General features: G+C 29.2%; 6 protein-coding genes and 1 long non-coding RNA gene across 17 annotated transcripts in view; 4 read left to right on the top strand and 3 right to left on the bottom strand.

The window, feature by feature from the left end:
- Positions 1-744: 744 nt before the first annotated feature.
- Positions 745-57,695, bottom strand: mrj (DnaJ heat shock protein family (Hsp40) member B6 mrj). 9 transcript variants are annotated; one of them, XM_087150239.1, is made up of 8 exons: positions 28,468-28,950; positions 24,603-24,721; positions 22,660-22,779; positions 21,111-21,220; positions 14,387-14,626; positions 8,392-8,479; positions 5,332-5,469; positions 745-2,275 (listed from the first exon to the last, which is right to left on the bottom strand). In XM_087150239.1, exons 3-8 carry the CDS (start codon positions 22,722-22,724, stop codon positions 2,176-2,178), a joined length of 741 nt encoding a protein of 246 aa, XP_087006365.1. In that variant the 5' UTR covers positions 22,725-22,779; positions 24,603-24,721; positions 28,468-28,950; the 3' UTR covers positions 745-2,175. The 9 variants fall into 9 exon arrangements, with proteins under 9 accessions (XP_087006365.1, XP_015915770.1, XP_042902747.1 ...); XM_016060284.4 differs by lacking the exon at positions 28,468-28,950 and adding an exon at positions 26,463-26,507; XM_043046813.3 differs by lacking the exons at positions 24,603-24,721; positions 28,468-28,950 and adding an exon at positions 57,498-57,695.
- Positions 57,696-60,406: 2,711 nt separating this feature from the next.
- Positions 60,407-61,767, bottom strand: LOC147806123 (uncharacterized). Its single transcript, XR_015428728.1, has 2 exons — positions 61,570-61,767; positions 60,407-60,551 (listed from the first exon to the last, which is right to left on the bottom strand). It is a non-coding gene; the product is annotated as an uncharacterized LOC147806123 (long non-coding RNA).
- Positions 61,768-66,071: 4,304 nt separating this feature from the next.
- Positions 66,072-78,822, top strand: LOC107445800 (protein LSM12 homolog A). Its single transcript, XM_016060286.4, has 5 exons — positions 66,072-66,445; positions 66,894-67,036; positions 69,325-69,434; positions 74,197-74,332; positions 76,898-78,822. The coding sequence occupies exons 1-5, from the start codon at positions 66,304-66,306 to the stop codon at positions 76,976-76,978; spliced, it is 612 nt and encodes a 203-aa protein (XP_015915772.1). The 5' UTR covers positions 66,072-66,303; the 3' UTR covers positions 76,979-78,822.
- A 10,418-nt stretch (positions 78,823-89,240) lies between these two features.
- Positions 89,241-92,524, top strand: LOC147806124 (uncharacterized). The gene is made up of 2 exons (XM_087150242.1): positions 89,241-89,391; positions 91,898-92,524. The coding sequence occupies exons 1-2, from the start codon at positions 89,353-89,355 to the stop codon at positions 92,387-92,389; spliced, it is 531 nt and encodes a 176-aa protein (XP_087006368.1). The 5' UTR covers positions 89,241-89,352; the 3' UTR covers positions 92,390-92,524.
- Positions 92,525-94,187: 1,663 nt separating this feature from the next.
- LOC147806125 (uncharacterized) lies at positions 94,188-97,521 on the bottom strand. The gene is made up of 2 exons (XM_087150241.1): positions 97,371-97,521; positions 94,188-94,818 (listed from the first exon to the last, which is right to left on the bottom strand). Exons 1-2 carry the CDS (start codon positions 97,407-97,409, stop codon positions 94,327-94,329), a joined length of 531 nt encoding a protein of 176 aa, XP_087006367.1. The 5' UTR covers positions 97,410-97,521; the 3' UTR covers positions 94,188-94,326.
- A 6,153-nt stretch (positions 97,522-103,674) lies between these two features.
- Positions 103,675-130,798, top strand: LOC122270221 (arylsulfatase B). The gene is made up of 10 exons (XM_087150226.1): positions 103,675-103,829; positions 106,817-106,959; positions 110,109-110,268; positions 111,296-111,408; positions 113,016-113,150; positions 117,499-117,621; positions 120,548-120,677; positions 123,785-124,081; positions 127,685-128,139; positions 129,781-130,798. The coding sequence occupies exons 1-10, from the start codon at positions 103,826-103,828 to the stop codon at positions 129,949-129,951; spliced, it is 1,731 nt and encodes a 576-aa protein (XP_087006352.1). The 5' UTR covers positions 103,675-103,825; the 3' UTR covers positions 129,952-130,798.
- A 3,287-nt stretch (positions 130,799-134,085) lies between these two features.
- Positions 134,086-144,179, top strand: part of LOC147806126 (arylsulfatase B-like) — a 45,931-nt gene continuing 35,837 nt past the window's right edge. The window contains exon 1 of one of the 3 annotated variants that reach the window (XM_087150233.1): positions 134,086-134,201. The gene's annotated coding sequence lies outside the window, so the exon portion shown is untranslated. Of the gene's footprint in view, positions 134,202-140,415; positions 140,570-144,179 lie in introns of those variants that run through there. The other 2 variants (XM_087150230.1, XM_087150231.1) reach the window with 2 other exon arrangements.

Below are 144,179 nucleotides of genomic sequence, written 5' to 3' on the forward strand. Positions count from 1 at the left end.
CAGTTTCAAGTGTGCGTGCATGCGCAACTCATAACGTGGGTACGACATGAAGTCCGCGTGAATAATTACGTAGCAAACACCCCATTTTTCGTGAAATGCATGGGATCCACCAGATATCACTGGAGAAAAAAATTTATTCGGAAAAAAAAGCACTTTTTAAAAACGCCAGTTGAAAAATGCACCTTTAAAAGCTTTTAAAAACGAAATCCCCAAAAAAGCACCTTTAAGTACTTTTTACAAACGCTACGCACCCTGTTATGTGTTAAATTATTATTTATTTTTAATGCATTAAATTATTATTACTTTAATTGAGAAGTTAATCATTTATACTGTTTAAGATAATTTAAGTAATTCTAACTTTTGAATGCTTCAAAATTTTTTGACAAATGACTTACAAAAAAAGAGAAGGAAAATAATTAAGTGTGTTTTCCCCCTACAAAATGCGAGAACATTGCTCATAATATTAGAATAAAAAAAATTATTACATATTCAATATAAAAAATGCACATTATTTTTTCTGAAAAGTTTTTTTCTTTTTGGAAGTTGACGCTTCTGATACTTTAAATTAGTAACATGTATATTTGTTATTATAAAAAGTATCCTTGAAAAAGGTATTAGTACTAGAGAGGTTTGTCACAGAAAGCCCGAAAAAAATTTGCCACAGGGTTTAAAAATATGAATTTTGTCAAGTTATCGAGTGCCATTTTGTAGAATAAAAAATAACAAAAGAAAAAATCCAACAAGTTCTTCTCGTCAATTTTAATGGCAATACAAATCTAAATACTTAAGATCCAGCATAGGCCTTTTATTTATTTATTTTTACATGGAATATAAGTTGAATGAACAACAGCCACAAAGGGGAGAAAAGTTCATTATAATACAGAGAGCAACACATATATACAGAGGCAAATGAGTGTGCATAAGAACTACTCATCAACATTTGTGCTGCATAATAAGTCAAAAACTGCACTAATAAAAGATGCTTTAAAATGATACTGATGAAATCATTCTGAACAGGGTAGTATTTTATTTAAATAAAAAATTTAATACACAGAATATTCTAAAATATTTTATTTCAATTACGTATATAAATATTGCTTATGTTTTTATAATGTTTTCGTCAGCATTAGTATCAAAACTTCAAATACAGCATGTTTAACTTTCAATCAAGACTGCAAACTTTTATTCAGGAATGCCAACTCATAGCAATGTTTTTCATTATAGTCCACAAATCAGAATATAAACCTGCAGCAATAATTATAAAACAAATGCCGCACAAACTACTAACAAGATGTCAATATATAGCAGTGTATATGCAATAAGTGCACATTATTAAGAGAAGCCAACTGGTAGAAACGCTTTTGTATCAGTACACAGACTATTATCACATATGTGAACACGTAGTATTGCTTTTCTAAGTTTCAGAGATATTTTTCTGAAATACTAAAGATAGTTTTCAACAAAATCTTCCAATCTATTTAAAAATAAAAATTACATGACCATGAAGAAAATAAGGCAATCGAACTGTTCCATAGTTCAAAAAAAGCTTACTGTAATTCCTGTAATCGTTGCTTAAAATTCGTTGAAATAGTGAAAAATCTGTAGAAGTTGGCATAGTAAATTAGAAAGTTACCAAAAGCAGAGATATTATCTATTAATAAATGCACTTCTAAGTACAAATTTTCATTACTCTGTGAAATAAGTTATTGAATTGAGGAGCAAAATAAAAGTATTTAAATATCTTTTTCACAGATAATAGTTGAGAACAATATTTAAAGAGAAAAATCAAACACACCATTCAACTTTCATACAGAACAAAAAATTTAGAAATTTGCTTTTGTTAATGACTTAAGTACAAAAGAAATACATAATGGTGAATAGTTGTACCAATATGGGTTAAATGTACACAGCAAAATATGACTTTCACTCCACATTCAGCAAAGTTATACACATTTTTATTTCATAAAGAAAGCACTTTTATGCGACATCAAGATTTTTTACAGCCATTAGAAACAAGGTTAAATATTACAATTAGCACAAGATATATTTACATCTTATATTGTCACTCAGCCAAATAGTATCCTATATTTAATAATTAACAAACTCAAAAACACTTTTACAGTTTTAATAGTGGAATTTGAAAGCAATTTTCATTTGTGAGCATTATTTAAGCTTCTAGCGTAGTGCAAGTTGCTGTGGTACACCGTTAACAGTTCTTGATTTCAAAACACCATCTTCATGAACAGTAACTGTTTCTACTCCATTGACCAAAACTCTGTTAAAAATGGTATATCAAATAATTATATGGAAAAATTAAAATAATAAATAGAGCTGAATATTTCTAAAAATTAGAAGAAGAAAAATCTCGATAAAAAATTCAGAGTTAGAAAGTTACAAGCAACAAACTACAATTTGTTTTTGATAGCAAAAAAAAGGTGCATAAAAGGAACTTTTTAAATTTCTTTAGATAAGAAAAGTGAAATTTTTCAAAAACTGAAAATGCTATGTTTCTAAAAAAGGCTAGAATAACATTCTTCATGATTAGTAGACAAATTTGATTTAAAATAAAAAACTTAGACAAAAAAAGTATTTTAAATTTTTAAAATTATCTTTAAAAGCTTAAAATTTTATATAGACAACTTGGATAAAAAACTTATTCATTATTATTCTGTTAAATCTATCCCCCCCCCCGAAAAAAAAACACATTAATCCTGATTATTACATTTCATTCATTTTAAAATTTTAATTTAAAATTTTTAAGCTAACTAATAAGCAAAAACATCTTATTCAATATTATTCTGCTTATCTATCCACAGATATACATTTATTAAAAAAGATATAATTTAAATAAAATTTGCAAACCTACAAAATAAATCAATTTAATATACAATCTTTCACAGCATTCTAAGTATACAGATGGGATTTTATGTCATAAAAGTAAATCTGAGGTATAATGAAAAAAAAAAACTACAACTTATAAATCAGTAATGAATCCAATGATATGGTTGTTTTGATTCATTAACGTGATTTAACCACATAGAAAGCGATGAGGTTCATTTTTTGTTTAGAAAATGAAACCATGTGACCAGTCGATGATTCAAGGGGGCTTTCGCCTTATTATTAAAAGGTTAAAAAAAATTTGATGCACGAATTTAATAGAAAAATATCTTAATATATGGTTTATTGTGCTGCATTTGGTAATAAAGGAAAATTTGTTTAAGGTGGACCTTAAACATTACGTTAGTAATTTTATCAACTTTTGAAATTACAGTTGTTATATTTATTTTGTAAATGGAATTTTAGCACTTGTTTCTTCCCCCAAATTAATTACTCTTATTCCATTTCATACTTTCATGTTCAAATTCTCATGATGGAACATATGGTGACAATATATGACAAACATATGGTGACAATATGTTTGTCTTAGTAGACAAAGATAGTGATACAGATTTTCAAGAGTTGCTCTTTGTTGTCAACTCGATTGACCCTACCAATTTAATTTATGGACAGAATTTAATTTTACTTTACCTTTTTTAGATGTTTTTCTAACTAAATTCTCTGAAAATTTTTCCACTTCTCTTTATTATAAACATTTTGCCTTCTGTTTGTTCCTTCATGTTAACTCTAATCACCTTATTTGTCAGAAAATTTCCGCATTTCATACTTTTGTTATCTGCTCCCTTAAGCTCTGACTCTTTTTCTTAAACCTCTGAACTTAACTTCCTTTGATCGCTGGCTGATAATTGTAGATTTAACCTTTCTACAGTTAATTCAGCTCTTGCTTAACTTACTAGATCTATACACCTTTCTTACTCTAATCTTAACAGAGAACTTGTTGATTTACCCTTATTTTTCCCCCATTTGTAACAAAATTGCTAATATCCTTTTTCGGTTTGGTTTTAATAATATCATTTTTAGGCCTGTTAACAAAATCAAATTAAGTCTTTTAAAGATCATATTAGTTTTGATCATAGCTGGGGCATTTACCACATTCCTTGTAAGTGCAGCCTTGGCTACATCGAACTAACTAGATGAGCTTCGAATTTAGACTTAAGGAACATAATAGATGTTTCTGGTATCAAGAATACAATACATAATCAATTACTGCACATTGTTGGAATCTTAGGCATAAATTCACTTCGAACAAAGGCATCATTTTTTCATCCCTAGTCACATCAGCTCATTATGTTGCCCTGGAATCTTGATTTACTCGTATGAATACTGTTAATGACATTAGTTCCTCACTCTCCATTTTACATTTGATTTGTTGCTCTCAGCCACAGTGGTTTATCTTGATCTGTTTTTCTCTAGGCTAATGTGGTTTTTTTAGTTTTATTTTTCACTTAATTATTCCATTTTTCGCTTTATATTTCAGATCAATTTTGTTTCTTGTCGGCTCTGGCAAGTCTTGAAAATGAGCGTCTGTTTTTGAGTGCTGTTATTTCACTCATTTCCTATTTATATATTTTCGCAGCGAATGAAATTTTTTTACAAGGTCAGAGCTTATATTGTTACTTATCATTGCTTATCTACATACAATTCTGGAATAACTTGAAATAAATGGGTATTCAAAAGGTTTATTCAGAAAAAAGAATAAAGGGAAAGATAGAAAAGAGAAACAGCTAAATACATATTTTCCACAGCCATTTTTATTGAAATATTCTCCAGAAAATTGCAAAGAATTTCATATGAAATCCAAAATTTGCTTGTAATGAACAAGTTTGACAGGGATAAAAAATTCTTACTAAATCAGCTATAATTTTTATTATGAAAAAAAAAAAAAAAAAAAATAGCGTAAGAAAAATTTTTCATTTGGAAAATATCAGTTATATTTATCTTTATTGATTAGAATATTTTAGATATTTACCAATTAAAATATTAATGTATAATTTCAAAAAGAAATTTATATATACTTTCACTACAGTATAATTAATTGATAAGTTAAAAAATAAACAAAGATTGATAAGTATGAAATCCAAAATATGATTGTAATAAGGTATTTCTTAACATGAAGATAGGATCTTTGAAAATCAGGCCCAGCAATAAACAAGTTAGTTAAAAAAAAATTTATTAAATGAGCTTTATTTACATTATGAAACAAATGACTTTAAAAAATTTCTTATAAAGGACATATCAACAACATTTACAATCTATATTGCAGTGATCCTTCAATACTTCTAAGAAATATTTCAATTAAAATGTTATTGTATACACTAAAAAACCCAAATAACCATTCTTTACACTATTAATAATATACAGCTAAATACCCCTTCTGTACACTATTAATAATACATAAGTCAAAAACATTAATTAGAAACAAATAAAACTTACTTCTTAGTTTCTATTTTCTTCCCATTTACAAATCTAGTAGAAGTACTTGTCTTTTTAACATTTGGTGCTGAACCTCCTCCACTACTCATGCCTGTCATAGACACAGTGGCATTAAAACTGTTCCTAGTATCAGGAAACCTGTACAAAAAAATACATGTAATTTGTGCTAACCAAATACAAGAAAGTGCCAACCAAATGCAAAAATGAAAAATAAACTTAGATTTTTCTGAACAAAGTGGAGTTATAAGCCTAGCTAGTTCAAGGCTGAAGTAAGCAATAAATGTATTTAATAAAGGAATATGTTAGGAGATATATAAATTATCTTTGCTCAGTATAGAGCCAATGAGTCTTAATCGATATTAGGATTGCCAACATCGATGTTTTTTTAAGGTCCATTGTGTGATTTCCTAGCACTAAGGTTCTAAATTTTTATAACTAGAACATATATATTTACTTATAATACAAAACTACTGAACTGGATATAATCGATACTTTACCATTTTTTTAACCACTGAATATGCCCAGGCTCCCTAAGTTAAGAATAGGTCATCCTACCACTCTTTCTTCATACAAAGAGGATCCAAGATGTTTCATGTTTATTGAACAATAACACCAAAAGTAATAGTGGTTTGAATAATCGATAGTCGCAGTAATGGAGGATCATACTAAAGAGCAGAGACTGCACATAGTTATTTAAATTAAACATTTTCTAAAAATTGTCCTACCAAATAATAAAATTTGAACCAAGTATGATAATTTAAATTAATTAGCAAAAATGAGATCAGAAAAAAAAATATGCATTTGTAAAAGCCTTTATAAGAGGATTATTATTATTATTTTCTTTGATATCACGAAATAAAACTTTAATATTTGCAAGAGCATATAAAATGGCTTAGTCAGAAAGACATCACAGTATAATGCTGCTAATAAGGATATAAAAGATGTTAGGATATAACTGAAATTCTTTTTTTAAATACTTTCCCAACTTTCAAAATACAAATATGACAGAGCTTGGCTATAACATAATCCATTTGCAACACAGTAAGGTTACAGTACTCGAAAAATGCTTTTCATCCTGCTTGCAGTTATAGCATTTTTATTTTTACTGCTTCCGAATGTTCACACGTTCGGACTAATTCCTCCAATCATCTGTAATCAGAAAAGTGTGGTGTAATGGGTCATTTATTTCCTTTCTATATTTAGACAGATAGGTGCTTTGTCGCATAAATTAGCTTTTGTACTTTGTTGCATAAAATAGCTTTTAAGTGCAAAACCATTTGCGGCAAGAAAAATAGAGCAACCATTTGTAGGATATAAATGAAAAATATACATGACTTATTACATACAGACCCGCCAAGGGGTTAAGTTACAGTAATTTAAAACTTTATCACAACAGAGCTTACCACAATATATTCAAAGTGTTTTAGCCAAAAAGATCCCTATGCATACATTATTTTTTTTCTTCTTGCAATAAAAAGGAGAGGATGAAAGAATTGTAGCATGAAAATAACTCTTAACTTAAGTCATATCACTTTCAAGTTCTTGTTTAAAACTATTATTTTAATATTTGGGTCACAATGCAGTCTAAAAACTGAAAATTGATTATGCTGCAAAAAAGTTTTTCATATTAATTGATACAAGATGCGACTAAATCTGTAATATTCCAACAAAAATTATCCTCATACTTACATACAGTGGAATCACAGTTTTAGGTTGTCTATTTCATATGTTGTCCTAAGAAATTTTTCGCTGGTTCGTGAACACTACCTATGACATTAATGTTAAATTATACCAGATTTTTACGTTACCCTTTTAAAGAAAATTCCTGCTTTTATGCTTATTTAAGAGATTAAAATCTTTTTTCCTTACAAAGCTCACAAAAGCTTTTTTTTTCTCTCCTTTTATTTTTAATAGAATTGTTTATTAGCTGTTAAGAGCTTTTCTGACACTCTTATTGTCCTTTTGCATATACTAAGGAATTTTTGCCTATAGTCCAGAGGGTGATGAGATAGGCAAAGCACATAAAGGGTGATTACAGAAGTATGGGAGTTAAAAATATAAAATTTGTAGAGTGGAATTTTAGCAGTAAATTTCAAGCTTAGAATTGTGGAATTAAGGAACATTAGACTAAACAACTAGTTTGATAATCACTTCTTTTTCTTGATTCTGGTGACCTGCAAGATTCTTCAAAAGCAAAAAATAAATGTTGAATATGAATTTTATTTCTACAGCATTAGACAGTGTCTACCGAAATGTGTTTTAAATGGGTTTAATAAAGCTTCTCTGGATTAATTGCTCTTCAGTATGCAGCATTGGCTCTTCAGACTAAAACTGCATGTCTGAAGAAGTTGGTGAGGTGTAAATTGACTGCAATACTCATTCTACTGCTTTTCAATGTCTTATTTAATGCCTGCTCTAAATGATAGTGATGAAAACAATGAAGATGAACAAAAAGTATTGGCTGATATACCTACAACTGATCAAGAGTTAAAAAGCTCAAACACTCTGAAACAAAGCAAACAGCAAATTTGCAAACAAATTTGCAAACGATTGATAGTGATATTAAAATTGTATCTAAAAGATTACACATTTTTTCTAGTAGTTCATCTTGTAATCGTTAATTTTTGTAGAATACCCTTATTTTATGTAATCCTGTTTCGTGTGTTTTTTAATGCTAGTTCTATGAAAAACGTAAAATTTGGTTTCCACTGTATATACATATACATAAGGTGAGTTCATCTTTAAAAGCATTATTAAAAAAAAATATTATAAAAGCATTAAAAAAATGTATAGAATTGTTGAAATTAGAATGCAATGAAGAATATTTCATTTCTATCAAAAGAAACAAAATAAAATAATAAACACTTCAGAAATTAATGTCTGAAATAAATTTTTTTTTCTTTTCTCATGATCACACTACATTTAAATGAATCATAAATAACTTTTTTTGACAATTTGGAAAAAACAATCAACACTAAAAATAACTAAATACATAAAATATTCAATATATCGTCAATAAAAAGATAAATTGCTGTTAATTTACAAAAATGACAAACTTACGCTGAATTCATATCTAGGAAATTAAATGGAAAAGAACTATGAAAACCAAATCCAGCTGTTTGAAAAGGATCACGTGTTCTAAGACCACCTAAAAATTGGAATTAAACAAAATTATAACGTATACAAAACAAAATTATCAAAATTATTGTTTATCTTCAAAGCTTCTCAAGATGATGAGCTGCAGGAAATAAATATTAAAAACTATATATGGCATTTTAAAACAATTATTTAAATTTTATTTATACACTTAATGTTCAAAAATAATTTTCTTATCATTCACACTGACAACTTAAGAACTTAACACAACTTAAAAACATTGAAATATATTTTTTAAGAAGTTAAATACTTTATATATGTTACCAGCAAAGTATGAATACATATGCCGATTTTAAGCAGAGAATGAAATATAAGAATTACTGCATACTTCTCCTGAGAACTGTATGCTAAATAATTAATATCTGGCTATTCTATAGAATGACTAAATGCTATTTGGTCATGAAAGTCCATGTTACTCAGGCATGAATTATGAAAAAAAGTCCTGATAGAGCTATTATATGAATAACGTGCATTCTCAAATATACAAATGTTATTCTGAAACAATAATGAGAGTGCCGTTAAAAAAATTTATTCAAACTAAGAAAAATGAAAGTTGTACAAAACAAAATTAACGCATTTCTTATTAAGGGAAACAAAATTTATGCATTTATGTAAGGGAAACAAAATTTATGCATTTATGTAAGGGAAACAAAATTTTCATATAAAAAATAAGAAATTAAGGTTTGTTGCATCATGGTAGGCTTGGATGACATTTTGAATTCCACTTCATCTCATTCAAGACGAAAAGGAGATTTATTTCATTCCTTGCTGGTTTCTCATTTGGCATTCAATAGAATGTCTTAGAAATGTGTGAAAAATGAATCATTTCACACATCGCTGACTAGCTTTCTACATTATATACAAGGGGTGCACAACCTTTTTGAGTAAAGGTACAGCAGGTAGATTAACGAAGGGCTGTATGTATATTTAGACTTGTTAGATGCAAATATGACAATTTTTATCAGTAAACTTAACATATTTGCTTAATTATTTAGTTTATTTAAAAATAAAAAAACTTTTTTTAAAAAACTTCGTTCATATTTTACAATAATTTATTTATTAAATATAATATAATATATATATACATACATATACCGGGCCAGCACTGAAGATTTCAAATGATTAGCCAGTAAATTAGCCAAATATCAAAAGTATTCACAAATTTTTGAAAGTCTTTGCCAAATGCAAATCTTAAAAATTTTTATGATTAATTTTTTCCCCATAGAAAACTATTTTACAGGGTAGTGTGTTTCAGGATTATATTATTTGGACCCAATTCGAATTGGTTATGCATCGCATCTACCAAAAATTACTGTATCAATACCAATTTATTTAGAAAAATTCCTTTTAATATAATTTTGGAGATGGAGTAAAAAATATTTTTTTCTATCGAATAGGAAAAAAAATCAAAATTTCATACGCCAAATTTATGATTTAATCACATTTGGCAAGATGGTGCGCTTAGCGCAAGCCTTGTGTGTGTATATATATACACACACACAAATATTGTGGGAAGAGAATATAAATTCGAACCAAAAAAAAAAATTTAAAGCTTACAGAATAAAAGTGCAAAATTAAATTTACACATTTGATAGAGTAACCTAAATTTGAATTAAATATTTTTATTAAAGAAAATGTACAATCTTTAAGCAAAAACCAAAAATTAAAACAAATCCATTAAAATACAAAATAAAACTCAATATTTATTTAGTATTAATTTTCGGATATTTCTATTTCTTGAATTATTCGAGGTATTCATTTTACATAGAAAACGTTTTTGTTATAATTGCTTTATAAAAAAATCATTTAAGCTAAAAAAATTTAAAATAAAATAAATTACAAACAGTAAGCAGTTTAAAAACTCACGCTCTCCTCAAGTTTTTGAATTTTTCATGGTACCAACTGCTGAAATGGCGAAAAAATAACTTATATTTACGATGAAACATACACATATAAATTGTATGAAATATTGATAATTTAAATTTGCAATCAGAATCTACGTATCGTACTAACTACATAGTTAAAGTAACGTGATCATCAAAATCACAAAAAGCATCGCAATAACTTCAACAAAAAATCATTACATTTACTATGAAATTAGCATGATTAAAGTCACCAATAAGTGATTATTTAAATGTGTTATTTAAAACTCGCACATACTCATAAAAATCCGAATTTTTAAAACTGCGCGAGAATGCTTCAGAGAAACTGCCGAAAAAAATATTGAAAAACAACTTGAATTTACAATGTAATTGGCACAAATTAAGAAGGGCAAAAAGTGATAAATTAAATGCGTGATTTATAACTCACGAGTCATAATATCAAAATAAACATATTTGGAATTTATAAACCAGGTGGAAATCAGTAGTTATAAATGCCAAAGCGATCTAAATGTCACTCGGATTTGTGACGAAATTGGAAAAAACAAAGCATATCAAAAAGTGATTATATAAATGGGCAATTTGAAATTTGCGCATCATAATAAAAATATTGGATTTTCAAAATCAAGTGGAAAAACATACCAATAATTTTGCTTGCAAAAAAGATAAAATTGGCAAAAATATAGTATGTCAAGAAGAGATAAATTAGATCGATTTTTACCTCATGAGTTGTAATAAATGTATTGGGAAAATATAAACTAAATGGAAATTAGTAGTTATAAATGCAAAAAAAAAACGAAAAAAAAAAAAACGATGCAAACGTTATTTGAATTTATGACATCGGCACAAATTACTAAAATTTTAAAATCTTGTATTGTAATGTGGAATTTTGTAGCAATAACTAATGAAATAGCGATCGAGAAACAACATAGATTTACAATAGAATCAGAGCAAATTGAGCGCATTAAAAAGTAATTACTCAAATGTGTGATTATATACAACGCTTATGCTTTGTATAAACTAGAAACATCTAAATAGTTTGCATTCAAAGATAATGCTGCCCTAAAATTTTCACCAAATTATAATTAACTTTCATAGTTTGGAGAAAGTTTTTCTCCTAATATCATAGTTACATAGCTAAAATTAGCCCTATGACTAGGACTGGGCTATAAATCGATGCATCACGAAATATCGATTTAACACATATATCTGCAGGCCGATATAATGACTTTCGTTTTAGGCGATGCATCAGAAATCTGATTTAAGCTGCCGAGAGTGACTCTCGTTTCAGGTGATGCATCAGAAATCTGATTTAAGCCGTCATGTAAGACAAAGCTCGCGGTTTAACGATACAACGATTTAATATGTGAGAATACTCGCATACGCTAACGCTGTCACCGCGGAGACAAAGACTAATTTGATTTTGTCTAACTGCGAGCTGTAGATAGTGTCTAGCTACAAAGACGATGCTAGTTTCATGATGTTGAATAACGAAAAGCGAATTGAATCAGAACTCCTGGTTTCGTGCAAGGATTGGTGTTGAGATATAACGCTATGAATAGTTTCTTTATGTGCCATTTTTGTCTTTGGAAGTTTACTTTTCTAGAAGATTATTTTCAGCTGGATTTACGTTATTTTGTGATCGATGAGCACTTTACTACTTAGCGATCGTTTCATTGTGCATTATTTCGTCAGTTTTTCTTCTTTCTTTTTTTTTGTCTGCCAGGATTTAACGATTCTTGTAAATTATTTTTAGTAGACCTACTGTTATTGGCAATCATTGCGCAATCGCTATTATCTTAAATTTTTGTTCTGAACTCAATCTTTTAATGAAAAGAAAACATGGAAAAAAAAGATTCTTCATTGTTTTGTTTTTCTAATTATTATTTTTAATTTTAAGCGATACAATTTAATAAGGGTATTTTGTATTTAACTTTGTTATAAAAAGTTAGTTTCTTTTTTTAAATTTATTTAATGCACGTAAGTATAATAATTTGATAGAATTTGATTATTCTTAAACAAATAAATCTTCAGTCATTTTTAATTTTAAAAAAAATTAGCTTATAGTTAAAACAAATATTTTTTTTAATTGAATAAAAAGTTAAGCAATGATGTTTTGACGCTTTTTAATAATTTAACAATACTTAAAAGTATTTTTTAATTTTTCTTAAAATTCTTTCAATACTTGTTTGTTTTATAATTTGTTAGACAGTCTGTATCAGTTGTAAGCAAATAAATCCATAGTCGATTTTATTTTCAAAAAAGAAAATAATAATAAATAAATAAAAAACTTACATTTATTTTTACATTCATTAAGTATAAAATTAGACCATTAGTTAATACAACGTTGCTATTTTAAATAAATTAATTAAAAAAGGTCTAACAATGCTTCAAAAGCACATATTTTTTTCAACAAATAATTTAAAAAATGTTTTACTGAAGAGAACATTTCTTTAGTTTGTTTTTTTCCTTTCGTTTTTTTTTTTTTTTTTTCCTTTTAATTTTTAATGTATGTATGTAAAATATTTTGCTAGTTTTATTATTATTTTTAAACCAATAAATCTCAGGGTCATTTTTAATTTAAAAAATTTTTTTATATATAAAGCTTGGGTTTATTTTTACTTAAGACATTTAATTTTGTAATCGATTTATTCCTTTTATTTATTTTTTATTAATTTAAAGATTTCTGATAGATAATTTTTGAACATATGCTAAATTGCAATACATCGCTATGTCTAACAGACGATGTATCACGATATAAAATTTCTTACATCGCTCAGTCCTACCTATGACTATAGCTTCTTGGTAGATGCAGAGCTTGAATCAAATCCTGCTCAACTATTTTTTAAAAAAATCAATAACAGAGGTCTGCCCAGGGCAAATTTACGACCATTTAGCGGTACCTGCACAAATTCAGCACTAGAAAAAACAGTAATTTCACAAAATACTTTAAAAAAGCAAATTCTAAGATTCTCTGATTCAAGCCTTTTAAAATTTTGTTTTTGAATCCCCATAAAAAAATATATAATCCCAGAGTTTTTTAAATGAAACAACGAGGTTCTCTCTCTATGAACTATACAGGAAGTCAATATTCGAACATCATTCTAAACATTCGAACATTATCTTTAACATTATTGTAAATTTATTCTAACAGACCTTTATTTTTTTTCCTCGTAAATGTTCTCGTAATGAAAATTATTTTTAGTTCTAGTACTGTTAAATGCAAGTTGAAATTTAACTATGGACAAAGGATTTTTAAATTTGGATACAATTTTAAGCTCGAAATTTTACAATAGCAAAATTATTTTTTAATATATGGGGAAAAATATAGAGAGAAATTTACCAGTCCTAAATGATTTTTATTTGTAGAGACAATTCTTGAAAATAATTTCTTATATTACCATACTTGGTGTTGATTTTTTAATTTAACGTTTAATTTTCACAAATTATGTCTAAATTTTCACAAATTAGGTCTCTCAAACAAACCTAGACAGAACCCTGAATAAGAAAAGAAAAAAAATGTCTCAATCAGACAGTTGAATCTAAATATAATGTCTTTTCTGACATATTCGGATATAAGTTTTAAATAAATTTCAGTGATCTCTATAACGTAAAATCTGACTTGTCAGACCAAATTTCTAAGTTTATTCTTGATTATTTGTTAATAAGAAAATCATGTATGATCTTCAATACACAAATACTCAGTTACATTCAAAAGACATAAGTATGAAATTCTTAACTTAATATTTCCCTTTATTATTCGCTTACGATATATTCTTGAATATTATCTTAAAAACTTATCTGAACTAGTAACTTTAGTAAAACATTAAATATTTCCGCCTGGTTAAGCTATTGAGTGACTTTATATAATTTGTAAACAAACTAGAAAAATATCTAAATTTGTAGAAAATTAGACAAAAAGCTTAAAATCAAAAGATTAAAAAACTTTATAATAAATTTAAAATTTTTAAATAAAAAAGTGAAAACTAAACATTACTAAAACAAATTATATACATTACCGCTGTTTCCATTGTGGCTTTTCCCAACTTGGTTGTTGCCAAAGAAATCAGCAAAAGGATCTCCACCAAAAAATTCTCTGAACACATCTTCTGGATTTCGGAATGAAAATTGGAAAAATGGTGAAAAGTCATGATCGAAATCTGTTGTAGAGCCTCTCCCATGATAATTTCGGCGCATTCGTTTGGCACCACCATCTAAACCTTCTTTACCATACTGATCATATATTTTACGTTTCTTTTCTAAATGAGATACAAAATTATAATATTAAGGTCTAAATAATAAATTAGAAAGTATAGGAACTAAAAACAGTATACCTTATCAATAAAACCCTACTTAAAGAATAGTGAAATTAAACTATTCTGTTAACAAATTAGCAACGATTATTTATACCATTTCAAAATATATCACATCAAAATCCTAGATTAGCAAACAATGGCTCTTACAAATGGCATAACCAAAATTTTCAACAAAAGATAAGCGCCTTATAAGGTCTTACTTTTTAAGGAGACAAAAATATTTTTGGCACTTAATTTCTTAAAAAAAAAAAAAAAAAAAAAAAACAATTATATGTGATATGCACAGAAATGAATTTTTTCCCCCACTGTACAAAATTCTTCGTATATATATATATATCTTTATTTATAAGAGAATGGAATGATAACACATAGCCAATCACAGAAGACTTCTGGTTAGTAACGCACAAAACAGCCAATCAAAATTGAGAACGCATGTATGTGAAAAGGTAATAATTTTTAATAATGCTGTCAAAAAATACAAAATACAAACTGACCTCAAATCAGGGTTGCAACTGAAAAAAATGAACAAAATAGTTGCTTTTAGTAGAAATAGTTGCCATAAACTATGAAAATAGTTGCCTAAATAAGAACAAAAATTCAGCAAAAATAAGACTAAAATTTTATTAAATGACTTAATTGTCATATACCATGATCCATTAAGTCAAGTTGGTGGCAAATATGATAATTTTTAAAAATTGGGTTTTTTAAAATCATGCAGAATTTCGTAGCAATAACCGTTGAAAAGGTGATCGATAAGCGAAATAGACTTAAGATAGAATCTGTTCATATTGAACGCATTAAAAAGTGATGACTTAAATTTGAAATCTAAAATTTTTTATTTTTTAATTATTTATTTAATTTTTTAAAATGTTATTATCTTTATTTTAAATTTTTTTTTTTTTTAAGAAAAGAAATTCAGTGTGTTCAGAAGATTTCGCGGGTCGCAGGTTTTCAACCCAATTTATGCTAAAAAACATTGCTAGGAGTACAGAAAAGTCTCCTAATAGTCTCCTTTTCCTGAAAATAGTTGCTTTTTTTAACCTTTTCTGGCAAAAAAAAGTTGCCATAGTCGCCTCATACTGAAAATATTTGCATTTTAGTCGCCTGTGGCAACCCTGTCAAATAAAACTCAGAGGACTTCGAATCAAATAATTAAGAAAACTCTACTATTACGTTTATAAAAAGGAAGATTTATTGACTCAACAACAAAATTATAACATCGCCATTCCAAAAAAAAAAAAAAACTCTTGTTACGTAAAGCTATAAAAAGACCGAACGATTATTTATGCAAACGAGTATATGATTATTATGAAAACTTCATGTAAACGATTGTTTATGACGTCGTTAGATAAAAGTGTCATTAACGCAATATTATCCGGTGTTTATTAATAATTTTGAGTGGCAATGTAAAAAGATAGTTGTTCTAAAGTTTTATAATAAAATTTTTGTTTTCATAGAACGCAGTTATTTATTTTAGAATTCCATTATATTTTAATAGCTTTGATAAATCGGGTAGAGTTATTGGAAGCACGAATCAACACTCTCTCAAAAAACTATTTACCTTCCAAATTATCAAAATATTAGTATTTTAAAGTAAACTCTATTCAATATATCTTTTATAAAAAATGGATCGCCGGAATATCTTAGGCGATATCAACAACGTCATAGAGCTGAACATGATATAGCTGCACAAAATTAACTGGAAAATAATCGTAGTGCTATCAGTACGCGATGGCAGAATGCGCGGCGAAGAAGCTTTGAAAAGTCAAGGTGTTTAAATGAAAACGAATACCTTGGGTGTACTTACGAATACTTCTGATTGAAACTAAAATATTTTGTCAGTTGACAGTATTGAAGTTAATTGAGAAATTACTTGCAATGATATTTGATTTTGAAATATTACTTAAAATCAACTTATTAATATTACATGTTTTAATTTGTTTGTAATTTTTGTAAAGTTTTTTTCCATCAGGTTTTAATTGTTTTTAGTTTAATTGTAGTTTTTAGTTTAATTGTTTTTAGTTTAATTGTATAGGGAGTGTCCGGCATCCTATAAGATCAACAATGATTTGAGTTAGGCTTTACCACGAGTGCTTCGGATACGGAGATCAATCTCCGGCTAATGCCCTATAGTAATGTGTTAAATAATATTGCTTCCTTGCTTTATATAAGTTTATAATATTGTTTGCATTGAAATTGCTTTTTATATAAGTTTATAACGTTGATAATAAGTTCCTCTGACATTTTACAATCCCATCATATTCTCTCTATGTGATGTTGGTGCAGAAAAATTGCCAGCTAATCTCCAGGAAAACAACTATAAGTTTGTTTGAAAATGTAATTGCTTAGCAATTATTGGGGGTTGGCAAGTGGTAGTGAGCAGGGGACGCAGCCCTCTAGTATATACATAAAATTATTAAAATGCAATAACATTTTCAGACTTTACATAATCATGATAATATCCTTCTATTTTTTAAATAAATAATGACTTTATTCAATAATGTATGATGAATACCTAACATAGAGAGGTAAACAAATAAGTGAATGTTCCCCAATTAAATTTTTATTTAAATTTGTAATTGGGTTCAGTATATATTTAATAAAATAGTTTAAAAAATTTCAATGATTTTATAATTAAAATATAATTAGCATTGAAGCTAAACATTTCAGTCAGAAGTCAATTAATACATGGTACCTAAACTGAGAGATCCCTATATGACATTATAGACCTTTTAATCTATATTATTCTAAACTAAATAATAAAAATATAAATTTTATCATTTCTAAATTACTAAAGATCACTTATTGCATTTGTTAAATGTTAAAACGTTTCTCAATTCATACTATTTAAAATCTTGTCTCTGAAAACTAATGGGGATTTCTCCCCCTAAGTATCTCCAAAAGAACTGAAAATGTTAATAATAAATCCAATAAAATACGACTGCAACAAAAATCCTAAAATATTTTGCACAACTAGTGAGCTTTTTAAACACAAAATGTTGGGATTAAAAAATTTCATTTAATTCTTATCTTAATTAAATCAAAAGAACAAAAAGGAAACAAAAATTTTAAAGTGATGTTAAGTTGTTGTACTGAACTATAAATAGAACACTGCAAGAACGCCATCAGCTTGTGTGACGATGATGGTGAAGGGGCTTTATCAGTAAAGAGATTAACAAACAAAACAAAAATGTTGGTTATTGGGAGAAAAATTTGGTAATGCTTAATTCAAGTCCATAATAAAATTTCAAAATTCTCCATTCGATTTCAGAGGACAATAGATAAAGCCTGAAATCCCTAAACTATTGCTAAAGGCAGGGTTGGAAATATGATTGCAAGAATCCTTCCTATCAAATTCAGTTTAGCGCAAGCAGATCCACGAGTAACATGTAGAATGATGACGTATTGGTACAATAGGGACAGCACGCTAGGACTGTTGTTGAATGAATTGTGAAAAAGAACAGAACACTGCAAAAATATCACACTTTTTCCAAAATTCATGGGGATAATAGACAGGGCAAAGAAGAAAGAAGAAAAAAATAAATTTATCATACTAACACCCAATGAAAAAAGCACCTTTAAGCACATTTCAAAAATGTTATGCAGCACTAATATTACTAATTAATTTACAAAAAAATGCTTTAAATATTATAAATAGAATTTTATGATGTATATTTCCGAATAATGTTTAAAATAAGCACCTTATTATAAAGACTTACTTTTCAAGCACTCAAAAATATTTTTAAGCACTAGATTTTTTAAAAAAATAATAATTTAACTACGATTTTTCTTCCTATTGTATAAATTAGTGTTTGAAAAATCAATTGCAATGTTATGTTAACACCCACTAGAATGTAATATAAGTCCAGTATTTATGAGATATAAGGAAATATTTGCACTGATTTAAGTAGTTATGATACAGTAGTTATGATAGTTATGATAAAGTCAAATTATAACGTAAGTTGTCATTTGGATTACAGAAGTATTACATTACTGCTTTTCCTTAATGAAAGTGGAAGGACAGCCCTAATTAAAAGCTTTGATGGTTCAAACATAACTCTCTTCTGCTGTGAAATTTTTTGTTTTATCAATCAACAGAAAAATAATTATTAATGTGCATATTAGTAGATAGATAAAGTGGTAGAAAATTAATGATTTAAACAGGTAACGGCTTGTTCTAAAAAGAGACTCAGAAATTCTCGGAAGTCCTGTGTCCAAAGGACATGTAGTTTCCAAAGTCTAGTGGAATCCTGTTTAAACAATTTAAGCTATTAATCTGAATGAACAAAATTAAAGACAAGCCAACTGTCGGTTGTTTGCAATTTGTGTACACAGCATTTTAAGGAGGTATAAAGCGAAGAGTCTAGAACGATTTACACTAACATTACACTAATACCATTGATTTAGAGCAATGATGTTAAAGAAAAAGTTAGGCTCAATGTGGGAGCACAAAATACTCAATTTGTTAAGCTGGACCAATTAGAAAGCATAGTTAATGATGAAATATGATTGTGAGCCTGCATCATAATTTGTGAGTGAACTGTGGTATTTAAACTATGAACTTTAACAACAAAGTGGATTTGACCTTCTAGTTTGCAAGAAAAATACTTTCAATGCATAATTAATTACGGGGTGGCCACTTGAATCAGATTTCAAATTTCCCTGATTTTCCAGATAAAAATCTTAATTTCCTGGTTTTTGTTTCTTTTTTCTTATAAAGTGTAGGATGTGTACAAAAAAAAGTGTCTACATTATAAACTATTTTATTCAAAATGTTTTTTTTTTTTAACATATCATCTTGAAAAAAATTTATTTTGACAATCTGGTAAGACTTTTTATTTATTTTTAAATGTTTTGGTACAAAATTTTGAATCAAAAATCATATTGACCAAAAAAAAACTTTTTTTTAAAATTAAAATATGTTCCAACTAATTTTTGGAGTATTTATAAAGTTAAAAATACAAAAACATTTTGTCAACACGGAAAAAAATTACCACGAAAGCATCGGAACAAACTTTAGCCATAAATGGATTCAGCCTAAAGACAGAATTTAAAAACAGAAGCTAATATCCTAATCCCTTCTTCCACCTCCACCACAATCTTTCCTAAATTGCACAGTCTCATAGCGGTCTAAGGTTTCTACATTCGTTCAACAACCATGGAAGAATTTTATTTTTCCATTCTAGTTCAACAGAGCTGTAATGGAGCAAATTTTGATGCAAGCAAAGTATAGCTAAGTTGATGATATTTCAACTGTTTGGAGATACATTTCCGTCTAAAAAAAGTGGGTATAATGGATAAAATGATTTAAATTAAGAAAATTAGAAAAAAATTTAAATTAGTGAAATTAAAAAAATTATCAAAGAAAAAATTTCCAGCTTTTCTTTAAAATTCCCTGATTTTTCCAGGTTTTTATCCAAATTTCCCAGATTTTTTCCAGCATAAAAAAATTCCCTGATAATTCCAGGTTTTCCAAATGGGTGGCTACCCTGTAATTAGTTTTGTAAATTTCATAAATTTACATATTTTTAATGATCCCAGAATCATGTCCCCTCAAAAATTGCAATTACTTTCCATGGATAAAATTTTGTTTCTTCAAAAATATTCTACACACATGCTTATCTATGACAAAGACAGTCCAAACTCGTCATAACGACCTTTTATATTTAAATCATTTATTAAGTACAAACATGGGTAATTGTGATACTAAGGGAAAAACCCGGAAAATTTCATGTGCAAAAAAATTGATATTAAGATATTAACTTATATGCCATACATATTTCATATTTAACTTGAATTATACATATTTCATATTTAACCTGAATTATACATATTTCATATTTAACTTGAACATTAGAATATGAATTGCAATATTAGCAGTGCTAACTATTCAAAATTGCAAAAATCCACCAAACCAAAAAAATTACTTTAGTGGCGGAAGAACCACATGTAAGCAAATGCAAGGTTAACGGGATTTAGCAAAAAATTCAAAATTTTGCCGGATTATAAGTTTTTTTAATCAAGGAAGAGTGAAAAACAATGGTATTGAGATATGCAAATTTCTTCGATAGTCGTGGAAAAATCATATGCCGTGCTTCTAGTTATTGCTCGGGAGGAATTATACGAAAAACCCGTATTCCATGGTACATCTGGAATACAATCACCCCTGTATAATACATGCATAATTAAGCAAAAGCAAAATAAATAAATAACAAATAAGTTAAGAAGAAATAAACTATAAAATCATACACATGATTTTTTTTTCTTAAATATACACTTTCAATAAAACTAAGTTGAAACTTTAATTTGGCAACAGTGTTTTTTCCTAACTACAAAAGAATTTTTACAGCAAATTAAAATATTATTAAATTATCTTCACACCAAGATGGATAAAATTGCATACATATAAAAAAAAATAATAACTCACCATCAGACAGAACTTCATAGGCTTCATTGATTTCTTTAAATTTCTTCTCAGCCTCTTCTTTTTTATCTAAATTTTTATCAGGATGCCATTTTAGAGCAAGTTTTCTGTACCTAGAAATTTAAATACAAATATTTAAGATTGAGAAGGGAAAAAAAAAGAGAATTTCTACAAAATAACTCAAATTTATGTACAAAATTGCATACCATGCACTAAACAGATTAATAAGATATCAGTGTTTTCACTACAGCGCGAGAACCTAGCATATTTTTTTCCTTCCTCGCATTAAAAAATTATTAATGACTGAATGATGAAAACACTGGATATTTTTTAACAGCTAAACACAAATAAAAGAAAATGACAAATATATCAAAGAAAAATTGATACTCTTGCTCACCAAATAACAAATATCTCATTAATAAGAATTAAAAAAATCAGAAGGATAAATTTGTCACACAGCAATGGTCCCCCCCCCCCATCTAACTGATTTATTTTCCCAGTAAATGCAATAAAAACTTAAATGGTTTTTACAATTATTTATCATAAATTCCTATGTATTTTTGAATAAATTACATAAGAGTAAATTTTAAATAGCACCTGCCTCAACACAAGCAATTCAAATACTAATTCTATTTCACTATTATTTCTCTTATTACATATATGTATTATATTTATTATCAGATTTTGTAGTTTGTTCACTTTTTGGTTTTTCCAAAAAGTGAACAAACTAAGGTGTTAGACACTTTAAAAGATAGTAATAACATGAATGTTTGTTTTTTTTTAACTGCTTTACTAAATTATTCCATTTTTGAGACTAAGTATCAATTTGGAACAAAGGTGGTAGAAATTCTCTGCATATTTGAATACCACACTTCATCAAATAATATATATCAGAACATTTATTCAAGAGAAGAAAACAGTCAGGAAGTGATAATTTAAAACAAGTTATGTTCACATTATAAGTCAATATTTAGAATTAAATATGTCTCCTAACATGAACATATGAAATTGAAACTGTATTCTTAAATGAGACAATCTTATAAAAAGCATTTAAATTATATTGAAAAAATTATTCAAAATATTTTAAAAAATTGAGAAATTTTATTTGAACAACTAAAATTTTAAATGAGAAAAAACCCTGCTAAAACAAGTTTCAATTGATATCACACACAGAATACATAAAAGCTTGCATCCAAAAGGTTATAAAAGTATATGATATAATTAGAACTGCTAAATTTTAAATAGTAGCACTAATGAAATATTTTGTCTGTTTTTATACATAATAAACAAATAGCTAAGTCACGACCATTTATAACTGAATTTTCACAAATCTTTTTAATCCTGATATAATTTGCTAATTCTTTGCTCGTTCTCAGAGAGGCCGTATCAACAAATACAAAAATTTCATGACTGCAAGGATGCATAAAAAAAACAGTATACCAGTTCTTGAAAAATATATGTACCTCATATTTAACAAAAGCATTTTTATATTTTAGCCATAACATTTTACTAAATAAAATTCAAAAATTAACATTAACTTTAATTCACTTACGCCTGTTTAACTTCTTGAGTAGTAGCGGATTTTGATAATTCTAACGCAGCGTAATAATCAACCATTCTTCCGCACACAGCTAGAAATAAGACTATGAATTATTTACATCACAGATGAATCCTGCAATAGAAAACAAAATTTAAAGAATAATACAGAATTCATATAATAATAGTACTTTGCTAATGTTACATTATAACTACATGGTTTAGGAAGGAACCCCGAGTGTAATCTAAAAAAACCCTGATGAGAATCAAAATTTTGATGACAGGTCTTGTCATCAAAATTTTGATTCTCACCAGAAAGGATGGTTTCCCCTGTTTTGGTAACACGGTGGCCCGATCACAAAGCTGAACCCTTTGCGGTTGAACAGTATAACAAAGACTGATAACATGCACTCTCGTCCCCTTCACAGACTGATGAAAATGGCAGCGAACCTGCTCAACCCACAGCCAGTGATGCTTGACCTTGATCTATTGGGAATCGTGTCTAATGATCAGTCTACTGGAGGACAGCAGATAAACATAAAATCTTTATTTAAGTAGTAATTAATAATATATCAGGATTAAAAATTAGAATGCAACAGTCAAATGTCTATGGGACCAAAATATTTTTTCTTAGTTGCAAAAATGATTCACCAAGTCTTAATTTTAATATTCTATCCTCAAAAACACTGGAGGGAAGATAAATAACTTCTCTCCTTCAATACGAGCAGAGATTTCTAGTATGTGACATTATACAATTAACTTCCAGTCTGGACGCCTACAGAAACATAGAGCATTAAATATCTTACTTGCAACTTTCCATTCATCAAAGAGCTGGGCTAAGTTTTGAATTACAGAAGCAAAAGTATTTAAAAAGTTAGGCATCAAAAATGATGATAGAGTTTAATTAAAGTGGGGATACATAAAAATTTTTAGGGGAAAATTAAGATTATCGACTATTTATTTCGAGCTATGGTACCCTGGTTACAGTATACAATAATTTTCAATATGAAATACTCAGGGGTGATTGTGAGCCCAAGTCAAAATTCCGGAAAATTTCTTGAGTTAAAAAAAAAAAGTTTAAATTGAAAAAAAATTCAAACATGTTTTTTTCCCCTTTTTTTCAATATTTCTTAGTTTACTTAAAATATTTCTAAAATTTTACACATACCTACGATGACCTGGAGAAGTAATTAAAATTTACAAATATGTCGTTCTTTCTTGAGTTTATGATTATAACAATTATTTACTGATAAAAAATGAATATTAATCATGAATATAAGCTTATTAAGTATATCTGTGGCTCTCCCTTACAAACAAATAAAATAAACTGTATTTTTAAGTTCCACCTTTGAAAATTTGATTTCCGGAAACTTCTGTGATCAATGATTTTTTTAAACGACTGAACCTTCGATCTCCGGAAACTTCCGGATCACTGTTAGCGAAAAATCCGGAAATCCGGATTTTTTCCGGAGCGCAATCAGCCCTGAATATTGATTATGTCAATCATATCAAAATATATCTTCTGATACCAATCTACTTAGGGTATTTACAGTGAAAACAGATGTCCCTATCTTAAAGGATAGCGCCACCAGCATAAAATGTGAGTATTCAATATATATTGATATAACATTAGTATTTATTTCTTTTCCTTTTAACTGTATATATATATATATAAATGCAACATAATACATTAAGAATTATACTCAATATCCCCTCTAAATTAGTCACACTAATGCAGTAGTTGAGTATAGAATTATAACGATTCAGTAGGTACCACGCTGACAGCTTGCATTTATTAAACTTTTTCACTGAAATGTAAACTCATATAAATTATACGGGAATATTTCCTTATCGTGATCTGTCACACCAACTGCAAGGTGCAATCGCCAAGGTGCTAAATAGATTGCAAACTTGCAAATTTTTTTAAAAAGAATATGTGGGGGTGGCTACGAGTTATACCTTTCCAGTTGGTCCCTTTCTGTGATGCTTTTTTCAGTTTCTCGCTGGCCACTGACCGGAAGTTTCCAAGATTTGGCGATTATTCTACCACAGATCACGATGCAGAAATCTCCCCAATTCTACATTAGGAAATTGAAAATTAGACAAATTTGAAGCCCATTGGTATCCAAGTTCTTGAAAATGATTAATCCAATATATTTTAATCAGTGCAATAATAATATTTTTTCTTACAAAATTTTGTTAAACATTGAAAAAGAACTACTTTCAAATAAAGAATTTTGATGGTAATTGGAAACAATAAACTGAATTAATTAAAAACTTAGCAGTTTTGAGAACATTTACTAGTTCAAAGCTAAGGTGATTTGAAGAGCACTCCACTAGCTGTAGAATTTAACCAATATATTATTCTGCTGCACGTTAATGAAGTAAAAATCCAACTAATTTTTCAAATCAATTAACTATAGTAGGGTTACAGTGATTTTTGCCATCAGTTTAAAAACATAACATTAGAACATAATTGTTAAACTTACATATTTTCTTACTTCCTTAATGTTTAAAATTGTATATTACAATATTTTTGTTATGAGGTAAACCATTTTCAGTAATAAATTTTTTATAAAAACTAAAAAATACTTTACTTTTCAGGGGTCTATCCAGGGCGAATTTACTACCGTTTAGCGGTACCTTCACAAATTCAACTTTACGAAAAACGGTAGTTTCACAAAATACTTTTTCTTAAAAATTTTAATTTTGTATCCCTTAAGAAATGATAAATCCACATTTTTGTGTTGATGTTTTTAATATAATTTTTAATTTTTCGCAAATTATGTCTAAATTTTCACAAAATAAGTATCTCTCAGAAAAACCTAGACAGACCCCTGCTATTGTTACACATATTGAGAATAAGTAATAAAACAAAAATTAAAGATACTATTAAATTTTTAAAAAATTTGAAAAGTATTTGAATTAATATAAATAAAAAAATATAAGCAAAAGTAATTAAACTTAAAAAGATTTCAATATCTTTTCATAACAAAGAATTTTTTACAAATAATAGAACAATCATAAATGTTATTCAGTTAGAAAAATCGATTTCCAATACTTAGTATGGCGACATAAGAAAGGAAATACATGAAATTGTGACACAACTTTCCTTTGTAAAACACCAACTAAGTGTTTTGATAATGAAAAATTGAAAGTATAATCTGGACTATAGAGAAATATTCGAAAGAAAATAAAGATCTCACACAAAGATTTAGGGCTGCAAACGATAAACTTTCATATTTCTTAAATACCAGTGATTATTCTCTTAATTTTCATATGAATAGCATATATCAGTTTAAATCATGTCCCATTTCGAGTTCAATGTACCGAAGATATTAAGGAAAATATATAGCTCTTAATCAGAGTTTTAGTTCATATTTTGCCATAAAATTATGATATTTGAACTAATTAATCGAAAAAACAAGTAAATGGAAACCGAAATAAACTTTATATCAACAATTGTCATCCATGCCACCTACAGGATGGTGTGATTTCATCAAATGAGTTCATGTTAGTTCAAACGAAGTTTGTCTATCATACTTACAAATTTCAATAAGTAAGGATAGAAAGATTATTATTTCAAGTGTATAAGGATCCAGAATATCAAGTAAATCTCGTATTATGTTGCACAAATACAGCTGCCAGCATAAACAGTTTAGAACTAAACACAACACAGGATATGAAAATAGAAATTTGATAAACAAAAGTACCAGAAGCATACGATTTATTGGTTTCAGAATTTCTTGTTCCTTTCTTATCAAAAGAATCAACACACATTAATCCAAATTAATGTAAATTTTTTGAAATTTCGCTCACCTGTCGCAATGAGAAATCGACATTATTGTTCCCACACTGCACCGCGAATTGTAGGTGCTGATGAAGGGTTGCATTACATTTGGCAGCAACAGAGTGAAGTAAGAACTGCAATATGCGAGAAATAATCGTACTTTAGGCTTCGCCAATAGCGATAAATTTGAATAAAAAAATTGCAATTTTCTAGAAAATGCTAGAGTAATTTGGACGACAAGAATTCCTTTGTTAAATTCTAGAAAGTGAAGAAAAAAATCTCATATAAAAAATGATATTAAACTTCAAATGTTTGTTGGTAATAATATTAATTTTACCTTAAATTAAAGTTGTTTAAAAAAATTTGCGATTTATTAATTTATTTAAGGGATGTTCTTATCTGTAAATCAAGACAATCAAGACCTTATATTCAAGACTTAAGATTTATGAAATTTAAACTGATTTGAAAAAAACTAATTCATTATTATTGTTATGTTTAAAAAAATGAAATGTTTTATCTTTATCTTTAAGAGATAATCCTCTTCATATTTCATAAGAAGCTTTGATTTAAATGAGAATAATAATTAATGTGACATACAACAAGTTTAAATATACTACATTTTAGAGCAGTTTCGATATTTATGTAACTAACTAAATAAAATTTTATAAAATTAAATAAAAATCATAAATATAGTATTTATTTTATCTATGAAATATTATTAGGATAATTCATTGTCTGTCATTTTATCTCTATAATTTTATGAATAAAAAAGTAAAAAATAAATTAGATTAAATGCAAAGTTTTAGTAATGTTTTCAAACATTTAAAAATTTTGTACTTAACAATTTTGATGAATATGCCATTTCTTGTAATTATATTTTTTTAAAAATGTCGATTTCTATCTATTCTGTTTTGATCTTTAGAAATATTTTAAACGTCAAAAATTCTTCTAAATCAAACCGTGAAAAGTTGAGACGGTTCCAAAAATTGTTCATCAGCAAATGGTAAATAAAAAAAAAATTGAACTTAATGCACCTGGAAGCCATGTTTTGAAATTTTAATTGGAATTTTCTAAAGAGATGTTTTTGATTTACAAATTTTTACATATTGTTAACAATAGACAATTGCCGAATTTTTATCGCAGATATTATTTTTCATTGATTTATTTGAAATTTGACGTGATGAAAAAAAATTTTTTTTATTAACTTTACCCGAGTTCCAATTTGTTCTTAAATTATTGCAATTTTAAATGCTCTTTTAGTCATTTTTTCTTCTTCTTTGATTTGCTATAAATATTGACTATTGATCCATTGTTGAAGAAATTTTTATTTATTTTTCTCAAGATCTTTATTTTATTTGCTCGTGCTTAAGTTGTTGTTTAAATTAACAAAATAAATAAGAGAAAGATACCAGATGTAAAATTGAATATTTAAATTGAAATCTTTAAAATTATTTAAAAAAATTAAGATAAAGATAAGAAAGATATTCGTTATGATTAAAATAATGTACCAAAATGTGCTGACTTAAAATTATAGTAATTTAATAGTTCATTAAAAATATTATTTTGGCTTTTTTGAAAAAATAGAGACTTTTTAAAAATGACAATGATAAATACGAAGCAATAACGCTAGTTTATGCGCGGAGCAGCAATTAATTATTAATCTAGGCAAAAACAAATACGATTTCGAATTCTACCAAATCACAATAGGAGAAGGCGAATGAGCAAAACATCAATACCTGTTTGATTGCCAGAAGAAGAAGGGAGGAGTTGAAAGATAATTACAAATTAAGTTGATTGAGAAAAATTATTCGAAGCACTATTACATTTCAGCAGGCAATCAAACAAGTTTTGACATTTTGTACACCCCACTCAATAGTGATTTGTCAGAATTCAATAGCTTTTTTTTTTTTCCAGTTTATATATTAATTCGCGAACCGAATAGTGCATTCTCAGTTTCCGAAGAGAGTTAAAATGCTACAGCAATTACGAAACTTATAATATTGGTAAAGAGAAGAAAATATTAAAAATGCTTACTTTCAAACCCCAAATCAGTCCTCAGTTTCAATTTCACTTGATAATGTAACCTCTAATTTTATGAATCACAAAAATTGCTAATTACTTTTTTTTAAACTAAACTAACCATGATGATGTTTTTCGTAGCAGATATGATCTTGTAAACGTAAACAAAAATCTGTGTTTAACCTTCTAGCTCTAAAGTAGGTTCAAACAAAATGCTTGAGAGCATAGTTAAAATAGTATCAAATAATCAAAAGAGGTCAAAACCAAATAAAATCGGGTAGAATTCAGCTCAACCTTGAACTCATCTCATCACTATTTGTTTTGTTTATTTTTATTCATACTTGATAAACTTATGAATTATTGAACTCTTCTGACTAATCAATTTAGTTTATGGTATTTTATTTTAAGTTCGTGAATCATATGTATTGTATTTATTTCCTCTTTCATTTCAAGTTTTAATTGTACAAGCAAAACCCATGTGGTGTTATTATTACCGATAATTATTAGTTTAATCTCGTTCTCAGAACTCTGTTTAGCAGCATCGCTATGCCAAAATGGAAAAAGAAACTAAAAATAAAAAATAATTTTCATAAAGTGAGATAACAATAGATGACGATATTGTCGTGATAAACACATGTTAAAACCAGGGCTGGATTACTCATTAGGCCATGGCCTTGGGCCCCCTTAAAAAAAATATTCTTGAAAATAAATTTAAAAAAATTAAGAAAAACAATGAATTTAAAAAAAAATCAATTTCAAATATATATTAATAAAATACGATAATTTTTTTAGTTCATATTTAACAATATAAAGTAAAATTTAATTTATTACTATTTATTTTTTTTTTCAGTAAGCTTTCTTAAATGAAAAGATATATAAATACTTTAATATTTGAATAAATAAAAAATATACGAGGAAAAAAATTTAATCTAAGGGCCCCAAAAATTTGAATGGCCAAGGGCCCCGCGTGCGCTTAATCCGGCCCTGGTAAAAACAGAAATAAAAGATGAAATTGACACATTTATTTTGAACAGCTATTTTTATTTAAAAAACATACCTAGAGTAGACTGGATTGGGAATTTTCGGAGTATAGAAGGAAAAAATAAAATTGAATGCATAAGTTTTTGACGTCAAAATATAGATTTCAATAATATGTCAAAAAGAGAAAAAAAGGGGATTGTAGATATATGGTCAACAAAGACTCATTTTTTTGAAGCGTTGGACAAGGTTCTTAAAAATAGCCGCAGAATTCTTGTTTTTTAAGGCGGAATATGACTCAGTCCCGACACATAACTTAGAAACATTAAGGTGAAAACTCTTTTCCGTTTATTGTATTGATAGCAGAAATAAATAAAAATGTCATCGATTTTATTGTTGAAATTGCTATAAGCAACAGTCAACGATAAAGCTTGGATAAAAGAAGTACTTAATTCACTTCATTTAAAAATATTTTAATTCTTTTCTAAAAAAATTTCAATTTAAACAGACAATTGAATAGAAAAATTAAACAATGTTTTAAACACCATTCATTAATACGCACATTTTTTCGGTTTGAGACGTCCGCACAAAGTATTTTCACTAATAATGGCAAGCAAAAATGTAAACTTACACACAATGTTAAAACGTAAACACAGTACTTAAAATAGTAAACTAAAATTAAGAACTCTTTAAAATACTCTTTCCTAAGAGGAAAACATTTTAAAGTGAAAAAAAAAATCGTTTTTCCATCCTAAAAAAAAGTTTATTGAAGTTGAAATCTAATCTAAACAATCAATAAAAAAATTAGAATATACATATATTCATAGTATTTGTTAATAAATAATACAATGAAGCTTCCGAGTTGATATACAGCTTATATAGGCCAAGTTTTTCTTTACTAGCTGAATAAATTATTACAAACACTGAATATATTATATTAACAATATGTGAATCTCTGAACAAAAGCGTTTAAGGTATTTGTTGGAACCGGGATGGTTCAGGGGTGAGAGCGCTCTCCACTCTATGAGGCAACCCAAGATCGAGTTCCAACGATGACTTCGCGATTCGAATTCTATTCCTCACTGGTTCCGACCACTGGCTAACATAAAATATTTAGAATGGTAAATGGTTGATGACGCAGAATCCCTTTGCCATCGGGCTAACCGAGAGAATTTTTCATTGTTTTTCTCTCCATATGACTCAAATGCGGGTTTAATTGAACATAAAGTCTTCCACGAAAGCTAGTTTGTTCCAATGCTGGATACAGGAATTCCCTTTTCTTGTGACCGGCATTGAACGTCGAACTGTTAAAAATAAATTATCAAGTAATTTTAACCCAACCCAGAAGACAAGAGAACTTATCATCAAGCATTGGGACAAATTAGCCCTCACGCAGGACTTTTCGATGGAAATAACCCTAATTTCGATACATTTTGAGGAGAACCACGAAAACCTCCTATGAGTCGCTTGACGGCAAAGTGATTCTAACCCATTATCCATTTTGGATTGAGTTCCAAATGACAAGCATTTATATAGTTGAAAACTCAAACGTGAGTCAGCTGTTCAACGCAAGTTATAAAATTAAATAAAAAAAAGTGTTTGTTGATCAGAGTAAATATCTATGTTTATATATTTTATATACTTCACATATTCTATCTCTTTTTTAAAAAAAACTCCAAATGTTTTATCTCCTTTTTCTAAGTTTAAAACCTTCGTATCATGTATCGTGTGATTCGTTGATAGTTGATTTTAAATGAAAGTTTGATTGTGTAATCAACAAATCCATTTTCATATTTTAAAGATATATCTGCAATTTCAATCAATAAACATTGGAATTCTGATAATAACAATCTATTATTGTTCATAGGCAAAAATATATAATTGATAAATAAAATATTTATGCTTATCATTTTTTAAAAAGATTAGATTTATAATTTAACTATTTGGAAATAAAGTCTTACATTATATGACTTCATGATTATTAATTTATAGATAAAAAAAATTTTGTTCTTAAATAAATTGTATGCATTTCTTATCAAAGTTATTAATAAATGAACTGTTATTTTTAATAACTCCGCCAACTAAAAATTTAAACTTTATCAAAGATTGATGAATTAATTTAATTACATCATTAATATAATCATTAACATAATTACAAATTCTGATTATGCAAAAAAGCTTGTTAAACAAGGATTTTAAATAAGAAATATATCAAGTCTTTAATTAATGAGGAGTTGAAACCCAATAATTAGTGTAAAAAAGATTTCTTTTTGCGTTTAAAATGATCCTCGAATTTGATTAATTGACGATTTATCACAAAATTGTAAATTATAGATTAGTTGTCATGTAATTGGCTAAACTTGTAAGAGGGCAAAAATATATCAATATTAATTTATGTATCAACATTCGGACCAGAAGGATAATTAAATATTTTCAAATGAATATAATTTATTTAAATTTTAATCTAGAATAATAACGATTTGTTTTAATTATTAAATAGGATAAAAAGAAACTAGTCTAAAGTATTACAAATTTCTAATGTGTCATAGATTACGGTGCTCCAAAGGTAGGATTAATAGGTCCTTATGTGCATCTCTACAACCAGAACCCCTTCCTTTTACTACTCTAAGAATTATCTATGACTTATAATTATCTATGACTAACTTATTTTAATCGTTATAAGACTGTTTGATGTAGTAAAAAACCAAGTTTAATTAAGTAACTATTAGTTGTTCTTACTTATATTTAATTTTCACTATGCTTTACTCACAGCGAAGACAACTTTTAAACATTACCAAACCTATCATTGCCTTTAGTTTTTTATAGCAAAATTTCGCAACGTTTTAAAATTAAAAACAATTTATGTCGAATATATTGACTTAATTACAGTATAACGTTCTTACTAAATCACATTCAAATATAAATCCATATCCATTGGGTGAATTCAGACAAAAGAGGCATCCAATCAACGACTAAAACTTTTAAAAAAAATTACTTTTAAAATGAAATTAAATTTTTAAAGGGTAAATTTTTAGCGTAAGCAAAGCATTTTATAAAAAGTAAAATAAAGAAATATATATGTTTTTAAACAAAATGAATAATCAAGTTTCTGGGCATTGTTTGTGGTCATTTGTCAAATTGTGGTGTTAGGTCAAATATTTTTTACATTTAAGAAATTACATTGATTATTTATATATTATATTTGAAAAAAAATTTAAATTTTTACCGTATAATAGTTTCGCCATGCTTTCTCTTTTCAGGGTTAGGGCCATAATTTACATTGTATTATTTTAAAAGAATTCTCTTAAAGGCAATATAAATAATTTGGAAAAACTGAAGAAAATAAAAATTTTAAGGGAATACTACAGAAAAATAAGTAAATCTTTGTGATTACATGATGGCTTGTGATTACATTATTACCATTAAAATAATACTTTATGGGCAATGTTTTCTAACTTTTTGATGACAAAAAAAATAGACTGATATATTTGCATACACAATTTTCTCTACTAAAATCGATGGTCAAAACTGTGGAAGAGCCTGTGTAGCAAAAATGAAAAGAGGTGGAAATTAGAATAATTAGCAATAAAAAGATCGATAAAATTTCTACTATCCGTACTCACTCTTTGAAACAAGATTTCGAAAAAGGGGAGAGAAAAAATAGTTAAAATAATTAGCATGTTTTCCAGTCTGTTTGCTGGAAAATTATACCCTTCGATGTTGTTTGTTAAGAAATATAAAAACAATTGCAAGGGCCCGTATTTAAAAAAAATAAATAAATAAAATAAAAATGATAACATGAATAAAAATACAGTTATTGTTATTGAATGTTTCTTGAACTGTAAGATGTGAATAATATAGTTTTTATTCTACGCTAGCATTGAATTGTTACGTTCCGATGAATTCAGAATAACTTTAGGGTAGCACAAAAACTAACATTACTTTTTTTTTTAATTTTTGAATGCGATATGCGTTGAATACCAAAAGAATTAATGCATGACGAGTTTTGATATTGTCATTGTACAGAACTAGGGTTCTATCCTTAGTGACGGCTTAGAGCCCATCTAGATTCAAATTAATGTTTTTTTTTTCTTTCTGATATTTAAGTGTCATTTATGTTTTCAAAACTTCTCATAAATATTTCGAAAATGTTTCAAACTGTTTTTGAAGTTGCGACGTAGGCTTCGTCGTGCTGCCATCTGTTTATTAGAGAGGAAATTAAATTAGTAGTGATATATTGATGTAACTATAAAATTTTGTTCCGCCTTAAGAGGCCTCTCCTTTCCCGACCGAACTCAACTGTCGAAAGGGTAGCAGGGATGGAAAAATCTAAATATGATTTCATTCATTTTATTTTAATTTTCAAAAATAAATTAATGGTGGGTATTTGCTCAGTTAGGCAGTATATTTCGATACATGTAAAACAAAGGTTCGTCACCCAGTCAGAATTTGAGCTATAAGACGTGAAGTATTTTAAGATTCTCCTTTACTCTTTGCTGACAAAATTACGACAATACAATTCTGCACTCAACAGTTTTTGAAAACTATTTAAATTGTATACAGTTGTTTGTTTTTAGACTTTTGATAACTATCTTTGTTTTGGTGCAATTAACGTTAAAAGAACCTTGTAGCATCAGTTTAAACTGTAATTCAATTGAATTTTTAAAAATTTAAAAACTGACAAAAGTGTAGTTTAAAATTACTTATTCAAAACCACAAATCACACAATTTTATTACTTTTAAATTCATTATGATTTTTTTTTATTGAGATTCGATATTCATTTGATGTTTTTTTTTAATTACTCAATACTGTAATAATGATATTTAATTATAAAAATTTAACATTATTTTTATTTCATTTGGAATGAACGGTACAAGTATAAAATGAAAACACTTTTTTCATAAAAATTTCTCAATATAAGAATGAATATGTGAAAACTGATATGATAGTTAAAGAATTTCTAACAGGAATTAAAAACGCAAGAACAAGCCAGCGTATAAAAAGTGTCTCGATATTTAGTAAAGAGAAGGGAAAAAAAGCAATAGTAATGAATGGGAACAAATATTATTTAATGTTAAAAGAAACGCATATATGAAATTGAAATCTGGCGCACTGACAGATAAATAGTCTAAATATTGATTGTCTAGAGAACTAAACTATTGGTGTGAAAATGATTCGCCATAAAATTGACAATATTTCCTTTATCGTTGGCCTATTTCACGTGTTTAAGGAAAACAACAATGGCAATCCTTGTCTCATACCTTCTACCCATTGTTGCGTATCAAATCAATCTCTAATATAAACAGAAGTAATGGAAAATTTGTGTTTAAAAATTTTAAAATGTTCAATGAATATCTATAAATTTGTCCAAATAAAGCATTGGAACATTTTTAGACGCCTTCGCAAAGTCGTCTCTGGTATCATTATAATTACGCATTTGAGTGACTGGTTTATTAAGATGACGAAAACTCGTTAAAATAGTTTCATTTTTTTTTCTTTTCCTTTTTCATGGCATATCATATAATTTAAGAGAATGTTTCAGCTTTGTGTAAGAAGACGGAAGAAAGTGATCTATTTATTTTTCGTGATAGGTTGGTAACCACGTGTCGTTTTATTATTTTATTATTGTCGTTTCGTTATTGCATTTTGATTTCGTCATATATTCGATTGCAGAGAAATGCTTATCTGCTATTATTGGAAACAAGCTAATTTTGTAAGATTGTTTTTAAATAGTAAGAAACGTATCGTCATCAGTTTGTAGCTTATAAAAAAGTTAGTTCAAACACTTAGAAAAAAATTGAGGACCTTTTGATTGTTTTACAAGCATTCATTATTGAATTAAATAAAACCCGTTAAATGAACCAGTATTGTAAAAGTTATGAAGGACGATGATTGAAATAAAAAATGAAATAATAAAATAAAAACATTTATAACATAAACAAACACTACAAAATGAAAATAAAGCAGAAAAGGAAAATAAAAATTAAATAACTATCTAAAAACAAAAATGCATATTTTATAACTGAAATGTATATTATTGCCATTAATATTTTAAAAATACTTAACTGAAACATTATTATTTACAATAATATTACAAAAATATTTATTTACAACAATATTATATATAATAATACGATTTATATAATAATACGATTTATATAAAAATACATAATTTATGTTGATTTAGAAAATCACGTTTGTGATAAAACTATGTCCCAGTTCCTTCTTTGTTAATTTGTCCTACTTATAGAAAAAAAAAAAGGACACTACATACAGCGAAAAAAAAAGAAAGAAAAATGATACATACCGTGCTACTTCACAGAATGAATGATCAGTATGCACTGCTAATGCGTTTTATAAATAACTAATTCTTATCATAATTTTCGATAAGCAAAATATTCAGAAGTGAATTAATTAATTTCAAAGTATTAAAGAGTTAATATTGACAAGTGCAAATCGTGTTTTAAGGACTGTTCATATATCAATATGAACATAAAATCAAAGTGAGGATACAATTAATTGTAAAGAACATTTAATTTTCGAAGTCCAATTTATTACCATTTGTAATAAACATTCCATTTTAAAGAATATATTTCCTTTATTTTTGTATTGATTTCGGTTTTTATTTTTTCGAATTTTTGTTATTGTTTGATAATATTGTCTTTAATAATTTCGGGATATACGTGATTACTTCCTTCTATTTTTTAGAAAGTATTAGTCAAAAACAAATCAGTTGCTATTTCTGTTTCTATAGCAACTAAATTTACACATGAAATCGTATTTACATTCTAACTTCAACTGCAGAATAATAATTTATTCTTTTTCTTTTGTGGTATTAAATTTATCATCTATCCCATACGGACACTAAAGATATTTTTTTTAAACCTTTCTGTCATTATCTAAAAATTCGAAGTTCAACACATTCTACAAAAATAGTTCTTGAAACTAATATTTTATTTCAAATTCTTGTAAAACGTCAAGATAGGGGAAAAAAAGTAAGATTGATGTTCCATTTTTTTTAAAGTAAAAGGTATGAAAAACCAAAATTGAACTATAATCCTCAATGCATTGAAAAATATTTTACAAATAGAACCTTATAAATGGTAAAAAATATTTATGATGTTTTCGAAGATAATGTTTTTTATGCATGAGTATATAATAGGATGGTTGCATATATAGGATTGTTAACATTACGATGTCCTAAGTCTTTGAATTTCTTGAATTCGTGTATTGCTAATAGTATCCTCACATATAGAATTTTTAAAAAAAATTCAATAAGCTGTAAATTTATAACGTCTTTAAAAAAATAATAGACAGAAGCTTATGATTAATGATGCTCTTGTTGTCTTTCAAAATAATGAATTTCTATAAACAAAAATTTAGAAGAGCAATCACAATTCGATGAAACTTCTCCCAAATTTTCTTTAATTTTACACAAAAGTACTTTCATATCAACTGTATTTTCTCCTTTGTATTTCAAATTATAATCCCAATTCATGATGGTTATAATGTTAACGATTATTATATCTCTACTGGATATCTGCAAGTGACGTCATCGAAGGTAAATCGTGGCATTTGTCGATTCAGAAGCCAATCAGTTTCGACAAACCCGCGTGACGTCGCTTACATTTATTCACTTAAATCTGATTTAAATCACACGGTCAGTCATAATCACTTCTTTTTCTCGAGCTGCAAATACCCAATTAAATATATTTTATGAAAAAAACAAAAGTAAAGAATTTATCTCGTAAAAGTCAAATTTTATTATTTTGATTATGACTGAAAGCAAAATTGAAGAATGACATGTAGTCAACAAAATAAATTTTCTTTTCTTTCAGAAAGGTTTCTCAAGTGTTATGAATGGATGCTTCAAGACAATTTTCTAAATGCGCTTGACGAACTTAAAATGTCAAAATGTGTAAAAAAATTCTATAGCCTAAAGATCAGTTCAAGAAGTTAAGTGATTTATCTCCGCAGTTTAATGACGATCACATAAAGTTACAATGAACAGTAATTCATAATATCTTTAAAAACTTTTTAGATCGAAGCTTATTCGAACTGTTTTTGAAAATGATGCGTTTCTATAATTTAACAGAGCGATCACTTTTAGAATTGATAATACTATTACGATGTCTACGTGTTGTTTATAGATAGAAGGAAGGTCACAGATAGAATTAATAAAATTACAATTAATTATAATTTCTTTTAAATTTTTATCGATAGAGGAACTACTCCGAAATGATGCATACTGATATAATACCATCTATACGTATAACACTGAAGTCAAGCATAACTGGCAGCGGTCAGTAAGCGGGTGGGTGTCCACCTTGATCAGCCAGCGTAGGGACCGAGGGTGTGTGGTATAGGTCCTCGTTAAACTGTTCAGCCGTAAAGTGATCGACTTTTCGCGCAGGTCATCGGACTGCCAAAGCAGGAGAGCCGTCCCCTCTGCAAAGGATCAAAATTGAGATGGCATGTCTTCGGATCATCTTCAGGGATGTTTCCCAAACCGTCGACAATAGTCCAATGTGCAACACTGGTAAATAAAGTACCTACCTAACTACCATACTGTGTACGAAAATAATACCTTTAAATATAAGAGTAGATAGTTAAAGCGATTGCATAGGATTAACAATATTAAGTTGTGCTAACTCATGAATAATTATAACTATAAATTCTTATATGAATAGGATACTTGCCAATAGGATAAATCATTTGGATTCATAATTTCTCTTAAAATTTTGTATTCGTATTTAGATAATATGACACTCACATATGTGAGATTGAATATGTCGCATTTCATTGCAATATATTAAAAACATTGTCCCAATAAATATTTCAAAGGTACTCCAAATTGAAATTTAGCATGTCTCGTTAAAGAGATAAGCAATTGAATAGTTTATATTCATGACTATTATATGTTGTAGATATGGGAGACTAAAAACAGTGAAAGAGAATGCTAACACTGTAATAAAATTCCCGGTGAAAATTGCGGGCAAACAGAATAGCGGTATTTTTTACTGTAAAATCCATTTTTACCGGAACATGCTACGGAGCAAAAACCTGATATACTTTAATTTTTACCGTAATAATTATCGTGAAATCCCTGTACTCTAAATAAATTGATCTAAAAATTACGTATAATATTTTACTGTAAAAAATGGATGGTGCTCCCAAAGTACCGGTACTTTAAACCTTAATTTAATCAAAAATTTTTTACAGTGTATATTAAATTTCTTAAAATTGAAATTCAGTTTTCGTCTAACATAGAGGACTAACAGCAGTGGGATGCACTTACTAGGAATATTTGTGAGTAGACTTTTGCATTTTTTAGCCTGACGTTTCGCTATACTAAATTACTTTAAACGGAAATTTAGATTTTTTATTTATTAATTTTTTTGATGCCAAAAATTTTGAAAGCACGAGATATATTTTTTTATAAAAAAAAACCATGATAAGTGCTCACTGTGTTGTTGATTGAGGAGTCTTGGCGAGTGGCATTAATAGATCAAAAAATAAGAGTTACTGACACCATTTAAAAGGCGTCTCAGTCTTTAAAAAGAAGGTCAATTCCATTCTGGGAAGAAAGTCTATTCTTGACCTTCAACTTAAAATCATTAGCCAAAGTGGATTTTTTTTAAAAATAACTCTGAAAATAATACTTGATATTTTACTCGAAAATATTATTCATATGCGTTGCACGTTTTTCGTTTGATTTGGCTCAAAACTGTTAAAAATAGTTATTACAGTATACATTAGCACAATAACAACTGCAATTAGTACATGGTCCAAACTATCACATTGGCAGAAAGACAAAAAGAAATAAAGGCAATTTAACAATTGTTTCTGTAAAATAACAAAATCGATCCAGTATAAGTACTAGCACTTTGTTGCAGTTGGTTAAAGCACCATTCACACCACTGGTGGAAAGTTGGTGGTTGTGAGTTCGATCCTGGCAGTTGACCAAGCAACCTCGTATGTGCGCAGAAAGGTGTATGTTATATCTGACGTGGCGGAAAGTACTCTCGTTGGTATTTGTTATATTTGCTTTATGGAGACATATAACAGTACCTAAAAATGTGTCTTTCATTAATTTGAATTGCGTTGTGAATTTGAATAACTAGTTAGTGGAGAAAAATGATTAATATTCCTTGATAATTACTCATCACTATCGAACCGTTTCATTAATTTAATTATGAAATTAATTAAGAAAAAATTAGAATTAACAATTTACTATTCTAGTTCAAGTCTAAATCAACACGTGTGGATCGACACATGCTTCACTAATACTTAAATCTAATTGCATCTAGGCTTAGATTTCTTAATAAAATTATTTATCTTGATTTAATGTTTTATTATTTTTATGCAATCAAAGTAATTCAAGCATTTTCCTCCAAATAAATTATTTAAGCTAATCTAAAATCAGGTTCGAGCCTGTCAGGAAAATATTCAAATATATAACTAAAAGCTACTAAAGTCACAATAACTGCCTAAAGTGAATCAATTAATAACTGCTAATAAATAAGAGTTAAGTTTTAATAAAATTACAATATTTATTGAAAAACATATTAATCATGTTCAGCTCAAACAATTAAGTATAACATTCCTCATGTGGTTTAACATTCTAATTTAAACATGACAATGAAAATCATTACTAATCATTTTAATACAATAAAAAAGATTCTCTGGAGCAGGGAAAGATAAAAAAAAAATATTAAGTTTTCATTTCATATTAAGTTAAATTAGCACGAGCACGTGGCACAGCTACCACGAAGTTAAGTTTAATTATTAGAATTACTTATTTGATAGGATCCTACGGATTTAATAAATAAAAAAAAAATTAATTAGTTTATTTAAATTTAGCGTTAGACGAAGCAATATGAAAAGAAATAGGAAAACTTATCGTGATGTCCATCGGGAGATAGGGAAGCGTCCGTCCCGCCGCGTTAACTTGATTCGGACCCTGCAGGCGCCAGTCACGACCATCACCTCGGGAAGCTAAGAGAGAGAAGAAAAAAAACTCTCCCTTCGTAGATCGCGCGCCACACCGTCCACGCTGCACAGGTTCGATGACGACATTATTTCGTCACAGCTATAGCTACTACCTATTGGTGGTTCGCTCGTACGTCAGAGCGGGAAAAAGAGAACTTGAAAACAGGGAATAAATAATTAATGAAAGGGATTTAGGGAAAACAAACATTACCTGCTCCAGGTTGAAATAATACCTTAACCTGCTTCCAGAGATTTAATACCCTAATATAATACATAGTTTTTCTTCATTTCCAAAATACTTGATTATACATTCACATACATTATGATGTCTGGCTTTTAAAGCAAAGCCCAGCGATATAACAGACCAACCGGGTAAGGGAAAAAATATATATATTATGTACACAGACATACATATATATATTTTTAAGCAAAAGAAGACTTTTTCAAAAAAATTTTTTTTTTTTTTTTTTTTTTTAAACTTTCAGACTGACGTCACATATTATAATTTGAATCTGCCTTATTACCAAACATCATAGATAACATATCATAACAAATACAGTAAATATGACATAACCTTAGAGAGGGGAGTTCGGGGATCTGAGGGGAGGAATTGCACCCAAGAGGACAAATTCTGGAAATTGTCTTAGCTAACGAAACTTTGTCATTGAGGATGAATTTTTTTATTAAGTGTTCACAAAAGATCCTCTTCTGTTTAGCATTTCACCTGCTTGGAATGTATCTGTCATCTTTCGAGGATTCACTGAGGGTTCCTGGATTTAATGGTTTTTCAGGAAAGGAAAAAAAAAATCCGGGATTCAGAGTCAAATACGTCTGCCAATCTTCCATCATGTTTTTGGTTTTTGAGTACTAGTTCGGTGTGTGTTGAGGGTTCCAGGCGCCATGGAAGCCTTTTTCCATCATCATTGCTTTGGTAATCAACTATTTATTCCTCGAGTGGCCAATCCGGGGATTTCAACATTTCATCACGTTTAGCACTGAAGGGGAAGTTGTCTTGTAAGGTAAATTCTCTCCTTTGCCTCACAGTTGATCAGGCTACGAGAGCAGTAGATAGGAATTTCCTTTCGTTTCAGGTCTCTGTCTGGTCTTACTTCTTTTGTAGTTGGACCACAAAATAGTCAACTAGATTATCTGAGGTAAAGTTTATGTTATGAAGAATTTCTTAAGGTGATTCATCATGTTTGACAGTCCTATCAAGAGTTCTTTCTATTTGGAGCTTTCAACAAGATTTCTCAAGAATTTCTGTTGAGAAGGGAACGGTGAGGGGAAAATGGAAGAACTTATCCTCAAAAGATACAATTCCAAGCTCAGAAAAACCCAAACACCCAAATTAACATTTTTAACACACATACATAAAAACATTCGTACAAAAATTTATGTTACTTCTTTTTTTTTTTTTTTTTTTTTTAAACCTTATTTGTTTTGTTTTGACCTTAAGTTATAACCATGCGTGTTGTCTTTTTTAGAGTCCAACACTTTTACAGCAGTCTCAAAGTTGTTTGAAACCTCATTAGTGTTTCTTTCTTCAACTAATAAGTTAGGGAATTCTATTCGCTTTGGTACCTTTACTATGCGGTCAACATGTACCAATTGTGTCTTACTGATATCCCTTACGTCTTCGATTTCAAAGTTTACTGGGGATGTCCTACTTTTAACCCTAAAAGGACCTTTATTTGGTTTCGCGAACTTTCGTGTTAAGCCTGGCGAAAGCTGGGGAGTGTAAAGATACACAATATCATTAACCTCTATATCTTTTATTTTGCTAACTTTTTCTCGTTGCTTTTCCTGTTTTAATGCTGACGTTTTTAAATTTTCCTCGACATTTTGGAACGACTTTTTTAATCTCAAGGACAAATCGTATACATACTCTCGATGATCAGCATATGAAAATGTTTTTTCATTTGTTAGAACGTCTTTTGGGAGTTTAATTTCGCGTCCATATAGCAAAGCAGCGGGGGAATAACCAGTTGAAGAATGGATTGCGCTTCGATGTGCCATAAGTGCAAAAGGTAAGTGCCTATCCCAATCGTTATGAGTCTCATTAACCAAATGACTCAAAGAATTAATAAGCGTTCCGTTCAAGCGTTCGACCACTCCGTCTGTTTGCGGATGGTAGCTGCTCGTCGAATGTTTTTTAATACCTAGATATTGATATACTTTCATTATTGCCTGAGAGAGGAAGCTGGTTCCACGATCAGATATTATTTTTGATGGAATACCGTGACGTGAAATGAACTCTTCAAGAACACGTGCTACTTCATCAGTTTTTATGTTAGGGGTTGCAAATGCTTCGGGATAACGTGTAAAATAATCACTAATTACTAAAATAAATTTATTTCCGGAATACGTTACGGGGAGTGGACCCAGAGCGTCAATTGCTATGCATTCCATAGGCTCGCTGGTAACCGGAATTCTCTGGAGGGGAGCAAGTTTATTTGGTTTATGGGCCCTTTTTCCAACGCAAGATTTGCAGGTTTTTATGTAATTCATAATATGTTTATACATCTGAGGCCAATAAAATGATGATTTAACTCGTTTTAAGGTTTTCGTGAAGCCTTGGTGAGCAACAGCTGGGGAGTCATGACACAGATTTAATATTTCGGGTATTAATGTTAAGGGGATTACTAATTTATCGGGATTGCCTTGACTATTATTACTTTTTAGAGTACAGAATAAGTGTTCATTTTTAATAAAATAGATCACGGGTAAATCACCTAGATCACTACTGTTCGTTTCGATTAGTTTGAATATTCTGCTACAATGGGGGTCTTCTCTTTGATGAATTTTTAGTCTTTCTCGGAATTCTGGGGAGAAACTAGTACTCACAATATTATTTGTACTTTCTACATACCTAGATAGATAATCTGCTGTTAGATTGGATTTCCCGGGTTTATGAATAATCTTATAGTCAAACTGTTGTAAGGTCATCACCCACCTCGCAATTCTAGATGTAGGGTCTTTTACATTTAAGGCGTAGGACAAACTAGCTTGGTCACAGTATACCGTGAAATGTTTTCCATATAAATACTGTTTAAAGTGGGTAACACCAAAAACGACACCTAACATTTCTTTCTCAACTGTCGAATAGTTTATTTCGGGATTTTTAAGTTTTCTACTGGCATATGCGACGGGATGAAAAAATTGATGTTCATCTTCCTGACACAGAACGGCGCCTAACGCATATTTAGATGCGTCAGTGAATATTGTAAATGGTTTCTCGAAATTTGGCAAGCTTAAACAAGGCTGTTGTGTTAAAACAGTTTTTAATTTATCAAACGCGGATTGCGTTTCAGGAGTCCATTGAAATTTACAATTCTTTTTAGTCAATTTAGTTAACGGCAATGCAATTTTTGCATAGTTTTCTATAAATCTGCGGTAAAAACCGGTAACTCCAATAAAGGACCTAACATGATCAGAGTTTTCGGGAACTTTAAAATTTTCTATTGCACTAATATTATCTTTATCTGGGAAGACTTTACCGTCGGTTATTAGGAAACCTAAATACTTTATCTTTGTTTTTAGAAATGAGCATTTTGATGGTTTTAATTTCAATTTGTGTTGGCGAAGACGTTCGAAAACCAGCTGTAATTTTTTGTAATGCTCTTCTTCGGTTTTCGAGGCTATTATAATGTCATCCAAATATACGGCTATTTGCAAGGGTTTTAAACCTGATAAAATTAAAGACATTAATCGTTGGAAGCTGTTTGGGGAGTTTTTTAACCCAAAGGGTACCCTATTCCAATCGTAGAGACCGTGCTCGGTGGCAAAAGCGGTCTTATATCTGTCGCTAGGATGAATTTTCATTTGAAAAAACCCACTGCATAAATCTAATGAGCTAAATAACGTTGCGTCAGCCAGATTATCCACCAAATCGGTAATGCAGGGTATGGGAAACGAATCGGGTAAGGTTTTTAAATTTAATTTCCTGAAATCGGTGCATAAGCGGTATGATTGATCTTTTTTCTTCACTAAAACCACGGGGGCTGCATATGGTGAATCACTTGGGCTAATTATACCAATATCAAGCAATTCATTAATTTGTCTATCAAGTTCTTGTTTTAGATGGTGTGGTACTTTATAGTGACGTTGCCTGACAGGAATGTCATCCGACAAATCAACTTTGTGTAACAGCGTTTCACATCCCTCAGATAAATCTGTGACCGAGTGAGCAAAAACATCCTTGTAAACTTTTAAAAATTCCAACAATCTATCTCTTTGTTCAGCATCTAAATGATCAAGCTGAAAATTTCCACCCCAACACTCAAAATCCTCTCCAAGTTGAGCTGTGTCAATACTATTACATTTATCCTTATTTGGTACAAATAAACATTCCATTTTAGCGAGGGACGCGTTTTTATTAATATGGATAGGGGTTTCACCTACATTCATGACATTTATAAATAGTTTATCAGAAGCCAAAGAAACCGTTCTTGCAATTAAAAGATTGTCTATATTTTTGTTGGGCAAAAGAAGTATTTGTTCAGTATGTTTACTGAATTTATGTTTGTTACGAACGGGAATTACCAACTGTGAGAAAGGGGGTACTACAGTCTTTTGGGTCGTAAATAAGGAAATACCTTTTTCGGACTCACAAGTATTACAAGTTTCAGTATTATTTGCATGAGCGAAACTTATATCAATTTCACTATTTCTTAGGTTTCTAGTATTACAATCTAAAGTGAATTTATTTTTACTTAACCAAGGGTAACCTAATATTATGTCATACTCTCGAGATAACCTGGGCAAAACAAAAAATTCTGCAGAAAATTTTACGCTATCAATTTTTAGATCTAAGTTTATTGACTTGTTGATGTTAACAAGACCTCCATTAAAATTTTGTACTTCTATCCTACAATTTTTCTGTTTGTCAATCCAATTAAGTTCTTCTAACATATTCTCTGAAATTAAATTAATTGTAGATCCGGTATCCACGAGAGCAAAATAATTTAAATTTTTAATGTCTACCTTAACAATTGGTAAATTCTTAGAAATATTAGCGTTAGGAAAAAATTCTGAACTCTCCACAGAAAGTGTACTTTTGTTTGCATTTTCATTATTTAAATTTGGTTCCTGATTTAACACCACGTGAGGGGTATCCACAGAGATAAGTGGTGCAGTTACCTCACCCCTAGTTAGTTTAAATCTTTATTTTTCTTAAAACAATTCTCTACTGAATGACCTATACGTTTGCAGTAATTACAATATGGAACTGGGCAATTCTTTGCTAAATGTCCCAATTTTTTACAGTTAAAACATTTCTTTTCAGACTGATTCTGATAACGATTTCTAGCACTATGTGTTTGACGCGGCTTCTCTCTATATTCCCGATTGTTTTGTTCGGTATCGAGTTTTGTTTGCATTTTAGAAATTGTTAGTGTAAGCTGTTCGATTTTTGTACTTAGATCATCTATTTTGGCTGCTGTATTGTCTTCCGATTTAGCTTGAATTGCTGCCGCTAATTGCATTGGCTCAATTAACTTAAAATTTTCCTCAAACGTAAGAGTATGTTTTTTAAATTCATTATAACTATCTAGTGCGGTCGATGCAATTCCTCTTAACAATTCAACCCTTAAACCTTGCTTAGCAGCGGATAACAAAAGTTGTTCTCTATAACTTTCAAACTCTTCACCGCCATTACCTGGAATACAGTTATATGATATCCCTTCTAAACGGCTGAAAAACTGGCGTGCATTTTCACAAGGCAGCTGATATGCCTGTGTTAATTTGGTTATATACGAAGCCATATTCGATTTAGTTTCAAATCTTTCCCTTAACGATTTAACTAACAATTTAAAATCCTTAGTGTACCTTAACTCTCGCTGAGTGGATACGAATTCCTGAGCTTCGCCGATAAGGCGTAACGAAAGAGCCAAAATTTTGTCATTATCATCCCATTTACAATAGTCAGCAATCGAATTAAATTTATCTATAAAAGCAGAGAAATTAGAATTTCCGTCAAACGATGGGATCACGGGTAAGAACTCAGAAACTGTGTGACTTTTGACTACTGGAATAATGTCTATTGTTTTTACTCCCGTAGAGTTTGTAGAAAGACCTTCTAACTGGTTATCAGTCATGTCTAGTTAAAGAACGGAAAAACCAACACTCAAAAAAAAATATATAAACTAAAATTTTTGTCTTAGTGAAAGTTTACCTAAAAATAATTGCTATTTTGAAAGCATTAATCTAATTAGCTTTGTAACCACTAATATTAATCTCATCAGGGGAATATATCACACATTCACATAAATATACCTTAATACCAGTAATACTAATAACAAAATAACACACAAATGAAAATAACATGCATCAAATTCAAAATCATTTGCTGAACATGACGTTAAAAGAATGTTTTTTTTTTTTTCTAAATATTACTATTTACTGAAATAAAATTTTTCCTAACAGGTGTCTCGGCACCATTTGTTATATTTGCTTTATGGAGACATATAACAGTACCTAAAAATGTGTCTTTCATTAATTTGAATTGCGTTGTGAATTTGAATAACTAGTTAGTGGAGAAAAATGATTAATATTCCTTGATAATTACTCATCACTATCGAACCGTTTCATTAATTTAATTATGAAATTAATTAAGAAAAAATTAGAATTAACAATTTACTATTCTAGTTCAAGTCTAAATCAACACGTGTGGATCGACACGTGCTTCACTAATACTTAAATCTAATTGCATCTAGGCTTAGATTTCTTAATAAAATTATTTATCTTGATTTAATGTTTTATTATTTTTATGCAATCAAAGTAATTCAAGCATTTTCCTCCAAATAAATTATTTAAGCCAGTGTTTCCCAAACTTATGACTTTTGTGTACCCTTTCTAAAATTTTCGTAGCGCTGTGTACCACTAATAAAAGAATGAATATATTTTTTACTATAAAAAAATTGCACAAAAGTTAAAAATCCCAACTGACTGTTGACACCACTAATTATTAACAGCTAACTTTGCAAAAAATAGCCAATAGAAAATAGATTTTCATGGCTAGCTTTGTTTTTAAATAAAATTTTCGTCTGTTTCAAGATATTTCGCATAAGAACGCGTACCCCCGTTAAACTATTCCCGTACCCCTGGGGGTACACGTACCACACTTTGGGAAACACTGATTTAAGCTAATCTAAAATCAGGTTCGAGCCTGTCAGGAAAATATTCAAATATATAACTAAAAGCTACTAAAGTCACAATAACTGCCTAAAGTGAATCAATTAATAACTGCTAATAAATAAGAGTTAAGTTTTAATAAAATTACAATATTTATTGAAAAACATATTAATCATGTTCAGCTCAAACAATTAAGTATAACATTCCTCATGTGGTTTAACATTCTAATTTAAACATGACAATGAAAATCATTACTAATCATTTTAATACAATAAAAAAGATTCTCTGGAGCAGGGAAAGATAAAAAAAAATATTAAGTTTTCATTTCATATTAAGTTAAATTAGCACGAGCACGTGGCACAGCTACCACGAAGTTAAGTTTAATTATTAGAATTACTTATTTGATAGGATCCTACGGATTTAATAAATAAAAAAAAAATTAATTAGTTTATTTAAATTTAGCGTTAGACGAAGCAATATGAAAAGAAATAGGAAAACTTATCGTGATGTCCATCGGGAGATAGGGAAGCGTCCGTCCCGCCGCGTTAACTTGATTCGGACCCTGCAGGCGCCAGTCACGACCATCACCTCGGGAAGCTAAGAGAGAGAAGAAAAAAAACTCTCCCTTCGTAGATCGCGCGCCACACCGTCCACGCTGCACAGGTTCGATGACGACATTATTTCGTCACAGCTATAGCTACTACCTATTGGTGGTTCGCTCGTACGTCAGAGCGGGAAAAAGAGAACTTGAAAACAGGGAATAAATAATTAATGAAAGGGATTTAGGGAAAACAAACATTACCTGCTCCAGGTTGAAATAATACCTTAACCTGCTTCCAGAGATTTAATACCCTAATATAATACATAGTTTTTCTTCATTTCCAAAATACTTGATTATACATTCACATACATTATGATGTCTGGCTTTTAAAGCAAAGCCCAGCGATATAACATATTGGTGTGGAAATTAAGTGAGGGGGCTACTAGCTCAGTCGCTGCCCATGTCGTCAGACCGGGGTCAAAATTTCGTGCCATGCCGATTATGGCCTCTAAAAGATAGAGCTCTAGAACAGTACTAGGCCATGGTTGTGTACAAATATATTAGTGTGATATCTACTAATATAGTTGGACATATATGTAGATAAAAATAATAATATTCTGCATTACCTGTTATAACCTATTGATAACGGTTTGAGTGCAATCCTTAAAGTAAGGACAACGATTACTCTTTACGGATAGAAAATGTGTTGTCAGTAATTTCTAAAAGAAAGATTGCACTGTAAGAAACAGCGAACTACAAGAAACAAGGAACGTACTCATAAGAAACAATTAGCAACTTTCAGGTGACAGGAAAATAAAAGGAACTTTAGCACATCAAATTGAGAAAATGCTAATCAACGTCCTTCTCTAGGAGAATTTATATTTTCCATTTCTTTTCAAATTCAAAAATTAGAATAATTTTTAACTGAAGGGAGATTTATCATAATACGCGATTAGCCATGAGTCACAGTCCAATTAATTAAAACTGTTCAATGCATAGAGCTGTAATACAAATAAACCAAGCCGGCAGTTCTATTGTCTATCGCTAAGCCAAAACAAAATACTCTCTATTTTTCTTAATTGACCTTATGTCTATCTTAATCTGTCAAGACTATAACCTGTCAACTAATATCTTAAGAAAAAAGAACGTTCATTCGATAAAACAGAATAAAAAATCGATTATTATTATTATTATTTTGTATTTATAGTTTCACAATTATTGAATTCAAATGTAAAGACTATATAATATTTGATTAATTTAATAATTCGAAATTTAATGATTGCATAAGCACTTGCATTTAATGATAGATTGCATATTTAATGGTGGCTTTAGTTACTCTTTATTTAATGATTAATATAATTTCTCAACATTTGTTGATCGCAGCAAGTGAAATTTAGAAAAATTTCTTTAAATTTTTTTTCAACAATATTTTATAAGTTTTAAGAGCAAAATATAGATTGAATTTATATTATAATATACTTTGGTTTTCATAAATTTCAAACTTATCAGTTTTTTATTAATTTAAAACCTAAATTTTTAAACCAATCAAGAAACAAACTTTAAGATGTATGCATTTCAATGATTTATTTTTCTTTGCATAGATGAAACATTTCTAAGTACGTTTTTGTGTTCATAGAGCGGAAAGGAAAAGCAACAATACAAATATGTTTCTCATCTACTTATGAACTTTTGTGAACTCATAACATCATTATACAGTAAATGTAAAGAGATCAGGAGATATAACATATGATATATCACCTCACAAATATCTGATTTTCAAGCAGATAAAAACAATTATTCAACGCATAGACACAATCCCAACAAAATAAACCTATAAAATCATCTTGAACAATAGAGACCACCTGCAAAAATGGCGACGTAGGTTTCAAATTTACAATCAAATCTCTTCACTGTTAACTTTATAAGCTGTAAGAAGAATAAACTCGTGGAAATCCTAACATGGATACAACACACTATACTCGGAGGTCTGATAAGATTCGTAAAACATTTATTACTTTCCGTACGTCGAACTTCTTCACCTCCTTTAAAGAGGTGGAAAACACACCTGATTTCCTTTTTTATCTGTCAGCAAACGATACCTTGTAACAATAATTTGTTGTTCTTTCGCTTTTGAATATTATTGTTATTTTGTTCTTCAAATGTTTTTTTGTATTTGGAGTGGAATATTCTTAAATTATATGTGTAATTATAACAAGGAGCACTGCACATGATTTAAAAGGAAGATTCAAATTTAGATTTATTATTTTTAAATACCCGATTAGGATTAAATAATAATAACAATAATTTAATTTGATTATTCGGTAAGTTGTAAAAGTTTTAAATTTTCTTACATCAAGATTAATGTAATTTTTTATTGCTATCACTTTTTCTGAAAAATTCATAAGTTATTTGGAACAAGTTTAATGTCATAGCAGCGTAATGTAAGTTCGGTAAATTGACAAAACTTCATTTCTCATTTTTTAAAAAACAAAACTGTAATAACAAACAATCTATACTTTCATATTAGAAAGTAAAATAACTGAAGTCATATTTTTAAAATAAATATGTTAAAATTTGCATTGCATCTCATTAACTAGTATTGCAGATTAATTGGCTGCAAAAATCTTTATTTTGATTACATTACATATTTCTTTTCTTTTGATCTGGTCTTTTGATTATAATATATAACACTTTCTGTCAGTGCTATAGAGCAGGGGTTTCCGACTTACATGAGGCCGGGGGCCAGAATTAAAAACACGAATCAAATGGCGGGCCGCAAGTTTATCAAAATTTTATGTAGGCCTTTTTTATGTTTGAAGGGACATAAAATATTACTGTCAGATTTTTACAAAACAAAAAGTTATACAAAACAAAAATATTGAATTACAAATCAAAATAAGATGTAGATTTTTGTTTGTTTGTTTGTTTTGCTCATTTACGTCGCACTAGAGCTGCACAATGGGCTATTGGCGACGGTCTGGAAAACATCCCTGGGGATGATCCGAAGACATGCCATCACAATTTTGATTCTCCGCAGAGGGGATGGCACCCCCGCTTCGGTAGCCCGACGACCTGCACGCAAAGTTGAGCACTTTACGATAGAACAGTTTAACGAGGAACAATACCGCACACCCTCGGTCCCTACGCAGACTGATCCAAGTGGTCACCCACCCGCGCACTGTCCGCAGCCAGTGATGCTTGACTTCGGTGATCTGCTAGGAACCGTGTCTTAACGATCAGTCCGCTGCGGGACAAGAAGTAGATTTTTAAAAATATTTAATTGTTATTAATAACATTTAAAAAAATATTAAATCAATAATAAAAATTCGGGCTACAAAAACTTTAATGCGCACCCATGTATTAAGCAATTAATGTAATAAGATATCTAATTGTTGAGATCTAAAGTTTTAAAAAGTTTGGTATTAAAACTTACATAGTAGTAGCACTCAAAATATTCAATGAGAAAATTGAGGTTTGTCTGCTGCAACCACCAGAGAATATATATTTACATTTTAAATGTAAAATTTACAAATGTGTGTGTAAATATTTTCGTCCAAAATGAGTGGTTTCAAAAAGTTAAATAGGAGAATTTCTTCGAGAAAAATTCTGATAAGCACATGCTAAATTATATTCACAAAATACAAAAAAAACTAATATAAAAAAGAGCAACATACACAATTATTTTTGTATTTTAATAAATATTTTCTTGGGTGCAAAACCTGAGAAATAAATTTCATTGCACCTTTGGTATGTTAAATTTCACAGAAACGAAGAAATTAGGATTTTATTAACGAGAAAAGTATTTTAAACCCATATAGACTTTTTACGAAAATTGTCAGCAAAAAAATGACAGCTAATATATAGTTCGCGGGCCACAAAAAAAGGCCTCACTGGCCGGATGCGACCCCCGGGCCGCTAGTTGGAAACCCCTGTTATAGAGTATTATTAAGTGCTTAATATTTTATATACACTTGTTTAAATATTTATTTATAAATAAAATTAATTAAATGAATAATATTTTAATAGACAAACTATGGGTTCTTATGAACAAACATGAACCAGCCAAGAGTCAGATGAAAAATGCAATGATGGTCAGAAAAAGAAAGAAAAAAATAATAATTTTGACAGCTTAGCTTTATAAAAATGACATATAAAAATGACAGCTTAGCTTTTTCTTTATGCAAAGCGTTTTTAACTAACGATTTTGTAAATGGTGAGTTTTCATAATCGTTTTCAAATTTCCGATGACTAATTTTCATTAATGAATAAAATAAGGCGTATCAAGAAGCTTTTTGTGGTTATAACTAATAATCCAGAATTTGAAAACGATTTTGAAAATTCACCATTTACAAAATCGTTAGTTAAAAACATTTTGCATAAAGGAAAAGCTAAGCTGTCCTATAAAAATGATTTATCTTTTTTTTTTTTTATCTGATCATCATTGCATTTTTCATCTGACTCTTTGCTGGTTCATGTTTGTTCATAAGAACCCATAGTTTGTTTATCAAAATATTATTCATTTAATTAAAATATTATTTATTAAAATATTTCTTTTAATTTATATTTCAATTAAGATATTTCATTTAATTAAAATATTATTTATTAAAATATTATTCATTAAAATTATTTTCAAATTCTTGACACCTAATTTTCATTAATGAATAAAATAAAGCGTATCAAGCGTATCACTAATAACAGTAGTTACAAAAATTACTTATAAATTTTTCAAATTTCGAAAATTAATTTAACATATTTTTCTTAGAAAATATGAAAAAATAGCATTTTGTATTTTCCTACTTCATGAACTTTAAATAAATTTATTTGCAATAGACATTAGTTTAAAAATTACAAACAAAATTCACAACAAATTTTTAATAGTGTTAACGTTTCTATACAAATTTTACTTTCTTTGCCTGTTGCAGGTAAATAAATAAGTGGGCGATTCATTGTTCTATTACTAAAACATACTTAACCTATCACACTAAAACAAAACTTAAAACAACGACAAAAAAGAACATTTTATTTTCAAACGATAAAATTTTGAAAGCTTCGAATTTTCAAAACTTGTTTATCTCTGACAACGTGAATAATTACAAATTTGTGAAATAATTGTTTTTCCTCGAAAGACCCTGGTGAAAAAAACATTAATCATTAAAATTTCGAGTAGCATTTGTTTTTATTTATTTAACCGAAATTTTGTCGACATTGTTCATTGAACCAGTTATCTAAGAATTGGCTAACCAGACAGAGAATTAAAAAAAAAAAGAAAGCTGTGGGTGAACGAAACAAAACGCCTTAAATATGGGAAGTGGGCGTCTTCAGTAGGATTATTTAATATTTAGATTTGTGGGTAAGTACTGACAGACAGCTAGAAGCTTGAAAAAAAAAGTATGCATTAACCCTCATTAATGAATTTAATTAATAGCAGAATCTGATCATTAGAATTTTTCATAGTATAATAAAATAAAAAAAATTCAGCGTCTTACGGCACAGTCTTATATGATAAATATTTATTTTTTATTTAAAATTTTTTATTCCTTTGATCACATTTATCATAATTAAGAAAATTGTTCTTATTCAATAGAAAAGTCACATGATATCATAGGGTAAAATTAATGGTCGCACGGACCACACAGTGTCGGATTAAGCGCACGAGGGGCCCTAGACCATTCAAATTTTTGGGGCCCTTAGAATAAATCTTTTTTTTCCGTAGATTTTTTACTTATTCAAATATAAAAGTATTTATGTATTTTTTCATTTAAGAAAGCATATTTAAAATTAAAATAAATAATAATAAACTGAATTGTACTTCATTTTGTTAAATTAGAACTAAAAAACAATCATAACAATTTGAAAAAATTCGAAATTTATTTAACACTTTACAAAATCAACGCTACTATAAAATTGGTATTCGAAAATCTTTTTTTCTGCTCTTGCGATCAAGAAACTCATCTATAATGTTATCAAAATTAATTTCACGGAGAGCATCTTAATTTTTTAAAATTTATTTTCAAAAAATAAATTTTCAGGGGGCCCTTAATCATTGGGGGCTCCAGGCCATGGCCTAGTCTGGCCTAATGGGTAATCCAGCACTGCGACCACAGAGCGACGAAAGATAACAAATAGCAATTAAAAAATTTCTTGCCAGTCGCCACCCCATCTCCAATTTTTTCCCCAAAAATGCACCCCATGTGCATTTTATTATTATTTCTTTAATAAATATGAAATAAATACGAATATTTCTTAATATTCTGAAAGTTAATTTACTTCGTATTGTTTCTTATTTTTCTTTTTTTTATAGATATAATTTTTAGATTTGAACTTAGTAATGATTTCCATACTTTGAGAAATACTTAAAGAAATGCCTGATCATCATCGTGTCATAGTTGGCCAGACAGCCCAATGTGAGCCAATGCCTTACTCTTAAGATTTCTCCATGACGACTTCCGATTTTAAAGAAATGCCTAGCATTATCAATATCAACAGTTGTTTTTAAAGATTAAATTTTTCCATCCTCGAAAAAGTTGCCACATATAATAAAAATATGGTGATTGCTAAAAATGTTACAGCTGGTACAACAATTTCATAACTGGCAAGGAGCAAAATTTCCTTCTTTTGACCTGTACATGATGTGATAATTGATGATTGAAAATCTACATATCCTTGCCGGTACCAGTATAATGTAAATAAAAGTTATAACTGTATTTACCTGTAATATTAGTTTATTTTCCTTTCTTAACTGTATTATCTGTTATTATTACATTGTGTATTTTAACTGATATTTGAATTTAAGAACTAAAGATCAAAAGTGTTGTTTTTAGTCCTAGATTTTTATGATGCAGCATTTTAGGATAAAGATATTAAATTATTGCTTTACAATTACTAAACGGTAAATAAATTATGTTTACTTTTTAATAATCTTTAATTAATTTCATAATAAATTTCATGCATAACTGAGTCCAATTAACCGTTCGAAATTAGAACAATGAATATAAATTCTAGATAAATATTAATAAATACCTTTTCGCCCTACTACTTATATAATCTATTCGGTGAAAAATATTTCATAAGTTTCTATAGTCGCCTAAAATTTAAAATACAAATTTGTGGATGAAGTTGAGATAGTAACCGAACAAAATTATTAAATTAGGTTAGGTACTGAAAAAATTAAAAATTAATCAGTAGAAACAAATGTTTATTAATAAATAAAAAAATGTTTGAATTGAATAATTAGTAATTTTGGTTTAATTTCAGTAATGTTTGTGGTCAAAGACGAAAATGATTGCGAAGAAATTTTGTTTGCGTTGACTGGTGCAGCATACAGAAGTCGGAGCCCCAAAGCTAGAGCATAAAATTTTAATAACCCATAGTAACAAGTGATAACATTTTATAATATATCTTTTCATTATTTAACTACAGAACAATTTAAACTAGTTTTAATCAATCGATATTTATAAAAAAAAATTTCGTAGGATTCTTTTTAATTTCAAGCTTTTTTGATATCGTAGAAAGTAATATCTGGAGGAAAAAAAGTCAATTCGTTTCTTTTGTTTACGTGTAGAAAGCAGGTAAACCAATAGGAAAAAAAAATATTTAATTTCTCTCTAAACAATTAACTATATTGAATTTTTTGTTGTTGTCATATTTGAATATTTGGAGCACAGAGTGAAAGTGCAACAAATTGCATACACTGAAACAGCGAAATTATTTCCTTTTTACTTCACATAAAAATTGTTCCTTTCATCAATATGAGAACAAATGATATGTGATATACTTCAATTTTTATAATTTAATATATTCCTATGATTAAATTGCGATGAGCGAAACAGAAACATTCTTATCTCTCAGAAGCTTCATTTATTTCCTTTTTATTATCAAAAGAAAGTGAAAACGAGAACACTAGTTCAAGGTGAATCATTTCTTCCGTTTATGGTTTGGCGGCTATGTCTAGCTTCCAGTTTTATTTCCCTCTCTCCTTTCATGGAATACCATCTGAATAAACTATGCCAACTATATAAAATTTTGAAACTTTCTTTTTCTTTCTACCAGAAAAGTGTTAGTATTTTAATTAAACAGATTACTAATTTAACCATTCATTACTAGTTATATCATTTCAAAATTATCCGTAGTTAACTCAATAATAAGCATAACAAAAAAATGAAGTCAAAGCGCTTATCAGTGTTTCTGTTAAAGAGCGTAAAAACAAAAAACTAATAAATAATTAAAAATTTCGAAATGGCGGTCATCGAACTTAAACATTAAAAGCACACGATGTTAAAGTGAATGTCAAATGAATTAATAAAGCTAAGTTAAAACATCATTTAGTTGTCTTTGAACTGTGAAATGAAAAGGTTTTCGAGAAACCTATAGAAAAACGTAGTAAAATATTTAAATTTTAAATGTTGCATTAAAGTATGTATAAGGATATTTTCCGGTTGTAGAGCTTATACTATTACTTATACTTATGTACAATTACTTATAATGTTTTAAAATTTATATTACACTCTCAACTATTTACTATTATTTATTATTTTCTTATACTTAGGTACTATCACTCATACTATTCTCATACTTATACTATTTATACTACACTCATACTATACTTATACTATACTTACACTTTGTTTTTACTATTCTTAAACTATGCTATGCTAAAGAGTTTTTGGTTACATGAGTTAAAATTGCAGATCGCAGATATTGTGCATTGCCATATATCACTCTAGTTCAAATAAGGATAACGCTACAGAAACTAAGTAGCTATGTAATCACTACAGACTGTTATTGTATGTTATTTTTAAAGGTTTTCTAAAATCTTTTTTATTTTTAATAGCTGAACAAATGAAATTTAAGACTCCAATGCCGATAAAGTTTAATATAATAATAAGTAAGGAAAACGATAAGCAGATATTTCCTTTTAATAATAGACAAGTTGACACACATAATGACATGCATTTCAATGCTTGAAAATAGATTTTCTGAAAAATCGTTTGCGTTATTTGTAAAATGCACTTTCATTATTAAATAAGTCTAAAACGATTTATAAACCTGCAAATAATTAAAGATATATTTTTTTATATATTCAGCTGCTTATTTTTTCTTCCACGCTCCTTTGTCATTCACTTTTATTTACTCAAGATTGTCGCGTGTAACCATCAACAAATTCATTTATAAAAACTTTTTTCTTGCATGTAAAAAAATTTTTCTCAGAAATTTTTTTTAAAATTTTTTATAGGCATCTTTTGGTAATCGAGAATAAGAATAACATTCTTATCAATTTGAAATAAATAGCTATTTCAAATTTTATAACCATATAAATATATGACCAGTGAGAAATATGATCAGCAGTACATTAACATACCCATGCGTCATATTTAGCAACAAATAAACAGGATAAATACTTACTGGAGGCCTTCATCCGTAACGTAACCTTTTAACTAAATAAAAAATAAATAGTGGAAAGGTCAATACTCTTGGGTCATAAGACAACTTTCCCAGAATTCCATGGCCTTTTTGCCCTGCTCTTCGTAGGAAATCGAATTGAAACTGAAAGGAAAGGCTGGATCTGTGGGTTGATCAGATGATGATGAAATGAAAACGATCTTTTGATACATGTGTAGGAATAACAGGAATTTCGCGTGTGATTTTTCGATGACGTCATAGACAAATTAAATGCCCGATGTTGTGGTGAGCATTTAAAAAGAAGTGAAATGGTGGAAATGCTTTCAAATTGGTATTTTATCTCAGTGTGTGATGCCTCTATCACACGAGAGAAAAATATGTGCAACTGCAAGTGTAACTGCAAGTGTAAGTGCAACTGTAAGTGAAATTCCTCCGTTCGGAGTTGCCGAAAGGGTTGCTTAATTGCCTGAACGGGTGCATGAAATTGGGTTACCATATTTTGTTATTTATCTTTACTTTTGGCTCATATTTAATTTTATCATATGATTCTATTATATCATAGTTTCTCAACGATGTTCGTAAAGATGCTGTAGAATATTGATTGATTTTGATTTAATTTTTTACATTTGTATTTGTGTTAAGTCTTTTCTTCAGCAGGAAATTAAAATTCTGAAAACTTTATTTCCCCATTAGTGAAGTAGCATAGTATAAAAAGGATTATGATTTCTACCTCATAATATGAGATAATATTAAGATATCATTGAATTTCATGCTGCGTCCCTAAAAAGATAAGGGGGTGAAAGGGGGATGGACTTAAATACTATCTAGAATTTTGACGATTTTTTTACGTTGATTTGAGTGACTAATGTATAAAACATGGTGCGTAGCATTTTTAAAAAGTGCTTTTTAAGTGAAGTAGCATAGTATAAAAAGGATTATGATTTCTACCTCATAATATAAAATGATATTAAGATATCAATGAATTTCATGTTGTGTCCCTAAAAGGATAAGGGGGTGAAAGGGGGATGGACTTAAATACTATCTAGAATTTTGACGATTTTTTTTATCTTGATTTAAGTGACTAAGGTATAAAACATGGTGCGTAGCGTTTTTAAAAAGTGCTTAAAGGTGCTTATTTTTGATTTTCATTTTTTAAAGGCCCTTAAAGGTGCTTTTCTTAATAAGTGTTTTTAAAAAGTGCCTTATTTTCCTTTTTCGAAAAAGAGATTTATGAAAGGGAATGTCGATTTTCGCCACATATTATGTAAAAACGTACTTTTCACATTTTTCTATTTCACGTTTTCAGAATTCATTCGTCCCGCACTGGACTGATCGTTAAGACACGGTTCCCAGCAGATCACCGAAGTCAAGCATCTTTGGCTATGGTCAGTGTGCGGGTGGGTGACCACTTGGATCAGTCTGCGTAGGGACCGAGGGTGTGCGGTATGGGTCCTCGTTAAACTGTGCTACCGCAAAGTGCTCAACTTCGCTCGCAGGTCGTCGGGCTACCGAGGCGGGGGTGCCATCCCCTCCGCAGAGGATCAAAATTGTGATGGCATGTCTTCGGATCATCTTCCGGGATGTTTCCCAGACCGTCGCCAATAGCCCATTGTGCAGCTCTAGTGCGACGTAAATTAACAACAACAGCAGAATTCATTCAACCATGATCAATTTCAGCGTACCGTCAGTCCATAGCGTATGAAAACGCCAATCATTTTACAGGTTTGGTGAAATACTTGCGAGTCCGCATGTGCGTCTAGTGAGCTGGGTTCGGTGAGATTCTTGCTCTCTCATGCTGTATTTTGCAAGATATTCTCAATTTCAGGCTTTATTTTCCACCCTCTGAAATCGAACCGAAAAATCTCTTGATCATTTTTTTAATGGCTAATATAATCAAGAAAAACGTTCTTTGTCAAATTCTAGTTATTTTATCATGATCATGTAAAGTCTGAGAATTATTTTGCATTTTGTCAATTTACCTAGAGCTTTAAAATATTTTTGAGTGCCTAAAATGTTCTTAAAAGTTGCTTATTTTTTGTTGAAAGATTTGGCTCCGCACCCTGTAAAAGCATAGTTTATTTATATATATTTACTATGTAACATGCTAGCTAGGCAAGTGCGGTATCATTATCTATGTAAACACTAAATCGAATGAGAATAAAAACAAGCTGTCTGATTTAATAGTTTAACAATTCGAAAATTTATAAAAAGTTTAATGTGTAGAAAGGACAATTTTATGACTTATACCACTTTATGCAACTGACATTGCTATCTAATCAAGTAAGGCATTTCTTCAAATTTATTTTTTAAGCTTAATTCAAAAACATAGTCCTTTGAAATAATTCTGTAGAAGAAATGATGGTTTAATGTATGAAATATAAATTTTTGAATTACCTTTCACTCATAAAATATTTATAACATCAAAACTATTAGATCTATCAAATCAATTCTATTTTTTAAATTCAGTCTAAAAAATACATAATAATCAGACTTGTCTATACTACAATGTCTCAGAATTTTATTTTCATCAAATTAATTTACATTACATGAAGGGATCATCAATTTTATTCATTTACACATTGCATATCAGGAATATCACTTTTATGAAAATTATTTTTTCCACTTTCTCAGTAAAATTGCTTTTTAAATATAAGAGGATTTTCAATGTCATACTTACATTTTATTATTGTAAAATTTATATCATTCATTATTGGTATAAGATAATTTAATTAAAAATTATAGGATTTATTTTGGGACAAATTTATTGTAATATACAGTATATAAATTAAAATTTATTTATAACTATAAAAAAAAAACAATATTTTATTAAGAACATACTTTTAATGTATCATATTATTTTGTTATAGCCCTTTACGTGTTTTGTTTTGCATTTTAAATAATACAAGAATCAATTTAAAAAATAAAACATTTATTGTCAAGTGAAACATTTAGAACATTATTCATTTTTATTTCTTATTTTTTAATTTCTTCCATAAAAACAGTATTACATCTCTTTCCTTCTTTACCAGATAAACCTTACAGGATTATACGAAATATCTGAAATAAAAGAAAGAAATCACTTTCATGATAAAATTTTACCAACACATTATTAGAATAAGGAAGATTAAATGCCATTAATTTGAAATCATTTAAGTCCTTAGGTATCCCTTTTAAACTTATTTTAAGTTTGACAGATATTTTGATTATAGTTCTAAGATTATTCTATACACTAATGAAAGATGGCAGGTGTGTTTAGTTTTGTAGTTCTTATGTTTGGATTGAAATTTGTTTCAAGAAAAATAAATTGTATTTATAAACGAAGACTCTTAAAAATGTAAGTATATTGAAAAATTAGTAAGGTACACTTACATACTTACTGTCATTATAGAAAAGCTAAGTATCAAGAGATAAATGTGAAATATAAATAAAAAGTAAAGTATCATTAGTTAACTTTGAATAATTATAAACAAAATATTATGCAAATCATCATACAAAAAAAAAAAAAAAAAATAGAAGGGATGAATGTAGAAACAGACAAGGAGATTGGGAATTTGCATTTTTAATAATTACTTTTTATATTTAATATACTACCTTTCTTGTAATACTTTTCAATAATTACTGGAAAATGGGGTAACTTTGTGAGAAACAATTTAAATATTTACCACACATATTTTCTAACTTGTTTTAAAATGAGATTTTCAAAAATTAAAAGAATTCTTAGGGAAGAATAAAATAATTATTTCACTAATAATTATAAAACTTTCAAATAATCGGACACATGCTTTTACAATCAACAGAAACAAAGATTAAAATTTAAAAATAAAGAAATATAATCATTATTATATTTTATGTTATAATAATGAAACAAAGTTTGGCGAGTTGCTTGGCGAATATTTCAAAGTAAAGCTTTTCGCCAGTATAATTCTTTACATATATAAAAAAATAGAAATTATTTCTATTTAAAGTAATTAAAACTTTGATCGGAACAAATTATAATAAGTTTTAATTTTATTAGCTTAAAATAAATAAATATTTTAAAAGAAAATTTATCGCAAAAATAATGTACTATACTTACCGATACTAAAATCGTGTGCAGGTTCCTGTTATGGTAGTACATCAACTGCATTGAGATGGTCATCTCATAGTGCGAAAGTATTTTTAATGCTTTCATTTTAAAGGAAATGTTATTATTAAACTAAAAACTTGTTCCGTCTCATCTATAAAAAAATTTCATCCGATCATCCTCTTCCTAACGTCGCCGCCATTTTTATTTACATTTGTATATGTCATCACATAAAATTGAAACGTCATAAAAAGCAAACGATCTGATTGGTTCATGAAAGAAATTGCCTGAACGGTTGCAGATATTTCGTGCAACCGTAATTTCTATATCACACGAGCGTTTTTTGGAGAAATTTTACTTGCAGTTGCACTTACACTTGCAGTTACACTTGCAGTTGCACATATTTTCTCTCGTGTGATATAGCCATGAAATCCGGGTAAGGAGTCCATATATAAACCATTGAATCACACAAGTTATACTTAACATATTTCAAGAATTGTTTTTTGGTGTTGTTGTTGTTAAATGGTGTTTGAATTAAACAGTTTGAGTTCACAATTTAACAAATGAAACAGTTCGTAAATAAAAAAAAAAAAGGTTGAGTAAATATATAAGTAATTAAAAAAATTTCTACATATACACATATCACCGGTTTTCCGTACCCGGTGATAATGATAGATATGATCTACATCTTCAAGGAAGAAGTTTTACTACGTAGTACTAGAAGTTTTCGGGAGCTAGGAAATAGCCTTGTTAAATTTTTGAAACCTGTAATGCTATTTAAAACCAATCAATCATCCATCATATACTTAATATTTTGGCTGCCTTTATATAATTACTTTAAAGAAAGATGTCATTTTTTTTGAAGAAGCAATTTTTTTGATTATATTATATATATATATATATATATATATATATATATATATATATATATATATAATTTTTCTTTTAACAATGTTTAGATTAAATGCATGGAGGAAAGAGAACATTTATTTATGAAAATTGCATTTGTGTTTCCCATCGCATTTTTTAAATCAAAATATAATATATGAATTCGCTAATAAAGATTTATTTCCTCAATAATTATTTTTCTCCAATAATCATCATCAGCGCTTAAAATAGATAATTTTAGTTTTCATATTAGAGTAAACAGTAAATGGAAGCAATTCTTAGATTTTAATATTTAATTTTTTAATAGCCAAAAAAATTGTGAATTGTAAGGTATAACAACCTTCGCATCACTTTAAAGAATATATTTTTAATTGGCAAAATACAGAATTTGAACGAAATCGGAATGTTTCTAATAAAATTAAATTTTTGATTTTTTAAAAATTCAAAAACTTAGAAACGATAAAAATTTTGTATTTTGACATTTAAAATTACATTCTCAAAACTGCTGCGAAATTTTGCATAGATGACAATAGGGTTGAAGTTAGTAGAAATAATGAGGCGCCACATTTTTTATGAAAAAAAAATGTGAATTCGAATGAGGATTGTAAGGTACTGTAAAGTTTCTTATCGTCAATAAAAAAAATTATAATTTCAAAAAGTGGAAAAAACGCGAGCATATCTTTATTCAATAATTATTTTTCAGCAAATTATAAATAGTGGTTCAAATTTTAGAGCTCTCTTATAATTTTTTCAAAAGTTGAGTTGTTGTCAATGCACAAAAATGCAGTGTTATGTACAGTGAGCAAACAAATAAATACCATGAATTACTTTTGATCTTAGTACTACTTATTGAAACTCAATCTTAATCTTAATAGTACGCGGGCCTAACCTTAAATATGGTAATTAATTAGTGCGGACGATATTTCACATTACGAATCAGCCGCATTCTGATCCTTGGTCCTAAAAATGTGGAAGTAGCCGAGCTGCAATTTCGCAACCGTCCTTGAACAGCCGGCCCAATTTTATGTTTATGACTATCAATGTTCAACCCTTGTAATTTGGAACCCAATCCAGAAGACAAAGGAACATGGATCAAGTATTAGGAGAAATTTTGCCTTCGTGAAATTTCGCCTTTTTGATAGTAGTCACCCGCATTTACTTTGTAGGGAGAGGAAAACCTCCGAAACATCCCACGGTCAGTACGACTGCAAGGGGATTCTAACTTATGATCTCTCTACTACTGAGGACAATGCATAATGAGGCTAGGACTGCAATTTGAAGAATGAGTCCCAATAATTTGGTCAAGAGAGCTGATAATAGTAAAGACCCCTTAATGTTAATTTTACTTGTTGCGTATTTCGCTATATCTCGAAAATATTTTCAACGAATTAAAAAATTTCTGCATATAATTTTTAAATTCGTTTATTCAAAGTTTCAAAATAATGATACAAAAATAATTTTAATAATTTATTATTATTTTAATGATTAATTACATTAAATTAATATATTATTTTAAAATAGTCGAAAAAAGTTTGAATTTTAAGATATACAATTTTTAAATCATTTTAAAGAATGTAATTTTATAAATAAATAGGAAATTTGAACGAAATCTATCAAAAATTCTTGAGAAATCAAATTTTATAGATACGACTTTTTTTTAAAAAATTAGATAAATCAGATTCTATTCGACCGACAACGCCAGAGCCTTCCTCTCTACCCTGTGACCCTTCCGTTCCTAGGGTAGAACAAGTCCCGCAGTGGACTGATCGTTAAGACGCGGTTCCCAGCAGATCACCGAAGTCAAGCATCACTGGCTGCTGTCAGTGTGCGGGTGGGTGACCACTTGGATCAGTCTGCGTAGGGACCGAGGGTGTGCGGTATTGGTCCTCGTTAAACTGTGCTATCGTAAAGTGCTCGACTTCGCGCGCAGGTCGTCGGGCTACCGAAGCGGGGGTGCCATCCCCTCCGCAGCGGATCAAAATTGTGATGGCATGTCTTCGGATCATCCTCGGGGATGTTTCCCAGACCGTCGCCAATAGACCATTGTGCAGCTCTAGTGCGACGTAAATTAACAACAACAACAACCTAGGGTAGAACGGAAGGGTCAGAGGGATACCGAGTTTAAGGACTTTTTTACGAGTTAAGAATTTGAAACTGTAAATGTAATTATTACTAATAAATAATCCATTATTTACTTAATATTTCAGTTATATGTTTAAAAAGTTATTTGAGTAAATTACCAGTAAAAAAAATAATAAAATTTGAGAAAAAAAATATATATACATTTATTCTAATAGAAAAATATCGAATAAGTTATGGTAAAGATTCTCATTTATAAGCAAATTGCATTAGTATTTCTCGTCGAACTCTAGAAAGAGATGTGTTTTCCTGATAATCATTCTCAACGTAAATAAGTATTCAACCTAATATTAGTCATATATATATGTATTGCTTTTTGTATGGACTGGACTAAAATATGTTTTTAAAAATTTTCTATAAATATCTCAAAACATATTTGGTTTTGTTTTTGAAAAATATGACGCCCATATTTTAATATGAAACCAATTTAAAATAAATCACATAATTCCAAAAAAATAATAAAAAAATTCGCAATGTGCTTATCCTAATATTATTTCTTTATTTGTACTGCTTTTTTCGTGGATTTGGCTAAAAAAGATTATAAGAATTTCCTATAAATATTTTACACCATATATGGGTGTTTTACATAAAACCAATTTCAAATAAATTTCTTGATTCTAAAAATTATAAGAAATTCGCAAAATGTCCCCTCCAATACTACTTCTTAGTTAGTAATATTCTAATAATCTAAATAATATTCTTAGTACAAATCGTTTTTTGAAATATTTTCTATAAATATTTCAAAACATATATGGATATTTTTGGAAAATATAACACCCATATTTTGAGAGGAAACCAGTTTCAAATAAATTTCATGTTTTAAAAAATTATAAGAATTCGCATTGCATTCAATATTATATCTGTTTTTGTAGTGCTTTTTTGCATGGATTGAACTAAAAAAGGTATTTTTAAACATTTTCTATAAATATTTCAAACCATATGTGAGTGTTTTTTAAAAAATATGACGCTTATATTTTATACCCGTCGTTGAACAGCCGCCCCAATTTTGGGTTTACAACTACTAATGTTCAACTCCGCAGCCTTGTAATTTTAAAACAATCGAGAAGACAAGGAAACTCCTGGGTCAGTATCCCCAGAGGTATTGATGCGCTCATATTTTAATACGAAACCAGTTTCAAAGGAATCACATGATTAAAAAAATTATTGTTAATTAAAATTTGGAAAGTGTCAAGCGTCCCTTCTCCTACGACGCCTATGATATGGCTCCTATTACGAACTGCTTCATTTTGCACGAATTGCTTTTATGCATGATCATATAAGCGAATCAGATGCAGTGAGTAAATATTTCCCACCAATCCGGCTCTCATTCACATGCGTTTTTACGCATGAATTTTATCGCATATTTTATCGCATATGTGAATCGCTCGCAGTGACGCATCCATTAGGTTTTGCTTGCAGTCTGAACGATCCCTTTCCTAGAAAAGAATTCCGAAACTAAATCGCAGCGTTTAGCTTACTTTGATATCACAGTTATTTCTCAAAATTATTGATTGCCAGATTTTAAAATATAACTTGACATTAGCTCTGCAGTAATTTATATATAAAATTACTTAGTTAAATTAATTATTTTTTTGATTATATTTTCTTTAAATACTTATATTGAATTGTACTTGAATCAAAACAAAGGTTGTTTTTGAATTTTTCAAAATGGTGAAGCTCAGTCTTTGTTGACAAATAGCAGTGCGGTCCTTTGACAAAATGAAGTATACTATGGCTGATGATGGAGAAGAATTCAATTTATTTAGTGTTGGTACAGTAGTTAGTTGCAAAACATGTTTCGGTGAAGAAATTGAAGGCGAAGTGACTGCATTTGATTACCAGACTAAAATACTTTTTTTAAGTATCCTTTGCTGATTTCATTTTTATATCTTTCTTTTAATTCCATGCTAGTGTGGATGTTAAAATCAATTGCCGGATGTACTTACCCATTTATAATTTGATGTTTGTCAAAAATCTTTGTTTAAAATCGTCTAACGTTCAATTTGTTTTGAAAAATTTAAAAGAAAATGTTATGTGGTTCTATCTGCGTATAATGTTGTTTTGACATGGTACGTATAAACAGCTCTGTAATGAAAAAGGTATATTAAATGCAAGTTTTATCCTTGAAATTATTAATGTATGCTACTCCTGAAGTCTATGAATAGATTAATAAGTGTGTAAAAGTTAAATTTGATTTTAACATGTTTCTTTCTTTTATTAAATATCATCGGTTTTGTTATTTTCTGTTGATATATTGTGTATACGGTTTGATAATGTCCTTTAAGTTATTATCCCTTAATGTAATGAAGAATGCCTGAGCAAATCGGGAAAAGCCAATGTTCATGACATGCGGATGATCAATTTAGATTTTGTTGGAGATATAAATATCAAGAAAGAGGTCACAACTCCTGTTAATGGAACTCAGTCTCTTTTGCCACTAAATATTGATAAGGTATCTGCAAATATTTACTATTTTATTATGATTTTAAAGATTGATTGTATGCTAAACCAAGGTAAAATTGAGCTTTTGTTAGTTGATATACAAGTTGGTAATGGAGATTTCCATATCGTAATGTGTCACAGAATAATTGCTAAGTTTTGGCAACTAACAAAAAAAAACATTGCAGAAAGGGACCAACCTGGTGGTTATAACTCGTAGCCACTCTCGGGCAAACATCTACATGTTTTTTAAATTCCCCCCCCCCTTTAAAATCAATTTGGCGTCTTGGCAATTGTAGTTAGGCTGGCAGATCACGATACAGAAATCTCCCCATATGAGTTAATTTGTAGTTTCTTACTATGATTTCACTAGATCTTGCAAAGTAGAGATTTTCTGTAATCCTTATATAAAAATTTTAGGATTTTTTTTAACATAAAGTAAAGCTTTATTAAATGTAATGTATATCTCTATTTAAGAAAATTTCAGAATTAGCAAATTTAATTAATAAATTTTAATGTAATTTTAGAATAATATAATTTATATATATTAATATAATTTTTGATTAACAACAAATAATATGAAATAGTCATGTTCCCATAAAGATCTATAAACTAACTATCGAAGTTTGAATTAAATGTTAACAGATTAAACCTTCTACAAAATTTCTACATTTAATCTTATTTTTAACGAAGTTAAAGCAAAATGATATAAAATAGGTTGTTCGTGGAAAAAAAATTCATAAAAAGGAATAACCTGTAAACAATTACTCTTTAAAAAGGAATAACCTGTACACGATAACCTGTATTAAGTATAAAATCTTCATTTAAATAAAAAAAGTAAAAAGGCATTTCATAAACATTTTAACTCAGCATAATGAATGATTCCTTCAGAGAAGCTTTATCAAAAGCAAAACATTTATATAAAATTAAAATACTATTAAGTACTGTAAAATGGTCTTTCTAACAAAAAATGTAAGTTTCAGATAGATTCGTGATTTTTCTTTCTTTATTTTTGGTCAATACGTTTGATGACTGTCATATTTTGCCTTTTGGTAAAATAGTTTTTTATATATATGGTGTTTTAAATGTAAAGCTATTACAACGTGATATAAAGCAATGCTTGTTATAAACACTTGGAGTTATTTTCGAGAATTTTTATCAATGTTCAATGAGCGCCGGCATGCGCTTTCACTGTATCAGAAAGTGATGGGAGTCGTGTTAGTCCTTAGCCAAGTCATTCGTCATTAGCCAAGATGGAAAACTAATTGCGTGTCGGGGATGTGGCTAATTGAGCAATTTTAAATATTAATTACAAAATAGCTAGTTAACCCACTGAACTGAAATTAGTGTCTATCGTCATTAAATGGTTTAAAGTTTCATTTTCAAAAATAAAAAAATATCATGCAGGTTCCTCATTCATGCAGGTTAGGAGAAGGTTGTTTAGTGTGCTGTAGTAGGAGAAGGTTGTTATGTGTGCTGCTACCAAAGAGAAAAGATAAAACTGCTTATTTAGTCCAAAAATTAGTGATCCCATCGTTAATGGATGGCCAAACATCTGGACATAACTATCACTTTACAACTAAAATGAACAATTACGTTTGACGGTTGGAAATTTTTTTAATGCAATTTTGTTTGTTTATAAATATGAAACATAGCTGCCCGAAATTTAACACGGACAGTTAAATATTGATTTCGCAGTGAAGAATTACAGGACCAAAACAATTAATATTACTTAAGTTAATTCTTATCATATTAAGAATTAACACTAAACACACCAACACTTTACAATACAATCCAGAATATAATAACTGGTCTTTAGATCTGTTATGGTATATTTTATTAACTATTTATATTAATCTTCCTCTAATATTCTTAATGCTTTTGTTCTTTTTTTATTTATTAAGAACTTGATGTATATATTGTTAATATAAATTTAACGTGCTTGTTTATATTATTTTTTTCATCAGAAATAAATATGTTAAACAGTTAAATGTTTTTTTTTTTTGAAATGTAATAAAAAGCATTTTGTTACTAAAAAAATGTGAGCCTGCAGATACTTTTAGATTATGTGCGTAAATATTTAATTTTTTTTATCTTATTATGTTAATCAATTAATATCTATCTGCTTCTGTTTCTTGAGATTATTTATTTAATGATTTAAACTAATAGTATTGTTTTGAATAGTTTTTGTTCAATGACTATATTTTATTGTGTATTTAAACAATATCTATAAATTTTTTGTTTTTAATATGCAAATATGATGTTATTTTATCTAATAGTTTTATATCGTAATTTCTGCAGCTTACAGGAAGAGCGAAGCAGCATGTAACGGAGAGGAAGCGTTTAGTTAGTGCTTTATCATCAGGTGTTAGTAACGAAGGAGTAAAACTTTTTCTGGCTATCACTAAAACGTAAGTATATTTATTTATTTTTTGAATTCTGCTTATTTTTTTCTTCTGTTTAGCAAATTCAATCGGAAGTATCAAAATTTAGTTTTTTGAGGTGTACTAGATGCAATCTTTATCAAGAAAAAATATTTTATGTTAAAAAATTCATTTTTAAATTCTAAATATTGCTAATGATTATCTCACAAAATTCAAACCAATTTTAATATTTATGCATATCTGGGTCATTCCAAAAATGCTGATCACTTTTGATAAAGTGGAAATTAAAAATTGTTTTTTTTTTTTTTTTTTAAATCAAAATGCATCTAATGTGGTTTATTGCTGATTCAGAAATCGAAATCAAGCTTTAGCAGCGAACTTTTAAAGAAATTATTAATTACTATACTTTAAAACTTAGACATGTAGACTGAAAAATGTCTCCTTTGTTACCAAAATTTAAATTATCCCATTTTTTAGATAGATAAATAAATAAGCAAATTTCCATTGGTAACACTTAGATGTGAATACAGATAAAGACATTTTATTTATGCATGTATTTTTGTCATTAAATAAGCAAATTATGCCCCTTTGTTACTATTTTAATATTTTTGCAACTTAAACGTTTGCTTAATTTCATTAACACGTTGAATGCCACACTAATTTTGCTTCGCTTGCCTGTCTGGCCAAAATGATTTTCTAGTATGTGTTGCATATTTTAATGAAATATTATTTACAACAAAACAGTTCATTTTTGTAATCATTCATGACACATTTAATTCACTGAGGTCATCGATGACCCCTGTGGCGCTATGAACAAACTTAGTGCTGGTCACTGGTGACAGTCATGGTATTCAACGTGTTAAAAGTCCATTGATTTGAGAAATTTATCGAATTCATTACTGATACTTATTAGACATTGATGCAGAGTAACTTTATTTCCGTGAATTTATGCACATAATGTATAAACTGGTGTACATCTGTTATATCTGTACCACATTCCACAATTCTATTTGCTTTAAATTTCTACTGATTCCATTAGCTGCCCCTTTTCCATGTGCAAATTCGAAAAAAGACCATGTGCTTCCCATAAAATATATTTAAAAAGGCCTTTGAATAAATAAATGAAAGTCCCGTTGTGGACTGATCGCCTTAGCAGATCACCTTAGTCAAGCATCACTGGCTGCGGGTGGGTGGCCGCTTGGATCAGTCTGCATAGGGACCGAGGGTGTGCGGTATTGATCCTCGTTAAACTGTTCTACCTTAAAGTGCTCGACTTCCCATGCAGGTCGTCGGTTTACCGAAGCGAGGTGCCATCAGCTCTGCAGGGGATCAAAATTGTGATGGCATTCCTTCGGATCATCCTCAGGGATGTTTCCCAGACTGTTGCCAATAGCCCATTGTGCAGCTCTAGTACGACGTAAATGAACTACAACTATAACAAATAAATGAAAATTATTTTTCTGTCTATATTGAGTGGAAGGACCATCAGAAAAAAAAGTGAGAGTCTATCTCTGGATCAGTTTCCTTAACCATTTTCAAATCGTCGTTAAATAAACCCATATGCCACTGAGGTTTTGTTGATAGCTTGACGAAAAAGTGCTAAATGATACAGGTTTATTTTTTATCAATTCCACAATATGAAAAGCCAGTGCGTAAAGTTATTAAATTTTGTGATGCACCATAATGACATGCTTGTATTTTTTCAGATAATTTGAGGTTGTAGTTCTCTCTGAAATCTAAGCGTATAACAGTTTCATTAGGTTGGAGATCTGTAAGCTTCATATTGTTTCTGAATGTTGAATGCATGTTTTTTGAAGAGGTTGAATTCTTCTATGAATTTACTTGCTAGTTTAGAAACTGGAGAAGTCATGATCATTTTTGAAACCTTTTTTACACTTAGTTTCTTTCCCTCTTTTTCATAAAGCTTTTTTATTATAATTCATTTCATTCCATTCAGCTTGTGTATCTGTGTTTATTGCATTAAAAAGAACATTCCTTCTGTAACAAGATGGATATTCTTAATACATGCAATCTTTGGAATCAGGGCTGCATTCTGTTATTTCAATTAGATCGTTAATGTTATTAGTTTGAATTATTTCCAACTAATGACAGTTATTTTAAATTTTACATTACTGTACAATTTGCATAAACATGTATTTTGTGTGTCAACTAAAAGTGGCAAAGCATAAAAGGGTCAGTTTGTAGCAAAAGAAGCATAGGTGTGCTTTCCACTTTCTTGAAGGAACTTTTTATGTAAGTTTTTCATTGTATCTAATAGGTATCTTTTCTAAATACTTTGTTACAGTTTCCTTCTTTTCTGCAATTGCTCTACTGATGTAATCTATTATATAAAAATCTTGAATACTTTTATTTTTTATTAAATGTTTTTTTGTTGGATGGCTTTGCGAATTTTGGATTTCAAGCTTAAAGCTTCTGAAGCAATTTTTCTCATCAACCTTCACTTTTTTTATTATCTTATTTGTCACAATATTTTCTAGTTTCTTTCTTGCAGATATTGGTACAGTGACATGCAATGTGTCAGAGCATTGTATTTAAAAGGTTGTGTAGAAACCTTTTGTAATTAATACCAGGAAAATTTTTTCTCATAAATTGTTTAATTTTAGAGTGAGGAGTTAATTTGCAATTTTTGTATTTATTAGTAATCTTTGCTCTACACACCCTTTTTCTTAATTTTTCTAGCCTTTGCTTAATTTTATTTTAATTTTCCAATTTAAGATTTATCTTCTCCTTATAAAATTTTGTTGTATCCCGCCTTATTTTTTCCCTTCCATTGCCTGTTGACTGTTTTTTTTTTTTTAACATTTGAAGTTAGTGGTGAACTGTTTTACTTTATGTGCTGTCTTTCTTTGTATGCCGCTTTTTTCTTGCTAATCTATGTTCTCTTTCAGACGTATCACTTGCCAATCTTTTTGTCTTATGATATCTATCACAAGCCTTTTTCTTACTTTCTTCTTTATTTTTATCAAGTTTTCTTCTTTCTCTATAACGCTATGTTTCTCCACAGCTGTTAATGGCATTATCTAAGAATTCAACACAAAATTTATAATAATCTCTCTATTATAGGACTAAAATTATTTATGGAAGAATTGCTAAATAAAAACTTAATGGTCTTTTTAAGTAACACAAGCAATTATTAATTTAGAAATTCTGTTTAAATTTAAAAAAAAAATTAATTTATGTTTCTTCTTTATAAGTGTAAATTATAATTTAGCACAAAATTTATTGCCAAAGTCAAGACCACTTAATAACATAATAAAAGAATTTTTTAAGTCTCTTGTGTTACTTTGTGGTTCCCTGTGTTACCAGAAACATGGTGACACAGTAGACAAGTATCACAGGGGACAAGCTGAAATTTAAATTCTCTCACAAGTTAATTTTATACAGAAACATTACAAAATCACATGAAACTTTTTTTAAAGTATTATTAAAAATTTAAACGTAAAATAAACTAAAATTTTTATTATAGTAAAAATCTAAGGTAACATAGGAGACATACAAAAAATTTGCCATACATCAAAAATCCTTAGTTGTTTTGTTTATGATAAAAATACTGAAAACTAATAAAAAAGCAAAAAAAAAAACAGCATAGAATGATATTTAGGAACACTGGAAGTTAGTAAGGACCCTGAATTAAAACTTAAAAATCATATTATATAAAATAAATACAATTAAAAACCTAAATAATTTGCTTGGACATAGCATTTTTCAGGATACAGTTTTTTTAAAACCCAATTAGAACATTAAAAAAGCAAAGTAATTCAATGTTTCAGAATCATATTATCGAAAAAAATCTGTAAGTTATTATTTAGTGTTTTTAATGTAATTTTGTTTTTGTACAAAATTGTAAGAAGTATAATAAGAAAAGTGTTGGATTCTAATGGTGTGCTTTATAATTGAAGTGACTCATGTAACGAAAGATTTAGAGCTCTACTAATCACTCAAGGATTGGGAATGAGTGTATGTTTTCAAAATCTTTTGTTTCATATATAAATTTCATGAATTATTTTCTAGTAAAGATTTTTATAGTGATAATATATATTTATAAATAAAAATAAAAATTAGTTTGAATTTAGTGCGACATTATGTAGCAGTACTTAGAATTTTTTAGAATGCCTACAGATCTAATTATTATAATACTTTCAATTCTTTTTCGTTATTTGAATACTGAAAAAACAATTCTTACAAGTTTTAAATTTTTTTTTTAAATATGCACTTCTTAAAAATATGCATTTTTATTTGTGATCTTAGTCTGTAACAAGTTGTGTTACAAATTATTGCTGCAAAGTTCTTTTTTTTCTTCTTTCTCATTTTTAGAGAATAGTATAGATTTATTCACACTTTCTTTAGAGGGAGAGTAGATTTTATCACAGTCTTTAATGTTTAATGATATTTTACAAGTTCAGTTGTCAATGTAACTGGCGTGTGGATTGGTGTTATGTCACAGAATTAGCATTTTTAAAGTTATCTGCAACCGCATATTTATTTTGCTAATAGTTATGCATTAAAAATTTGTTTCTAGGAGAAAATAAAGGAAAAGGATTAATTTTTTTAAGACTTAATGAATCCCAACATGAAAAAGTGTGAAATTAAATACTTTGCATATGTATGATTATCTTGCACAAACCTTTATATTTTATCAACAGCATTTTCACAACAAACTTCATTTGATTAAAGTCCCTTGTATTTTATTAAGTTTAATGTTATTCAAGTTTATGATATTACAAATAGATGCTTTGTTTTTCATCATTACAACTTTTTATTATTGTAGAATACCTGAAGTGACTTGGCAAGATAAAAGTATTGTTGTTACTAATCAAGTTATCATCACGCCACCGTATCGCCCCGAAAACTGTAAGTCTATTGGTAAAGGAGAAGGAGATGCCTTGAATCATGTTCGCAGAATTGTAAGTACACACTTTGCATTGCATACATATTTCAAGACTGTGCCTTCATATTTGTATTTACATATCTGTCAACTTTTATTCTTTTTGAGGATAATTTTCACAAGTGCAAGTGAAGTGACAAATTTCAATAGACAGAAATATTTTTTATATTACTTATAATATTTTTTACTTATATATCGCTCATGGGCTGCAATAGTGGCTCAACTGAAAAAACACACGTTTTGGACTAAGAACAGGTGTAAATATGAAAATACACATTCTTTCAGCAGCAATACTCGCACAAGTCAAAATTCAACTTGAAGGTAATCTTTGTTTAAGCAAACTAAAGCATTTCTTATGCATTTTCCTTAGCAATGAAAAGTTTAAACCCACTTATCTCAGAACATGATTCTTTGAGTTGTGCCGCTATTGCAGCCCATGAGTGATGTATTTATTTCTAATTTATATACATTGATATAACTTATTATTATGTAATATAACTTATAGATATTAGCTTAAATATATGTATAATATTTAACTTATATGTAATATGCTTTTATTTTTAACTTATATATAAGTAGTTAAAAATATAGCAAAAATATGGAACATATTAAAGATTAATGAAAGGAGAAGAAGAAAAATTATTAAAATGAAATATTTAAAAATAAATAATTAAATAAATAAAACTTATTAATTTTCTTCCTTTTTCTCTTTTTTCTAATTTTATGTATGACTTATGTTTCGTCTAATCTTAGCTTCTTCGAAATATCCTCCTTTAACCTTAATCACATCGGTGCATATTTTTGTCATTCTTTCTATTACTTTTTGCAATGTTCTAGTTGAGATCTGATTCCAACAACTAAGTAAAGATTCAAAGTTTGTTTTGATTGTTAACTCTCATTTTTCTAACATTTCTATCGAGTTTATCCCACAATAGCTTAATAGCATTAATATCAGAGGATTGAGGGGGCCAATCCATGTATTTCAGTACTTTTTTCGTTTTTGCTGAAAAAAATGTTTTGTACTGAATTTTGATGAATGTTTTGGACCGTCATCTTTCTGCAAAACAAATCATCGAAAAAAATTCTCTGCCCACAAGGAAAAGTATAACACTGCAATATTCTTGATAATATTTTTTTATCCTTAATTTCCTCTATTCTTACAGAATCTCCATTTTTGTCACCAGCAAAACATCCCCAAACCATCAACATTCACCATGCTTCACAGTTGGTAGTGAACATTGATTTGGCATACATTCGTCAACTAAATTACGAACAGACTGCCTTTGTTTCCAAACAGTTCAAATTTGGACTCGTCAGTAAATAAAATGTTTAACTATGTTTTTTTTTTCAAAAGAGGCTTTTTATCAGCTACTTAATTTTTTAAACTATAATCTCAAAGTCGACATTGTACAGTAGTTACTGACAGTTTTCTGCCTAGTCGTATTCAATTCCTCACTGATTTCTTGCGCTGTTCGAGTTCGCTGCCACTTACTTTAAATGCAGATAAACTTATCCTCACGTTTGGACGTTATTCTAGATCTCCCTGATTGTTGGCAGATCTTATTTTTGCCAGTTTCTATCTTCTTTTGCAAAGTTCTGACAACAGTGGTTTGGGAAACATTAGTTTTAGAAGCAATTTGTCTACTTGATTCGCCTTCTCCATAAAGTGCAATAATAACTACATGTGTTTTGACACTTATTTCTGGTATTTGATCCATATTTCTGTAATAAATTGTATAAGAAAATGTTAACATTTGTTTTTAATATGTACCAGTTATTCTGGCAAATAAAGACTGTTATATTATACATTAAGACTATTGGTCACTAATCAATGAACATATTTTTGTTAAATAAGAAATTAATGTGCAAGTTTTAGGTGTAGTTTTTGTATTTTTAACAATTATAATTTATAGTTGTCTAATAAAAGTTATTTTTCCAGAAACATTTTAAATATAAGATAAACTTTATAAATATTTGAATTATTTTTTGAAGAAAAAACAAAAAAGACAATTTTAAATACTGCATATGTTGGATCGTAGATGCTACATTATTGCATTTTAATATTCTGTTTATGAATTTTAATAAAGTATTATGTAACCATGTTGTTAAGTTTGAAAATTGTTTTAATTTTTAAAAAATACTGTGTGCCAAAATTTAGATTATGGGTACAATAAAAAATAAGGGTACACTAAAATTTAATTTTGTCTACTTAAAAAACTATTTTTTAAGGAAAACATAAATGCAAACATTACTAAGTGATTTTAAAGAAATATGAGCTAAAATAATTTTCTATAAATAATATTAATAAGATTATAAGGAATTTATTTCCACATCCCATCTGTTTTTATTATTTTTTTATATTGGTGTAATAAAACATAATCAAAATTTGACTCCAAATCGTTAATCATTGGAAGTAAACCAGTAAATGACTGGCACAACATGGTGCCTTTGCAATATTTTCTTGATTATATAAAAGTTACATAATTATTAGTTATAAGCAAAGTATTGAGTTCAACTTATTGCCTTTATTTTAGTTACTTGAATGAATGTAGCAGTTACTTTTAATTTTTCATTGCTTTTGTAGGTGGAAAAATATCTGAAAGATCAAGCACAAGCACAGCCTGGTCAGTCAAAACAGTCTCAATCTAGGCCCCATATACAATAGATTATTTAATTTAAAAATTAGAAACAAAAATATGAGATTCTGAGTTGGCTATTCTAGGATAGATACGTCTTATTCTTCATTTTAACGCTTTACCTTTAACAAAGATTCAGTTCTTTATTGCAGATATGTATATTGAAGTGGTTGACACAAATATATTTAGCTGTAATAATTTAATAAAATAGCAATTATGTAGCTAATTATTTAATTTGATACAATGCAATAATACTTTCCATAGATAGTTTTAAGTAGGAGTTGAATTATGTGGAATTTACAATACAATGCAATAATGCTTTTATTCATGATTATAAACCTCTGCACGAATGGTTTCTCATATTATGAGGCATTTTTTTTTCTAAGTCACTTAATTTTGTATAGTAATTGTCTTATCTTGAGTCTTAGTGTATTGTCTAAGTCTCTAAGGAGAAAATATAATCTTGTGAAAATTGTTACATTTTATGTCTGTTGCAAGTACTCATAGTAATTGTATTTTGTGAACTTCATGTTGAGATAGTTATATAAGCAAATGGAAATTTCGCGACACTTTTTTTTAAATGTACATTAAAACCGGAACAATTTACATATATTTTTGATCTGTTTATCACTGTTTGTACTGAAAATAATTATTTTATATATTGTTATTTATTAATGTTACTGAATGAAACCTATTCACATACCACACAGTGTTCCAGGTTTTCAAAGAATTGCTGCATAATATCTGCATTGTTAAGGTACTACCTTATTGCATGTTGCATTTAGATTGTATTGACTTGTTGTTTTAGTCATGTTGTCTAACATAACGTTTGTATTTTGTCTTTTTTTTTTAAAATTTAAAAAAGAAAACTGATGTAAGTTGTATTTTTTTTATGAGCCATTAAATTCGAAATATGCTTTTTTATATTCAATACTTTTATATTCTAAACTCTTATTCTAATATCCAGTCTATTTTTTAATTTGACAAATTAACGTGTAAATTTTTTTATTATAACGGTGCAGATAAATATGAAATTGTTTGTCAATTTTGTATGTTGTTTTTGTTTGCTTTTCCAAATTTTAAAAGAACTGGTGTAAAGTTAGAAAGACTTCTTTCTGGTTTAACTTTAAAATTCTGAAATGAATTTGTCGTTTCGGATTTTAGAATAGTATCTTATTTATTAGACACTTGGTATAAGTATTTGTTAAAGTGAAAACAAATGAAATTGCAAGCAATGTGATTTATAAAATGTTATTTTCTGATAGGCAATTGTAATTCCTTTATGACCTTCATAATTGGTTATTTATTTAAAATGTTTTAAATCTTAATAATTTGAAATCATTTAGTGCCTCTAGATGTAAAACTCAGTTGTATTAAAAAAAATCATCCACTTCAATATACATTTTGTATAATTTAATTGCTAATGACCTAACAGTTTTAGTTTTTTTCTTCAATATTTATATTTCTGAATTTACTGTTGATGTTAAAATTCTTGTCACCAAACTTAATACTTTTTTTTTTAAAAACATTTTTATGTGTAATTTTTTTTGGAGGAAAAAAGTTTAATGTGTATATATATATATATTTCTTTTCCAATTCAGTTTGGTTTGTTGGCAATAACTCTAAACTGCACTTTTAAGAAAAGTAAGATTTTTGTTAAAATGTTAGTTTTTTTTTGATTTATTAAATTTATGTGATATCTTTCAAGTGCAGAAACATCATCAGCATTTTTAGAAGTCATTCAATATCCTATTATAACTAAGAATAGTGTTAAAAAAATATGGATAAACCTAGTGCAGCTGTAACCTTTTTTTATTCAATTCAAATACTAAGCCACCCTCCATAAAAAATGTAATAAACTTCCCTGAAAATATGTTGTATTTGTCCTTTCCTGTTGTATTCGAAATTGTGTTTTGTTTATGCCGGTGTAAATTTGGGTACAGAGTACCTAAAATTAAATTTAAAAGGAGAAAAGGTGGAAGAGTTTGTTACAGCAAATATTCATGATGAAAAAAAAAAAAAAAATGAAGATCTATAAAAAAGGGTAAATACAAAAATTAATCAAGGGTAGGATAAGGACTATATACATTATTTACAGTATTCCAGATAATAAAACACAGGCACTTTAAATCCTAGAAACACTCCCTTGCCTCCCCTCGAAGGGCTTCAGCAGTACAGAACGTTTCAGTGAGTTGTTAATTAAATAGAATGGGGGTTGAAATGTCTAGACCTGACACTGTCACCTAAAACAGCGGTTCGCATTTTTTCCGGCTACAGAGCCCTAAATAATTATCTTTCTTTCTGCGGAACCTCAACTTTATAAATAAAGTTTATTAAGGTAGTAGTGATCATTATAACCTATAGAAGAATATAATTAAAATATTTAATTAGAGGACTGAAGATTTTCCATCATTTTATCATTATCAGGGGTCGCATTCCCCCTAAAATTCATAAAATTCCTAAAACTATGTGTAAACCCTAAAATTCCTAAAAATCTGATAAAATTTTGTTGGTGTTCCTAAAAAATTAGAGTTATAGGCTAAATATAAATAAAAAAGCAATAATCTAAAATATAAGAATTTAACTACATTAATTAAAACTGTTTTAATTTTGCCTCATGGGAATTCTGATCCTGAGAGAGGTTTTTCGATAAATAAAGCAATGCTTAATGTGAGTCACCATGAGAATACTATTATGTCTCTTAGACTAATCAAAGATACCATTTGAAATTATGGAGGAGTGTTGAAGATCACCACAACATTGAGGGCAGTAAAAGAATCTCACAAATCATATCAAGAATATGTTAGAAAAATGATCATGATTAATTTGTTTTTCTCTAACTTCTAATATAAATTGCTGATTTGAAATCTAATATTATCACACAATAGTTTTTCTTAATAAACTATTGTGTGATAATATTAGATTTCAATATTATCACAATTTTTCACAAGATTTCAATATTTTCTTAATAAAGTAAGGTAAAGGGTAATAATAAAGTTTTGATTAAGAAGGTAAAAATTAAATAAAAATCCAAGTTGGTGTTAATTTATTTTTTCTCTTGATTTATTCTCACTTTTGCCTGTTCCTGAATTATGCACTTAATTTCTGATGGGTAATATGTAAAGTTGAAATTTCATTTTTACACTTTAGAGATTTCATTCTTGACTTAATAAATTTCAGAGCTTTATTTTATGGCTTGCAATTATATATGATATGTGTGGATGAATTGTAATAATCTTCTGTTATGTAATAAACTACCGTGTGATCTGTTTTTAACCTAGCAAAATCATATATTACCCCTAAAATTTTTTGAAAAATGTTCCTAAAATTACCCTAAAATTTTAAAAAACTTTGCTGCTACCCCTGCATTATAATCAATGTTATATTAATAAAGTTTATTAAAGTAATAGTGTACGTTATAACCTATAGAAGACTTTTAAGTAAAATAAATTAGAGGAAGGAAGATTTTTCATAGTTTTATTATTAAAAATCTTAAGTTTTATGTCCGATAGTTAAATTTGCAGTCTTTCTGCTATGTCTAGTCTAGTTATGAATTTGTTTTTGGTGTATATACATAAGCTGAAAATGAATAAAATAAATTGAATTATGGTTTACTTTAAATGAAAACTTAAAAACGTTGAAAATAGTTATTACAGGAACACATTTCTTTATTAAATAATTTAATTTTAATTTGAAAAGCGCAATATGAAAATATTAATGCAATATTTTATAAATGCTTGCTCTTTTCATAATTTATTTAATATACTGTTATTAGAAATATTATATTTTCTTTTAAAAAATGTCATTTCTATTTCATTGGTATCTCATTTGAAATGATTTCATATAGACTGAGTTATAGGTTGTATCTAAATATAATCGATGGTTTCAAAACTCTACACTGGTTGTAACAGAGCACTAATCCGTGGAACCACTTTAACTCCTCCACAGAACACCATTTGTGAACCGCTGGTGTAGAAAAACTGTCATCAGGCTGAATTTGGTGTTGCTATCGACACTTAGTGCAGCTAATGGCTTCCTTGAAAAAGGACGCATTTAGTCTCTGGAGATGGTTGTTGGTCTTAACTTTTTGTAAGTCCCTAGAAATAATGTGATTTTGCCAGGGCTCCTGTTATTCTTCTTAATATTTTGTGTTCAAAAGTAAAAAGTCTTTTAGCTTTTGTTTTAGTCAATTTGCCCGGCAAATTGTGTCTTGTGGGTTTGAGCATTTAAAAAAAATTTCATTTTATTTTTCCTTAAGACTTGTAGCTGCCCCAGGAGTAAAGTATCATACCAATTTTTAACTTTTTACGTACTCTTTCACTTTCTTTAATTTAAAATCTATCACAAGTCAAACTATTGCTCTGGACACACATTTCTAGTTTCACAAATTTGTCGATTACGATGAAAATTTATATCTTTTGATTGTCTGGAAAAATTTCAGGTTGTAAGATTTAATTGCAAAGATTAAATGTTTTATAATTTTTTTAATTTGCAAAAAAAACTATAGGATTGTATAACATAGAAAAAAGAAAACATTGAAAGAATAACTTATAAGCTGAATTTTTTTTTTTCTTCATTAAATTGCCCTTCGGATATGCAGATAATAATGACCCATTAATATGAACTATAAATTTAAAATGATAAGAAGTAAATATAAAAGATTTTGGCTAATTGAAAAATCCTATTTATTAATGTTACACATATTGCATTATTACTGGGTAATTGGAATTATCTCACAGTGTTTTCGTTTCAGACTGATATTTTTAGGCTTAATACTATATGCTTATTCGTTTTCAAGCAGAATAGGAAGTGTGTGATAAGTAATAAGATTTTAATAAGCTTATGGCTATGAGCCTGGACTTCTGCCTGCATTTTGAATAAGGGGTTAGAGCGAATTTAGATTTTATATTGTCCGTTTTGATAAACCTTTACTTCACTTGGCTCCCTGCAATAAGTTTCCATTGTTTTGAGCTGAATTGCAAACTTTAAATTACTCGGGTTAATTGAGCGGGGAATTATTAGTGGTCTCATTGCAGTAGGCCTTAAATCTATCAGGCTAATTAGAATATATAAGGAAGTTGCAAAGAATGGTATATTTTAATTAGGTTATGGCAAGTCAATCCAAAAAATTTAATCCATCGAAACAAATGTTGATAAAATTGAGCCCTTTTTTTTCTTAACAGGTTTGATGCTAATTTTTACAACATAAGTCTGCTAAGCATCTATTTTTTAACAATATCTTCATTGTCAACAGAAGTTTTTTTTATCAGTCAAAAAATGAATTAGCATTTAATGTGATTTTTATATACCGGTATTAGTTTGAGTGAAGGCTTATCTAATATTTTTCAAAAATTATTTGATAGCAATAATCATTTAATATAACTTTGACGACTGCCCGTTCTTTTATTTATGTATTTTATGCGAGTTCATTTTTATTTCATTTTAAACGGTTATATTTAAGATGGTATATTTCATAATCAATTTATTACAAGTACCCTTGTTACTTCGTCATAAAAATTTTCATTATGAACGATTTTAGAGACACAGCAAATAAAGTAAGAATGAAGGTCAATCAATGATCAGTGAATAATAGATATAGTATTAATACGTGTCAGCAATAAATATCAGGCCCCGCAGTGGACTGATCGTTAAGACACGGTTCCCAGCAGATCACCGAAGTCAAGCATCACTGGCTGCGGTCAGTGTGCGGGTGGGTGACCACTTGGATCAGTCTGCGTAGGGACTGAGGGTGTGCGGTATTGGTCCTCGTTAAGCTGTTCTACCGTAAAGTGCTCGACTTCGCGTGCAGGTCGTCGGGCTACCGAAGCGGGGGTGCCATCCCCTCTGCGGAGGATCAAAATTGTGATGGTATGTCTTCGGATCATCTGCAGGGATGTGTCCCAGACCGTCGCCAATAGCCCATTGTGCAGCTCTAGTGCGACGTAAATGAACAAATCAATCAATCAGCAATAAATATCAGTGAATTTGCTTATGAGCGAGTCTTTGAAAGGCATTTTAGTGAATAGTCGGATTAGTGGGTGAGTTTATAAATATGCTTTAAAATGTTTACAAACCAATAAATTGTTTCACGTCATTTGACGAATTTTTTTCCCTTCATTTTTTAAAATAATTTTTAACAAAATAGCAAGATATTGAATGTAAAATACAACAACAATGTACACCGAAAATGAAACCGCAAAAACAATTTGTTTTGAATAGTCAATAAAACATGCGACTGCTAAAGTACGAAAAAATATATTTTAATGGTAATGCTTGTATATTTGTAAGTCATAAAAGAGAATGCTTATTAAAAGTATTACCTATAATAAATACAGTCAAACTCCGCTATAGTGAACTTTCGGATATGGTGAACGAAATGTTCGCCGCCGTGCCTTGCTACACTACGTATTTGTCTACGATAGGTACTCTAACCGCCACAAAGTCTGCGACAGTCTGGTGCTATGGAAAGAAGAAGAGGGCATTTTAAGGGAGGGTAGCTTCGATGATAGCTTGTATGGGAAGTATACCAGATTGGCTGACTTAGCCACCAGTAGGAGACTTATTTAATCTGATTCAAGAACTTTTTTAAAGATTCGCGTGGATATTTCTTTCCTACTTAAAATGATTCTCTTTACTCAATCGGTTGCTATTTTTTATTTACAAATGAAAAAAAGTGAACAAATTCTGACATTAAGGGTTGAGTAGGTTTTTTTTAATGTTACTTTTTAATTTTACGTTATTTATTATGAATGTTCATTGACTGTTAGATGGTTTAATTTCTAAACTTGCACATTTTTTAAAGCAGTTAATGTCTTTTATTATTTGAGTTTTCCGGAAAAAGTGAAGTGCTTAAACATATTAACTCTGATTTTAAAAGGAGATAAAACTTTTGCTGAAACTATAAATAGTTCATGTTATCTGTGCCGAAAAAATATTAAATATCTTTGTTTTTATTATTTATTTTTTTACTTTTTTTTAAAACTGAAAGCAAGCTACAGCAAATAGGATGAAATCTAAAACTATCAATGATGATTTTTATCAGCACCCATCAAACCATCTGAAATTAGCTAAGTTTTTTTTGCTTAATTTTTTACTCGTATTTTAATGTAGCCTGTATAAGTTTTCTCACTATTTATTAAAATAAATAATTCTAACAGTTTTTTATTAGCAAATTTATTTTTTTCTTCTTAATAACCAATTTACTATGTGAGATAAATTTATAGATGAGTTATTTATTAATAAAACATTGAGCTTGGTTTAAACAATTTTATACAATTTCCATGCATATTCTGTTTATCAATCATTACATAGAAATAACAATTTTAATTTGTCATTGAGTCAAAATTTTAATAGCGGTTACACCCAAAATTTGATATCATAATTTTTACATCTTTTGTTTTTTGAAAAGTATATATTACACAAAACAATAGCCCAAAACGATATTTTTTGATTTAATTTATTTCACAAGATGTTAACAATTAAATTTTAAAGCTCTTTTTAATTAAAAAATAAATATCTAAGGATAGAATAAATGGATTTTAAAAAATTGTATCTCATTTTACGCGGAAGTAATTGAAGTTTTTGATAAAATAGTTATAAATAAAATATATTCTTCTAGTTCCAAGTTCGAAATCTAAAAATTATGTAAATAAATTATAAATAATTAATTATTCATAATATTATTCACCTAAAATTCTAAATTTATAATTTAATATAATGTTTATTATTTCGTGATTTATGGAATTGCGATCCATTTTTTTTGATCAGCCATTTTGTACAGAATAAAATTCCTTTAAAATGGGTTTTGTTTGAACTTTGTACGACATTAACAAAATTTTTGTTTTTCATTTTGTAACTTAATTTTGCAATAAAAATTAAATTTTTGTTTTATTATAATTATTTTATCAAAAACTTCAATTATTTCCGCGTAAAACGAGATACATTTTTTAAAAAACCATTAATTCTATCCTTAGATATTTATTTTTTAATTAAAAAGAGCTTTAAAATTTAATTGTTAATACTTGCAAAATAAATTAAATAAGAAAATCGTTTTGGGCTATTGTTTTGTATAACATATACTTTTTAAAAAACAACAAAAAATGTAAAAATTATGATATCAAATTTTGGGTGCTACCGCTATTAAAATTTTGATTCTTTTAAAAAAGAGAAAATCGAACGATCTAAGCGATGTGTCAGGAGCGAATACTTATTTCTCTTCACTCTATAGTTTAGAGTAGAGTGCCTAGAGTAAAATCGGTACAGGCTCTCTAGTTTAGAGTGAACACAATAGACAGAGTAGCTAACACAATAGACCGAAGAAAGAGGTCTCATTTTCTCTCGCCAAAACCAGTCTTAAGGAGGGACCTGCACCCCTAATTGAAATAATCATACCTCGTTACCATAGTCACCGCCACACCTCCAGACGAATGTCTGTCAGAGTACCTATCGTAGATATAGTGAATATAGTGAACATATATAGTGAAAGTAGATATAGTGAATAGTAGATATAGTGAATATAGTATATGTGGATATAGTGAACCAAAATAAGAGAGGAAGTTTGATATTATGAACTTTTTTCTGTCTTCGACTGATTTATTTTCTTCATTTTTTATGTAATTTTGAAATTTCTACTTCAAAATAAATACATATACCGATTTTAAAAACCATCTATAGGATGAAATGCAGTAATAAGCATTTTTTCTCATTTTCTTCATTATTGAATTGGTACAGCATCAAAAAAAGCCGCCACCTTCCAGTATCTGGACAAATGCTTAAAGTCAAACCAGATGAATTTGGTGAGACTACTTTTATGCTCTCGAATGCCTGGGTAGGTAGGAATTATATAAATTCAAGGGTTCTGGGTAAGAGGAATTATATAAATTCAGGAAAAATTATCGGAGAGTCGGGAAATGTTTCCATATCTGATGTGGAGGATTGCTCATCAGCTAAAGATAACTCATTTTTTTTTTTTTTTTTGTACGCAAGACGTAGAGTAATGAAAAATAAAAGTTAACACATTTTTGTTGCTACGTATTATTTTTCAGTCATTTTTGTATTTCATTTTATGGGTCATTTATTTAAGTAATATGTAATAAAAAGGGGGAGTTTGAAACCATTAGTTAAAATTGTTTACGGAACGGATATAGTGAAGTCCTGGTTATTGTGAACCGAAATTTCGGTCCCTTGAAGGACTTCACTATAGCGGGGTTCGACTGTATTAATTCTAGAATACTTGAGGTGATATTCTCATCAATTAAACTAGCGGTATTCTTTTTTTAACCTCAAACGCGTTAATTGTTATTTATCTTGTTCTCATGTTTCCAAATTAAACATTAATGGTTAAATAGATTTTATAATTCTCTGATGGAAATATAGTAGTTTAAAACATGAAAAAGCGATTTTATACAACGTTATAACGACACCAGCGAGACAATTCCAGGATATTTTTTTTTTCAAAAAAATTTCATATTCCTTTTTTAAAATTGAGTAACGCAGTTTTCAATATCCGCTGGTATTGACTTAACCTTTATTACTAAATATTATCACAATGTGTGAAACTATTTTGGAAGTTGACGCACATTTTTTTTTATCATTCAATATTATTTTCAAACTTTTCTTAGATTTTTTGATTTGAGTCTATAAAGTCACGTCAAGATTTGATACATGATTCTTTGATTTGATGCTTAACTGATGATCCTTTGCGAGAAGAAATTATACTATAAAAACATAAAGCATAACAAAATACCTAGGCATATATTTTTTTTAATTATAAGGATCAATTATAAATATCAAAATATAAGCCATATTTATATATTGAAAATAATTAAAATTTTTTGATTATTATTTGCAATTGCAATAGTTTTGCAGTTGTATATTTTGTTTCCAGTTGTGTCAAGTTTAGCACACGCAATTTCAATTGTGAAGTTCAGTTTTCAAACCTCTACCTTTTCTTGTAAGAAAAAAATCTGTATCTGTTGTCTGTAAAAAAAAATTAAATAATCAACTTACATAAAAAATATTACTATAACTTAGTAGAGAAAGCAAATAATGCATAAATATTCGAATAAATGTAGCAAAACTAGTAGACAACACAAATAGTCAACACACCGTTCTCAATACAATTTAAAAAATAATATTGATTATGGATCATTCTCTGAATAGTGGTCTTTTTATTTATTATTATTATCTTTAAAAAAAAAAAAAAAAAAAAAAAAAAGAATCTAACTCGGATAAATTTGCTCTAAAGTTTCAAAATTTTTTCTGCGGGTACTTTATTTCTTGAACTATTAACTTATAATTATTTTATTGTGTAGTACATATATAAGTGGGTATAAATTATTCCACTACACTCAAACTCATTCCCTCGTGTGGAAATAATGATGGAAAGAGTGTGAAGGAATGTTAAATTTCTTCCATATACCATTTTATTAAAAATTCATTAGGCTTAGTTACATTCTTAAACATTAAATATTTATGGAAATACATTTTCATTAATATTACAAGAGAAATTTTTTTAAAAAAAATTTATAATAAATGGGGAATGACATGCAATGAAAATACTTACATTGATCTAATGCTTGAGAGCCACGTTCTTTTCAATGTAGAATGTTATCCATCTGAAAACAAAATATCATCTTTCCTTGCTGCTGTACAAACTAGGTTCAACCAGCAAAAGCCGATGCCTGTTATCTACTCAATATATAATAAAGACATGTTTATTGTTTTGCAAGAGAATGATGGCAATTGGTTGGAACTGTGTTAAAAGTGTTCTAATTTCTCTAGGTATCTTAAACTATAAGGATGAATAAAATTTTATTTAAGGCTGTTTTTTGAAGGCTCCATCGTAATATGAAATTATGCTTTTTTTGCGAATAATATGCCATTTTTATAACTGCTGTGGTTTGCAACTGTTATTCATTACTGCTAGGTAAAGTTTAGTCTATCTAAAGCGAGCGGTGTCTACACTTATTTTGAAAATGGCGCAAAACGTCAATATGGAGAAAAGCCACAGTTTTGTGAAAATGAAAATCGTTTTTGTTTTAATTTTGTAATATTAAAAATTTACTCCAATGCTCACTTGGGCTCATAAAAATTTATAAAAAACTGAGAAAAAGGCAGTGAATTTGATAGTTTTTATCTAGTTGGATAAATGTCTTTAAATTGGCGGTTTTAAAAAGTTTAATAACTTATAAAATATTTAAGTTATTTGTCTGTCATTCTAAAGCCCAGATAATTTTTCACGGCAAAATTATATGTATAGTTAGTAGTATGTGGGGCACTATAGACACGGAAGTGACGTCATAGTCAACCGGAGCTTATTTCTGCCCCAACCGGAAGTTGACTATTTCTGCCCACCTACAACCGGAAGTTGTTTATTTCTGCCCACCTACAAACCGGATGTTGCTTATTTCTGCCCGCTTGCTTATTTCTGCCCGCCTGAAAATCGAAACTTCGTCTGCAGCGTCATGGGGAGCTTATTTCTTTTTTTTCTTAAGCCTGATATATTTTTAGTTTCGGTTTCTGTTTTTAATTTAGTTTCGTTCTTTTAAATATTATTTAATTTATTAGTTTTTGAGGGTGGCAATACTTATTATTTTAATACTAGTTTTTAAGGATGGCAACATTTAGAAACTTTGTTATTTGGGGGAGAAATTGTGTATTATGAAGTTATGACGTCATCTTTTATTACATAACACATAAATGATATCATGCTTTTGATCTAGTGGTGCCATCTATGTGGAGATTTTATAAATAAAATAACTTTATATCTATTTTAATATTTAAATCTGTTTTAATATTATTTATTAAATATAATTAAGGCTGAGGATCGAACTCGCGCCATTAAAAAGCCTTCGCGGGTCAGTAGTTGGATATCATAACCACTGACCCACGAATGCTTGGATGTGTTAATAAGTTAAACTTTTGTATTCTGAACACGTGTATAAATGAAAAGGATTTGATATCGATATAATCCTACAGTTTCATCGATATATTTTTCACTTAACCTTTGACAGTTATTAAATAATTATTTCTGCCCCTCTTAATGTTATTATAACTTTCTCTGGATGGCAACGGTACTGACCATACACGTGTTCAGATTTGACGTGTTTTGTGTGATAGCACAACTACTGATTACAGAGCGAGTCATTCTGATAACATATAACAAGCTAGATCTTGGTCTATGACGTATGTGTTGAATTCACTTTCTTTCACTTGCGCTGGTTAATAGCTAAGCATGTGACAGTTTAACATTTTTCTGATTGGCTGTTAGAGTTATACTTTCATGATTTGGCAACTAGAAGGATAGAGTGAATTCATTCCCCCTACTTATATTAGTATTTCACTTGTTCTTCTGTTGTGTCTCGATTAAGTTTTTGAAAGTTTTTCAATTCACCAGGTTGTTATGGACGGATATTTAAAGAGAAAACATGCTGAAACTGAAGTAAGTACTATTGATTTCTTAGTAATTTACCATGCTTTTAAATTTATTGTTTTATTTTAACTTCTAGCACTAATTCGTTTTAACGCAGAGCATGTGACAAAACTTAGTTAACTTTAAAAATTTTATAACTATGTTATTTTTATTATATTGATGATAAATAGTATATTGATAATGTTAAATAGTATTATTTATAAAACTACTGAGATGCGCTAATCTGTATCTTTAATTAACCAAGAGAAAGTAAATTGCTTTGTACATTTTAATTAATTATTTTTATTTTGTTAATAATAAAAATTACTCATCTTCTTAGTTACAAATTAGGACTAGTTTTTTTTTTCATTACGTAATCTAAATGAAGTTAATATTTGTTAAATTAACTTTCTATTTGTTAAAATTTATTAAGTATGACTACTGCGAATATTAAAAGTATTAGAATCAAAGGTATATTAATTTTAAATTAATAAATATTAGTTTATACGATTAGATACTTTTATCCCTATCGTTTGGATTTACGGCTATCAATGTTGTCATTTTTGAACCCAGAAGACAATGGAACTCCTAGATCTTGAGACAATACATGTCTTCGAAGAGAACTTTGAGAGTACCCATGTTATATGAGGAGGAAGACTACGAAAACCTCCTACCCTTAGTCCGACGACAAATAGTGGGATTGGTTTCGTTAACCAGTATCCTGTGAATGTACAGAGATCAGAGGAAAACTTAAGGTTTCAATAAAATAAATTTGAATAATTTAAGAAATACTATATGAATTCTAATGGTGTCATCTATACTTAAAATGTTAGAAAGAGACTATTAATAACTCTTAATTTTAGTTATTTTTTAACATAAATACAGTTGATATAAATGACTATAATTATTATTTACCTATTTAATATTACCTATTATTAACCTATTCAATAAAAAAATATACCCTTTAATAATTAATACCAAAAAGTTTCATAAAAACTAGAAACTTATTACAAAAATATAAAAATTATTTTTGAAAAACTAGAAATTTTTCACAAAAAATAAAATTATTTTCTGAAATATTAGAAAATCTCCCTCAGTAATAAAAATATTTTCTAAAAGCTAGAGCATTTTGTTAAAAAGAATAAATAACGACATATTTATATTATCAATTATATATTAAATTTCCTTAAAATTTCAAATGAATTATTTTAAATCTAAGAAACATGTAATGGGAATTTATCGTTTTATTACGTCGTTTTATTCAGTTATTACAATATACGATTCATTTATTACAATATTATTACAATTACGTCGCTTTATTCATTTATTTCATCGTTTTATTCGTTTTATTACAATTTAATATTATAATAATGCAAATAACTTACTTTATTTTCAAATTAGGAGTTAATGTAAAAGTTACTATAGCCTTTCTATTTGAAAGTATATATTTAAATGATACTGATTACAGAACTTGAACATGTTATCTATTTCTCACAAAATTTTACAAAGATAATGTCTATCCGGGACGTTTGGGGCTTATCCACGTTTTATCAATTAGTCATAATATCATAGTGCTTCATACTTGTTATAGAACGTGGGAATAAAATTATTTCCTAGAAAATTGTTAAGAAACACATGATGTGTCCTCGCAGAAGTGATTGGGTGAAACTTTGAATAAAATGTTATTTATTTTATTAAAATATATTTTGTCTTTATTGATCATTTTCACATGTGAAAAAGTTTATATTATCAAGAAAAAATTACACTCTTTAATAACTAATACAGAAAGTTTCAGAAAAATATATAGAATTTTCTGAAAAACTAGGAGATTTTAGCAAAAACTTAAATATTTTTATAAAACTAACAAATTTTTAACAAAAAAAGTAAAAATATTTTCTTGAAAGAGAATTTTTTTTTTGTAAAAGCATAAATATTTTCTTAAAAGATAGAAAATTTTTAACAAAAAATTAAAATTTTAAACAAAAAGTTAAAATTTTTAACTTTTTGTTAAAATTTTTTCTTAAAAGATCGAAAATTTTTCTAAGAACATAAATATTTTCCTAAAAGATAGAAAATTTTTAACAAAAAGTTAAAATATTTTATTAAAAGACAAAATTTTTTGCAAAAACGTAAATATTTTCTAAAAAGATAGAAAATTTTGTGAAAAAGTTTGAAATATTTTTATAAAATTATCAAATTTTTAACAAAATGTTTAAAAGATAGAAGATTTTTTGTAAAAACATAAATATTTTCTCAAAAGATAGAAAATTCTGTTAAAAAGTTTGAAATATTTTTATAAAACAAGTAAATTTTTTTTGCAAAAAGTTAAAATATTTTCTTAAAAGTGAACGTTTCATATTTGTTTTTGTAAAAAGGTTTATTTTAGACAGAACTCAGGAGGTAAAGACTTTTACTTTGCAAATAAATTCTTAATTGTAGTAATCGAAAGGGGTTATGAACATTATCATAAACATTTTAACTGTGTGTTGTTAATTATTTTTCTTGGTGACTCAAAATTTTCTTTTTTTTATTGTAGGAAGGAAACAGAAAAGGATTCTCAGCTTTAGTCATTGATTTTGAAGGTTTTCAACTTTCATCAGGGGCATACATTGTCAAAGAACTTGCTTTTCATGCTGTAAAAGGTAATCCCATTACCGGAGTGTGTACATTCCAACCACCGTTTCCGTTTGAAGAACTTCCAACACAACAGAAAATGCAATATTCTTGGACAGTCCGAAATATTCATCAAATAGATTGGAACCAAGGAGAATTACCCTACGTTAAATTTCATACTATGTTGACTTTTTTGTGTGATATGTATTCACATATCTATGTGAAAGGACTCGGAAAACGGAAATTTTTAGAAATTCTAACCGGCAGAGTGTTTTACAGTTTGGAAGATTTTGGCTGTCCTAAAGTAGATGAACTGATACCAACTTTTTCATCGTGCACTATACATTCACCAGATTTTAAGCATTGTGCTCTCGTTAAAGCGAAAGCATTTGGACGATTTCTACAAGACCTATAAATAGGACAAGCACTCGGAATTCAGCATAAAGTTGTTCCTGGAAGTAATATAGTAAATCTTATAAATGACTTTTTTGCGAAATAGAAAATCAGCTCCAGTGGGGGGAAATGTATTTTTAAAAACATTAAACGATGTTCAATTACCAGCAAATTTATATGTAAATAGAAAAATTGTATAGTAAAAATAAAATTTTTAAGAAAGCCTTGATGTATGCTCGCAGAAGTGGCGAGGTGAAACTTTGAATAAAAATGTTATTTATTTTATTGAAATATATTTTGTCTTTATTGAGCATTTTCACAGGTGAAAAAAGTTTATATTATCAAGAAAAATGTCACCCATTAATAAATAATAAAAAAAGTTTCAGAAAAATATCTAGAACTTTTAGAAAAACTAGGAAATTATTACAAAAACATAAATATTTTCTTAAAAGATAGGAAAATTTTGTTAAAAAGTTTGAAATATTTTTATAAAACTAGCAAATTTTTAACAAAAAGTAAAAATATTTTCTTAAAAGAGAAATTGTTTTTATAAAAACATAATTACTTTCTTAAAAGATAGAAAATTTTTAACAGAAAGTTAAAATATTTTATTAAAAGAGAAAATTTTTAGTTAAAACATAAATATTTTTCTTAAGAGATAGAAAATTTTGTTAAAAAGTTTGAAATATTTTTATAAAACTAGCAAATTTTTAACAAAAAGTTAAAATATTTTGTTAAGAGAGAAAATTTTTTGTAAAAACATAAATATTTTCTGAAAAACTGGAAAATTTTGTTAAAAAGAAATAAAAATGTTACATTATTTCCTAGTTCGTTAAGATTTTAAGATGATTACTTTAAGTTAGATCAATAAATATTTTCTATAAAATCATATTAACATTAATTTTGAATCATGAAGGCAGGAGAATCCGTTGGTTCTATGAAGCATTCATAGAGATGGGAGTCTGGATGGAGGATGAACTTTGTAGAAAGTAGTATTTAAATATGGGTCCTTGTCTCACACTCCCATCTCTATGAATGCTTCATAGAACCAACGGATTCTCCTGCCTTCATGATTCAAAATTAATGTTAATATGATTTTATAGAAAATATTTATTGATCTAACTTAAAGTAATCATCTTAAAATCTTAACGAACTAGGAAATAATGTAACATTTTTATTTCTTTTTAACAAAATTTTCCAGTTTTTCAGAAAATATTTATGTTTTTACAAAAAATTTTCTCTCTTAACAAAATATTTTAACTTTTTGTTAAAAATTTGCTAGTTTTATAAAAATATTTCAAACTTTTTAACAAAATTTTCTATCTCTTAAGAAAAATATTTATGTTTTAACTAAAAATTTTCTCTTTTAATAAAATATTTTAACTTTCTGTTAAAAATTTTCTATCTTTTAAGAAAGTAATTATGTTTTTATAAAAACAATTTCTCTTTTAAGAAAATATTTTTACTTTTTGTTAAAAATTTGCTAGTTTTATAAAAATATTTCAAACTTTTTAACAAAATTTTCCTATCTTTTAAGAAAATATTTATGTTTTTGTAATAATTTCCTAGTTTTTCTAAAAGTTCTAGATATTTTTCTGAAACTTTTTTTATTATTTATTAATGGGTGACATTTTTCTTGATAATATAAACTTTTTTCACCTGTGAAAATGCTCAATAAAGACAAAATATATTTCAATAAAATAAATAACATTTTTATTCAAAGTTTCACCTCGCCACTTCTGCGAGCATACATCAAGGCTTTCTTAAAAATTTTATTTTTACTATACAATTTTTCTATTTACATATAAATTTGCTGGTAATTGAACATCGTTTAATGTTTTTAAAAATACATTTCCCCCCACTGGAGCTGATTTTCTATTTCGCAAAAAAGTCATTTATAAGATTTACTATATTACTTCCAGGAACAACTTTATGCTGAATTCCGAGTGCTTGTCCTATTTATAGGTCTTGTAGAAATCGTCCAAATGCTTTCGCTTTAACGAGAGCACAATGCTTAAAATCTGGTGAATGTATAGTGCACGATGAAAAAGTTGGTATCAGTTCATCTACTTTAGGACAGCCAAAATCTTCCAAACTGTAAAACACTCTGCCGGTTAGAATTTCTAAAAATTTCCGTTTTCCGAGTCCTTTCACATAGATATGTGAATACATATCACACAAAAAAGTCAACATAGTATGAAATTTAACGTAGGGTAATTCTCCTTGGTTCCAATCTATTTGATGAATATTTCGGACTGTCCAAGAATATTGCATTTTCTGTTGTGTTGGAAGTTCTTCAAACGGAAACGGTGGTTGGAATGTACACACTCCGGTAATGGGATTACCTTTTACAGCATGAAAAGCAAGTTCTTTGACAATGTATGCCCCTGATGAAAGTTGAAAACCTTCAAAATCAATGACTAAAGCTGAGAATCCTTTTCTGTTTCCTTCCTACAATAAAAAAAAGAAAATTTTGAGTCACCAAGAAAAATAATTAACAACACACAGTTAAAATGTTTATGATAATGTTCATAACCCCTTTCGATTACTACAATTAAGAATTTATTTGCAAAGTAAAAGTCTTTACCTCCTGAGTTCTGTCTAAAATAAACCTTTTTACAAAAACAAATATGAAACGTTCACTTTTAAGAAAATATTTTAACTTTTTGCAAAAAAAATTTACTTGTTTTATAAAAATATTTCAAACTTTTTAACAGAATTTTCTATCTTTTGAGAAAATATTTATGTTTTTACAAAAAATCTTCTATCTTTTAAACATTTTGTTAAAAATTTGCTAATTTTATAAAAATATTTCAAACTTTTTCACAAAATTTTCTATCTTTTTAGAAAATATTTACGTTTTTGCAAAAAATTTTGTCTTTTAATAAAATATTTTAACTTTTTGTTAAAAATTTTCTATCTTTTAGGAAAATATTTATGTTCTTAGAAAAATTTTCGATCTTTTAAGAAAAAATTTTAACAAAAAGTTAAAAATTGTAACTTTTTGTTTAAAATTTTAATTTTTTGTTAAAAATTTTCTATCTTTTAAGAAAATATTTATGCTTTTACAAAAAAAAAATTCTCTTTCAAGAAAATATTTTTACTTTTTTTGTTAAAAATTTGTTAGTTTTATAAAAATATTTAAGTTTTTGCTAAAATCTCCTAGTTTTTCAGAAAATTCTATATATTTTTTTGAAACTTTCTGTATTAGTTATTAAAGAGTGTAATTTTTTCTTGATAATATAAACTTTTTCACATGTGAAAATGATCAATAAAGACAAAATATATTTTAATAAAATAAATAACATTTTATTCAAAGTTTCACCCAATCACTTCTGCGAGCACACATCATGTGTTTCTTAACAATTTTCTAGGAAATAATTTTATTCCCACGTTCTATAACAAGTATGAAGCACTATGATATTATGACTAATTGATAAAACGTGGATAAGCCCCAAACGTCCCGGATAGACATTATCTTTGTAAAATTTTGTGAGAAATAGATAACATGTTCAAGTTCTGTAATCAGTATCATTTAAATATATACTTTCAAATAGAAAGGCTATAGTAACTTTTACATTAACTCCTAATTTGAAAATAAAGTAAGTTATTTGCATTATTATAATATTAAATTGTAATAAAACGAATAAAACGATGAAATAAATGAATAAAGCGACGTAATTGTAATAATATTGTAATAAATGAATCGTATATTGTAATAACTGAATAAAACGACGTAATAAAACGATAAATTCCCATTACATGTTTTTAATATAAATGAATTTAAAGCGGCAAAAATTCCCATTACATGTTTCTTAGATTTAAAATAATTCATTTGAAATTTTAAGGAAATTTAATATATAATTGATAATATAAATATGTCGTTATTTATTCTTTTTAACAAAATGCTCTAGCTTTTAGAAAATATTTTTATTACTGAGGGAGATTTTCTAATATTTCAGAAAATAATTTTATTTTTTGTGAAAAATTTCTAGTTTTTCAAAAATAATTTTTATATTTTTGTAATAAGTTTCTAGTTTTTATGAAACTTTTTGGTATTAATTATTAAAGGGTATATTTTTTTATTGAATAGGTTAATAATAGGTAATATTAAATAGGTAAATAATAATTATAGTCATTTATATCAACTGTATTTATGTTAAAAAATAACTAAAATTAAGAGTTATTAATAGTCTCTTTCTAACATTGTAAGTATAGATGACACCATTAGAATTCATATAGTATTTCTTAAATTATTCAAATTTATTTTATTGAAACCTTAAGTTTTCCTCTGATCTCTGTACATTCACAGGATACTGGTTAACGAAACCAATCCCACTATTTGTCGTCGGACTAAGGGTAGGAGGTTTTCGTAGTCTTCCTCCTCATATAACATGGGTACTCTCAAAGTTCTCTTCGAAGACATGTATTGTCTCAAGATCTAGGAGTTCCATTGTCTTCTGGGTTCAAAAATGACAACATTGATAGCCGTAAATCCAAACGATAGGGATAAAAGTATCTAATCGTATAAACTAATATTTATTAATTTAAAATTAATATACCTTTGATTCTAATACTTTTAATATTCGCAGTAGTCATACTTAATAAATTTTAACAAATAGAAAGTTAATTTAACAAATATTAACTTCATTTAGATTACGTAATGAAAAAAAAAACTAGTCCTAATTTGTAACTAAGAAGATGAGTAATTTTTATTATTAACAAAATAAAAATAATTAATTAAAATGTACAAAGCAATTTACTTTCTCTTGGTTAATTAAAGATACAGATTAGCGCATCTCAGTAGTTTTATAAATAATACTATTTAACATTATCAATATACTATTTATCATCAATATAATAAAAATAACATAGTTATAAAATTTTTAAAGTTAACTAAGTTTTGTCACATGCTCTGCGTTAAAACGAATTAGTGCTAGAAGTTAAAATAAAACAATAAATTTAAAAGCATGGTAAATTACTAAGAAATCAATAGTACTTACTTCAGTTTCAGCATGTTTTCTCTTTAAATATCCGTCCATAACAACCTGGTGAATTGAAAAACTTTCAAAAACTTAATCGAGACACAACAGAAGAACAAGTGAAATACTAATATAAGTAGGGGGAATGAATTCACTCTATCCTTCTAGTTGCCAAATCATGAAAGTATAACTCTAACAGCCAATCAGAAAAATGTTAAACTGTCACATGCTTAGCTATTAACCAGCGCAAGTGAAAGAAAGTGAATTCAACACATACGTCATAGACCAAGATCTAGCTTGTTATATGTTATCAGAATGACTCGCTCTGTAATCAGTAGTTGTGCTATCACACAAAACACGTCAAATCTGAACACGTGTATGGTCAGTACCGTTGCCATCCAGAGAAAGTTATAATAACATTAAGAGGGGCAGAAATAATTATTTAATAACTGTCAAAGGTTAAGTGAAAAATATATCGATGAAACTGTAGGATTATATCGATATCAAATCCTTTTCATTTATACACGTGTTCAGAATACAAAAGTTTAACTTATTAACACATCCAAGCATTCGTGGGTCAGTGGTTATGATATCCAACTACTGACCCGCGAAGGCTTTTTAATGGCGCGAGTTCGATCCTCAGCCTTAATTATATTTAATAAATAATATTAAAACAGATTTAAATATTAAAATAGATATAAAGTTATTTTATTTATAAAATCTCCACATAGATGGCACCACTAGATCAAAAGCATGATATCATTTATGTGTTATGTAATAAAAGATGACGTCATAACTTCATAATACACAATTTCTCCCCCAAATAACAAAGTTTCTAAATGTTGCCATCCTTAAAAACTAGTATTAAAATAATAAGTGTTGCCACCCTCAAAAACTAATAAATTAAATAATATTTAAAAGAACGAAACTAAATTAAAAACAGAAACCGAAACTAAAAATATATCAGGCTTAAGAAAAAAAAGAAATAAGCTCCCCATGACGCTGCAGACGAAGTTTCGATTTTCAGGCGGGCAGAAATAAGCAAGCGGGCAGAAATAAGCAACATCCGGTTTGTAGGTGGGCAGAAATAAACAACTTCCGGTTGTAGGCGGGCAGAAATAGTCAACTTCCGGTTGGGGCAGAAATAAGCTCCGGTTGACTATGACGTCACTTCCGTGTCTATAGTGCCCCACATACTACTATAGTTTAAAATCATCGCATTGCTTGAAGTCTAAGGCACATGAACTATTTTATTTTCGTTTGCAACAGAAGTTCGAAAAACAGCGTTAATTTATTTACAAGCAATTTATATATACTTGATTTTAAAACAACAGATTTTTTTAAAAATCGATCTATATGTGTGAATGGGGTAATACTGAGGGTTTTAGTTCTAATGAGCAAATAATAACAACTGTGCAACTGAATAATATTGATAGTTTTGACTGCTTTTTATTTTGAAATTTCAAAAATACTCCTTAGACTCCTTGGACATAAAATTGCCTTGGACATAAAAATCATATGTATAAGGCTACGGAGATGAACATTGGTAGTCGTAGATTCAAAATTGGGTCGGCTGTTTAATGACGGTTGTAAAAAAATATAGTAAAAAGTGCCGCAGTGGCTCAGGGAATGGAGCGTTTTTCTCCCAATGAGGTGACTAGGTTCGAATCACAACGGTGGCTGTTTGATACGAATTCTGCTCCCAGCTCGCACTTGCAATAGTGCTGACGTAAAGTATCCTGAGATGTAGACAGTTCATTGGTTAGAATTCCTTGCAACTGTGCTGACGTAAAGTATCCTGAGATGTAGACAGTTCATTGGTTAGAATTCCTTTGCAATTGTGCTGACGTAAAGTATCCTGAGATGTTGACAGTTCATTGGTTAGAATTCCTTTGCAATTGTGCTGACGTAAAGTATCTTGAGATGTAGACAGTTCATTGGTTAGAATTCCTTTGCAATTGTGCTGACGTAAAGTATCCTGAGATGTAGACAGTTCATTGGTTAGAATTCCTTTGCAATTGTGCTGACGTAAAATATCCAGAGATGTAGACAGTTCATTGGTTAGAATTCCTTTGCAATTGTACTGACCATGGGAGGTTTCGGTTGTTTTCCCTCCATGTAATGCAAATGCTGGTTGGTTATATTCTCCACTCTGTAAAGAATTCTCCACGAAGGCAAATTTCTCTTAATATCTGATCCAGGAGTTCTCTTATCTTCTGAATTGAGTTCAAAATTACAAGACAACGGAGTTGATTATTAGTAGTCATATACTTAAAATTGGGTCTGCTATTAAATGACAGTTGTGAAATGAAATATAAAAAAAATTATAAGCAAAAATGTTTTTAAAGATAGTGTTAAAAAAAGTAAATACAAAAAAAAAAAAGGCAGCTTCTTATGTCTAATTTCATTTTAAAATTTGAGTACTTAAAATTTTTTTTCAAATATAAATATAAAAATCTCCTAAATATAAATATAAAGTAATCATAGCTTATATCTAGTGATGCATTAATAAGATTTAAATGAATCTATGAAGTTAAAGCAGGAAAAAATGAAGTGTACTTGTTCCATCGTAAAGGCTAATGGGTTAAGTATGCAATGTTATGCAGAAACGGCATAAATTATTTCTGATATCAAATAAAAAAAAAAGTGGAAATGAGCATCACTTCACCTGATTTCCTTCATAAAGCATAATCATTTACGTTTATTAAGCAAGAGTGTGGTTGACCACCGGCCAAATTATCTTCTTCATCAAAAAAAAAAAAAAAAAGTCTCTTGATATTTTTAGGAAAGTTTCTGCATACTTCCACATACTTCAAAAGAATAACCGCTTTTTTCTTGACTTCATATCTGCCTTGCTATTTTATTTCTCAAATAGACTCTAATAAAATCAACATTCAGTGTTTTCAGTGATGAAAAGTTGCTATTGCATTTCAATTTATCTGAAAGACTTTTTTTTATGGCTATTTTAACATTAAATATGATTGTTGGCTTTTAACGTTAAGCAAGTTATAAAAACGTCTGCTATTCCATCTGCTATTGTAAATTGTTATTATAACGGTCTAAATATGCATTGTATTGTAATGCAATAAAAAAGGACAGATAAATAGCAATATAGTGGGAAAGAACTCATAATAGAAATATAGTGGGAAAGAACTTATAATAGCAATATAGTGGAAAAGAACTTATAATAGCGATTAGTGGAAAAACTTATAATAGCAATATAATGGGAAATAACTTCTAAATAGGAATATAGTGACAAAGAACATATGTTAGAGAACATATATGTATATGTTAGGGAACACATACATATGGAAAAGAACTTGTAACATCAATATATGAAAATAAGTTTGAATTATATTACCGAAAAACAATTTTCTGGAAATCTCCACTATATTATTTTTAATAATCATGCGCAACTATTTTTTGTTTGTGCTTAAAAAAATACCTGTAAAGAGAACTTATCAGCTGTAGCAAATAATATAAGCTAGAGTTATAAAACAGTTGCCTTTGTGTTTGAAGGTTAAATTTTGTTTTTTATACGATTTTAGTTTTTCTGCCGGGGTTTGTAATTGTAAATAATCATGAATTTCTTATGACATTATTCAAATATGGTAATTTCAGTTTTTTTATGACTAGAGTACATTTCTTTTCTGATAAGATTTTGCGATTTGTTGATAACGTATAATAATTTATGATGCATTTTATTCTATTGTAAAAGTATTAAAATTTTAAATTCATAACACATATTTAAAGTCATAAGGATTTCTTAGCTTTTTAGAAAGCCAAAACAAATTGATTTTCTTTTAAATGATGTAGGGTTAAAAGGATTGTTAATTATTTGGTAAGTTATTTTTATAAATTATTCTGAAACAATAAACAATCCACAAAAATGAACAACAACACAATATAATATATATATATGTCACGGGCAATGTAAATAATTGGGCATTGTTTATAATGCCCAGGCAATTTAAAAAGTGCCCAAAAGGATATGACAAAATGATAAATTATGTTGCAATTATTACATTGCCCGGTCATTATGTATAATGCTAAAAGTCAAGTGGGCAATTTGTGTCACACACTGCCACAGGGTGTCTTGGGATATTCATCCACTTTTAGATGCACCTGGATAATTTTTAAAAAATTTTTTTTCCTGCACATGCGCTGTATAAAGCAACTACTTCAATTACTCTTATCTGGTGCAGTTTTTATTATTTTTTTTAATTTTAAAGCAATAATTTCGGTATCAGTTTAAAATTGATTCAAACGCTTTGTTTAATTTTTTTTAAATATTTAAGCTATAGCAAAAAGTGGCACTAGACCTAGTATATATTTCGGACATTTATCAAAGGTCTAGTCATACTAGGTCTGGTTAAGTGCCATTGCCCGGTATACATTTGCCCGGTATATCCTACACTGATGTTTTTTTAAGGTCAAGTGCCACTACCCGGTATACATTTGCCCGGTATACCCTACGCTGATGTTTTTTTAATGTTCAGTGCCACTGCCCGGTATACATTTGCCCGGTATATCCTACACTGATGTCTTTTTAAGGTCAAGTGCCACTGCCCGGTATGCATTTGCCCGGTATACCCTACACTGATATTTTTTTAAAGTCAAGTGCCATTGCCCGGTATATATTTGCCCGATACTCCAAACACAGATGTTTGTTTTGATCTATCGTCAGTAAGTATTAAAATATCGAATAAATGTAATTATATCCACGAATAAATTAGTATCAAATCGGGTGAAATAAATATTTCGGACACTCACCAAAGCGACTAATTTGATTGTCAACATTCACCGGTGAACATTGGCCAGCCAGAATCACACCACACGCACGTGGTTGTCCCATTGCTGTGAATTAATCAAAGTGCCCAAAGAAATATATATATATATATATATATATATATATATATATATATATATATATATGTTTATGTAAGGTGGCAAAGAAACACACTATCTATAACTAAACAAAATTTAATAACATATGTAAAGTTTTAGAACAAAAAAAAAAAAAAAAAAAAAAAAAAAACACTTATATAGCAGAGAGAAGAACGTCTCTTCTCCTCGTTACATATTCCTCGTAATAATCTCGTTACCAGATCATTGTCTATTCGTTTACTAAACTATTGTTTGGTGATTAGTCATTATCGCCATCTGGCGGCGTTTATAGTTATGTTCAATTCCATGGCCTTAACATATATATATATATATATATATATATATATATATATATATATATATATATATATATATATATATATATAGCATAAAATCATGGCTTGTTATGATATTAGATATTGCAGTAGATGGTTTCTCTGATTTTTAAACGAAACTTTTGTGATTTGTTGCTGTATTACGTCAAAATCTTCAATTAAGATAATGTAAAAGAATGAGATGAAACTTGAAAAGAATTCAAAATAATTATTCAAGTTTATTGAATCCTAAATACTCAACTCTAAGAAAGTTTCGTTGTATTATGGCTATGAGTTAATGAATTAGATATCTAGTTTAAATATCTAGTTTATGAGCTAGATATTTAAACACTTCTTCTGATATTGCGTGCTGTCTCATTTTATGATGTGTAGCTTTAAAGGATTATATCAGTTTATTTCTGATTGTAAAATACGATTTTTTTAAAAAATACAATAAATTAATTATTTTATTTAGCTTTTAAGCTTATAAAGTATCATCATTTGAATAATACTTTTGACGAATTTATGAATACGAATTTGCGAATTCAGCTATAAAGAATTGGTTACGGAGAGAAATCCTGTTTCTTAAGAGTTTATCATAAGATGCTGAATAAAACTCAGATACCAACTTGTGCCTCGTATGTGGAAATGACTTGTGTTTTCTTCAAATAGGAACATAAATTCTTCAAAAAAAGCCGGCAATTTGGTAATTCTTGGGGTCATAAAATATTGTTCAGACTATATTTCGAAACAAGGAAAAAAAATGAAGGAAGAAAACTTTTGAAACGTAATTACTCTTTTTGAAACAGAAAAAAAAAGATGGAAAGAAAATGGGATTATTGAACTTATATTTCACTCAAGTTTCGGTTGATGTAACGAAAAGCTAGAAGATTCCTTATAATTCCCTCCCAGAAGTAAATAGAAAAATGTGCAAGTGGGTCATCAAATCAACGAAAAAGGACATTTTTAGCATTTTATCGTTCTGCTATTGTCGATATACAACCGTGGATAAAGTTAATATGAAACAATAAATTTCCAGTCAAGATTTCATCGCATTTTAAGAATCATCGAGTAAGCCACCTGGATAATTTTAAGTTCCTAGAATCGTGTGATATCATCACTTTATTGGAGACTTTAGAAACAGTAACTGCGAAAAAGTATTTCTCGCCGATTTTCTTCAGCGTATCTTCACGTAAAATTTTTAAGTAAAGCTTATATTCCATGAATTATTATTATTATGTTACAATATTATATGGATACACATTAGTCTTCTGAATGGGTGAGTTATTTTTATGAAACTATTTTGTTTTTTTGTTTTAAAAAAGTTAATTTATTTCTTTGTATTTAATTGGATATTATGCGTGTTGAACATTTCGTGAAATTATGCTCCTTATCAGGTTTCCTATTAGAAGTTGCTCAGAAATTTTAAGAAGTGAATTTTCTAAAGCATAATGAGCTAAAATTAAAATGGTTCAAAAGATTGTGGCATATTATGTAAATACTCTCTTACTGTTGGCGTTATTTTTTTCATTATTATTACTTGTATTTTTATTCACAAAATTTCCATAAATTCCAAATAAAATGAAGGGGAAAAGTTAATCCAGTCAGATGGTGCATCTGAAATTCATCATCAGAATTATGTGTAATGATAAATTTTAAGTGAAAAGTAAATTAGTGTAAGAATTGTTATTAAATATGCTTAGTAACAATTTAAATAAAATATCTTACATTAAAACATCCTTTTTTTTAAAACATTATCCATTTTTGAAAAATAAAATTGGTTATTTATGGCTGTTTTGAGTAGCCTAAAAATATACTAAAAAATATAAGTCGAGGCACAAGCAAATCACGGATACAAAACTCATTTTACTTATGTTACTCTTACTTGTTTCAGAAATCTGGAAAAATCATAAAATATTATATTTATCGATAAAACAATTTCTTTTTTAGACAAAACCATAAAACTTTATTAGCGTAAGGTTTTGATGCAAATAAATATCTGAACTTCACTTCTTCAATGAATTTCGTTAACGATATTGTTAAAATGTATCCTTGTTTAAAAAGTTTGTTTAAGATTACAATTACTTTTGCTAGAATTAATTTGTTAGATTAATTTAGATTCATAAAAAAATTAAGTCAAGTTAGGTTTCGTTAAGTAAGTAATGTTTTTAAAGTTATACTCCTCCAGTTTAATTTTTTTCTTATGAGTATGTTTTTATGATAATGTTTCTACCGATTTTACTCAAATACTTTTGTATGTTTACTTTTGTATTTTGCAATGTAAAATTACATTCGTTAAAATGATGTAAAAAATTGCATACTTTTATATTAATTTTATATTTATGTAAATAAAAAATAATTACAGTCAACAATTAGAATGTTATTGAATCAAAGTCTAAATTGAAAATAATAATTGTTCTTTATTTACAATAGGAAATCATTTACCAATTTATACATTTTGAACTTGTAAATAGGGCAAATTTAATCAATGTTCAGACATTTAGATTTCTGAAATTAAGAATTGTATTCATAATTTCTGCAAAAAGTATGCTAACCCTCTCGCTGCGTTTTATGAAAATACTTTTAAAAATTGTGTTTTTTTTTATTATAAATTTCAAATCTACATATATTTTAGAATTAAAATATTCGAAAAATGTTTTCAAAAGAATTTTTCTTTTTAATTTCGAATAAGATTATAAGGAATAAGGCTGTCGGAAATTGAAAATTAAAGAAAAATCATATAACAGCAAAATTAATCTTGGTGAAATTATGATATATTTTATGAAATACGAAGGTAAAACTTATCTACAAATAAAATAAAGCAAAATAGTTACAAAACATTTATTAGAAATTAAGTTTAATATGATAAAATTCGAAACAGGGTTCAAGGCAAAGTCCTGCCTTGCAAATTTAGCCCTAAATTTGTGTTACCTTGCAATTTTTTGCTGTTGCCAGGCATACTTTTTCAAGCAACAAACAGCACATTTGAAAAAACCGCGTAAACTGTTTTAAAATAAGCTTATATAGTTCACAAAATATGGACAACTGACGCTATCTGTTAGCGCAGATCTAAATAAACAATTAAACATCACAGAAAAGGTGAAAGGAAACCATGAACGGGAAAAGAGCGGGTTTCACAGTTAAATGAAATGGTACGGGGAAATCGAGAGATATACAACTAACGAGTTTGAAATTTTCTCAAAATACCTATTACAACAATAAAACTACTTGAAATCTAAAAACAATCAATAAATCCTTTTTTAGTAAAGAGAAACCTAAATTTAGTGATTTTTGAGATTCTAAAACTAGCACGACTATGAAAAATTTATTTAAATTTTCCACTTTTAGTATTTTTTGTTTAACGAAATAAGGCATTTGCCTGATAACACACTTATACCACAATAATATCTTGTGGTCAGCTAATTTTTTATAATTCTGAGACTTGAAAAAGAACGTGACAATTATTTAGAACGATAGTGTTTAAACAAAAACTTCAAATACTAATAAAAATAAAATGAAATAGATTAGTATATTGTCGGAAAAAAATCTACATAGTAGCTAAAAGAATGAGAATTTGAAAAATGCAAAATTATAATGAAATAATTGGTTGAATAGTTCTATGAATCACGCGTGGCCAGGTAATTCAATTTCAAAATTATGACATTAAAACAATATATTAGATATTGAGATATTTTAATACTCTTAAGAATTTTGGCTTTATGGGTTATTTTGGTTCAAAAATACGCTTTTTTTGCGTACAGTACAGAGCAGAAATTTTTTCCAGTTTTGAAACAAGGTTGTACTTATTCCATTAGAATAGCAAGTACTTATTCTATTAGAATTGTTATACAGATCTATGCGCAGCCAGTGCTTTCCCTCATTTTAATTTACTTTTCATTTTGTTTCTAAGTTGCAAAACCCGCCTAATTTAGCTAGATTTATCAATATTCATGTTAAATTGCATCTTTCGGGATTTTGTTTATCATTTTATGAAATTTTTTCCATCAACATTTATAATCAATGCTTTCGTACAATTTAATTTATATAGAACGAAACGAGTTGTCATTGATTGACGAGTTGTCATATATTGATTTTTAGGATGTTGCTCTTAAAAAAAAGGAAAAAGAATTTTTTAGAACACATTATCTCGTGTTCTTTCATTTGGCTTATTAAGCGTCTTTTAATGATGTAAGTTTCAATATATTTGCTGTACAACCTTCATGCATATCGTTATCTAACATTAACAAGATTATTTTCTTATTACAGCAAAGTCTTTCAAGAGCTATTTGCTGATTGACATTATGAAGAATATTCTAACATGTTTCCTTTATGTGCTTTTTTCAACTGCCAGAGGAGAAGGCATTCTGAATAGGTCTCCCCATATTATTCTAATATATGCGGATGATTTGGTAAATTTCATGATTCAATTTTCTTAAAATAAATAATTAAAGAATATAACTAATTATATACTCACACGTTAAGATGTTGTTAGCATAATTTTATAGATTTTACTTTATAATTTACTATATATTTTTATAGAAATACTAGGACCCAGTTACAGCATTGAAAACTGGGGAAAATTTTAGGTACGATATTTGGCTTTGTGGCTAATAAGAATTTTGGACATCATAACTTTAGTAACATTCTAATTTTGTTATAATAGGACCAATATTCACGAATGCTTATTGTATAAGGAGCTAGGGAGTCCGTCATACTCCAATATTTTGTCTAGATAAGATTGTTCACAACTCACCCGATATTTTATGGCCTTTAATTATGCAATATTAAGCGTACCAAGAATGGCTGAAATAAGCCTACATTTTCCCGCTACTATTTAGCCTAAATAGGGCTTATGTACAACTGTCCGATCCTAGTTATCTCCATTGAGAGAGCCGTGGTGGTTCAGAGGATACAGCATTCATCTTCCAATGAGGTGAACCGAGTTCGAATCCCAGCTATAATTGTTCGATAAAAATTCTACAGCCGGCTAGTACCGATCACAGTGCTGACATAAAAATATCCTCAGTGGTACACGGATCATGAGTTAGATTCCCCTTGCCATCAGGCTAAACGTGGGAGGTTTTCTTCTCTGTGTAACCCAAATGCGGGTTGGTTCTATCAAAAAGTCCTCCACGGAGGCAAATTTCTTCCAATATTTGCTCCAGGAGTTACTTTGTCTTCTGAACTGGGTTCAAAATTACAAGGCTACGGAGTTGAGCATTGGTATAGTCGTAAACTCAAAATTGATCGGCTGTTCAACGATGGTTATAGACCATCCATTGGGGTAAAATCTTGGCCTCACGATGCATTTTAAGTGATTGTTGAACTAATTTTGAACCGTAGTGGAATCACGATAAAATGGTCCTTGTGTTATTTCTATCGGTTTCAATTTCATTTAAAAATAACATCGAATGGCGTGCAGTATTTGGTGTATCTTAAGTCATTCGTACACTATTTTTTAATAATCATTAAGAAATGGCAACGGACGAGGTAAAATATTCAATGTGTTGCTAGTATAAGGGTTTTGAATATTTTACGTCATTCAGATGTACCACTTGTTTCAATATCTCATTTAATGTAAAGCATAACATATTTGCCGTACTACTAATGGCAGTTTACGTGATTTTACTTTTACGTCAGAAGTTTTTAAGGAGTATTGAAAAGGGCAATTGAAGGTCTACGATATTTTGGGTGCTACTAGCAAGAGTTTGTTTGAGTTTTTACTTAATGTAATTCTATGACATGAGTTTTTAATGGTCATTTTCCTGAAAAATAACCACGAATGAAACAAGTTATTCGGTGCGCGATTAGTAAGAGTGCTGATTCTCTAATACTACGCCATTTTTACACCGAAGAGCCATTACATTATGACCACCCTGCTAACAACATGTAGGACCACCTTTAGCCCTCAAAACTGCTAGCACCCGCCGTGGCATTGATTCCCCAAGGTGCTGATAGGTAGTCTGAGGTATCTGGTACCAAGCGCTCACCAACTGGTCCTGCAATTCCCTCAAATTGCGAGGGGGTAGCGTGGTAGTACGAATTTGGTTTTCCAAGTAGAACCATAAATGCTCTATTGGATTAAGGTCAGGTGAATTTGGGGGCCAAGACATGACTTGAAAGTCACTGGAATGTTCCTCGACGATTCGACCCTTATGACATGGTGCATTATCCTGTTGGTAAACACCATCACCCGCAGGAAAAACTGTTGCCATGAATGGGTGAACCAGGTCGGCAACTATGTTCAAATAGCTTACAGACGTCAGGGATTGTTCTATGAGGATTATGGGTCCTAATGTGCCCCATGAGAACATTGTTCCTGGGCGAGAAACCATGAAAACCTGGGGGGTGGGGGGCCCATTGTTATAGATGGAGGGTGGTCATAATGTAATGGCTCTTCGGTGCATATTATTTTTATATCATGATAGTGAATTGCCTCCGATATTTGAAGTACTACGATCAAAGCTTTAACATTATAACTTAGGGGCTTCTTTTGCCGATTGGTTTCGCCATTCTGCCAAACATTCTACTGTGGGATCTTATTCAACCGATCTCCTGCATACATCTTTGTGATGTCTTTTTTTTAAGCGTGTAAGCGTGTGTGTTGAACCTGATTGGCTTCTGAAAGACAAATGCCATTATTTATTTACGGCGACGTCGCTTGCAGGCTTCCAAGAACGGAATTACAATAAGATCTTACTTGCCACAAAGTGTAAATTAGATATTTGCACCACGCGACGACACGCGTTGTGTCACCTAATGAGGTTCAATACAAACACGTGACTTCGCTTGCAAGTATTGAACTAGCTCTGATCGGGAAATTGATTCAGCATTGTAATAAACTTAAGTTTTAAAGCTGCAACGTTAACATTCCGTGCACAAAAACTTGATTAGATACAACCATGTGATTAATTGCAAGTACTTGGGTACAAAACATTTGGCGAACAATCAGTAAGAGCTTCGATTCTTTAAAACTATGTTACATATAAATCATTTTACACATTAGGACGACAAGTTGCGATATTTGCGGCGCTATTAGTAGAGTTTTTAATATTGTACGTAATTTCCGTACCTCTCTCATTGGCAAAACTTTATAGGATTTGAAATGCCGCAGAATGCAAATTCGTATTTTGTTAAACGGTTCCCTATAACAAAAGGCCTACATTCTTTTCCTAAACTTAATTTACAATTATTTCAAGCATTTTTCTGAAAACAGACGACTAAAAAAATAGGTACAGGTGACAGAATATGTTAATGGAATCAAGTTTTATGAAGGAAATTATAGTAGTTAACCACGTCGATAAAAGTTAAATTTAATGAAGATAAATATTTAATATTTTGTTTACTTTATTATGTATCAAATATTTAAAGAATTAATATTGTGTCCAAATATAATTTATTAACTAAATTAAGTTTACAGAAATAATCGATTAAATGTATGTATTGACACAAACGCTAGTTTGATAATAAATTTTTTCTTCATATATTTCGTTTTATTTTAGCCTCTAAAACATAACTATAACATTGACTTCGTTAAAATATACATATTTTCCCCTAGGGATGGAATGATGTGAGTTTCCATGGATCTCCAGAAATTCCGACTCCTAACATAGACGCCTTGGCGATGAATGGTATTCTTTTGAACAACTACTATGGAGAAACTATGTGCACCCCCTCAAGAGCATCTCTTCTCACTGGAAAATATCCTATTAGATTAGGTAAAATAAAATTATATTATCATAATAATAACATTTACCACATCATCGTCGTAATAAGTTTCACTAAATTATGTGGACTGTCAATCATTGGCCAGATATGAACAGTTATTCGCGATCGCAACGTTGGAATACGCCATTTGGGGACAGGACCAATTCAGTGGCGTACGCAGAATTTTTTCAAGGGGGGTATTCATAATTTTCTGAAACTACTAAAAGAAATTCGAGTGTGTAATAAAGCACTATTATTTCCCTAATTTAGACAGCTAGACAATTTTGACTTTTTATTTAAACAACATTGTTTAGTTAAATTTCGATCGAATGACGCCAGTTCAAAGCTTCCACCATATGGAGGGAATCACAATATTTTTTTTTTAATATGCACTTGGATACAGTTGGCATACATTAGGAAAAAAGTCATTGTAGAGAATAACGGGTAATCACCCTTAACCTCAAAAAAAAAAAAAAAAAAAAAAAAAAAAAAAAAAAAAACAGTGTTAAAAATAATGGGTAAGTGTTATCGTAAAATAGTTTCTAAACTTTAAAATACTTATTAGTGTAGTGTATACTTGGCAAGTGTGAACCAGAGTAATCTAGAGAGGCACATATTCAGGTACTGTAGAGTTAACTAGAAAAAGGCTCACACATTCCTGTCGGTTTGTTATCCAAGTATATATGGTAATTTGCTTGAATATCCATTGATTATTAACAATAACCAGCTCTTTTGGTAAACGTGATAAAAGCATACTAATCATATTGCCCGGTATATAGTCCCCCCCTCTGCTTTATGTTAAGGGGTTTTCAAGGTTAAGGTACATTGCTTGGTATTCCCTACACTAATATTTTTCCTAAGAATAATCCACTCCCATTGATTTGGGGTTTAGAATTGAAAAGTTCACCGCTTGCTCTATTTGCTTGAACTAGAAATAGGTATGGTCATGATTTTTTAATATTAGCAAGCAGGAATATTTTAAATCTTTTTTGCAGGGAGAATTTTTTAAAAAAATGTATTGGTTTTTAAAAATTTCAGGTCTGCAGCACAGTGTATTAAAACCAGGAGAAAAAAGTGGCCTACCACTAAAAGAGATAACGTTATCTCAACACTTGAAATCATTGGGTTATTCTACTCACATGATTGGGAAGGTACATATTATTCCTCCTTTAAATAATTAGTTTTCAAGTTAGCAAAATTATGAACTGATTATTGGTAAAAAACATATGCTGTTACCTTTCAGACATAAATTATTTATTCTTTATGGAAAAAAATATGTATTGTTTTATGAAACCTATCTATAATTATGACATTTGTATAGAAAAATTTATTCAAAATTTTAAATTTCTTTAAAAAATTTATTAATTATGAAATATACGTAAATGAACAAAAGCGAAAACGTTAAAGTGATTATGTTAAATAGCCGAGATTTATAAATTACTATGCTGCTAAAAAATATAAATAAAATTTAAATTTATTCTTACATGGGGAAGTTTCCAAACAATGAATCTATCAAAATTTAAAAATTTATTGAAATATAATTTTATGTAAAATATTTGACTTAACAAACAATATAAAGTCAAAGTTGCTTCAGAAACAGTCATAAAAATAAACATGGTTCTAAAGTTAAATATTAAAGTGCAATGTATTTAACAAAGTAGTGATGGAGAGACTGTCTATGACTTGCTGATGAGACATGATGTTGTGGACTTGGTCTAGGGCTCTAGACCAAGGGGATAAGCAACAACAACAACAACAGTTGTAATATTCGTAAGAATATTTTTCTTCTTCCTCTTTCTTGCAAAATAGACGCGGGTGGATCTTTTACTCTAACCGAAATCCATATTTTTGTAGTTGTTTTACAAAGGCTCCTGATTTATTGAGAGTTTCGAATTTTATTAAAATAAACTTATTCCTCTTAAAACCTAATGTTTATGTCTCGCTTACATCACTTTTATAGTTTAGTTGGTAAATGAAATATACATTTCCTACTTTAATATTTAATTTCCTTTTTGTGATCAGCATACTTATTATGGAAAAGTATCTTATTAAATAATAATTATTATTTAATACTTTAAAATCAATCTGAATGATATAACTTCAAAGTTTAAAAGAAAAGATGCCATGCATACTTTATTCTATATGGAATAAAACTTGCATGATACTCATTGAAAGGAATAATCTCACACATTTTAAGCTTATTCCCAGGTAATAACAAGATGGCTGTTTGCACAGTAGGTAAATTATTCATCTGAATTACTGCTTTGTTCTCATTATGCCTAGCAGTATGGATGTAATCACTAAACCATTTTTTTATACAGTTAGATAAATACATTTTTGAGTAATTGAAAAGTAACAAAGAATATTTCAGGGTTTTACAGCTAGACTGAAGCATGCTTTGGCATGACATATACACACACGCAGCATAACAAAAAATGTGAAAACATTATTTTTTAAAGTTACTATCATTGATTCTTTCTACACAAAAAATTCATTTCTTGTTGCATATTATTCATATAATTAAATATTTGTTAAATAAAATATACAGTTTTAAAATTTATAAAATTTCAAATTATGTTTATATGACATGACCATAATTTGGCTTCTCAGTGATAGATTTTTATTTTAACGGAAAATCTTGCTGCGTGTTCAAATTGCTTAAACTATTTGATTATGCTGATTGAGATTTAATGTAATAGACATTTTTAAAATCCTTAGCTTGACATAAAATAATGTAAACATTTAATTTTTATTTTAGTGGCATCTTGGATATATGACAAAAGAATATACTCCAACATATAGAGGGTTTGATTCATTTTTCGGTTACTACAACGGTTTGCTAGATTACTATGATTATACCTCACAAGTTATAACTGAACTTCCTGATATACCTGTAAGTATGCATAATTTTACATTACAAAAAGTTACATACTTTATGATCCCAAAAATAAGGCTTACATTAAAGAAAGAAGGGATAAAATAGAAGAATACAATTTAGTGAGTTCTGCTTAGGGAAGAAATTAATATTTCTATCAGAATTCAAATTTTACCAATTCTACTATCAAAATTAGTTAATTTAATTAATAAATTTTTTTTAAATCAAAATTTGTTACGAAGTTATACAAAAAATGGTGTTTCTAAATGTTAATACAATAATAATGTGTTCAAATTTGCAACAATTTGCTGCCACAATGTTGCAACCATTTGCTGCCAAATTTGCCACAATGTTGTGTAATTTGAAGAAAAATTTAACAGATGCTCGTTGTGAATACGTCAAATGAAATGGTATTCCATAAATTTTTTTCGACAGGATTTTAAGGATTTTATTTAGAAGGAAAGTATAAAATCGCCATTCTATTTATGAAGCCAAAGATGTTCAAATTTTCAGATTTTTTGTTGTTGATGTAAAACATCTCAAATCCCTTTTTACTTTGCCCTATGAAGTCATATTGATTAATGTTTTAATGCAATTTAATTATCTTTACTCATTATTATTATTAAATACGAAAACTGTTTTTAATTCATAATCATAATTTTGTGCTGACACAAATAATAATTTATGTCATTCAATTTTTATAAAATTTCCAAAAAAATACAAATTTTATTTAAAAAATGATTAAGATTATTCAATGCATTGTATTAAAAGATATCACTTTTTATAATCTGAATATATGAAAGTAATTTTAAAATTTATGACCCGCCGGAGATTTCTCAATGAACCGTTAAATCACATGATATAATCTAGTTTTCTCATAAAAATCCAATTTTTTTTCCTAACATTAGCATGAATTTATTAAAGTACATTGAGGCAGTACCTTTCACCAAGTACCTATTACCAGGAATAAAAAAATAATTTATTTAAAAATAATTGGGTATACTATAGCCTACGTCACAGGTTGTGTTATTCCTACTAAATTTAACCCATGAACGGCATTTTCTGCGAGCCTAACTTCAAGCCACAAATAAACAAACGAAGTGTTTGATCGTTTAAATAGCTGCTCGCCAGATTTTATTGCATTATAAAGAAAAGTAATTGATATTCGATTTTTGATTAATAATTGATTTATGTGGATAGTGGCATAGAATTTAGCATTGCGTCATGGTAAATGTTATTCCTACTAAGTGGAAGTAGTTGCGTTTTTTTATATTATACCCAATTATGACTAATTTTTACAGCTCGCCGAAGAGTATAGGTCACACAAATTTGAATATTATGATTTATAATAATTTTTTTAATCATTTGCAATTATTAAACAATAAAGTAAGTTAAGTTTACTTTTATCTTAAGATTTGTATAATTAAACATGCGAAATAAAATAATGAAAACTAAATTGTAAGACATTATGAGAAATTTACTTTTCACAATATTACCAAAGTTATTATATTGTAATATTGTAAAGTTTGCTGAAAAACTTTTATATTAACCATAAATTAAAAAGGAATTTAAAAAAAAAATTGTATGTGAGCTTGCAATGGTAAACAACCATCAATTTGTAATGAGAATAAATCTTCCATTTTAAATATATGCATACATTAATTATTATAATAAATATTTTATGCCATAGCAACGCATGCTATGACGACGCACACGCACTGTTTACTATTACTCTTGAACACAGTTGAAAAGTGTGATGACGTCCAAATAAGGTGCGCACTCCATCAAACCCAAAACAATACCAATTTGCCAATGGGTAATAATAAGCTTTGTACTGTAAACAGAATAAATGAAGTAATGGTACTTAATTGTTTAGGAAAAAAGTTAAAAAAAATCATAAAACATGTTAGACACCAATGAGGCACAAATAATTTTGGTAATTGGTTCTAGTTGCAATAAAAAAGTAAGCCACCTATCAAAAAGCCAAATTGATGGAGAAAAGGTGCGAATACGTTTAGGAGAAACGTCAAAAAACTACTATCGAGTACTATTTTATTATTATTACTATTACTAAATAAACTATTATTAATACTATTATTGAGACCAATGATGCGTAACTAGTTTTGGTAATATACATTTCATTTTATAACCGTCGTTGAACAGCCTACCCAATTTTAGGGTGCACGACTACTAATGATCGTGCACCCTACTACGGATCGTAACTCCGTAGACTTGCAATTTTGAACTTAATCTAGAAGACAAGGTAACTCCTTGATCAGGAATTGGGGAAAAATTTGCCTTCGAGGAGGACTTTTGATGGAACTAAACCGCATTTGCGTTACAAGGAGATGAAAACCACGAAAATCAACTGCTGCTAGTCTGATGGTAAGGGGATCTAACCCATTTCCGTCTACCACTGAGGATATTTTACGTCAGCACAATGATCGGTACTAGCCGAGTGCAAAATTCGTATGACCAGCTATCGCCGAGATTTTGAACACGTTTCCCCTTATTAGAAGGCGAACGCTCTGTCCTCTGACACATCATGGCTTGGTAATATACATTTTATAACCATCTTTGAATAGCCGACCCAATTTTGAGATTACGCCTACTAATGTTCAACTCCGTAGTCTTGTAATTTTGAACCCTATCCAGAAGACAAGGGAACTCCTGGGTCAAGTATCGGGAGAAATTTTCCTACCAGGAGGACTTTTTGATGAAACAATCCTGCCTTTGCTTTACATGGAAAGGAAAAACCATGAAAACTTGCCATGGTTAGCCTTACGGCAAAAATACTCTACCACATAGGATAATTTTACGTCAGCTCTTTTTATTTTTCTGGGCGAAGGAATTGTTCTTTCAGAGTATTGAACACTCTGATGGGTGAAAACTAGTCAGGCTGATGCTCAGAATCAGTGATATTTTAAAAAATGATATTATTTGAAATTGAGATGAACTTTCTCAAATCAAACTCAATTTGTTTCAGAGAAAAGGTAAATACGTATAGATATTTATTGAAAAGTTTGTAACACGTTACAGTAAATTTTTATGTTCTTTTCACAGTGTGTCTTAAAGATAAAGAGACATATGAACAGTTAATAAGGCAAATAACAATTAATTATATGTAACACTAGCTGAATACCCGCTCTCCGCATGGAATGAATAAAAAAATATTTAAGATTCCTTAAATCAGTTCTGAGAAGCATAACGAAATCTGCTCAAAGCTGAAAAGCACAATTAAAGAGCTTGATGGAAGAATTAGGTAAGGGAAAGTTTTAGGAGAATTAATGAATTAGAGAAAATGGCAAAAAGTCTATTTACAAATTTTATTATTAATTCATCATTATCATCTCGTGTATCAATTTTATTAAACGACAGTGGTAGCTCAGTGGTAAGACAATCAGACGCTGGTCATGAGGGGCCAGGATTCGATCCTCAACTGCGCTAAGACCCACCAAGAACATGCGATATACGTACTCGTGTAATATGTGTAATCGAAAGTCCATTGGTCGGCCTCTGAGCAGTAACATGGGTACAGGGATCTACAGAAAATATCCTTCTCCTTCAGATCTATGTCTGTTGTTGTTGTTGACGTATGCCATTATTATGTATGGGGTATGCGATTGTTCTTGTTTTCCAGTGGCGCCATCTATGGCCAAGAATTCGACTTCTGCCACACCCATACGTCACACACATTTATAGGATGAACCCATTCATACATTCATACATTAATCTACAGATCGTAATTTTGACCTGAATCAGAGAACGATCAATCTCCAATTCAGTACCCCCAGAGGATTGATTTGTTATGGGAACATGGAGGACTTTGAGACTCGACAGATTTAACGCGCATCAGTCACCATTTACTACACGGGGAGTCTTCGACCGGCAGGGATCAAACCCACGACCACTTGGTCATGGGCCCAGTGCCCTACCAACCAGGCTATCCCGGCCAGATCTATGTCTAAATTGAGGAAGTGGTTCACAAAGTTGTGATGACCTGTCTTCGGATCATCCTCAGGGATATTTCCCAAACCGTCGCCAATAGCACGTTGTGCAACTCTAGTACGAGGCAAATAAAGTACTAACCTGCCAATTTCATTAACAGAATGTTCGCCATTCAAAGGGTGCTTCAGCGCTTTAAAAATGGTCGCAGTAATTGTTCCCACCTTCGCAAAATATCAGTGATGCTGGTGTCTCATAAGAGAAATATATAAATATTACTTTCATCAACAGTTTAAGAAATAATACATTTGGTTTCAAATAATAAAAATTGTTTTTATTAGAGAGAAATTAAAAGTGCATATAAACATTTCATATTTGTATTTTGTTAATTAATTGAATTTGCTTTCATTATTTTTTTCAGAATTATTTTGGAATTGATCTTTATAATCAAACAAGGCTGGTAAGAGATTTTCGAGGTCAATATGCCACTCATGTTTTCACCGAAAAAGCTAGAAACATTATTTGGAATCATGATTCTACAAAGGTAACTTGAAAAACATTTGGGCTACTTACGTACTATCGCTACCATATTGGCTACATAGCATAAACAGCCACAGCAAAAAAAAAATGCTACCGGAGCAAACTCTAATAACATTCCCGATTGTCTTGTAAAATGTAGTATTTTTGTAGAAAGGCCACGACATCTTTTTCACTGGTCAGTAAACTTCATATTTACATTCCCATACTTGCATTTGCCATGACATCACACGTTTATAAGCACAAAAAGGTGTGAATAGCTCATCGTTGCTCTTTTCGGGTTACCAGTTTATCACGTTATCTCCAAAATTAGCATGGTGTTGTACGCAATATAGTAACCTTTTTTAGGATTTGAATACCAACTAAATTGAGTTGTGACTATGTATTTATTTATTTACTATTGCTTAAGTACTTAAAACACATGTAATATGTATATTAATCTGCATGTAAGGGATACAACTTACTATTCATATGGTCACCTTAATTATTTTTTATCTAAGTATCAGATTTTCGCTTGTTAAGATACAATTTTAATGGTTCAAGGGGCCATTCTTAAACATGCTAGTTAATTTGAGCAGACGATATATTTATGAACAGAATTAAACACAAGAACGAACTTTAATATTTTTTCTAATGATCTTGATTTTTTTAAGACATGGGCGTAATCAGGAAAATATGAACTTAATAATTTAGTCAATCGAGCGGTCGAAAGGGGTTCTGTCGACCGGACTGTGTAGTGTTCAGGGAGCTGACCTCACATAAGAAAAGTCCTGGGTTTGAATCCTGGGCGTAATCAGGAAAATATGAACTTAATAATTTAGTCAATCGAGCGGTCGAAAGGGGTTCTGTCGACCGGACTGTGTAGTGTTCATGGAGCTGACCTCACATAAGAAAAGTCCTGGGTTTGAATCCTGGGCGTAATCAGGAAAATATGAACTTAATAATTTAGTCAATCGAGCGGTCGAAAGGGGTTCTGTCGACCGGACTGTGTAGTGTTCATGGAGCTGACCTCACATAAGAAAAGTCCTGGGTTTGAATCCTGGGCGTAATCAGGAAAATATGAACTTAATAATTTAGTCAATCGAGCGGTCGAAAGGGGTTCTGTCGACCGGACTGTGTAGTGTTCAGGGAGCTGACCTCACATAGGAAAAGTCCTGGGTTTGAACCTGGGTTGAAGAGTAGCTAATGAATCTGTAATACTGATACCTGAATGACTAGTGTGGCATTGGAAAAAATTGCTTAGCTTCTTATTTTACGCATTTCTCTATATTTCTGACACTATTTATAGAAATCAAAGTATTTTTTGCGCAGAGTTATAATTTTTTTTGAATTTAATAACAAAAGAAATTTGAAGTAAAACACAGTTTTTAAAGGTTATTTATTATTTTTCGTTATCAAAATAATATTGGTCAAAAGACATTTGAACTATAGGGTATGTGAAATTTTGCCTCATTTTAAAATGTCTAACTATGATGCCAAAATACAAAATTCGAATCAAATCGGCTGAATAGTTTCTATGAATTTATGTTTAAAAAAAAGGCGTATAGCTAAAAGCTGAGTAATCAAGTTTTAAAATATTATATGTTATTAACTACGTGACCTATTTTATCCAAATTTTATATTTCGTCATTTAAAGTTACATAGTTAATAATTATGTTTGACTTTGAATGTCTAACAGTTCAAAATGTTTTCCAGCATTTTTAAATAAAACAATAATTAATAACAAATATATAAAAAAATAGTTTTAGCATGCTATACAAAAAATTGTTATCATTATTATTACTATTTTCTGAATTTTTTGAATTAACAAGTTCCCTGTAAAAATGGATTCTCAAATTCCATGAAATTTTCTTTGTTTTTGATGAAACCATTTCCTGGTATTTGCTCCGAATGAAAATTATGTCAAAGTGACGAAATGACTATTTTATTTTGTAACTGTAGTTGAACGGCCGACCCGAATTTCGGCTTACGATTACCAATGCTCAAACCAACTACCAATCCTTGTAATTTTGGAACATAATGCAGATGACAAGAGAATCCCTGGATCAAGTATTGGGAGAAATTCGCCTTTATGGCGAAATTTTTGATGGAACCAACCCACATTTGCGTTACAGGGCGAGGAAAGCAACCGAAACCTTCCACGGTCAGCACGATTGCTAAGGGATTCTAACCCATGAACTGTCAACCACTGAGAATACTTTACGTCATCACTGTTGTCAGTGCTGAATTTTAATACAATAATACAATTTTCTTAAAAAAAAAATGTAAGAATGCGTTTTATTCAGAAAACCAGAAAATTTGTTCCTAAAAAGTTTCAACAATAGTTTCAGAGTTTATTAAATGGTGGCGCTGCTGACTGAGTGAAATTATGAAACAATGTTTTCTTGTTGCATATTAGGCCAATCTAACTGAAAATATTTCGCGTGTTCATGTATTTCTTCAGATTATTACGCCACGTTGTTGCTGCAAATGATGGTTATTTTGAAAACATTATTTCATCGAATAAGCAGCGCCATCTTTTGATGATCTTTACCGAACATAGCAATCTATATATTTATATCTCTCTCCTACAGTTTCACTTAAATTTATTTTCGAATTGTTAGCTTCTAAAATGCGTAGTCTCGGTCCTTGTGAAACTATTCTATCTTAAAGTGATCGACTTCATGCGCAGGTCGTGTGGCTACCAAAGCGGAGGAGCCATCCCCTGTGTAGAAGAGCAAAATTGTGATGGCATGTCATCCCATCATCCTCTAGGATGTTTCGCAAACCGTCGCCAATAGCCCATCGTGCATCTTTAGTGTGACGTAAATAAAATATCTACCTACCCAAATTGTTAGTCACTTTTGAGACTTCTTTTTAAAACTGTGTCCTTAAACATAAGTGACTATTGTCAAACAAATTTGTATTATTTTGTAAGAAGAATCTTTTTTCAGCCCTTGTTCTTGTATTTAGCACACATAGCAGTTCATTCGTCAGGCAACGCCTTTAATCCTGTTCAAGCCCCGGCAGAGGTTATAAGAAAGTTTAAATACATCAAAAATATAAACCGTAGAATACAAGCTGGTAAGTGTTTTTGCTCACTGTTTTTTCCTTTCAATGCACATTTTTTTACAAATAAAATTACTTCAACATATGAAGACATTTTTCACAAATTCTTGAGCTTACATTAGTGAAAAAACTACTCTTATAACTCCAATCGTTTTGTACATGCACGTCACCAATTTGGGTCGTAGATTTGTTTCCGAAATCTTTCTTTTATTTAAGAAAACTTTAAAACTAAAGAACCAGGAACGTTGTGATTTTTTTAAAAAATATATTAAAGCGTCTGCTTCGCATTTGTTTGAAACATTCTATTTCTGTCTGCTGTTCGTTTGTTTCTGAAACATTTTAAGACCTTTTTAGGGGAAAAAGCGTTTCATACAAGCTTGAATGCTTATAACTGAATACATTGCGCTGCCATACAGAAAACAGGAAAATAATGCTTGAATTTAGCTTTACTTCACAAAATTCATCTTACTAGATATTATTAGTATTATTATTTTATTATTGTTTATTTATTTTCTGCTGATATGTGTTAAGTTTCATCATTTAAATCGCTTTGTTTAATTTAATCTGGGAGATAAGAATCATCGCTATCACAGTCTCGCAACTTCGAAGTGTATTTTTTGAATTTAATTATTCTGTAATAATTTTCGATTTCAAACTGGACTGTTTGTATTGCCAATTATAAAGATTGTATTTCTTGCGAAACAAAAGATGGGTGTTTTAATGATTGTTGCTGTCCAAATGGGGTTGAAAATACATAATAGTAAGTGAAAATTATGAAGAATATTTTGTGAAAGGATTAAGTTCGTTGAATGAAGATGGAAAACGAAAATCGGAATTAAAAAATAGAGAAAACGAAGCTCAAAAGACAAAAATAATTCTAGAGATGGAACCGGAGAAAAAATACTCATTCATGTCTGAGTGTGTATTTTACTAAAGCTTGTAACTTGAAGGTGATGGCATAATAAAGAGTGTGATGTATGAATTTATTATTATATTATTTTTTGCTTAATCTAGAGATGGCGTTGCCAATACTCCTTATTTTCGTAATTTCGTATTTCTTAAAAGCGTGCAGTTATATTTAGATCGACAACGAAGTTATCATGAGATTATGTTTCTCGCTTATATTTATTTCGTTTGTTAATAAGCTTCATATTTAAAGTTTTTTTAAATTCTTTTTATAAATAAATCTATGAGATACCACTGTTATAATGTATAGGAACCATTATTACTAAACATTTACTAATATATCTGCGTAGAACGTTTTACGCTGCTTTAATATAATTATTTAAACTATTATTATTGATATTAGAACAAATAGTTAAATGCTTAAAATAAAAACCAGTAATCAAATTCAGTATGCACTTTAGAATAATTCATTGTTGCCTGTTTCTCAAGTTTTAGTACAATTTATTTTTTTCATGTATATTTCTGTAATGCTTCCTTTTTCATTAGAGACAAAATATGCAATGAATTTTTAAACATGTAGATAAGATATGATATCAAAAATACAACATCCGCAAAAAAAAGCCCTACACATTTTATTTTTTGCCGAAATGTTATGTTGTCTAACATCTAAGTGATATTTCTTATGCTGTATAGGGTTTTTAAATTAGATTGACTCTTAAGGTCTGGTTTCTTAGGACAAGCGCCTTATCTGAGCGTCAGCGGGACGTCAACGTCCCGCTGACGCCAACAAAATACTGGTTTGTTAGCTCAAGGCCTGGTTTCTTAGAACTAACGCCTTATCTGGGCGTCAGCGGAAAGTTGACGTAGAGCTGACGCAAAAAAAATACTTTTTTGTTAGCTCAGCGTGAGCAGTCGGTCCAACGCAGGCATTATCTATCATTGCGCATGCGTTAATAACGTAAACAAATATTTATTTTGAATTTGTATTGATTTTGTTATTGTCGACCAGTGTTTTAGCGAACAAATAATGACTTTGTCCAAGAAAAAACACATTATAGCTGAGTTAAATGAAGAGTGCTATGTTTAGTGAAGAAGCTATGTTTAATGTCAAAATCAAAATCTTGGCTGATTTCAATGTGCTGTTGGATGTCCGCCATAGCTTCTGTGGTTAACGTCACGTTGTAATCCACCTGCAGTTGAGTTGGACGGCAATTGTAGTTCAAGATGAGCGTTCGATGACTTATACTATCAAATTCACAAATGGACCAATCAGAGGTTAGCGCTGATTTCCAGCTGACGGCGTCCTGTCCTAAGAAACCAGGCCTTTAGTTGTGTTACACTTATTATTTTTATTCATAAATTACAGAAAATAAAATTAAAGTAAATCTCTCCTCTAAAGCAAGTAGTACTCTGGGGTTAAATTCTCCACAATTTCGAGATCTCAGGCACGATGGTAACATTGTAGTCAGTATTGTGCACTGGCCGACATTATTTACCATCCAAATTGGTACTCATCGATCTGAAGCTGTGTAAATTCACCACGATGTTTGAACCCTATGGAATATAAGTTGGAATATAAGTTCCTGGTGAATTTGTTTGTTGGACCATCAAAAAATACCATCAAACCATAGTGTTTTGTTCATGTTTGCCCAACATAAAGTTGTTCCATTTCCAAATATGAGGTGATAGTCAGTTTTGATGGTACCATCACAATAGTAAGATGGATTGTGATTGCATCTAATGATGGTTACCATTTTATTCATGTTGGTCCATCAAAGAAAAACCATCATAAGTTTTGTCTTGTACAGTTCTAAACAATAACATTTTAGTATCTTAACAAATGATGAGCTCTCACGACCAAAGTACAATTACAGTAGTTTTTAATTTGGGCTTTAATTTAAAATTACTGTAGTTCTGGTTACCCAAGACAAAGTTTATGAATGGGTTTTCTATGATGGGCCAATATGAATAAGATGTTTATCATCGTCTGCGCCCACCAAATACTATCTAACCTTTTGATGGTACCACTAAGACTGACGATCATCCCAGTTTAGGAATTGGAACAACTTTATGTTGAAGTGACTAGTAATCCAATGTTCTTTAAGATTCAGCTCTTAAAATAGACTTTCGATATACAAAAGGAGATACTATCACTTAGACTTTTCTTATTTCTCTTATTAAATACAGAAAAATAATGCTCATTTTTATTATTACAGCCATAACATCGGTATTGGATGATTCTGTTGGCGAGATTATTGAAACTTTGCACCAAAGGAATATGTTGGAAAACAGCATAATTATTTTTGCATCTGACAATGGAGGTGAGCTAGATGGTATAAGGGGTGGATATTCTTCTAATTATCCATTGAGGGGTAAGAAGTGTACTCTATGGGAAGGAGGTGTTCGGCTTCCTGCCCTCATATGGAGCCCACTTCTGAAACTGAGTGATTCGATAATATCAAATCAGTTAATGCATGTCTCTGATTGGCTACCAACTCTTTATTTCGCTGCAGGTACATTTATTTTAAATTTTTTAGTCTTTTTGTTTGCTTTTTTAAGAAGTATTTGTTTGCTTTTTTGAAATTTGAAGGACTTTGAGAAAAAATGCGTCTTTTATATCATTGTCTTTTATATCATTATCTTTTATTTCATTGGTTAACTTTCAAAATTATCTTGTGCAACATATAAACCTTAATGGTAACCAAGTTGAATGCGCAGTACCACTGCATTAAAATATTCTAATTCTTAAGCCCCTCTTCTAACCATACACCTAAATTAGCTTTAAGCAATATATTAAACAAATTTTTTCATAGTCTAGATTTTTCCCGCTTGGAAGTACTTGATTTCAATATTAATTATTTTCCAGAGATTTCCACGATAATATCAAAGTGCATGATAATATCAAAGTGCAAAGTTCCACGATAATATATTTTCCACGATAATATCAAAGTTCTTTAGGTATTGAATTTTAGTAATAGTGTTGGGGACATTTCAGTAAAGCAGAGACCAGAAGTATTATTAAATATTTCTGTTATGAGAAAAGTTAGAAAACTTATACCTTTGCTCCATTACGTGCTGTACCACTTTCTTACGCATAACTTGAGTATCGTTTATATGTTATATATATATATATATATATATATATATATATATATATATATATATATATATATATATATATATATATATATATATATATATATATATATATATATATATATATATATATATATATATATATATATATATATATATATATATATATATATATAAATAAATAAATACAAGAAAACACGAAGAAAGTTAAAAAAAACAATAAGTTTCATTTATTGTGCTTAAGCTGCAAGTAAACAGAACTCATTAGATAAGTTCAAAATGAAGAAGAAACAAAGAAAAATTAAAGACATGTGAAAAAAGGGGGGGGGAAATAAAAAGTAAAAAAATAACAAACAACAGTTAAAGGAAAAAGAGGATGAAATTTTACTTAAAAAAAACCGGAAAAAGAAAGATATAATCTTTTTATCAGCCCACACGATTATATCCGCAAAACAGAGTGCTTTCTGATATTGTATCAATAAATATTGTTTTGCGGATATAATCGTATGGGCTGATGAAAAGATTATATCTTTTTTCTTCCGGTTTTTTTTAAATAAAATTTCATCCTTTTTTTTTTAAAAAAAATTGTTGTTTGTTATTTTTTGAACTTTTTATTTCCCCCCCCTTTTAATATTAAAGACAATATATATATTTAACAATATATATATATATATATATATATATATATATATATATGACGCCCGGTGGCTGAGCGGTAGCGCTTCGCGCTGTCGTGCCACAGGTCCCTGGTTCGATCCTCGGGCCGGGCAAGGTTCACTCAGCCTTTCATCCCTTCAGTGGGTCGATAAAGTGAGTACCAAGCATGCTTGGGAACTAACACTGGGGGTTCCGCGTTCGGCTGACCACCTGACCGGAACATATGCTCCTGCACCCCAGAGCCCAAGGTCAAGAAAACTGAGATGGGCACAGTCGGCCTTGGCCCTCTTAATGGGCTGTCGCGCCACTGAGTTAGTTTAGTTATATATATATATATATATATATATATATATATATATATATATATATATATATATATTTATAGAAATATATTATAGAAATAAACCACAGAAATCAGAATATGTAAGAACTTTAAAAGTATAATAATGACTTTTATTTAGCGAGGCTAATTCCAATTTTTTAAATAGTGAACATAATACATTACTCTGACAAGTTTCTCATTAATAACAAAGTTTTATTTCTGTATTCAAATGTTAACTATATTTTCGTGAGCAACTTTTTAAAATGTTTCGACATTAATATGAAGTATGCTCACAAATATAATTTTACTATAAATATTTCCAATAAAAATTGTATGCAGGGTACGCTTTTTTATGACTACTATATTGCCATTCATTAAAAATTGACATGTGACCCTCGGTTCGCTAAACGATTATCTACAACACATTTTTAGAATCCTATTTCAGAACAAATTGATGAAAATTATTTTTTAGTTCATTGACACATTTAAAAAAAAAATCGAGCTAATTATTAAAAAAAAAAATTCTCAATCGAAAATGAAGCTGAATTACATTTTTATGATATATCAATTTTTATGGAAATAAGACAAAAAAAATAAGCTTATTACAAAGTGAAAGGTTGCTTGTAACTCTTCATGAATAATTTATGTTGTTTCAACAGCTTATATGTTGAATATGTCATGAATAAGTTATTTTCTTGTGAAAGAGTGTTTAAATAGCTGCTATGCTTAACGCTGAGTAATTTGTAGACGTTGGTTTCTTCCACCCATTCCTAGCTGTGAGTAAGTTAGTAGCTTATAGCTTACTCAGAGCTAGTAACTTTAGTAACTTATAACAGTGAGTAAACATGCACATGATCAAAATGGGAGATTTTTTATCGATTATGTTGGAAGAAACGGTAATAAAAGAGACATTTTATTTCTTGAGCAATCATTTGAAAACTAAGTTCTGAAATGAATAAATATAATGTATCAGATGGTTCCAAAATTTTGTACTCTACTTGAAATCTAGTGAAATCAACTTATTATCATAAAAAAACTACTAATTCGTGAATCAGGCATACCCTAAAATTTTGTATGTTTTTTCCCCAAAGTTTTACGCATTTTCAATATCCTTTTTGTATAGCAAATGCATATATTTTTGTAAATGATTCCTCAGAAGTTTCTTTCTTATTCAGTGATCGTCTTGTGCGTATTTTGAGTGCTCGCGAGATCATCGCCATACAAAATCAAAATTTTTTCTCATTCCTGGTCAAAAATTTAGCTGAAGAGTTCCAATTTCTGTTTGGATGTTGTTGTTCTGTTCTAGTTAATTAAAGTGATTTTTTGCATATGCGACATGGTAACCGATCTTCTTTTCTATCTTAGCCAATCTTCTTTTAATGCAAATGAATCACTTTATATTGTTGTTCAAAATCAAAAGTTAAAAGGATGGTTTAGATTTCTCCGAAATCATTTATTTTGTGATTAGATATTTCTTGCAGAGAACAGAATACATGAAAACCTGAATTGATAATGCTTAATGAAGCCTGAATTGACAATACTTTGTAAAATATTTGTTAAGCAACACACACAATTTTTAAATTCACCAAATGTAAGCGATTTGTTTGAACTTTGAAATGAAATTAAACTGTTCAAAGTACTTTTCCTTAAACATTTGTTTGTTACTTAGTTCCATATTTTTCCCGCAATCGAAACGCGGATAAAAATCGCCCCTATTGGCCGGCCGTATGTCAGTAAAAGTGGTTAAAATAAAATACTATGTACAAGACTCAGCTTTTCATAACAACTAGCTTAGATAGGATCAAGAAAAAATATAATAAATTAAATTCATACAACTTTCATATGAAATGAGTCAAGGCTTTCAAAACTTACAATTTGAATTAAGATAAAGATAGATTATTCACCATTTGTTTAAAATCCATTCCTTAAATATACTTTTTGCTTCATTAATTTTTTATTATGCGCTTCAGATTTGATTAGGATCTTTGAAATCACCTAAGATGCCATATTCAATTAATGAATATATCGTATAATCTTACAGGAGGAAATCCAGATGACTTGGGATATCTGGATGGGCACAATATGTGGCCTTCGCTTTTAACTGGCAGACCATCTCCAAGAACAGATCTACTTCATGGATTGGATCCCATTGTCGGTTTTTCAGCCTTTAGAAGTGGTGATTGGAAAATAGTCAATGGAACCAATGGGGAAGGATATGATGGGTGGTATGGTCCTACGGGTACAGAAGATATCAATGTAGGGGAGTCAATGGGCGAATGGGTATTCAGTAAAGGAAGTGTTGTGGGAGACATTTTGAAACAAACAGGACAATGGTTTGCTAAAGACATTGATAAGTGGTACAGCGAATCTCTGGTTAAATGCAGCAAATATTTGAAGGAAAACACTGTTGATTGTCTTCCAGACAATAGGCCTAGTTTATTCAACATTAAGAATGATCCATGTGAATACCTTAATTTAGCACCATTTTATCCTGAGGTAAGATGATATTTCGTTTTATAGTTATCGGGTATTTCAAAATTGGCTTAAAACTTGTAAAATGAACTTAAAAAAAGAAAGAAAAGAAAATATTCTGTCTGATGCATTGTTCTCTGAAAGTTAGAATTTTTTTTTTTCATTTGTCTCAAAATTATCATGAAAACTATAAAACATCCATTTATTGCCACATATTAAGCTATTATTCCTTCGGCAAGCAGTTTACTTATCGCTACATTGCAAAGTTTCTTCATATTTGCCCTCCTTGTACGCGTCGTCATGTGAGACCATGCATATTTTGTGATGCATAAAATACGCGTTTTACGTAATTTATTTGCAATTAAAAGGATTTATTCTGACGTGACTTACACGTAGAAAATTATGTTGGATTTTTCGCAATCTCTACTTGTACATATGTTTCTCATTGACGGTGACGAAAAAATTCCCCTTCTCTTTTCCACATTGGCAACAAGGAATTGAAATATCAAGCGTATGAGAGATAAGCATGAAAACATAAACTTGCATGTTTACGAATTTCTAAATGTAAATTCTTTTCTCGCACATACAATAAAAAGCAACAAACGGAGCTTTAAGTTGGGAAAAATTGGAAGGTTAAAAGCGAATATAACAATGCGTCTTTATCAACAATGTGCTCTACATTATATTTTAATTAAACATATGCAGCTTCAATAATAAAAATTGTATTTATTGTTATTATTATATATCGATAAATAAGTGTTGGTCATGCTGTTATGTTTTTTAAATACAATGAAAAAGAAAACGTGCTCAAAGAGCAGAAGAAAGCGTTGATGAGAACTATGAAAGACATAACGTTAAAAGAATGCGCAGGGGACGTGTCATCAGCCATGATGTTTTTTAAAAGCATAACTATTGTTTTGTTTTTTGCAAGTTTTCCATTGCATGTAATTTATTTAAATTTAAATTTTTTTATTTTAATAATTCATTAATCACTAAATATTTTAATTTTTTAAAGAGGAATTAGTTCTGATTTTAATAGTCAATTTAAATTCCTTAGATTTTACACTAGATCCTTTTCCAAATGGATTTAACTTAGTAGCGAGCGAAGCGAGCCTGATTTGCAGTGCTTACCATATAAGATTCTATAAGATTGCAATCTTTGGAGTGCGTCATAGAACAGGGGTGGTGCGCACTTGCTTTATATATATTTTTTGAATCATTTCTTAAACGAAGTAAAATATACACTCAAAGGGAGCCTTCACTTAAGGAGAAAAAAGTTTACGAAATCTGATTAAATATTATCGAGTTAATTGCAGTGTAAGCGAAAATAAATATAACTAAATTACTTTTACTGCTGTATAAAAGGAAAAGGTGGTAAAAGAAGTTAAAAAAATGAGTCATTTGAGCAATTTATTTGTTTTAATCCGATGAAATTATACTTGTTTACAAGTGCTATTTTACTCTTAGTTGAAGCTGAAATTGATAATGATTCCTCAGATTTTAACAATTTTTAGCTTCATTAAATCATTTTTTAAAACCTATAAGTTAACATACAGTAAAGATAGGGGCCGCAGAGCACCATCTAACTATAAAGAACGAAAAAAATGTGCAATAGTTTCATGTTATTTTTACTTATTTGTTTTAAAATTTTTCATACTTTTTTAGATAATTGATGCCATGATGGATGAAATGAAATCTTATCAAAAAGTCTCAGTTGAACCTCAAAGCAAGCCGAGTGATCGAAGGGCAAATCCCATGTGCTATGGTTTTGCCCATGTAACTTGGATGGAACCAGAGTTCTCTGCCCAATATGATCAATGTGATTTTTCTGACTAAATACAAGATTTAATAGATAACAATAACTACAGATTGAGTTGAATTATCTCTATTTTACTTCTATGGAAACCATAATATGCTGTTTGATAAGTATTGCAGTAAATTTTAGTTCCAATACTTCAGCTACTAGACGGATGTATTTAAGCAAAATGGCTTTATAAATTATGAGAAATAAGTGAAAATTTGTTGCCAGACTTAAATCTGGAGCTTATTACACACAGTGTGTTTCAGAAATATAGCAACAAATTTTTAGGGGGTACACAGGACGAGGTTTGAAAATATCACGCAATCTCTTAAGTGGTGCTCTACATTCCAGAGCTATGGTGCTATTGTGCATATAACAACACTGTGTGAATCCTGATAAGCAGTTGAATGCTTATTTGCTTTCTGGAGACTTTCTTTCTATGAGTAGCTCTCAAAGCAAGTTTGTAGAGATTGTAATGGATCTCTTTGCAAGACTTGTCTACACTCTATTATCAAAGAAACTCATTGTTTGTGCACTTGTTCAACAATCTTAGTATGCGCCCTTGTTCAACAATGGTGCATCCATCAAACATATGTTTTGTAGTATGCCATTGGTACAAATGATCTCCTATAAATCTTTTCTTTATGTGTTTCGTATGCATATCTCTCCTGTAAAAGATTATTGCAACATTTTTGAGACACCAAGTATGAATTTAAAATGTTTATCTGGTACTTTTCCGGTATCGTACGTAACAAGTGAATCGTACCGAATATTTTTATTGAAAAAGAAAACAGATGGTAGAATATCTTTTACTGTGAAGGTAATAAAAGTTATTATTCATCATATTCGATTTCGTTTGTTAAGGGAAATAAAGCTTAACACTAAGCCAGATTTTTTATTTAATTTATTACTCATTTAAATTATAATAGGTTTAATGTTAGGGGGACTGGAAAGTAATGTCGTTTCGGTACATTTGATATTTGTTATCAAGATTTTATTTTTAATCAATAATACATCCACCCTCGTTAGCAACAACCTTTCATTGCTTGATCTAATATGAATCAAAATGGATCTAAAAAGAGGAATTGATTTTTAAGACTAACGGATGTTTAATGCGCCGAAACGACATTACTTTCCTGTCCCCCTAATATAATACATTTGGCGTAATCCGATGTTCAATAAACATACGCAATTAAAGTAATTAATACAAAATAAGGGTTAAGTAATTGAGAAGATTAAGTTTTCGCAATGTTGTTAAATAATATCTTTTACCATAAAACATATTCAGCCAAAGAAAACAGACAAAGAATTTAATGGACGGCATAGGGAGTGAAAATGCACTATCATTGAAGAAGCACTTTTCGTAATAGTCTTTTATGGTATAATAAAGTTCAAATAAGGTACTCCTTGGCCAAGTGGTATTACCGTTCCACCAAACTATTTGTAGCCTGGCTGTAGAGGATTTGAAACCCATTGTAAATCAGTATGTACCTCTGTGATGTGTATTATCTGCTCCTCGGCAAAGGCTTACAAGCTGGATTTTGTGATGAGTACACGAGTCTGCAACATTGTGTAACAATAAACGAATAAAAAAATAACTAAACCAAAGCTTAACCCAGAATTGATTTCACCAAGCATATTTCTCAAGTGTTTAATAAATAGTTGTTTGGTACGATAAAAAAACCAATATGTTAAAATATTCAAGAAGATTAATAAAAATTACGGGACCCTGTCCTATACCAACACCTCCGAGAAAAGAGAAGGCCTCAGCACGGGTTTATTTAGTATTCCGATGTAATGAACAAAAACTGCGCTGTGGAGGAGAAAAAGGAAGATGTTTTTACGTTCGAGCTATTAATTAACGCAGTGGGAGAATATTCGAAAGATCTCATTACGTTTGAACTACTAGAGTATCAAATTTCTTGTTTATGGTAACCCGTGCTGCGGCCTCTTCTCTTCTAGGAGGTAGTGCTTAAGCTGGAAGAAAATCTATAATTTTAAAACCATATTAAACTATGCATTCTTATACTATTATGAACAAAACAACATTCTTAACTATTATGAACAAAAATATTAAAAAAAATTATATCACCAACGTTATTTATTCTAGCAAAACTAAGGCGCTTCTGCAAACTGACATTTACCATCATTTTTAAAATTATTATAGAGGGCACTCACTAAATATATACAAAACTTAACCAAACAGTCATGAGTAAATGTTACAAACTCACAATTATAAGAATTGCCTATTATATACCACAAAGAGTAACTGTAAAGAGTAAGTAAAACTGTTATTCATAACTGTTAGGTCAAGTTTAGTCTGTCTACGCTTATTTTGAAAATGGCGCAAAGCGTCAATGTGGAAAAAAGCCACAGTTTTGTGAAAATGAAAATCGTTTGTGTTTTAATTTTGTAATATTAAAAACTAATGCTCACTTGGGCTCATAAAAATTGAACAAAAACTGAGTGAATTTGATAGTTTTTAACTACACTGTTAGAAATTTCTCGGAAGAAATGGTTAAGTAACAATTGATTGCATGGCTATTTTACCATATTTAATCAACACAGTCAAATAACCATAAATGAAATGGTAATCAAACTGTTAAGTTTAAGAAGAACTGTTTATGAACTGCTTTCACCTAATACGGTTAAACAACCAGAATTTTATCACACAAACTAGAACCACCTAATGAAGCTACTTAGTTCTTCGCTTCTGTGTACATATCATAGCCGAGCGGGCTCATCTGTCAATCTCATGACCATCAGAACTGGATGTTCGAGTCCTAATGCTGACACTACAATATTTTCTCCATTCCGTTCAACACGTGAAGAATTCCCAGTGTCCGGCATTCTCCAATGACCATTAACTTACGAAAAGCCGAGCTTCTACGTCTAGTTGTCCCGCAGTGGACTGATCGTTAAGACACGGTTCCCAGCAGATCACCGAAGTCAAGCATCACTGGCTACGGTCAGTGTGCGGGTGGGTGACCACTTGGATCAGTCTGCGTAGGGACCGAGGGTGTGCGGTATTGGTCCTCGTTAAACTGTGCTACCGTAAAGTGCTCGACTTCGCGCGCAAGTCGTCGGGCTACCGAAGCGGGGGTGCCATCCCTTCCGCAGAGGATCAAAATTGTGATGGCATGTCTTCGGATCATCCTCCGGGATGTTTCCCAGACCGTCGCCAATAGCCCATTGTGGAGCTCTAGTGCGACGTAAAGTAACAACAACAACAACATCTACGTCTAGTTAAAAATTATTACTTTTTTAAAAAAATGCTAGTTGTAAATGGTTAAATTACCGTATAGTTTTGTATTCATGGTTTTATAACCATACTTTTTGTAAATGGTTATAATACCATAAAGGAAAAAAAATTTCTTTTCCGTAAACTTTATGGTTAATCGGATGGATAGACTGCTGCCAGTTATATTACTGTAATTTTAGAAGGAAAATTTTAACAGTGTAGGTGGAAAAATGTCTTTAAATTGGCGGTTTTAAAAAGTTTAATAACTTATAAACTATTTAAGTTATTTGTCTGGCGTTCTAGAGCCAAGACAATTTTTCACGGCAAAATTATATGAATAGTTTAAAATCATCGCATTTTTCTATTCGGTAAATATATATGAGTATTCTTATGATTTAGATAACTTCATCGATTTCTTTTGTCCAATTCTAATATCCCGTTTTATTGTCCGGCGTTGAATGAAACCGAATTTTTGAAGCAGCACGGTATCGCGAAAAAAATACTAAACTTTTTGATCATGAGCAAATGAATTAAATTAGAAAGTAAATATTATGTGATAAATTAATATCAATAAAAAACATATTAACAATCACCCATCTAAATTTTATAGACACAGTCATTTGAAATTATTGAAATTGACAGTGATCTACTCTTTCTTGTCTGCAGCAATAAATGAATCATAGATTATTTTAAAGATAACTTCTTTTATGAGGCGAAAAAACATGCAGACGCATTCAAGATTCGAAATATTCCTTTTTTTAAGCTAAAAAAGGAAATAAAAAAATTAAGGAAAAGTTTGCCATGGCAAATTAAATTTTTATTTGTTCACGGTGGTGATAAATCAGTTTTTGAACAATACTATAAAATGATTTTAAAAAGTGTCGAAGCATGAAAAAGGAACAATTTTTTGTGTGGATTAAGTTATGTCATTGCTTTGTTAGATAAAGATGTGAGCAGTTTTTATTTATTCTTGTTTTCGAAGTTCAAATGGAGGTACGAGTGAAATTAGCTAACGAATAGACCTTTATTTGGAAATCTAAGTAGGTAAGATAGATATTTACGATTAAAAAATTAATTTTTTTTAAAAACTAAATTACTTTTTCAAATTAATACTAACATTATTTACTTTTATAGAAAGGCTTAGAGAGCAATTTTATGCGTTGTGCCTTTAATTTTATTTTCACCGTCGTCTCACCGATATCTGTTAATGGTTGGTTTATGCTTGCTTTCAGAGGAAAAATTTATTTGAAACAACCTATCTTAAAGATTTGACTTTAGCAAACAATGTTTAATATAGCCGGGTGGAAATGAAATAGTTAAAGTCTGTGTATGTGACTTTTTATGGTGTACTGTTTTAGCTCTAGTTTATGTAAGAAATTGAGTTTGGTCGACTAAGTTACTTTAAATAGGTGATTTAACCTCATGGTCACTGATATCTAAACATAATAATAAACGCGGCTGTGTGTGTGTGTCTGTTTGTCTGTAATCATAATAGTATATCGCCCCAGAAGCCTCGCCCAGTCACGAAACTCGGCACATAATTGTGTTTTGACATAATGAAGAAGTGTTTTTTTTCTTTTTCAAAAATTTGGATTAGTTTTTTAGTTATCAGTCATTTTGTAAGAAAATCTATGCTTTTTCGTCTTCAAAGAGCCATATTCAGAAAACTATTAAAAAATGCATATACTTTTCTCCACTCTTATAAATGTATGCTAATGCGAACCTTACAATTGAAATATTAATTTTCGACAACTTAAACCAATAATATACGAAGGAATTAATAATTTAATTGTAAGGTTAGCATTAGTTTACATTTATCAATGTGGAGAAAAGTTTAACTTTTGTATTAAAAATATGGCAACATATTCGATACGTAAATAGAACGCTTCGCTTTGATATATTTGTCGCTGTTCATAATTGTTATAATAAGTTTTTCTTCTTCTTTCCACGCTCTATTTTTTTTCTTAAGCGAAGACGATAATTTTTGTAGCGATATAGAAATAGAAATTGATACCATAAAAAATTATATAGAAATTGAAATTGATACCATAAAAAATAAAATTGCAGGACAGGAACACTTTAATTGTCCACTAATCTTCAGATTTCCTGCTATGTTTTAAAAAACTTTATTTGTGAAAACCTTTAGCGTGGCGGACAGCTGGCCGCCTTAGGCGGCTAGTGTTTTAATAAAGAAGAAGATAAATCACAATTCATTTAATTGATGAATTACTCGGTGAGTTGAATTAGAAAACAACAAGCTGGTATGAATGTTCTGATTGTTGTTCTCTTCATCTATCAGTACCGCCTTTAGAATTCGAGCTCTTATATGTGTTTTGTGTTTGTGCCATTGATAACTTTAAGTGTTTTGGACATGGGTGCAGGGGGAGCACTTTTGTTTTTGGAAAATTGTTGTTTGATTTCAAGTCTTATACTTTCATTTATACATAAATACATATACATAAATATATATACATATAAAAAAATAAATGCATAAAACTTAAAATAAACGAGCAGTTTCCTAAAAATAAAAAGTGTGCCCCCTTCACGCAGTGGCGTAGCGAGCTTAACTCGCGCCCGGGGCACAATACCCTTTCAGCGCCCCCCCCCCCCATTCGAAAGCCATATAATATTATATGTAAAATATACTCGCAAATTATTGAATAAATAAAATCATAGACTCAAGCTAGGCTTTAAATTTGAGACAAAAAATGTAGTTGAGAGAACAAGACTAGATTTTGAAATGTATATGATCATCTAGAATTAGTTCAAAAGATACCTATTATTTATTTTACATATTTATAAAGAAATATTTTAAAAACATGCAGTTTTAAAACAATAAAAAAGCAAATATTTATTATCTCTAAGGAGATACATATATTTAATAATCATATGATTATAATACATTAATAAAACTAATTACTATGTCAAAATTTTCCGTGCTTTTGATGAAGCAAATGTATCAATAATATCATCAAAATTGATCATTTAAAATTTTTCTCTTTCCTATATGCTAGGTCACTTAAAATGCTAGGTCACTTAGGCGATCTGTCAAAATTAATTTTAATTTGCTGATTGAACGTTCGCAGCTAACAATTGATACTGAGATAGTCAGGAGTATTTGAAGTGCCGCTCTCAGATTTGGAAAAGCATCTTCTCCATTCGAGATTGATTATAAAAGTAAGAAATTCTAATGGAGTTATAGGTTCAATTTCTTTTCTACTGCGGAGTAACATTTTGCTGTCACATATTTTGATAAAAAGTTCTATTACATTGAAATCTGTATTATAAAATTCACCCAAATTTTTACAATTTTTTTTCAAGTTCGTTATCAACATTATCCTTGTTTAATAAATTTTCAACGACTAGTAGAAATCCAAATTTGAAATTAAGGTCACTTAATCGTGTACACATCTCTTATTGGAGACGATCAAGAGTGCTTTTCATAACGCGAGAAATTTCACTTTCTGCGGAAAGACCACCATAGCCAATTCTCCAGGCACGTATTGTTGTATCCATATCCCATTTTTCACAAAGAGACTCTGCTTTTTCTATTGCCTCTTTACAGAGCTTGTCTCAAATTTCGGCTAGTTCAGTCGCTAATGATTCAAGATCATGGAACACTTCTCTAAAATTCATTCTAGGATCTTGTAATCTGAGCTGCACACAATCAATCCTTCTTAAGATTTCGTACCAGAAATGAACTAAAGTTATAAAACTAAAGGTTAGTATATTTTGCAACAGAATTGTAGCTTCACTTCTGTTGTCACTTGTAGTGGTAGTGTACTCTGCTAATTTTTCTAATAGTTCTTTTATATTCTCTAGCCCATAGATGATAACGATAACCGCTTGCATTCTGGCGCTCCATCGCGTTTCAGATGTGTGACCTGCCATCACTGCAGCATTATCGTAACATTGTGATCTGCAGTTTGTTAATGAAATTTCATCGTAAATTAATTTCTCTAAAATTGTATTTTCGATCGGGGCTGCATCTTTAGCATGTATTTCAATAAAACCCAAAAAAGATTCTTTGATGGAAACTTTTTTATTGATAAAATCAGCATCTACGTACATACCTAACGACTTGGGACATTTGTACTCGAGAGATATCAGGAGTTGAATCAAACAAAAGTTCATAATATGTATTTCTTTCGATATCGTTTATTAGTTGATTTCGAACTGTAGATGCCAGAAGGTGAATGAATTCATTTTGAATCTGTGGTGACAAATATGAGAATAAAAAATTTTTCTGTTAGCAAATTTTTTCATGCTCTATTCACTTAATAATAGAATCGTCGAGTAGATGTAGTAAGTAATCTTATTCGATTTATTATTTACCAAGAATGCCTTGAACTTGAAAGGTAGTAGCATAGTGAAATATACAATATAATTTATGCTGACATTAAACTTATATGCAACATTTAATATTTAATAACATTTCATTTTTATTCTAAGCAGAGCGCAATGACAAGGGCGCAAAACTGAAAAATACACTCCCAAAATAACTTAAAAGTTACTATTTCGGGTATTTCACTAATTTGTTGCTGGCTTTCACAACCTGTCGCAAATGTCACGGATGTGTACAGTCACGGAAAAAAGTATCCGGAAAGTAACAAATAATCTTTTTTTTAAAAAACAGATAATTCTCAGGCACACAACAAATACGACGTTGTTTGTGTCCTTTCCTAGAAACGACAAAACGCTGTATTTGTTGTGTGTGTGAGAAGTATCTATATTAAAAAATAGACGATCTTTTCCGGACACTTTTTTTCCATGACTGTACATATAAGTATGCGTAAACTACATTGCGTTTATACAAAAATAAATAGTGGTCTGAAAGAAAGAATGTTTGTACTTTGTGTACTGCAAATATTTATTATAACATATTATGAGATAATTTATGTAACCACACAGCGTAGATGCCATAAGGAAGTGCTGACAGACACAGGTCGAGTTAGACAGACACTGGTCTACCAGTAGAAAAGACGTGCCATTTCTATTATGAATATATTATTACAGTTTGATTTAGACTATTAAAGTGACATTATGAATCAAATATTATGAATAATACTTATAAATTAACATTTATTATATTACACTGGCACTAAATTTGAAATATATTTTCCAAAAATCAATTATAATAAAAAAAAATTATTCAGCAATTTTTTGTTTTGGGGACCATTTGGCGCCCCTTAGTGAGTAGCGCCCGGGGCATGATGCCCCCCCTTGCCCACCCCTCGCTACGCCACTGCCTTCACGCTACGCCTATGGTTATGGATGGGGAAAAAAACCTTTTCTCACAACTACTGGGCAGTCAAAATTTATGTAAATCTTTTGGTTGATAGCCTAGATCAGTGATTCTCAACCTTTTTTTTGCGGCGGCACACTTTTAACGATTACGAAATTTGACGGCACACAATGAAAACAATTAGTTTAAAAGTTGTTTACTTACCTATAATACACTGTGTTAAATAGTTTGTGACAATAATTTTGAATGTGAAATAAAATAATATGTACTACAAAAGCACGTTTATTAACGAATTAATTATTTCTTTCGACTAATTTTTTATTAGTTCGCGACAGTTTTTCATTTCTTTTGCTAGTTATTAATTGTTATCTTGTTTTTTATTGTTATTAACTGTTAGTTTTTTACATTAATTATTATTTTTTTGCGATTTCTTGTTAATTAGTTTTATTGCTAATTATTAATTTTTATCTTGTTTTCTATTGTTATTAACAGTTAGTTTTTTACATTAATTATTATTTTTTTGTGATTTTTTGTTAATTAGTTTTATTGCTAATTATTAATTGTTAAGCTTATTTTTTGTTAGTTATCCTTTGTTAATTTTTTTTTTTAGAATTATAAATTGCATAGCTTACTTTAATGATTACGTTTGAAAGTTAATACTCAGCTTACCTGCTTTTGTTAATTAATAATTTTAATAGTCATTAAGTTTTCTACTTATTTCAAAATTTTTTGTCAAAGACAATTTAAACTCTTCCTTCTTATTTTAAGATTGTCAGAGACAAGACAGTCGCCGACAAAGATGTTCACGTAGTTAAGGCGTAGAAAAATTATAAAAAAATATATATATAATAGTATTATACATACACTTTTCGTAAATTTAAACTTTACTCGCAATAAAAAAAAAGCATTATAATTTTTAATGTATCATTTCTAATATTTGGCGGCACATTTTAAGAATTTGGCGGCACACAAAAGTGCCGCGGCACAGTGGTTGAGAATCACTGGCCTAGATATTGTATTGATAGTTCGATAAGTTTACCAGTTTTGGACCTCTGTAGTTTATTTACTTATTTTGATACGAAACCACATTGGCAACTCTTTCTTGATGTTCAGGCGAGAGACTTTCTTCTCCTAAGTATAATATTAAAAATTGATTTGATGATGTCATCAATCTTGTACAAACGAAATTTCTTTTTCGCTCATCTAGAACATTTAATGTTAGCCATGACACAAAATAAAGTAAATAGTACAAAAGAGCTCTGAATTTGAAGAATTCTAGAAGTGAACGATAAATTCATCGCATTTTAAGGTTTACGACTATTTGGAAATAATTAATTAAATGACTCTGATTTAACAACTTCATTACTGAAAGATATCAGTGTACACGAGTTTAAATTACGTAACGAAAGTTGATGTTGTTGTTTTTAATGCCACATGTCAATCCAGCAAGCTTGCTTGGTGAAACCAAGCGTATTTAAGGTAGAAGGTGTGTCTCTTGCTTTTCAGTGGCGCCATTTAAGGCCAAGAATACGACTTCAGCCACACACGCGTCACAGCCCGTTTATAAGGCGGACCAATTCATACAACCATTAATTCAGTCACAGATTGTAATTTTGACCTTAACCAGAGAATGAACAATCTCCAATTCAGTACCCCCTGAGGTATGATTTGTTATGGGAATATGGAGGACTTGTGACCTGACAGATTTAATCTGCAGCAGTCACTATTTACTACACGGGGAGTCTTCGGCCTTCGGGAGAATCGAATTCACGATCTCTTGGACATGGGCCTAACGTCCTACTAACCAGGTTATCCTGGTCTCGCATAAGGAAAGTCACCCAGTTTACTTATTGAGAAAAAAATATTCAAGACATTTCCAGTTCACACACGAAAAGGTAGTTGAACGACGTGTGAAAATCGTGACAGAATTCTCAGGAAAAGTTTGCAGAGCTGAGTCTTAGGATAGGTTTATCAGAATGGCTCGGTCAAATTTAATCATGCACTTATTAAACTGATTTAAACGTATGTTTTGGCTAAAAAAAGAAGTGTTAAAATGTTCACCTAGATTTGCTTAGACGTATGATTCTTCACCCAAATATTACTAATAGTCTAGTATTTTTTTAAAGTTTTCAAACTTGTATTAAATAAAGGAATGAGCAGGTGAGTTGTGAGTATTTTTCAATTAACAAGCTGTAATATACCGTAATTTCAGAATTAAAATTTTTCATTTTTATAATTTTGATGATAGAGTGTGGTTAATGGATGTATAAAAAATATTTATACATTATTTTTCTGTGGTTCTAATATAAGAATTTAAACTATTACATTGGGTAAAAGGTCAATTTAAAAATGTTAGAAATCATTGTAAAAATGTGAATGTTTTCAATTTTCTTGTAAATTTTAGAGCACATTCGTAATTGGAGGATACAAACCATTGCTATTTGTTAAATTTCTTCGTCTTTTTAGTTACCACAATTCGCAATTTTTCAACAATATTATGACTAGACTTGACTCCGAAGACTTGAAACTCCGGTCATTTCAGCCCACCTAACTGTATATACTTCTATTATTACCCCAATTAATCATTTTCTTGTTTAAGTCAGTAACTACTATTTTATACACTCTGATAAGTGTTATGCGTGTTGCATCTGTTGCTGTTACAACTCCAATGAGTGTTACACCGGTCGAATGTTCTTTTATTTACAAATTAGAGTAAAATCTGTTCACTAGGTCAATAAATTGAAGTAAAAAAAATGAAATTCTTATTCAGTTTTATATAATCTATTTTAATGAAAAGTTTAGTAAAAAAAATAATTGATTTCAATTATTTGATTATTGAAAATCAAAAATTAAAAATTCTAAACTTATGCTTCGAAATTAATTGGTCGCTCCGTATTTTGATCATATACCACCAAAATAAGAAAAGAAGAAAAGTACAGTTAAAATTCGATTTAATGAGTACATCCGCCATTAAGATAATTTTACAAGTCAATTTTAATCTAGAAATAATAACAATACAATCTCGCTATTACGCCAAATTCTTGTAGCTAGAAAATTTTTTCGTGTTGTTTAACTCATCATCACCGCTTTGTCAAATGACTATATTTTTAGAATTAACGCATTTAATTATGTACAAGTAAAGCGAAATAATAGATTTTGTTTTAAGAAATTAATTAGTTTTAGTTTTATCTCGAAATGGAAGCTGTGGATGAACATAATCGTAAATATAAATCACATTCTTCTTCCAACTTCTTCGATCCTTGAAATGTATATTGAAAAATCCCTATTTTATACAATAAGAGCATTTTCTCGTTCTAAATTAAATATGAAAATTATCGTATTCAAACAAAAACAAAGAAATAACAAATAGAAAAAACAAAGAAAGTGCGTTTTTGTGTCTGGTAATATCTTGTAATATCGACTGCACAAAAGTAATAAGCATATTTGAGATCTTCCCCACGAACCATTACGATTGAGTTCTGAAGCGTGAAGATCAGATCATTAGATGAAACGTTATTTGTTGATCCGTTTATTTTTTTACGCACTGTACCTACTCCAAGTCAAGTAATTTGCATTTCATATAATAGTCATCAGTTTTTTAAGTGATGAGTCAGGATCATTTATGCAACTGATTCATCAATTGCTTTTTTTTGTTATTTATATCTAAATAGCGGTTAAAAAAAGCTTTCTTTGAGGAAATTAAAGGTAAGTTAGACTTGATACGAGTAAGGAATATGATTGTGGTGCTGAAGGCGAAGCAGCGAAGAGAGGTGTATAAATAGCTCATTAGTTTATGAAATATGAACAAGTTTATGTATTTTTGAAAGAGACTACTGACATAGAAATTCATGAAATGGCTGTCTTCATATTCAGGCATGAAATTCATTAAAAATTACATGTTTGTTAAAGGTATATTAATTTTTTTAATTAGTCAATTTTTAACACAGCAATTTCTTAAAAAATTATATGTTGTAGTTACTGTTTATTTTAAAAATGAATTTCATAGTTTAGGAAATAAATTGAAAGGTTGTCTGATTTAAAATTGAAGGAAGCTAAAAAAATGTTTTTCGATACGATAATTTCAATTATGAAGATAATTTTGATAATAATTTAATAATTAAGATAAATTTCTTTTATTAAAATCTTGTTGGACTATATGTACGTTTTGAGATTAGGTATTTTTTAAAGGAAATGATGTTGCAAATTGATTTGTTATTGTTAGGCAGGTGACACAATGAGGAGGCAAGTCAAAGACCATAGATATTCAAAGACATACAAAAGGCAGATTTCCATACTTTGTATTAGCTTGCGCACATCACCTCTGCGCACCCTGACGCAAAAGTATAGGAAATGGCTGCATGTGTGCCTTTTTCTTACTGTTTGCCACCCCAGTGTGTGGCCTGCCTAAGGCTCAATAAATTCTGAAGAAGCTTTGTATATTTCATTTCTAACAATCTATTAAAAATATTTATAAGAAATTAAGAAATAAACCTAAAAGTGTCTCGATTGTTTTCAACATAATATGCATAAAAATGTATTTTTCATTATTTTAGACTTAATTCAATTTTTATAGATCAAGACAAATTAAGAATTACTATTTTAATTAAGTTACACAGTTGTAAAGAAAGTAATACAAGGTTGAAAGTCGTAAATTTATAATTTTTATAACTTTAATTTTGTAATTTTTAACGTGATCTCATAAAGCTTATGGTTCCAATGTAAGAATGAGCTCATTTACTCTTTCATATTTTATATTAAAATATTGATTAATTCTTGGATTTTTTCAATTTTTAAACATTATGCATGTTTAGAATACTCGATTGTCTATAATAAAAGTGAAAAGAGCTTAACATTTCTTTGTATTAATAGCTTAGCTTTTTGATTAAAGTCGAAAATTGTTTATGTCGATTTTGCTTCATTAGCTATTGTTTAGAAACATTTTAACTTAATTAAATAATCAAACTTAATTAAATAATCATTTATATATATTTTTAATTCCTGAATAAATTTTATTGCTGTGCCTACAAAAAACACTAGGTTTATAAATAGTTATTTATAAAACCTTGATATTATGTACTATCGAATATGAAAAAAAAAATGATTGAAAGGGTAAAAAAAGTATCGATTTACAACATTCAACCAACAACATTAAATCAAAAATCAAGTTTTTTTCCCCTTCGTTTTGTAACAAAACAAAATGTTTCTCTTCTAAGAAGAAACCTCCACCCTTCCTCGCGACTGCGAAGCCGAAAAATCATACCTACTTTTAGGAAGACAAAAAATACATAAATAAAAGAAAAATCGCGTAACAAGAGAGCTGGTCTTGAAACAATGATTTGGAAAATCGGGCCCGAGCTCGAAATTTAGCTTTTGAGATCGGGCTGAACCAACACTTACTACGGATTAGTACTGATCCGTCTCATTTCTAAGGAGCAGGTGAAGGAATATCTTAATGCTAATATCACTTTTAACGCATCTCGCCATATCTTCTAAGCTTTTTGAAAGAGTTGAAAAAATTTTGAATGGAATTTCAAACGGAATCGAAAATTTTTAAATTATGTAATTTTTGCCTAGCGTGTCTTGAGAATTGACGTCTATTAAGAGCTCGAAATATAATGATATTTTCCAACAATTCTTTTTTTTGAAATAAAGGAAGGTCTTATCATCAAGTATATTTCTTTTTATTTCAGTTTCTTGGGTACGTTGATTTTAATAGCTCAACTTAATTATAAGTCATTTTTATTACTTAATGTATGTTATGCATACGTTACTGATTA

This window comes from Parasteatoda tepidariorum, chromosome 8 (genome assembly GCF_982258835.1).
Source record: "Parasteatoda tepidariorum strain Cologne lab strain chromosome 8, Ptep-v5.0, whole genome shotgun sequence".
NCBI classification, from domain to species: domain Eukaryota; kingdom Metazoa; phylum Arthropoda; class Arachnida; order Araneae; family Theridiidae; genus Parasteatoda; species Parasteatoda tepidariorum.

Bases quoted from the DNA above. Each gene is read 5' to 3' on its own strand.
- LOC147806125 (XM_087150241.1), bottom strand. From the start codon at position 97,409: ATGGACGGATATTTAAAGAGAAAACATGCTGAAACTGAA. The intron at 94,819-97,370 runs GTAAGTACTATT...TTTTTATTGTAG, and splicing joins GAAAACATGCTGAAACTGAA to GAAGGAAACAGAAAAGGATT.
- LOC147806124 (XM_087150242.1), top strand. From the start codon at position 89,353: ATGGACGGATATTTAAAGAGAAAACATGCTGAAACTGAA. The intron at 89,392-91,897 runs GTAAGTACTATT...TTTTTATTGTAG, and splicing joins GAAAACATGCTGAAACTGAA to GAAGGAAACAGAAAAGGATT.
- LOC122270221 (XM_087150226.1), top strand. The intron at 106,960-110,108 runs GTAAATTTCATG...ATTTTCCCCTAG, and splicing joins TAATATATGCGGATGATTTG to GGATGGAATGATGTGAGTTT. The intron at 124,082-127,684 runs GTACATTTATTT...ATAATCTTACAG, and splicing joins AACTCTTTATTTCGCTGCAG to GAGGAAATCCAGATGACTTG.
- LOC107445800 (XM_016060286.4), top strand. From the start codon at position 66,304: ATGAAGTATACTATGGCTGATGATGGAGAAGAATTCAATTTATTTAGT. The intron at 66,446-66,893 runs GTATCCTTTGCT...AATGTAATGAAG, and splicing joins GACTAAAATACTTTTTTTAA to AATGCCTGAGCAAATCGGGA. The intron at 67,037-69,324 runs GTATCTGCAAAT...TAATTTCTGCAG, and splicing joins TGCCACTAAATATTGATAAG to CTTACAGGAAGAGCGAAGCA.
- mrj (XM_043046813.3), bottom strand. From the start codon at position 22,724: ATGGTTGATTATTACGCTGCGTTAGAATTATCAAAATCCGCTACTACT. The intron at 21,221-22,659 runs GTAAGTGAATTA...TTAAATTTCTAG, and splicing joins ACTCAAGAAGTTAAACAGGC to GTACAGAAAACTTGCTCTAA. The intron at 5,470-8,391 runs GTAAGTTTGTCA...TTTTTTGTACAG, and splicing joins TTCCTAGATATGAATTCAGC to GTTTCCTGATACTAGGAACA.